At 46.9% G+C, this 144,179-nt stretch overlaps 1 long non-coding RNA gene across 1 annotated transcript; it reads right to left on the bottom strand.

Annotated features, from left to right (window-relative positions):
- Positions 1-8,026: 8,026 nt before the first annotated feature.
- LOC146783859 (uncharacterized) lies at positions 8,027-63,240 on the bottom strand. Its single transcript, XR_014970390.1, has 3 exons — positions 63,103-63,240; positions 57,329-57,419; positions 8,027-8,171 (listed from the first exon to the last, which is right to left on the bottom strand). It is a non-coding gene; the product is annotated as an uncharacterized LOC146783859 (long non-coding RNA).
- Positions 63,241-144,179: the final 80,939 nt, after the last annotated feature.

A 144,179-nucleotide genomic window follows, 5' to 3' on the forward strand; every position in this document is an offset into this window, starting at 1 on the left:
GAGTTGTGTCCTCAGGATTTTCGGCATGTCTGATCTTCAGACCTGCTACCTTTTTCTTAGTGAATTGAGGTTTTGGTTTGTTTTTCTGAACGTGTTGATCGTCTCTGGACTTCACGCGTTCTTCTTTATGATCTGACCGTCCTCTTCTTTCGGATGTCTGTGAAGATGTCTGAAAGGTACGAGAGGAACGTGTATCAGTATCTTGATCACTAATGTAAAGCAGCTTGTTTTACCAGCCTATAATCTCTTGAATGATCAAATGAAAGGACAACCACACCAGGTATATATTTAAAATATATGTATTTAAGATAGATAAAACACACCCCTCTAGTCTCTTTATGAGGCTGGAGTTCGAAGTACTGAAGTTACAAGTGAGTATTCAACAGTAAAAGCACAAATACACCCCTAGGGGCGAACCAAACCATATACCAATAAAGTGGTATAAGAACCAGGACTGAACTAGGCACAAGGCCTAGAGCCTGTAGAAGTGCTTGGACCACAAGGAACCACCCAAAGTAGTGACACAGGGGACCCACGGGGGACACTTGCAGTGTGGGAACACAGCCACGAATCGCCGTTAACTTCCATGGGGAAAGTCGCGGTTGGAAATTTAGAGTTTAAGGACACTTAGAGGATGTCTATGAGCGAACCCTTTTGGACTTAGAGTTGTCTAGGGCCAACACCCACGGGAGTACCAGAGTCCTCGAGTTACCGCACCCAGGGAAGCCGGGTGCCTAGGTGTCAAATGGTGTCGGGTCGCGTCACTGTTTTCAATGGAAGCTGCTCGGGAAGTGCTGCTGCCGTGAAGAGGAGAAGTGTCCGGAGAGATCCAAGCCTGGATCTAGGATGGAAGGAACCTGAAAGCAGAGGGGACAGAGTCTGGGTCACTTACTAGTGACCAAGGGCACGATAGTCCAATGCCCACAAATGTTAGGTGCTTCAGGTGAGTTGACGGATGTCTTGATTCTTCATCCACGAGGTCCAGGAGGCGTTGACGATGACCAGGAGCTGGATTCGAGCTGTCCCACGAAGTTGGTCGAGTGCTGCAGTGTCGGCCACCAGATTGGACCCAACAAGCCTTGGCAACGGCAAGTAACTTGGAAATAGAAAAAGGACGTCGGTGCAGACCAGCAAGGTCTGGGGGATGCACCCAGTGAGGGTAACTTGGGACACGTCTGGAGCAACCAGGAAAGCTCAATCAGAAGAGGAGTTGCCTTCGTGGGGACCCACTAGCCAACGGGCTAGCGATCGCAAAGGAGCCTCGAGCGGTTGCACTGGAAACTGGCCCACGGGTCACTCGTGGAGTGGAGGCCAGCAATCTTCGGTGCAGGAGGTGCTCAAGGCTGGGGCTACTTGGAGCCCAAAGCACAACTTCGAGGAAGACCAGGAAGATGATGGATCAGCAAAAGATCACAGTGTCCAGGGGTCCCGGTTCCACGTTACCCACCATAGCCATGGGCCTCAGCTTTGCTGTGGACTCAGGGTAGCCTCAGGGGAAGTCTGGAAATCTACCTCTGGGGATGCAGAGACTTCAGTGTCTGGCAGGAGCTTCAGAATTGCAGACCGGACAGTTGCTTCTTTGGTGCCTGCCAAGCAGGGGAGTCACTCCTTGACCCCAAGGGAGATTTCTTCAGTCTTCTAGTTGAAATAGAACGTCAAAGGTCCAGGATATCTGTTGCAGAGTTTCGTCCAGGGTAATCCAAAGTCGCAAGGACTGGGTTCCCCGTACTTATACTAAGTTTGGGGGTTGGACATACTCTAGGGACCCACCTATGGGAGGGTTTGGAAAGAGGGGTGGTTACACCTATCTCCTTTGTCCAGTTTTGCACCAGAGCAGGGGCAGGTAGCCCCTGCAACCGGTTTGAACTGGACTATGCACAGGGACACCAAGTGTGCCCCTAGTGCAGGACTTCAAAGCACCAGAGAGTGCTCCCACCCAGCCCCAATACACATCTGCCTGTCTGGGGAGGTGGTTACACCTCCCTGGGACAGGAAACCTATTGTCCAGGCCTCCCCTGCCGGAGTTTCAGTCAGCAGCAGGAGGCCAGACCCGTGTCTGTGGCAGTGGCATCCATTTTGTGATGCCAGAGCTGTAGAAAGTCTTTACCGGGTTAGACCAGTGTGAACATGTCTCTCCCTCTAGAAGGGTGGAATGCTACCCCCGCCGCCAGAACTGGCAGGGGGGTAGTATTCCAGCGTGTTTGACACCAAACACGATATGTTTCCGTGCAGCCAGCCCAAAGTTAGCATTTACCGCAAGGTTATAATGCACTTAAGAGCATATGGTCAGGCTGCACCACAAACAGCATCAGAGGAGGTACTCTGAACGCTGCAGAGGGGCTCTGCACATGCAGGGGCACCCTCTTACATAAAAACCAAGCACTCCGCCTTCAGGATTGTTAAGGCCTGCCATAGGAGTGACTTATAGGTTTTATATGTGTGTGCAATGGTAGTGATATAGGTAGCCTATACCACAGTAAGGGGTGCAAGCACCACCCTACCCAGGCTGCCGTAGCAGACCTGTGGTGCTATTTTGGAGTGCTTCCCAGGGGTGGCATAATACATGCTTTAGCCCCTGGTAGGCCTCTGAGGTACCTATGCCCTTGGTACATAGTATACCATATACTAGGGGCTTAAAAGGCACTCCAGAATCCAATTAGAAATGTACCTAATGTACATGGAAACCATTTTAGAGAGGAAGCAGCTAGGCTGGTGTCCTGATTAGCAGGGCCACAGCCAGACTAAGGTCGAAAAACAGTGAAACACCAACAAAAAGTGGGGTTTCCCATGTGAAGCAGATCCTACTCTCCTCCACGTGACTTTCCATAGGATTGTACGGAGCTCGCGCCGGTGTTCTCACACTGCACACATCCCCCGTGGTTCCCCTGTGTCACTACCTGGGGTGGTTCCTTGGGGTTCCAGCGATTCTACGTGCTTTAGGAACTGTGTCTAGTCAAATCGTGGTTGTTATACCACTTTCTTAGTATATGGTTTGGTCTCCCCCTGGAGCCCACTGTTTATTATGCTATTTACGGTCGTTCTAGTATATTAATATTGTGTATCTCGAGCTCTAATCTTATAAAAAGGTTAGTAGAGAGTGTTTAGTAATAAATACAAATATTTTATATATACCATTGTGTTGTTCTCCTTTCATTTGGTCATTCAGGAGGTTATAATCTGGTAAATCAAGCTGCTTTACATTCCTTTGAGACTTAGCCTGAAGGCTGCTCTCCATAGCTACCACTAGGATAGCTTTCAATAAAGGTTGTCTTTAACCTAATCATCAATAAGGGTCGTTTGGACTGGTGCAAGGTGCCCACTATAACTAGCGGACAGCACATACCAGGCCAACTTCTCACAGTCTATATGCCAGAACTAAAAAGATTAAAGTTACCTCCAGGTTTAGAGACTTGGGACTGATAGTGGCGAAATGCCTAATCACAAAGAGATGGAAAATCAATGTCCCCCCAGTAATAGTAAGCTGGGAAAAATCACTCACGGTATGGGTTCAAGCAGAAAGTACAACTCTACACAGGGAGGAAACTGCGGACTACGCAAGTACCCAATAGCGCAATACTGGGACACAATCTTTAAAGCATTTACGCACGGATGCAGCAGCGATGGCAGCGCCCCCCCACAGGAAGCTAACACAAATAACGTAGCCCCAAGCAAGCAGACACACGTCACCTACTACCTCAGCTGTGACCTATAATGAAACACACTTATGGCCTGAACCCACCGCCTTAAACACACCCAGGATATCAACTGCTCACCCAGCTAACCCGGCTCTCAACTGTGTGCATGAGACAGCGTGCCACCCTGGCGAGCTACTAGACTACGCATGTACAAGGTGCACATACCCAGGCCCAGCTGCGACACGTTCTTGATTGCAGCTATAGAAAGTTATTAGTTTAGTGAATTAAAATATATATATCTTATTAGCATATCTCACAGACTTCCTAGTTGTATACAGAGGTGACCATATATGTATAGCCCCCATGAGATATACCACTGTGCATTATACGTGACAATTGAACGCAGCCGTGCTTGATGCGATTGTGTGCCTCACAGGCGCTATTATCTGTAAACAAAGGAAACAAGTGACATAGAATAAGAAAGACGCGTTGTACAATTGTTTAATTTAATACCACAAATGCAGAAGCATATATGTACATATCCTGTAGATGTAATTATACTATGAACCTCTGCTGCGTATACTTTTTCATGATATATGTCCGCATATGTATGAATACGACCTCTGAATGTTAAAATGTTTTGAAAATGCAATAAAGAAATTTAAAAAAAAAAATGATGCAAAGGATAGTAACAACAGAACTACTAACCATCACACTCCTACAAGTGTGACAATTCGAACTATGACAGGCCCCCAAAGCTATAAGAATGGCCTGGGCGGCAGGTACTTGTCATCTAATGTATATTGAATTAATAATCAACTGTTGTTGTGGTCATCTCTAAATTAGGCAGACAGTGTCACCTTGTGGCAGACTGTCACAAGTGCTGGCTGTGCATAGGTATAGGTGGGATTCACCCAACTTAGAGACTGATTCACATTCATCTGTTCCTTTCGTTTCCAATGAAGGTGACTGAGCTTGAGTCAATGAATAAAAACTGAAATTTAAATGTGCACATTTACATTTGTCATAGATTTATGTGTGCTGGTAATTCAGGAGGCATAACAATTACATATTGAAATCTACCGGCCTAGTTCACAAAGACAGTCATAAAATTGCACCTGTAAGTTCACTGTCTAATATTGGTGCAATGACCTGTGAACACCCGCTTTAACAGCTACAGCTGGGGCTTTCCCTTGGGCTGTTTTGTCGCAAACAATTATTTAATTGTTCTTTATGGAACTCTTTGACTTTCATCAAAGACTCAAAAGCAAAGAAGCTCATGAATAACTAAAAAGAGAATAGCAGTACATAGCTGAGGGGAAGGAGCCAATTGTTTCCAAAGAAGGCAAACACAGTGAACAAGATAAAGAGTGTAGAAATAATGAAAAATGGAAGGAAAACAAGAAGTTGGAGGGGAAAATGAAGAGAAAGTGTGATAGAAAGACGAAGGAGGAAGAGAATGAAAGACACAGCAGAGAACAGATGGAAGGAAGTAAACAGAGAAAGAATGTAAGAAATATGGAACGAAGGAGAAAAAAAGGAAAGAAGGAAAAAAAGGGAAGAACATAAAAAAAGGATAGAACGATGAAAAAATAGACTTGTGCGGGTGGTTTCATATTAGGGGGAAGATTCAATACAGTCCTGAGCTCCATCGCTAACTGATCTTTAGCTCGATAGCACACTTACCCTGTCCCTCCAGCACTAACACAAGGCCTCACAGACGTGCACTAATGGACATATGGAGGGAAACTCATGGCGAAGATCGGGACTACACCTTTTATTGAAATGACATAAGACTCACACAAGAATAGATTTCTTCTTTCATTCCGCTCTCTAGCCGGGTCGGGCTCCATTGCCCCTCCACGTCTAACCCCCCACGGTTAGGATACTGTAGAAAGTGGGGGCTGCCCCCCACAGCATACCCGTGGGTCTTCATTTATACTTTCCACATTACCTATGCTGGGTACTCATATAGAAACGTCATTATCCATTCTCACATGGAATGTAAACGGGCTGGGGAACAAAATAAAACGTGGAGTTGTGATGCAGTACCTTAAAAGACAGGTCCCTGATCTAGTCTTGCTGCAAGAAACACACTTAGTGGGGAACAAGTGCAAGGCCCTCAAGCGAATGGGGTACAGGTTGTAGATCCATGCGAGGTTCACCTCGGGCTCGAGGGGGACTGGTATTTTAGTTCGAAAGAGTCTGGCACTCAGTCCCACCCGTACCTGGGCAGATCCTCAGGGGAGGTCTGCAGTTCTGGAGGCCAGCTGGGAGGGCAAACCATTAAATGTGGTCTTGGCATATCTTCCCCCTGCCCTGGATAAGGAGGCGCTCACTGACTTAGGGAAAATCCTTGTAGCTCTCCCAATACGTACACAGAAGATAGTTGGCTGCTCGAGCAAATAGCACTCAAGTACAAGCTTCAAAATAAAGTCCAAGTTTCAGACCTGAGTATATTCTTCTTGTTTTTATTCCAGGTGTACAAAATAGCGTTCCATGATATCCACTCTTCTTAACAGAATAAGTTCAAGCCATAGATCATGCCAACACATGTTTCGTCTATCCAGCTGTAAGCCATGGACTTCATCAGGACTAGAACAAAGAAATTAACCTGATTACATTACTGCATTGTGTTGTATACATGTAGGGTAAGTTACATCCTTAACCCATGTAAGGTATACCTCTAATGCAGCAGAAAATGGAACAAGTGATACAAGTAAGAATATTAAAAGAGGGCTAGAAGCGGGGCAACTCGCTCCTACCCTAAATGTCCCAATAAGTAACAAAATATCAGTAGAAATGGAAGCCATAAAGAGGCTCACCTAAAAGAAAAAGTGTACTCTCAAGATTGAAAAGAGCAAAGGTGGACTAAGAGTGCTATTCCACATTACACCCCAGAGAAGAAAGTGTGGAGTCCCGTTTACCTGTAAAGCGTGCTAAATAAGTGCCAAACACACTTACCAAGGAGACAAAAGTTCAAGTGCATCTCCTATTACAAAGTTACGTCAAAGTGCTTCCTTAGATTACCTAAGAGATCAAAAGCACAACAGCCGAACATTATAATTTTGCATCTCAATCCCATAAAAACCAATTTGTAACAAAACATGTGCCAGGGACCTCACCAGTAGGCCACTCCAACTTTAACCACCCACCCATTGCCTTGCTAGTGCGGCCAATGACAATACCTATGCAACTACCAATCATAACACTTGTACAAGTGTGACTATTTCAAGCCCCCAAGGCTATAAAAATGGCACGGATGTCAGGAGTTTATCATTTTTAATGTATATTGAATTAATAAACAGCTGTTCTGCTCATCTCTAAATTACACAGACAGAGCCACCATGTGGCAGGCGGTCATAGTGCCAGTGTGCACAATTAGGTGCCAGTGTGGAGCACCGGAAACCACCTGCTCAAATTAAGCACTGGTGCTGAGGTAACAGGGGAGAGGGACATTGGTTAAAGGAGAGATGTGAAAGATGAATAGGGGTACTGGAGAGGTGTAAGATACAAATAGACAAAAATTTGAATGGAGAGATTTGAGGTGAATGAGAAGTGCAGGTGGGCACGGGAGGTGACAGGGCCAGAGAGGCCATGAGATAAATGCGAGAGACTGTTAGAGATGAGGGCAGTGAAAAGACAGAATGGCAAGAGGTAATTAAGGGTGAAGTGAGAAGTTGAATGGGGAGAGTTCAGAAGTTGTAAAAAGGGGTGAAAGAAAATGGTCTGCAAAGTGAGAGAGGGATCCGGGATTGGGAGAGGAGAGGGGAGAGGGATAGAAAGGAGAGGTGAGAGGAAAGCAGCATTGATACATTTCTTAACTCTGCACAAGACCGCCAGGGTTTTAAGGGACCCCTGTTGCTCCCGGCCAGGGCCAGTTGAGCTTCTAATGTGGCAGCGCGTATTCCTGTGGAGTGGAAGGCCCATCACAAAGGTTGACTACACATCTTTCTGATGTTAATTGCTGTATTTTGGTTATAAACTGGTACTGATGGGGTGAAATCTTTCCTCAGTGTTACTGTGTACAAACAATGTCAAAATAATGAAGCAATTCTATCCCAAAATAATGCGGCATCACATAAAATTATTTACATTTTCTTCCCACACAATTTAGTCAAGCCTGTCATGTAATGTGGTCCTCACCTGCCTCATAATTCCAGTAGCCCTGCCTACAGGTTTAGAAATGTTTGTCAGGAGGGGGTCCTTACGACTGAAAATGTTGACAGGGGGGTCTCGGCCCCCAAAAGTTTGAAGGCCTCTGCCATACAACGACCACCCCGCATTGTAAGCTATAGGCAAGAAGCCCACATAAATACACAGAAGATAGTTGGCTGCCCAAGCAAATAGCACTCAAGTACAAGCTTCAAAATAAAGTCCAAGTTTCAGACCTGAGTATATTCTTCTTGTTTTTATTCCAGGTGTACAAAATAGCGTTCCATGATATCCACTCTTCTTAACAGAATAAGTTCAAGCCATAGATCATGCCAACACATGTTTCGTCCATCCAGTTGTAAGCCATGGACTTCATCAGGACTAGAACAAAGAAATTAACCTGATTACATTACTGCATTGGGTTGTATACATGCAGGGTAAGTTACATCCTTAACCCATGTAAGGTATACCTCTAGTGCAGCAGAAAATGGAACAAGTGATACAAGTAAGAATATTAAAAGAGGGCTAGAAGCGGGGCAACTCGCTCCTACCCTAAATGTCCCAAGAAGTAACAAAATATCAGTAGAAATAGAAGCCATAAAGAGGCTCACCTAAAAGAAAAAGTGTACTCTCAAGAGTGAAAGAGCAAAGGTGGACTAAGAGTGCTGTTCCACATTACACCCCAGAGAAGAAAGTGTAGAGTCTCGTTTACCTATAAAGCGTGCTAAGTAAGTGCCAAATACACTTACCAAGGAGACAAAAGTTCAAGTGCATCTCCTATTACAAAGTTACGTCAAAGAGCTTCCTTAGATTACCAAAGAGATCAAAACCACAACAGCCGAACGTTCTAATTTTGCATCTCAATCCCATAAAAACTGACATTAATTGTAGAACAAAGTTATTTAGCACTCGTGAAGACATGTTGGCCTAAATAGAGCCATCCTACTAGTATATATCAAAGTAGTTAGAGCGAGACAGAAGAAAAAAGGAAGATATACATAATGCATTCCTAAAATCTTAAAACGTGTCAACTCATCTGTTAGGAACACGTAAGTCCAAGATCAATATTGCAAGTTAAAAGTGGTCACAATCAGCGATGAGTAGTGTGAATGCAGAGTGATCGCTGTGAGTGCAGGGTGAGCGGGTGAATGATGTGAGTGCATGGTGATCAGTGTGAGTGCATTGTGATCGTTGTGAGTGCAGGGTGAGCGTGAAAGTGAAGTGTGAGAATGAGAAGTGAGTTCTCTGAATGCAGGGTGCATTCCCAGACACTTGAAGTAACTCAGCATATTATTGACGGCGGCGTAGGGTTTCAGATATAAGTTAAACTATTGCTATTATGGCATTAATCAGGGATCGAGGGTCTAGGAAATAAATAATATGCTGATCCGGCAACACACTTCCAGTCCTATGGTTAGGGTTGCCTGCTCATTATTTTGATGTCTCAGACGGTACAAAAATAAGCAGTCACCTAAAGCTGTATTTTTCAGCACTCATCTGTGCATACTTCGAACAGCAAATATAAATAGAAAGCCCTTTTAATTGTGTTCTAGGCCTGCCTCAATGATCCATGACTGATAATTAAAGGGAACAAAGACAGAAAAGTGACATTAGGAATGAATGCATATGGTTTTATTTACAATCCTATTTAGTGTCAAGAGGAGGCCTTTGCAGGCTCTTTAAACATCAAATGGCTGGTATTTTTCTTTTGGCAACCCTACTTTATATTTCTTTTCATGAAATGCATTCTCACACTACTGCAGTAAATGTAAAATGCCTATTCCTTACATTTGTAGAGTGGGGGCCCAGGGGGTACTGGAACCACAGGGACAGATATCCCTGACGTCCTCTAGCGCGTCCCGACACTCAGATGGCGGATTTCGCGAGCGCTATGGGCCTGGCGGTCGTGTGGCGCGCCCTGCAACCAGACTCGACTTATTATACCTATTACTCCAATGCCCACAGGAATATGTCCCGCATAGATTACTTTCTCACACACCTAGCAGATATCGGACTTTTTAGGCATCCGCATGGTCTACCGAGAGGTATTTTGGATCATTTACCCGTGTGGATGGAGCTTACCTATAGCAATACACGGCATCGTAGTAATATTGTCATTAGTCCCTGGTTGCTCAAAATTCCACACATAAAAGAGGAGCTACTCACGCAGACAGACCACTATTTTAATGAAAACGTCAGGTCCGTAGACTCTGCCCAGATACTATGGGAAGCCTATAAGGCGGTCCTGAAAGGGGGGGCCGTGGCGCTAAAAGTGGGATATATCAAGAAACAAACTCAACAGCTTTCACAATTGGAAAGTGAACTCCTGAGGCTGGAGGAATTAAATGCCTCCTTGCCCACCGAGGACACCATGCATTAACTAACTGTTAACTAGAATACAAAACCCTGGCGGGGGAGAAGACTCGGGCAAGAATGCTACAAACGCAACATAGGATTTATGAGATGGGAGACAGGGCCGGGAAATTGTTAGCCTGGCTGAAAAGAAGGGAGCTAGGATACCGTTGGGTCCCCACTCTGACCACTGATGGGGAGGTACAGATTTCGGATCCGCAGGATATTGCGGAGACATTTGCTAATCACCTAGAAAAAGTTTATGCCTCCTCAACTAAATATACGGCTGAGGACTCCCGTCAACTGTTCGTAGACATGCGTCTACCTACCATTTCAGAGCCAGATAGGACCATCAGGGAAGGAGACATAACTGATGAAGAAATATGCAAAGCCATTTATAGTATTCAGTCTGGGAAGGTGATGGGCCCAATGGGGTCCCTATTGAGTTTCTTAAGTCCATGGCCCAAAAAGTTGCGCCTCACCTTAATAATATGTACACTGAAAGCCTGGAGAGGGGAGTTCTGCCGGAGGATCAGCGCCTGGCTTCTATTGTTGTCATCCGGAAGCCGGGTAAACCCGCTAACAGTTGCTGTTCTCATTGATTAATGTCGAGGCTAAGGTATTGGCGAAACTCCTGGCTTCCCGACTGGTGTCAGTGATTCCCTCGTTGGTCCATGCTGACCAGTCTGGTTTTTTGCCAGGGAGGAATACGGCTCTAAACATCCGCCGTATTCATAATGTCCTGGAGCACCAATCCTCCATAGCGGAGGATGCGGTGGTGCTCTCTTTAGATGCCTCCATGGCATTCGACTCAATAGAATGGCCATATCTCTTTGAAGTGCTGAGCCGTCTAGGGTTTGGCCTGAGGTTCCTGGGGTGGATCAGGATCCTTAATACGGATTTGCAGACCCAGGTCAAGGTTAACAATCGCACTTCCCGAATGTTCCCATTGGGAATAGGCACCAGACAGGGTTGCCATTTGTCCCCCTTGCTTTTCTCTTTAATCCTTGAGCCACTGGCGTCCTGGGTGAGAGGGGACATCTCCATTAGGTGGTCTCAGTGGTTTTCGATACTGAGGGGTCTATGTTACATCGGATCCCCAACTCTTCTGTGATAGGAGCCTAGCCGCCCCCCTGGACAGGCTGCGTAGGGATGTTAAATACTGGAGATCCCTCCCGCTTTCTCTGCTGGGTAGAGCCGCCCTGTTTAAAATGTTGGCTCTTCCGAGATTTCTGTATATCCTCCAAAACTGCCCGTATAGGGTCCCTGACTCCTATTTTAAAAGTATTGAAAGTGAGGTCCGTGTGTTGTTATGGAAATAGGGGAGCACCCCGCATAGCGTTGCAAAAACTTACTAAAGGGTGGTATGATGGTGGGATAGCGCTTCCGGACATACGACTTTACTACTGGGCCTCCCAGCTAGTGGCTGTAAACCACTGGCTGTACCGTTCTCCGATGGGCCCAGTGTATATGCTGGATAGATATCAGATGGGAGAGAGGGGTGTCTAGGAGCTTTATACACGAAGGTCCGAAAGAGAAGGTACTTGGGCCCTACCGCACAGACGGTCGGAACTTGGCATCAGGTAACTAAACGCCTGGGCTGGTCCGGGGTGCTGACTCAGGCCACACTCCTATGGTCTACTCAAAAACTCGGGCTCCTGAGTCATCAACCGTGCTTTGACAAGTGGGACACAATCGGAGTTTCCACCATAGTTCATTTAATCAAGAAGGGTAAAATCCTTTGTTTAGGGAACTACAACAGAAATACGAATTGTACCCGAAGGAGGTTTTTCGATACCTGCAAATTCATCATGCACTTATGACAGCACTCCCAGACCTCAGTAACATACCGGAATCGTCCCACCTCGAGGATCGGCTGCTTTCAGATTCTATTCCAGACAAAGCTTTATCACTAACGGATCGAAAACTCTGTAACAATTTATCGGACTCCATCCAGGCCCTACAAGATAGGTGGCAGGCTGACATTGGGCAAAATGAGGACGGGGACTGGCAGACAGCACTGATGTCTACGAGGGAGGCTGCCATTACTCTTCACTTTCAATTAATTCAACTAAACATTCTTCACAGAACGTACCTCACGGGGTAACCTTAGCGAAAATAGGAATGAGACAAAATGCTTTATGTCTACGTGGCTGTCAGTTAGAGGCAACTTTCTATCATACTATATGGGAGTGTCCGATCCTCCGCCATATATGGGATGGGGCTACGACACATATGCAGGATGCAACAGGGAAACAGAAAACACTGACACCCCCGCTGGGGTTTCTGAACATTTGGGAAGCAACCGATCTCACGGAAGTAGAACAGCAATTTGCCACACTAGGGTACACATTAGTTAAAAGGGCGATAGCAATGCAATGGGGGGCAGCGGAAAGGCCATCAACTGGGAGCTGGGCGGCTGAAATGGATAAATAGATGATTGCAGAAAAAGAGGTATTTAAATCCAGAGGCTTCCCTAAAAAATGGGTTAAAAAATGGGCGGGGTGGAATGCACATAAAGGTGACCTATGTACATCTCCCACAGTTGAAATGGAAATGTTAAGACACAATGGACATCTCTCCGAATCGCTAGATTGAGTGTTGGTAAACTGTTGTGTCATGGCCACAAGATACTGTTCCCCGCAATTTACTTTGGGCGAAATTATCTGCATCGGGCATTCCAAACCACCTCTGAGATATGATTATATTGTTATATTCTAATACGTGGGTCCAGGTTAAGGTGGGGGATGGCAGCTGTAAAACTAGCCGATTCAAAACGTATAGTGGTCTCAAACAAGGTTGTGTCTTAGCCCCTTGACTTTTTAATCTTTCTATGACTGATTTACAGTCACATTTCAAAAATGTTAATGCTCATTTGCCTAACAGTGCAGGACAAAATATAAAATATCTACAGTACGCAGATGACACCATACTGTTAAGTCATACTCCCATAGGTTTACGAAGATTAATAGATTCTTTCAACAACTATATATTAGCCAATGGTTTATTGATGTACACCAAAAAAACTGAAATTATGACGATTGGTTCAACTAAATCCGACATGAAAGTTTGGAATATTAATGGTTTAAAGACTGAAACTGTAAAGTTTTATAAATATTTAGGAATTACATTTGACAACAGATTGTCTTTTAAACAGCACTTTCTTAACCTAAAAGCGAAAGCTACGGCACTGTCTTTTGCTTTTAGAAAGCTGAGAGACACACTGGTATGTCCGAACCATGAACACTTACTTAAGGTAATGAATGTGAAGCTTTTCAATCCCAGGCCTATGAGTCAGTTATTTTTCAATGAAAAGACTCAAAAATTCTTGACAATCTATAGGTAAAAAATTTCAAATCGGTTTTCAGGTTCCCAAAGAACATCGGGCATGCCAACGTCAGATTGGAATTTGGTCTGAAAAAACAATCTTTTATAAGACAATCTGAATTTTTTAAATCTTTATATTCCTTCTTTTGTTCAGACCCCGGCACACTTGCAAATTTTTGTTGGCAGGAAATTATTGAATATGAGCACACTGAGGGTTGGAGATCGTATTTAATGGAGAGCCTAAATAACTTTAAGTCTCAGCCTTTTGAAGATGTAGCTAGAAATAAAGCCGTGTTCAGACAGACACTTAACTAATCAGCTAATTTCCTGATGGTTCTATTGAATAAGGATGAGCTTGCCAAAAAAAGCCAAATTGGAGCCACAATTTTATCTTATTTCCCCATCTAAAATTACTTATAAGAGACAAATTTTTGTTGCTACGATTTGGGAGATATCCCACAAAGGAGGGAAGCCCCCCCCCCCATGGGTACAAACTTGGCACTCAAACAATTGTAGGTTATGCGGCTCTCCTAATGAATTACTGCTGCATATTTTATCCATTGATCCTCAACTGCTAGAAGAGAGGAAAGCCCTATTAAAAACTTTCTTTAAAGAAAACGGTGTGAGGACATGTCGTCAAGCAATTACTACTTGCCTCTCTGGGAAATCGGCTCAGTTGACCACACAGTGTGTAAAGTTTATTCTTATTGCAGAATTTTTTTTTACCTTAGAGAATGCCACCTGAAGTTAGGGACTTGTGATAACCAATAATCGGTCTGTTCAACGATGTTGTCCCAAAGATGTCATTATACCTTCATAAGCTTCTCTGAAAAGGTTTGCACAGTGGCACTTTAAGCAATTCTTGGGAAACTTGGAGAAAGGCTCCATTTAAAAAGGAACCGCACAGTGGCACTTTACCTATGGTTTTTTTTCTATAATGACTTTTTTAATTTCTAATTTTAAAATACGGGGCAGTGTAGGCAATTCTTATAAAATTTCTTAGATATGTTAACTATTAGTTTTAAAAATTAATTTAGCGTCATCTTTTGCGAATTGTGTGAAATTTCTGATTTATAATATTAGAAATGAAATGTCAACCGAGAAGGTTGGCATCCTTGTAACGTTTATATATAAAGGCACTTTGCAATGGCACTTTAAATTACGATCTGGAGAAAAACTCCTCAAAATGCTGCTTAAGTATGGTGTGTTTACCGAATTGAAATATAACGTATCCTCAATATTATTTTACATTTTACAGAGTCTTGTTGTGTCTATGTACAATTTATTTGTTTTTTTATAAATATTTCCTGTTTGTAATGATTTTTATTAATCAGCAATAAAGTATTTTGCTCTTTCTTACTCCTCCTTATACCAGGGACAACTCTCAACTAGAGAACACCAAGAGCGATATTTACAAGGGTTCTCCTTTCCAAACCTGGACCCCATACACAAGAATTAGAAGATCCCATGACACCTAAAGAGGCACGCGTAGGTTCTCAGTGTCATTTTCAAAGCATATTGCGAGTTGTTGTTGGAACCCCTGGCCAGGGCCTTCATCTCATTTCTGTTTACCTAGTCAGTTACCCCAACCATGATGGAGTCGGTGGTCGTGCTCCTTTTGAAGACTGGCATGGATCCCATGACCTGTTCCTCATTCAGACCTATTGCGATGCTAAACTTCGATGTGAAAAACTCCACCTCTATTTTAGTCTCTCATCTGCATACAATATGGCTGCACTTTTGTCGAGTTGTCAGTCTGGATTTGTCAAGAATAGACAGGCCCAGAATAATGAGGGACTGGTAGTCAATGTTAACATAGCAGAGCGGGCCATGACCATCCTTCTCTCACTCGATGCGGATAAGGCCTTTGATAGAGTGGACTGGCAAAACCTTCAAACTGTACTTATGGGAACTAGATTTGGCCCCCATATGATAACATACTTGTTGCCAACTATGCTGTCTCAGTGGCACACATCAAAGTCAATGGTGCCTGCTCCTCCCCAGTCCCTCTCAGCAAGAGAGCTAGACAGGGGTGCTTCCATTCTCTTTGATATTCACATTAACTGTGGAACCTCTGGCTCACTGCCTTGAAACTAACCCTAATATTCAGGGGATTGAGGAGGATGTGGCGCAGTAAAAAATGGCCCTGTTTGCTGACGATGTGTTGTGCTTCCTGATGTGTCCCAACACATCCCTCCCATAACTCCTAGATGAACTAAAGCAATTTGAAGAACCCTAAGGGTTTCGTATCAATTGTGTGAAATCTAAAGGCATGGGAGTGGCTGACCCAACAAACAGTTTGCATTGCTTGCTTTCCACGTCGGACCTTGCATGGACGATTACTTCGATATAGTGCCTGGGTATATTCCTTACCAGTTTGATTAGCAGCCTTTACAACTGCAATGTCCCTCCTGTGGTCGAGGCTCTGTTTAAGGATATCTATTGCAGATTGGAAATTTCTTGGCTAGTCCGAATAAAAAGCATCAAAATTAACTTTCTTGCCAGATTGCTATATGTGGCAGACACCCTCCCATTGTGGTTTTCCAATGAAACCTAAATCATATACAAAAACAGTTACTTCAATTCATGTGGAAGAATGGTACTCCAAGGGTGTCCAGAATTTCGTTATGTAAAAGAACATTAGAGGGAGGATTGGGACTTCTCAACATCGCCCAGTACATCCACGCCTCACAACTGCAATCTGCTCTGAACTGGCACCATCTCCCTTATGCCAAACCTTGGGTGATGTTTGAGCAGAGTTGTTCTCCCATCCCCCTCCACTATGTCTTGTTGATAAGACTCAGAGACTGCTTCCCTCATCTAGTGATGCCCCTCTATGCCATGTCCATGCTATTGAGATATTGGGATAAGATTAATAAAATTCATATAACAACTACATACTACTCTCCACTATCACCCATTGTAAAACCCCAGGGAGTCAACCAGGCATATCAGATAAACACATTGACAATTGGAGAGGGGGTGTCCCCACTTCTGGGTGACCTCTACCACAAATGAGGACATAATCGGTAGGCCAACCTGCAACCAGCTCTTTCAGTTGCCTAGATCCAATGAGGTTAGACTTAATCAATTACTCCAATTGGCGAACATTGAGTCCGCCAACACCAAAGGTAGTAGAGCTAAAACACTTTTAGAATAGCTCTTTACCCAAGGCTCCATGAGGAAAGGTATCACTCAGCACTATGCTACTAGGCATGCTCACACAAACACAGCAACACAACTATAAATTAAAATGGGAACAGGATCTTGGCAAACCAATTGCAGAAGACTTGCAACATAAAGCTAACATATATAAAATCCTCACCAGTTGTACTTTATACCGGTAAGACTACACGCTATGTTTAGAACGCCTAACATCTGTTGGACAGGCTGTGGAGTCCAAGGCTCATATTTATATATGTGGTGGCAATGTACACACGAGCAGGGATTCTGGGAAGAGGTCCTTCGGCAGACCCGCTCAGTTTGCGCAATGAACCTGCAATTAGATCCACTAGTCTTGCTGCCGGGGAGTCCAGAGAAGATCAGGTGTACCCATATACTACCCATGGAGGTAAAGTACTAACTACTGTAATTCTACCGCCTCAACTTACGATTGCCCGCACTTGGAGGAACCCACGTCCTCCGTGTCTTACCATGTGGTGGTCCAAGGCCTGGCACATCCAGGCCATGGACCGGCTGACCACTATAATAACTGATAGAATATATAACTTTGACAGAATCTGGGTTCCCTTTAAAACTTAAACTAAGAGGAAGAGGGAACGGATTAACTGGCCAATGTTATGTCAGATACCTTACCTGGGGGGCCTCTGGGCACCTGAAAGTAACACTGATGAAAAAAGCCCATTGTAAGTCCAACTTTATCCCACGTTTATAATTTGTTGTTAACTGACTGTCCTTTTGCAATAATGTTTTTAGTACAGAACTATGTATTATGCCCTGTATCGTCTGTAGGGCAATGATGCTATGCTTTTGTTATCTAATTACCATAGGTTGCAACACTTTAAGGGCTTTTAAGACGTGTGCGGGTAAATCAAATGCCTGCCTGTGTTGTTAGTTATTAGAAAATTGGTGTTCCAGGTACTTGCTTTTGTGGTGGTTTTGACATCAAATACTAGGCACTCCTGACTTTTCTTTAATACAGGTTCCATTTTCGGAATGCTACCAATGTTTGGTTACACATATGTGGGTCATTCCTGTAGCAACTTGCATATTACATTTGACCGAAATTGTGATTTGTTAAGGTTTCCTATTTCTACTGGTACATTGTACAGTGAGGAGTTTGTGATGCTTACAGAATATATTCTCTGAGGTGTATTGGCAATAAAGGTACCAGCTCAATGGATGTTAATTCTTCTCATGTATATTCTGATTCCCTGAGTGAGGGATGTCAGCATGGTGGCTGGTGGAATCAACAATAAACTCTCTGAGTTAGCTAACATCACCAAGGTAGGGTAGTTCAGGGTTCAACTTGGCAGGCTCATTTTCTAGACTCTGGGGGAGGTGTGGTGTTCAAATGCGTAGCTCAGGGTTTTGGAACTGTGAGGCACACAAATTTGGAGATACGGAATTTTCCCTGTGATCCAGTGCACTTTACTGTACCTTAATTGTCTAGTGGAGTCATCCATCGGGTTGTGCCACTGGTCATATGGACCTTTGATTATCAACTAAAAGTGTATAAAAGAAGCTACCATTAACATAAAATTTCAATTACATTGAAACCAATTTGGGTCCATAAAACAACATAGTGGATGGTGTCCAAACCATGAAAGGTTTATTAATAAAATTTAGCCGAGTAACAACTCAATCAATCAGTAAGTCAATTTATCATAAAAGCATATATCATTGTAATTATGCAATCTGAATTTGTATATTATGAAGAAAAAGATTAAAAATATAACAAGATTCAAAGCACAGAACAGGAAATAGATTGATCCCATAAATGAACTTCTGTGATCTAAAAAAGGCATTGAAAGTGGCAAGGAAAGTCAAGAGAAATGTGTAAGCATCAGATTAATCAAGTTAAGGTTCAGGGACATAGGCACAGATGTTCAAGCACAAAGCTCCACACCACAGGTAGGAGAAATCAGCAGAGTTCGGAAAAGGTCTTCCCTCAGCAAAGTCAGAACAGGATCTATTAAACTATTTTGAAAGAAACACAATTAAATCATAAAATAGAAGTCTCTGGAAGCTTTGGCCCAAAAACTACCTCTGGTTGGACCAATCGGAGTACAACGTCTCCTGGGAGTAGGACAACTCCCCACGTTCTCACTGGACAAAGAAGCACACAGCTTCATTGCCTTCAGAGTACCAAATGTCTGGTCTACTTTGTACAGGAGGCTCTATCCCATCCCTAGGTACAACAAGTCCATGATCAAGTTTCAATTAAGTCTTCCTAATCTAACAGTTTCTCAGCATACACAAAAGACTATTCTATCTAACGAGCAGTGATAAGACAGCTGCAGAGAATAGAAAACATGAAACTTATAGTGCATTTTATAAACAGACAATTTGAGTGTCTTGGGCCTAGGCACAGTCAGGCTAACGCTAATAAAATGGCAGTCAAATGAGTACAGTTAACGTAAGCAATACCTTGATTATAGTTCGATTATATAAAAGTGACTTCTGCTACACTTAAGTATAGCCATTTGCTAGCACTCTGATTAATATGTTGCACACTGATTAACATTTTTATTACAATAATAAATATTTTGATGAACAAATGTATGGAGCACTAAATTAAGTTGCCCCACCTGTTTTTTTGTTTGTGTTGTGCGACCGTGCCTGCCTCGGCCTGGCCGGGTGCCGCGCCTGCAGCACGGCAATAATTCAGGTGAAATGGGTAGTGGGTTGGGCCATGGCAGGGTTGGCTCCGTAGCAGAAGAAGAAAGGGCTCACTTACCAGGAGAACGTTAGCTTGCTTGGGTGGGCTACCCTCTAGACACTCTTCTCTCTGTAGGCGATACAGTTCTGCAGGACGACCGCATCACATGTCACCAAGGAACAGGGCTGTTCCTCCCAAAAGGCATTGGGAGTAGGGAACGAGAGTTCTCAATCTAAGATGGCAAATAGGGATCAATGATCTGCTATTTTTCCTCCAAACCATAATGGAGAATCTAAGTTTGCGGGATAGCTTCTTGCCTACCCACTATATAAGGCAGATTTTCTCACTTTTGGAAAGTGTTTCTCCATCGTATTCATTAACCTTGGTTATTCTTTCCAGGTATTTTCAGGAATTGTGTTCTTCTCAGCAAGCAAGTCCTTCACTGTCTCTCAATCAACTTCATCCACCTCTGCACCTTAAAGCTTTGAGTCCTAGCCATTCTATCTGAGGTGTTATGCTAGCTGGCTTTTTCCTCACTGTGGCTCATTTTTGGAGGCACTTGCTGCTAGGCGCTTCCTAGTAGTTTGTTAAGGTTGCTGTTATACTTGTACCTTGTACAGTGAGGAGCTTGTAATACTTACAAAATATATTCTCTGTGGTGTATTGGAAATAATGGTACTAGTTCAATGAATATTGGCTACTGGAAGTGATTGCCCTTACCTCTGGTACTCAAAAACTAAGAAGACCTGACCAGAAAGGTTTCACCGGCTCAACAGACTTAGCAGACTTCAGCGCACGCAAACCCTTACCTCTGAAGAAGAGATGGATCCGATGCAAGGAGTGCGACTGGACCCCAATCAATTGGTAACTCGGACCATCCAGCAATAAAAACAGGAGATACAACAATTGCAAGATGAAAACTTGACTTTAAGACATGCCCTAATGGCTAGAGTGTCAGATCTTCCAACCGTCTATTCAACTGCTCTGTGCCTTTCCTGTGATCCGGTTGACCTAAAGGAGTTTTTGCAGTACATAGCAGTCTGCTTCACCTTTCAGTCTCCTCAGTTTACACAAGACCGCTCCAAGGTGGGGTATTTCATCAGCACCTTGCCTAGGACAGCCTTAGCTTGGGCTGCACCTTTTGTCATGTCTAATGACCCCATTGTTACTAATTACTCGAACTTTTGGGTGATATTCAAGAAGATGTTTGAATGACCTGACTTAGAATTCTTTGCCAAGTAACCCCTTTGCGACATACACCATGGACACTGTGATGTTCTAACCTACATTATGAGGTTCAGCCGACTCGACTCGCTGCTGAAACCACTTAGGTAAAGAGATAACTCTGTTTCACAGGGGTTTTAATGAGAAAATTAAGGGGGAGCTTGCCCATTCTGTTCACCGCTCAACCTTTCCTGATCTAGTGGACTTAGTGCTGCTTATAGAACACCACCTGCCTGAATGAGTATCTAAATAAATGGAGATCTCAAAGTACTCCTGTAGGGAGAATTTCGCAGATTTCCTTCAAGAGGTTGGAAGGTTATCCAGAAGTATCTCTGGCAAGTACCAGGAAGGAACCAATGCAAATTGGAAAAGACAAAAGGGCCTTATGTGGGCGGAAAAGGCACACTGTCAAAAGAATAGGCTCTGGATGCACTGTGATTCTCCTGAGCACTGGGTCTGTTCTTGTCCAATCTACCCCTAGAGGCCTTTGAGAAATGTTAAGGTCCCCCCTTTGCAAAAGGAGAAAAGACGTTGATACATCAAATTCCCTTTACAGGAGTTTCCAGAGATTCACAATCAGCACTGTTTTTCTTACAGACTTGATAAGATTATCTGATATAACAAAGTTTGAAGCTTTGGTGCTCTTGGGTTGTGGTGCCAGTGGACTTTACATGGATGATAAATGAACCACACAGAGAAAGATTCCCCAAACTGGCAAAGAGTCTTCCGAACAGGGGCAGATGGTGGATGGAATGCCATTGGTTTCTGGCCTAGTCGAAGAAATGATTGCCCCATCCATATCTAATATGACAAGGACCACACAACCTGTATGTGAGTTGGATAACCAAGACAATGTTTGTCTCCTACCAACTCTACAATGAGAACCACTATTCTTTTGAGGATTATTCTAAAATGTCCTAAAAATGTCCTAAAATCGGGTCTTAGGTAAGCCTAAGGGTGTGAGTCCTTTCCGGCCCACTACTGGCAATACTCTGACATTTTCGAGAAACCTAATGAGCTGTCCCTACCTCACAGGGATAATAATTGTGCCATACCTTTGGAACCAGGTGCTACAGTACATTTTGGTAGGACCTATTACTTATCGTAAGCCAAAAAGGAGGTCCATGAGAACCTATAGTATGATTTATTAACAAGATCTTCCTTGCCTGCTGGGCAATCTATGATTTTGTTCCCAAAATGTCTAACAAACTAAGGACATGTATAGACTTTAGGGGATTAAATAGGAAAAGCATCAAGGACTGCTACTCGCGTCACCTCAATAAGGACATTTTGAAATATTTCAAGGGAACCAAGGTGTTCACTAAACTGTCTCTTTAGGTGCTCAGCTGCTCCTTCAGATCTAGGCCGGAGATGAATAGAGGACAGCCCTGGTCACTTCAAGTCCAAAGGTCATGCCCTTTGGATTATGTAATGGGCAGCAATGTTTTACTTAACCAATGCTTAACCAACTTGTGGTTGTGTACTTAGACAACATTTTGATCTATTCCCAGGTTATCGTAACTTATTATCAGCAGGTTAAGCAAGTTCTAGCTTGATTACGACAAAAAAACGTCAAGACAGGTATAAACTCTTCTGATTCCTCCTGAACTCTGGTATATGAGTTCCCCTGACTTTATTGCATCCTTGCCTCCTCCCTAAGGGTTATAAGTAATCATGGTCACTGTGGACACCTTTTAGAAAATTGCCCGTTTTATTGCCTTAAGAAACATACCATACCCCAAGACAAAGGCGCAGGCCTTTTGGTAAGACATATTTTGGTTACAGGGCCTCCCTCAAGTTATAGTTTCCATTCAAAGATCACATAATATATCACACTTCTTGAAGGCTTTTGGCAAGATTCTCCAAAATCCATTAACAGTGCTTTGCCTTCTGGCTATCATCCGCAAGCAAACGGTCTGACAGAGCAAGTTAACCAGAGTTTGGAACAGAATTTATGTTGTTTCTGTAACTCCACTCAGAATAACCAGTCCTTATACCTGGCTTTAGCTCAATTCTCTCATAAGAATACGATCCACTGTGTGAATTTCTGACTGGCATAAATAAGGGTGTTTTTGCAGTGAATATACATTGGTGGGTAAAAATACCTTTTTGAATAGGCCCCAATATCTTTCAGCCTGTCACACAACAGTGGCCAGGTCATCTCATCCATATCATTGTCATTTTTACTCACCGTTTGGTCATAATTAGCAATAAAGTAAACATTCTGAGAGGATCATATAGAGACATCTATGACCTAGTCAGTCAATATTGCTACTGTTGGCAGGCCTCATTACGACTGCCGGATCATGACCTGAGTGATGTAGAGATCTAACCTCTTTCACTTTATTGCTATGAGTTGTGATGCATTTGACAGCCTCCACAGGAGTTGCACATAGATTCCACTTTTCATTACACACAATGTTGAGTCGTACAGAACAGGGGAGACATGAACCCCCACTTTAGCAGCTGCATCAGGGTTGGGGTTCTTTATGTGTCTTTACTCTCAGCAAATCAGCAAACAGATGCTCATAATTAATGCTAAAGAAAGGTGGATTAATAGAAAAGGGAAAGAGGGATAGAAGGTTGAAATTAAGAATGGGTGAAAAAAGGTAGGAAGAGTGACAGGACGCGTGAGTGAGGGATGGATAGGTAGATGGATGGGTGAAAGGATGGCACAGTAAATGGAAATCTGGGTGGATGGATGGCAAAAAGGATCAATAGAAGGATAAAAGGCTTTATTGATGGATGTGTAGGTCAAATGATGAATGAATGGATGGATAGTTGTATGCATGGATGCAAACATACATGGTGGACATTGAAAAGGATGGATGGAATGGAGAAAGATTGAATGATGGATTAAAGAATGAATAGATGACAGAATGTAAAGATAAAATGGTGGATATCAGTGGGTTGATGGAAAGGTGGAAGGATGGAAGGATAGAGGCTTGGATGGGAAAAACAAAGGAGCTCTTCTAGGGCGAAGTGGGGTTGCTTCCTTTGCTTTCTTGATGACATCAGGGTTTTGGTTGAAAGTGGAGGTATTTTAATTTTCTGGCTACTCCATTAGAGCTAAGTGCAGCATGGCATATTGAACATCCAATGCATGCAATTGTTTCTTGACCTCTACAAAGACTCGTCTGGTTTCTGGTTTCCTGTTACTTGACAGGGTGGCACCTTGGCATTTCATTCCACTATTTTTCTTGGCCAACCTGAGGGCCACATCACAATCCCTATAATTTAAAAACCTTGCAATGATAGGTCTGGGTGGGGCACCTGAAGGTGGCCTCAGGACCAGAGTGAGCTGCGCTCTTTCTACGGCATACGCTTTGGAGAAATGTGAGCACCCTGAAGATCCTCAAGCAAAGGGATGCTGAGATAGCTAAAACATTTGCTTCATATTATGGTTCCTTACAAAGGTCTAGCTTGCAAACAGAAATAGCTGAACTCATAGAGTTCCTAGATGACTTAGTGATGTCAACACTGACACAGAAGGACGCTGTCACCTTGATGTGGAACTATTGCGACCAGAGATGGGATAGGTGATATCACAACTACAATATGGGAAGGCAACCTATCCTAACAGTCTACCTGCAGAATTGTTCAAGAATCTCACCTCTAAAATAACAGGATACTTTCTGAAGTTGTGTCTGGTTGCAGGGATGGCAGGCACAGGTCTTGCCTCCCATGTTTCAGAATAACAATAATCTTAGTTATAACTAAAGCAGATGGGCCTGGAGACCAATGTGCTTCACACAAGCCAATATCTCTATTCAATATTGAATCTAAAATACTGGGAAATGTGCCGCTCAGAACTTTCTGTAGAGTGACCAATGAATTAACTCATTCCAATCATCAGGCCTACGCCATCGATGGTGATTCTTAACGTGAGAAGATTACATAAGTGCATGAGCTACTCATATAAAGTATAAGAACTGATAGTAGCCCTGTCAATCAAAAAGAAAAAGCATTTCCATTCCTTCGAATGACTGCTTATGATGGCGGTGTTGACAAAAATTAAAAGTGTCCAGGAGGTGCAGATCATGTGTGTCATTACTATATTGTGTCCTGTTGGCCACTCTTAGAGTAAATGGGGTATTGTCAAGTGCCTATCTGTTGCAAAGAGGGATGGGTCAGGGATGCTGCCTGTTGGTGTTGCTTTCACGATGGAGTCGATGGCCTTTTGGATTCAGCGGGCCGACGGAGGGTCTTTGATGGTCCACATCTTGGGATAACCATATCTATCTGGTCATAGATTAAATATTGTCGTATCCCACCATCAGTTGAATGCTTGTAATAGTTCGGATTTTTGACAAATAGGAATATTTGTTACCAAGACAAAACAAACGTCCTAGCATGAAACTTGTTAAGGGTCCTCAACTCATTGGGGCGTGGCCGAGCCGAGCTGCAAGATGGCCGCCGTGTAACGGGGCTCTGCCGGCCGAACGCCTAAATCCGTCAGTTCATCCGTTTTACGCCGACATCCTGTCCCGACAAAGCTGAGGCGGAGGGTGCCCGGACGTAGAGGCATCGATCCCTGCAATCCGGACCGAAATCGGTGGCGGCGATCCGGAGCGGCTCTCCCTTGAAGCCCAGGCGGTGGCTCTCCTGACTCCCGGCCGGGGATCCCAGCTACGCAAGTCCCGTGTCGCGGGCCAGAACACGACGTGCAAAGGCCGCGGCTGCCGGGGGGGGGACGAATCCTGCTGTCCCTGGCGCCCCGGACGGCCCGGGGGGCCCTAATCTGCGGCGATCTCCCCGCCTCCTGACAATCTGCGCGAGCACTGACGGGACGGCCCTGGGGCTGCGAGAGCGACGCCAATCCTGCTACCCTCGACGGTGACCCGGGTGGTGGAGTGCGCCTTCCTTCAGCCTCCGCCCGGTGCATAACTATCGAACTACGGAGTATCCAGGGACTGCGGAGTGTGTGCCCGCTGTACGGCCGCCCCAACTGCTGGTCACTAGTTGTGTGCCCATTTGGAGGGCCTGTCCCGGCCTCGGACCCGCACTTGGTGAGAGCTGCAGGCCTGCTGGGCCCGACTGTGCGTTGTAGATTCCCGCTGGCGACGCAGACGGCCGGGCGGCCTTGGGAGGGAGCAGATTGGGCATGGTGGGCCCGTGACTTTGTCCGGACTCGAAGGCCTGTGCATACTCTGATGGGCCCATTTTTCCTACCCACCCTCCCGCTGAGACTCTGATGGTGTGACCCCTTTGCTGCGCCATGGGGAAGACGGATGCTAAGCAGAGGAAGCTCCAGTTTGGGAAGCACATGGCTCAGGACACTGAAACTGTCCCAGCGTCCCAGACGGTGGTCCCTGAAACGCAGTTGGAGCCGACGCAGGACGCCGAAGATGTCAAGAGCATGTTTCGGGAGTTGAAGGGCTGCCTAAAGGAGATAGACGGCAAGTTGGACTCCATGGCCAGGCGACTGGACGGAATATCGCACAAGGTGGATCAACACGAAGAACGGCTGGCGGCGGTAGAGGCGCGGGTTGCCGACTGTGAAGAGAGTAGCGGTGATACCCGGGAGCAGCTGCTGCGCATGGACAATGTCCTGGAGGTGATAAAGAGTCGCAACGAAGATTTGGAAGCCCGCTCTCGCAGAAATAACGTGAGAATTATTGGTATTGCGGAATCCACGAACATTGGCACTATGGAGCACTTCGTTGAAGGGATGTTCCGCGACCTGTTTGGTGAGGCCCTGTCGGCCATGTTCCTGGTTGAGAGGGCACATCGCACTCTGGGGCCGCGGCCGGTGCCGGGGGCGCAGCCGCACCCGATCCTTGCCAGGATCCTCAACTATCGAGACAGAGACACGATCCTACGGCTGGCACGTGAAAGAGGTGAGCTAACATTCCAAAACATGCCAATATCACTGTTTCCCGACTTCACCCAGGCTGTGCAGGCCGCCAGGCGTGAATTCCTCCCGGCGAAGCGGATCTTCCAGAAAGTGGGGACAAAATATGCGATGTTATATCCTGCTAAGTTAAGGGTCCACCACGGGGGGAAACCGATGGTCTTCACGGCTGCGACGGAAGCACTCAAATTTGCGAGGCAGGCGGAGCGGACGCTGAGAGACAAACGCCGCATGACCAGCTTAGTGACGTTGAGTAACTAGGCCTACATTCTATGTACTCGTTGAACTGGAACGTATAGAGACGCCGGACAGCTTGGTTGTACCGTATCACTTGTTGCTCTATTACGGAGACTCTGAACTTATAGAGTGTCGTGGCTGTCGTGGGGAACGGAGAGGTCAAGGGATACGAGGTTCGGGGACTACTCTTGAACATTGACAGAGAACTTGTGAGGGGATCGGTGTTGGGCTTACCCCGCCGCAGGCAGATAGTGTATATGTTAATGGGCGGTAATGTTCGGCCACCCTGTCGCCTTTTGGACAGGGGAGTATGCCGGTGACCCACGCCCTCACAGGGATGATTCCCGTAATTTCACTGATGCAATATAGTAGTTGGGTGGGGTGGGGGGGGGGGGGCGAGTGTCTCAACCTGATTGGGGGGTTGGAGTGGGTGGTGAGGGGATTTGGTTAATGTTGTTTGGTTTTCTTACACTGCACTATTTGAATGTAATACTACAGGATGATGTGGCCCTGCCGCTGACCGCTGCCATGTTCTTCTTGCTGTTACGAAATTCAGAGCGAGAGCTCTTCCTGCGGACCACATGCGCGCTGCCGCTACTGAACCCATTGCTGCGTAGGAAACACCACCGCACACATACCTGACCGCGCTGCGTTGTTTTACTTGGAATATTCGTGGTCTGAATGACCATCGCAAGATCAGATTGACCCATGCATATCTGACACGACACCAAGTTGACATCTGTTTCCTTCAGGAAACACATTTGCCCCAAGTAGCCGGGGTGAGGCTTCGACATGCTAGATGGGGCGAAATACACACGTCCGGCTACTCCAGCTACTCCCGGGGAGTGGCCATTTTAATACGGCGAGGCCTACCCTGGCAAACATATCGGGTGCATGCCGACACTGAGGGACGCTACATAATACTGCGGGGGAAGCTTTTTCACATGCCAATGACACTAGTCAACATATATGGCCCAAACTCGGACGACCCTGATTTCTTCCGACACGTCTGGCACAAGACACAGTCGCTGGGAGAGGGCGCATGCATGTGGGGCGGCGACTTCAATGCGGTAATCTCGCAGGAACTAGACAGGGAGGGAGCGGCCCGCGTGCATCACCCGCATGTGGCTGACCTCCTCCGTGGCCTAATGACGGACTATCAGCTATTAGATTCGTGGCGCGTTCTGCACCCCGAGCTGCGGGAGGGCACCTGCTTCACCCCACACAGGGGAGCTTGGTCCAGGTTGGATTTTTGGCTTTTAACCCCACAGGTACATGCATGGGTGTCGGACGTCGCGCACAGGGCGCGCACCCTTTCTGACCACTCGCCAGTGAAACTGATGCTACGCGTGCCACAGCCATATGTGGCGCCCTTCGCGTGGCGCTTACCAGCACAGGCCCTGACCGATCCGGTGTTTCGGGAAGATATATACCAACGCGTTACGGAATATTTTGAACAGAACACTGGCTCTGTTACGTCGGAAGGCACCCTGTGGGACGCTTTCAAGGTGGTAATACGAGGTCACTGCATCGCGGGGCAGGCCGCGGTGCTGAAGACCATCAGGGGAACGCTGAAGCGGCTGGAAGACAGCCTGCATGCTCTGGAGGTGCAGTACTGTTCGGACCTATCGGCGTCAACTCTGGCGGAAACACGCACCAAGCTCACGGAATACCAGGCTGAAGCCGATAGGGAGCTTAAGTTTCTGACTAAACAGGCGGTGGCCCGCAGATATGGCGAGGGGGACCGACCGGGCAAGACGCTCGCTCTGCTGCTGCGTTCGCAGCGGCCATCCCCCTTCATCTCCTCAGTGGCGACACCTGGGGGCGGGCATGCGTATACTCCTCCAACTATTCTAGATACGTTTCGGACTTTTTATAAAGAATTGTACCGCACCCGGGGTGCGCCGCCGCTGTCGGAGCTGTCGGGATACTTCGATACGATCCAGCTCATTTGGTTCAATGCACACCAAAAGGGGTACTTTGATCGCCCCTTTGAGATAGACGACGTTAAAGAGGCGATAGGCGCATTGGCGGCCGGGAAAGCGCCGGGACCGGACGGGTTACCGGCACAATTCTATAAGGAATATGCGGATCTGCTGGCCCCCAAACTACTAGCAGTATTTACTGAGGCCGTTGAAGCGGGTGTGCTCCCGGAATCGATGAGAGAGGCGGTCATTATCGCCCTCTTAAAACCGGATAAAGACGCGCAACACTGCGATTCCTATAGGCCGCTGTCCTTAATTAATACGGATGCAAAGATTTTCGCGAAAATGCTAGCATTGCAGTTGCAACCGGTACTGCCACTCATGATACGGCCTGACCAATCGGGCTTTGTGCCGGGCCGCTCTACGTCTCACAATCTTCGAACTTTATTTGGGGTGCTACACTACTTAGCCCCGCATGTACAAGCCGTAGCGGTGCTGTTGGATGCAACAAAAGCGTTCGACTCCCTGGAGTGGGGATTCCTGTTTCCCTTGCTGCAGCGAATGGGTATGAGTGAGGCATTCATTGGCTATATTCGCTTGTTGTATACCAACATCACTGCCCGGGTACGGGTTAACGGGCTAGTCTCTGCGCCCTTTGCCATCGGGAGGGGTACGAGACAGGGCTGCCCCTTATCGCCCCTGCTATTTGCCATCGCCACAGAGCCCTTGGCGGCTCGCATCCGACAGCACCACGCAAACCGCGGCATAGGCTTTTCGTCGAGGGCACTGACCGTGTCTCTGTACGCGGATGATATTACCTTGTATGTAACCGACCCGCGGGAAAACCTTTCGCCCATGACAGGAGAATTGATAGAGTATGGCTTACTATCAGGTGTAACCATAAATTGGGAGAAGTCGGTTATTCTACCTTTGACGGCCGGGACGACTCGCTTTTCCCCGAATTGCCCGCTGAAATGGGCGGACGGACCGGTGCGATACTTGGGGGTCTGGATCAGCACTGATATGCAGCAAATATGGTCGGAGAATTATGGGCGTACACTGAGCTGGGTCGAGGAGCGGGTCGGCCGCTGGAAGCATTTGCCCCTTTCGCTGGCGGGCAGGATTGCGGTGGCCAAGATGGTCATCCTGCCGAAGTTCTTATATCTCTTCGGGAACATTCCGCTGCCCCTGACTGCTAGTTTTTTGCGCCAATTGCGCTCGCAGATGGTGGAGCTGGCGTGGGGCGGTAGGCAGCCGAGGGTGGCGTGGGAGACCCTCACTCTCCCGCAGCGACAGGGGGGCCTGGCGGCGCCGGATTTCCCGCTCTACGCCTACTGCGCGCAGGCACAGTTTTTACACCACTGGGTCCACCCAACGCCGTTCCAGCCACATGTGGCGATAGAAACGGATAGAGCGGCACCGTTGCCACTCGCCGTGGCCCTATATGCGCTGACATAGACCCGGTGCACGCACTTAGATGGGCCTGGGATGGGCTGCGACGCAGGGCTGGACTGGACCTCTTGTATGCCGGATCGATGCCGCTGCGACATAACCCGATGTGGTCCCCGCTGTAGAATATGCGCACTGGCGAGCGGGCTGCGGCGCACGGCCTTCGCACAGTGGGTGACTTGTTCCCGGGGGGTTCCTTCATCACGCTGGAGCAGATGTGTGGCGAGGAGGCTCCGACGCTGTTAGACACGCTGCTTTACTGCCAGTTACGCCACACAGGTCAAAAACTGTTTCCCACGTTTCCGGCTCCTCCGCCAGATTTACCAGCCCTGGAGAACGTGCTGGCGGTGGAATCAGGACGCAAGCTTATATCCAGATTGTACCAACGTATGCAAGCTAGCCATCCTGTAGTGATCCCGGCGGCCCGTGAGCTGTGGTCTGCGGAATTGGGTTCCGACATTTCTGATGAACACTGGGATTTATGCTGCAGGCTCCTGGGGGTCCTATCCCCTAATTACCAACTTCGCCTGATACACTTTAAATATATTCATATGATATATCGTACCCCTCACCGGCTCCACCGCATGGGACTGAGAGATTCCGATGCTTGCTGGCGGTGTCGCGCGGGCGGGGCGACCTTCATACATATGGCGTGGGACTGTCCCCCGCTGGCGGCTTTCTGGGTCAAAGTGTTAAACATAGTGGGAACGATCACTGGTCTGCAGATCCCATGCACCCCGCAGGCTACACTGCTAGGTATATTGCCTATGGTCAAGCCCAAACACCGGAAGTTGCCAGCGATGCTTCTCCTACTAGCCAAACGCCAAGTTGCGATGCACTGGGGGGTGGCTACAGCGCCTAATATCAGGGACTGGGTGCGAAGCGTAGTATATTGCCAGTCGCAGCTAGCGCTATATTGGGAGATGATGCCGATGCGTTCCAGGCCAAAGGATATCTGGGAACCCTTTACTCACTGGTTGGCGCAGACAACGCTTCAAGAACTGTAATTTTCATGTTCATTCCCTGCTATTGCTGGGGGACGGATGCGGGTCGGATGGCATGTAGGGCACGCTGGACTACATAGATGGGTCGGGAGACAGTACGGCGGGAGGGGGTGGGCGTATGGTTGGGTCAAGCGCATGGGGTTCGAACACTTTGTGAGGGAGCATATCTATAGTATTACTAGCGGTGAAGTGGTGGGCGGCAGTCTCGTCCATAACATGTTATATGTACACAGCAGTGGATTGTATTGTTTTCTGTTGTTTAAAAATGCAAATAAAAAGAATTTAAAAAAAAAAAAAAAAAAAGGGTCCTCAACTCATTTATATTGGATGTAGAGCATTAGCAGAATATTCCCCTCTCCATGTTGGGCAGGGCCTCCCAGTGCAAGAGGATCACCTTGCTATTGGTGGAGCAGTTAAAGCAAAAAAATGTATATACCTTCTCTATTTGCATGACAAAATACTAATTACGTAACTATTCTAAATATTACCCTGTATTAACTGTTTTGAGTGTTACCACTAACCAACCTTTACACCTTAATAAACACAAATTACACGTGGGACTAAATTGCTAATTGCATGGCTAATAATTCTAATGATTAACGTGTTTTGATAGAAATTGCATGATTTATGTTGCTTTGGTAATGGTTTGCGTTCCTGGTATTGCAGAATGGTGAGTATTATTGCTTTAAATGTTGCTATAAGTTAGGAAACTACTGATACATATTGGGATTAGTGTGGGTTTAAACATTAGAATCTTCATTTCCGTATATTAATGACTTTTTATGTTTGTTTTGCTTAAGTTGGCATTGGGGCCTACTATGCCGCGATATTTAAAATGGAGTTCGGATGTGGCCACCGTCGTGTGAGCGCGATGTCTACTGCGCAGACTCGGATGGCTCTGAAGATCTCCAGGCGACCTCCAATTTGGGCACCGATTTCCTCGTCAAGGATAGGAACGTGGAGGATTGCCAGAACTCAGCTAGTGTGAATGACAGAAAAGACAATAAGTGACCTGTGCTCAGAGGTTTACATGTTGTTACTTCAGGACTTTTCGCATGAGAACTTTACAAACTAAAGGATGACATAATCGATTCCCTGGGAACCAAGAGAACCTGGGAACTGCGTTCCATATTTCAAATTTTAGGAGTTTAGCCAATCAGGACGTTTCGATTCTTAGAGAATGTTGCCGATTATCTTAGAGTTTACTATAAAAGGGGAACTTAGAAGAGGGTATAGACTAGTGTGTTCCAGAAGTGCGTTCCAAACTTTCCGTTGGTGACTGCTGATCGATTTGCTTGCACAATTGCTTGGTCCTTTGGATACCTTTTGGACTGTGTCATGCCGAGCAAAAGAACTTTCCCGGACTTACTTGGGTTTTAGCCTGCATTTTGAGGAAATATGAATTTTGTGATCAGTTATGTCCCCTATCGTAGACCCCAACGGCTCCATGTGCATGCTATAAGTACATGTATGTTCCCTCCAGTTCCAGTTTTGAAGACGCAAATACATGTGCGTCCACCGTCAACATGTCCTCTTTCAGATCCGCCATGAATGGGTTAGATAGTCCATTCCTAAGTATGAAAGGCCACCGACTTTATGTGGTTCACTTTCCACATTTTACAGATTCAGGCGAGTAGGCCCTGAATTCTGCCATCAAGCTTTTCCTGCTTTCTGTCTCTGGAAGCTCCAGCCCGAGCCTGCATCTGTATCCATGAACTTTGTCCTACTCCCTGCGCAGCTAACGGTGCCTGATCCAGCCTGTTGCCTGCCAAAAACTGTATTTCACCTTCAAGATTATCTGCTTCGCTCCTCATCCGATGCATTCCTGTCTAGTAGTTTAGGTAAACATTCCTTCAGCTACCGTGCAAGGGGCCAGGCCTCACTGTCCTCGTGCAAGTAATTCATAGCCCTGTTACCATGGAAGATTCCTGCCCCCTCGCATCTCATGTAGACACTTAGACGCTTGTACACGCACTAACAGTCAGTATAGAATAGATTCCGTCCGAGAGACCTTTCCTTTTGGATAATACAGTTCTTTAAACATAAGATATTAGATATGATTTGGGATTAGGTTGACATGACCCCTCAGACTTCTGTCTCCACATGTAGAGCTAAATGTCAAGTCCCCTTCACCCTCTAGTTGCACGTCAATGACACGTCATGCAGCTGCGCACGCATCCCTGCCGAATATTTCTGCTAATATTGCAGGATTCTCTTATGGATCCACCCACTTGTGACATCATGTATAAATGACGTTTTCTAAGTTACGCCTATATGTCCGCCTTTTTGGTTACGTATGCATATTTTATCTCTCTCATCAACTGTTACGCCTCCTGCATCTGTTTCACTATAATGCATTTTCTTATAAAAGTGATTACCTGTCAATAATGTATCGCCTTCCTTCCTGAACCCTCATGGTGATGGAGTGTGAAGCCTGCAATTCGAATTGTATTTCCTTTGTAGAGGAATAAAGCCTTTTAGAACCTCTAATACCACGGATTCTGCCTCTTATATTTACTGAGTTATTCTTACTAGACTTTACCGCATAAAAAATAGTACCGGTAATGAAATATTTACCACAGAAATTGGCGCCCGAACAGGGACACTTTCTCATCTCACGCGCCGGAGGTGCGTTGCAGGCCCGGTCTCCTGCCACAGCTGAACGGACAAAAACGCGTACCCGCAGGATTTCCTGTATCTCCCTCCGGCCAAGCGGGGGTGACTGAGGCTGCGATCAACACCCAGACGAGGCGGTGAGAAGTGCGAAGTATCCCGACCAGAGCCTAGCTGAGAGAGCAAGATCCGAGGTATACAGAGGCCCACCAGGTTCCGAAGTTCCGAGTCCAGTCGAGTCGAGTCCAGTCCGGTCCAGTTTCAGTTCAGTTCCGAGGCCTTCCGTTCCGAGCTACCCGGTGAGTACCATTGCCGGGGAGGCATTTAAACGTGCACATAATCTGTGCCGGTCAAGACGGGTTTGGGTACACAAATCCGGTCTGCACTGTTTCAGCAGTGTATCTGTACTGTTTAGCAGTATATCTAGTATGTCTTGCAAATAATTAAGTATTATTTAGTGTTAGTATCATGTCAGTAACTAGTTTCTTATTAGTCATCATTATTCGTTAAATGTTAAATATTAAATGTTTTAATACGTCCTATACATTGTGGTATGAATGACTGTTCATTATTATGTTTATTGTATTAAGTGTGTTTAAAATTAAGTAACCAGATCAAAAATGCCGTTCTTTTCAAAACTAAGACAGATCAAAACTAGAAAAGGGGTACTCGAAGAAGCTGTTCCCATTCCACCTAGGGATACTCCAGGATACCTTATGTATCATAAACATGGCTTAGATGCCGTGTTATTTCTTGATTTATGGGTGGACTACACCAAAGATTTACCAGAGAGTCAAAGATGGCCCGCAGCGGGGACCTGGGATGCAGATTGCATCATGAGAGTAGAAGAAGAATTATGGAAAAAGAAAGCCAGACAGTCACAGAAAGATGCCATTGAATTATGGCGTAAAGAATCATATAGACGTACAGAAAAAGCGCTCAGACAGGAAGAGAAAGGTAGGGAGAATTCAAATAAAACACGAGAAAATTTATTAATAGAGGAAGGTACCCGAGTAAAAACAGAACAAGTAGACAGACAAAGAAATACTCTTATGAATGGTATGTATCCTCTTCTGGCCGAAGGATTACCTAAGGCTACCCCGGAGATACCAAAAGACTTGACTCCTCCATTGCTCCCGATAAAAGCACATCCTAAAACAGCAAAAGACGTTTTCCTTTCCTCCTATTTAGACGACGTGGCTCCCGAGTATGCTAATACCATACCACACACACTGCTTGCCGATGGTGTTCAACACCAAGAGCATCCGTCTGTATCTCCGCAGCAACAAACTCCGGCACTAGTTCCAACAGGTCCGTCCGTTTCTACTGTTTTTCCCGCATCTACAATTTCTATCTTACGCCCAACGAATCCTTTCGTGCCCAGCACCTCAGACGGTGCTACAGGGGGTACGACAGACATGTTTGCCACACCGCCACGAAATAAACAGACCCTTAGAGATTTAGCACTCCAACGTACACCCCAACTAGTGACATCCGACATGTTTAAAGAACATCTTGTGGATTGTAGATACGATCCAGTGCCAGGTAAACAGGACAGATTGCTAATATCATCACTACGTATACGACGAGCTACATTATATTTAATGACGATACCAGGAATGGTTGAACATCTAGACAATATATATCACTTTGTCCAAACAGGGCGAGGTCCAGAAAGTATTAACGAAGCTATGGAATACCAGAAAGTGGATGTACAAAGACAACTACTACGTTTTTTCATAAACTGCGTGATCAGGAACCAAGACAGGCCTGGGGCAGATCATGATACCATGCAAAAACTTGCCAAATGGGGTCAGAACATATCAGAAGAGAAACATGATAAACAGGCGTGTATAATCGCCATGTATCGAAAAATCCGCAAGGAAGTAGAACGAATACATAAAGAAAGACGAGAAGCAGACAGAATTGAATCAGAGGGAGAGGAGGAGCAAGAATCAGAACAAATAGAAACGATAGCTTACGTAGGTAGAGGAAGACCCCATAATAATACTAGAGGCTTCAATGATCCGATATGTCCGATACGTCCAGAATGTAATAGACATTTTCAAACCCCTATGTTAAATACAAGGTCCCCTGAACACCTATTCCAAGCCGCTGATAAATTACTCCGAGATCGAAGGGGGTACCATATGCTCGATTCCATGGATGAACAAGAATTAGCCAGGTCAGCAGTACAATGGGCCGACTGTCCCGACAAATACAGTGATGATGCACTAGCACACACGTTTCTGAATCTTACCCCATACGAACAGCGTTTAGCTAGTATATACATGATTCAACACCTCCTTATATTATATAAAAGCCAACACTCCGATCCAGGACCCTTACCTGACATATTGATAGAACTACTCACGAATAAATGGAGAGGGTCAGGTACTGATTTGATTAAAGAAATTCTAGAATTTCGAAACCAGTATATAACTTTCGTGTGCCCAGAACACGTTCCAGTTCCCATTATGGGAAGAAAAATTTATCACATAGATAGACTGAATCCGTTACGCGAAGTACACCCAATCAGAGGTGAAGGTAATAACTTTACACGCGTGTTTGTGTACACGCCTATAACTAAAATCGAATTATTAGAAATGAAGAAAGTAGTACCCAGCCATGACAAGGATCCAGCAGGTTTCCACCGTGAGATAAAAGACATGCTACTCATGGGAGAGTATACCTACCCCGACATTATGAAAATATTAAAAGTATTAATGCCTGCCGGTGTTTACGAGAAACTCAAAGAAAAGGAATGGGAGGTGGGAGACCAAAAGATAGATTGGACAGCATTAGAAAACGAAGAAAAGGCCCGAGCTGCAGGAGCAGGGCTTGGGGAAAAGACTACAGCACTACCAGGATTACTAGTGCAGGTACTGCCACGTTTATTAACTACGAAAAAGGAGGACTGGGGTGCAATCTCAGCCTGTAAACAAAAGCAAGATGAAGACACTAGTGATTTCTATTCCCGATTTGAAAAATGTTTTGGTATAAATAGTGGCATAAAAGCAAGTAGCGAGTCATATCCACATCTGTTTGTGACAAAATTAGTTGAAAATTCCCTACCGCAAGTTAAGAATAGAGTATTGAAATTTGAGAGTACCTGGCAGGGTAACACCCCGTCACAGATGTTACAGATGTTACAATATCACCACAATAGAATTAGAGAAGAACAAGAACATGAACAAAGACGTATGAAAGATACAAAAATGAAAATGCTTGTTGCTCAGTCAGTTCCAGCTGATGGTCATCAAAAGGGTGATTCCGCAGGTCCAACGAAAGGGACATGCAACTATTGTAAACAACAAGGTCATTATATACACGATTGTCCAGTCCTGAAACATAATATTGCCACAGGTAGAACCCAAGAAAGACCACGTCCACCTAGACAGGATCAGAATCAACAACAAATTCCTCAGCATGCACAACATAGGTCAGCTCCGCAACAATTAGCTCCGCAACAGGCAGCTCCACAACAGAACGTAGCACCACCACCAGCGCAGCCTATTGCTGCCACACAAGCAACAACGCAACAGATGTACCAGTATGCACAAGCAGATTATCCCGATTATCAGCGATACACATGAAATAGCCTAGAGAGGGAAGTTGGCTTACCCCTTATTGAGGTTCCTGTAGATCAAGAGGGACCTTATGTACATAGTGAACTATTAGGGGAAGACAGAAAGTTTTTACTTGATACAGGGGCAAGCAGAACAACTATACGACGCAGTGAAGTTCCAGGGGCACCCCTCTCAGGCTCACAGAATATTTCCCTTGGATTCTCAGGAAAGCCTATCATTAATGAAGTAACACAGCCTCTTCCACTCACGGTTGGTCCATTGACACGTACTACAGATTTATTGCTTACTAAATCATGTCCGGAAAACTTGTTAGGTATAAAAACATTGAAAGCTCTAGGAGCTATAATATGTTGTTCTCCGGAAGGAGTACGATTATTTTTACGTGATTTTAAAGGTCACTACGTGTCCAGAGACATGGATCACCGGCTGCAGAGTTTACCTACGCATTTATGGGCACAAGGCCCCACTGATGTTGGTTGCATGAACATTACACCATATCGAGTCACACTAAAAACAGGAGTAGTACTACCACGAATGCGACAATATAGGTTACCACCAGATGCTGTTGCGGCTTTGCTGCAAATCATTGACGAACTCATTGCACAAGGAGTGGTTGTAGAAACCGACTCCAATATATGCAATTCCCCGATAATTCCGATTCTTAAAAGAACGGATCCAAAAGCACCACCAGTATATCGATTAGTTATTGACCTGCGTGAATTAAATAAATGTATTGTACCACAATACCCTGTGGTCCCAGATATCTCTTCACTACTAACTGCTATTGATTCAGAAGCAACGTTCTTCACTGTAATTGATCTCAAGAATGCTTTCTTTAGCGTCCCAATAGATCCGGAAAGTCAATATCTGTTCGGATTCAGTTTAAATGGACGAAGTTTTAAATTCACACGCGCACCTCAAGGATTTACAGAAAGCCCCAGCATCTATAGCCAAGCACTAAAACGAGAACTTGACAGTATCCACATGCCAGTCAACACGGCCTTGCTTCAATATGTCGATGATCTGTTGATCACCGCCCGAAGCGAACCTGAATGTGAAACAGCGTCACTGACGGTTTTAAAATTTCTGGCCGACAAGGGGCACAAGGTGTCCCCTTCTAAGCTGCAATTCTGTGTCCCGCGAGTTGTCTACCTTGGGCACTCGCTGTCCAAGGAGGGAAGACAGCTTACACCCGACCGCATCCAGTTAATTGCTAACATGCCACCACCCAAGACACAAAAGGGGGTGCGGGCTTTTATAGGCCTCACTTCATACTGTAGGCAGTGGATCCCTCAATATGCATTTCTAGCAAAACCACTCATCCAGTTGACAACACAGGAGGCCGCCACATCGACTGTCCTCCCTTGGACTCAAGAACATACATATGCTTTTGAAAGCTTAAAGAAAGTTTTATGCCAAGCACCTGTTTTAGCAACACCATGTTACAATAAACTGTTTACACTATTTGTTACAGAACGCGAAGGTACTGCCTTGTCAGTACTCACTCAGGAACAAGCAGGATCACACAAACCATGTGCTTATTTCTCTAGTACATTAGATCCAGTAGCTCAGGCTCTTCCTGCGTGCCTGAAATCAGTGGCAGCAACAGCTTTAGCAATCAGACAAAGCGATGCCATAGTGTTAGGACATCAATTGACAGTACAAGTACCACACGCAGTAGAGGTTCTCTTGAACCGCACACAAACGCAACACTTGACTATAGCGAGACTCACCGGTTACGAATTGACATTGTTTCAACCACACATAGAAATCAGACGTTGTAATACGTTAAATCCTGCCACACTTTTGCCAGTAAATGGAACAGATCCATTAGCACATGATTGTATTGAAGTCATTACTATCACGACAAAACCCAGACAAGACTTGACAGATATCCCTTTATCAGATCCAGACTTGACATTGTATGTAGATGGTTCATGTATGAGAACAAGTACAGGAGAGTTAGTGGCCGCTTACGCAGTCACAACAAACACTGAAGTCATTGAAACAAATTGTATTAACATTTTGTCAGCTCAAGCAGCAGAGCTCATCGCTCTGACACAAGCCTGTACTCAAGCAAAAGATAAGAAAGTCAACATATACACAGATTCACGTTATGCATTCGGAGTCGTCCATGACTTCGGCGTGCTGTGGCGAGAGAGAGGTTATCTAACTTCTCATGGTGCCCACATCCAACACGGACCCCTCATTCAAGCCCTATTAGATGCGATTCATTTACCTACTGCAATATCAATTATGAAATGCAAAGCCCATACAAAAGTTACCGATATCATTTCTCAGGGTAATGACCTAGCTGACAGAACAGCTAAACAGACTGCTCAGAACCAGACTCATACAACTGACGTGACAAAGACAATAGTTCCGACACCAACACACTGCATGACAGTTAAGGATCCCGCCCTTGATATAATTGACATACAGACACATGCTACACCAGAAGAAATAAAGAAATGGACTGAATTAGGAGGGATCCAAACGGATCAAGGATGGATGACGAAGGAAAAATCTATATGGTTTCTTCCCGATTCCATGGTTCAAGTCATCATTAACACAATACATAGTCCAGCGCACCTAGGAGAAAAAGCTATGCTAGACAGTATTCAACACATTTGGTTCAACAAACACTTGCGAGCAGCAGCCAAACAGAAAGTACGTACCTGTATGATATGTTGTCAGTTTAATCCAGGTAAAAGCATCCCCGTAGAGCAGGGTGGATTTCAACCTCCCGATCATGCTTTTGAAGTCCTCCAGATGGATTATATCCAGATGGAACGATGTCGAGGATTCAAATATGTTCTCGTAGTTGTCTGTGCTCTTTCCCGTTGGACAGAAGCCTACCCGGTTTCAGATTACACTGCCCCGACTACTGCCAAACAGTTAGTTCGAGAATTCTTCCCACGGTATGGTTTGCCACGTGTTGTCTACTCAGATAACGGCCAGCCATTCTCATCGGAACTAATGAAACACGTTTCACTCTTATTAGGCTACCAATGGAAATTCCACTGTGTCCGACATCCTGAGGCAGCAGGTCTCGTGGAACGTCATAATCAAACTCTGAAAATTAGATTGTCCAAAATATGTAGAGAAAAAGGTGTCGATTGGATAGTAGCCTTACCAGTTGCACTCTTTTACATGAGAATGGTAGCACATTCTCGAACAGGGCTATCCCCGTACGAGGTGATCTTCGGTAGACCACCAAATATGTGGGGGACGCCTATACCTCGCAAAATCACTGATGTTGACTGTAATATGCTGACAGATTACCTGGCTTCCTTGATGTCTGCACTACAATCTTGTCGTTCACAGGTAGCTGCAGCTTTTCCCGATAATACTGAGGTGAAACCCCATGACGTGGTTCCAGGTGATCTGGTTCTGGTACGGAATTTCGACCGGAAGACCCAACTGGAGCCTAGGTGGAAATCGCCAAAACTTGTTCTACTAGCAACAAGGACAGCCGTGAAGATCGAGGGACGTAAAGGGTGGTTGCACTCGAGTCATATCAAGAAATTTTATGGACTACCGTCCAGTGTGGACACTGAGCCCTGCATTTCCTCACAGACAGACTCAAAGCTCCCCTTGGTTGAACCCATGAAAACGGAACTTTATAAACTGAAATTAAGATCTAGCAAGTCAGACAATTTGATTGTTTAAGTCCTCTCCAAGGTGAATCGGTTGAATTTGTCTCTGACATGTATCCTCTAGACCGGAATAGAGAAAGAAATCAACAGATGCAGTTTAAAAAGCATGCATATTGTAAATCACTTCGTAGTCACTGCACAGTAACATTATTAATTTTGTTTTTTCTAAGTCTTCTGATCATCATTTTTAGTATATTGCTGCATATGTATTACCCTATTTCTAAACGTGCTTACAATGTTACTGTTGAACATTCTTTTAGCGAATTACCTCCGCATGAGTTGTCCTATAGATTTGCGCTGCGCAACAACACATTCATTAGTATGTTACATCATTCCCATCAGACCAGCAACGCTACAAATTGTTGGATATGTGGCCGACTCCCTCCCTATCAGAACTATAAGGGAGTTTTGCCCCTCTTTCCGTATCCGTTCACACACAATGGTTCCTGTGGAGCATGGTTTAGTTTGATTAATTCCCTAGATTCAAATTCCGCAGTTTATCAAGACAACTGGGTATGGGGAAACCTGAACCTGGTTTTGCTTAAAGTCTGCTACCCTAACAAGGAGGGTCTTCCCAAAAGAACAGGAACTGATCTAGAAAATGAAGTATATGGATTAGGTAATTTTACACTTAACCTCATGATCCTGAATGTTGAATCCGAAGCCACACCAATCTTGCCCGCTATGTCAGTATTCCCAGTAAAAGGGGAATTATGTGTAAGAAAGAATGGTTCCATACACATGGGCCATAGTAAATGCACCACTGTAATAAAATTCAGTGATCAAGGCAAATCTACATTTAGAGCTTCCCGTCATTCCTACTTCATATGTGGCCAAACCGCATATATACGTCTACCTCTAGACTGGGATGGTACCTGTTACATAGCATTCCTTCTGCCACCTGTTTTCCTAGCTCCTCCTGATTATCACAGAAATACCCATTTAGTACACAATAGACAGCAGAGAGATCTCCCGATTGTCGATTACACTGAAACAGCATGGGAGCAATACACAGATTTCAATAAAGGTTTCTTTCCTTATATAGGAACAGTCACTAATAGTAAACTGATACGTAGATTAACTAGAACTCTTGAAGCAGTAGTAAACGAGACTACTTCCGCCTTAGGCAATTTAACAGAAGAGCAGTCTGCTATGCGGATTGTTGTGCTTCAAAATCGTCTTGTCCTTGACGTCATCCTGGCCGATAGGGGCGGAGCTTGTAGGGTCATCGGATCCAGTTGCTGCATTTTCATACCAGAAAATTCGCCGTCAGTATATAAAGCCATAACCCGCCTTCATAAGATTATAAGCCAGATACACCAGAGTCCAGGCACCTGGACTTGGTCCGGTTGGTTCTGGAGCATGTTGTCAACCTGGGGATGGAGGATACTATCCTTCCTAGGTATTGGCTTTCTCATACTATTCAGTTGCTGCTTATGTCTACAATGTGGGCCAGCGATTTGTGGCCTGTGTGCCACATCGTGTATCCCACCCCCGAGTTTTCGTTCAAAATCTCGGGAGAAGAAAGAAGAACAAATGATGCTATATGAACAGATCGATGGATTGATGAAGATCGATATCTCCTGAGGGTCCGTAGGGGACAAGGAGGGAATGAGGAAATATGAATTTTGTGATCAGTTATGTCCCCTATCGTAGACCCCAACGGCTCCATGTGCATGCTATAAGTACATGTATGTTCCCTCCAGTTCCAGTTTTGAAGACGCAAATACATGTGCGTCCACCGTCAACATGTCCTCTTTCAGATCCGCCATGAATGGGTTAGATAGTCCATTCCTAAGTATGAAAGGCCACCGACTTTATGTGGTTCACTTTCCACATTTTACAGATTCAGGCGAGTAGGCCCTGAATTCTGCCATCAAGCTTTTCCTGCTTTCTGTCTCTGGAAGCTCCAGCCCGAGCCTGCATCTGTATCCATGAACTTTGTCCTACTCCCTGCGCAGCTAACGGTGCCTGATCCAGCCTGTTGCCTGCCAAAAACTGTATTTCACCTTCAAGATTATCTGCTTCGCTCCTCATCCGATGCATTCCTGTCTAGTAGTTTAGGTAAACATTCCTCCAGCTACCGTGCAAGGGGCCAGGCCTCACTGTCCTCGTGCAAGTAATTCATAGCCCTGTTACCATGGAAGATTCCTGCCCCCTCGCATCTCATGTAGACACTTAGACGCTTGTACACGCACTAACAGTCAGTATAGAATAGATTCCGTCCGAGAGACCTTTCCTTTTGGATAATACAGTTCTTTAAACATAAGATATTAGATATGATTTGGGATTAGGTTGACATGACCCCTCAGACTTCTGTCTCCACATGTAGAGCTAAATGTCAAGTCCCCTTCACCCTCTAGTTGCACGTCAATGACACGTCATGCAGCTGCGCACGCATCCCTGCCGAATATTTCTGCTAATATTGCAGGATTCTCTTATGGATCCACCCACTTGTGACATCATGTATAAATGACGTTTTCTAAGTTACGCCTATATGTCCGCCTTTTTGGTTACGTATGCATATTTTATCTCTCTCATCAACTGTTACGCCTCCTGCATCTGTTTCACTATAATGCATTTTCTTATAAAAGTGATTACCTGTCAATAATGTATCGCCTTCCTTCCTGAACCCTCATGGTGATGGAGTGTGAAGCCTGCAATTCGAATTGTATTTCCTTTGTAGAGGAATAAAGCCTTTTAGAACCTCTAATACCACGGATTCTGCCTCTTATATTTACTGAGTTATTCTTACTAGACTTTACCGCATAAAAAATAGTACCGGTAATGAAATATTTACCACAATTTGATTGGAGGATTTCACCAGAGAGAATTGATTTATGCAGGGCTGACAGGTTTCGGGGAAATGGTCACCGATATCAAAAATTAGGTAAATATATGGAGCCTAGCGCGCAACCAAGATGGCCGCGTAGGTGCGAGGCTCCCGAGGACCTCCGCGACCTCCTGAATTAATCCTGGCGATATCCTGTCCTTGTTGAGGGGACTGTGTTGGGGAACCGGAGCTGAGGCGCCACCCGTTTTTTGGGCTCGAATCGGACCCCGGACGCCGGTGGGAGCATCGATCGAAGGTTGTGGCCTTCTCCTCGCCGGCCCCCCGGATTGGAGTAGTGGGGCGATCCGGGGACAAAGTGAATAACAGCGGCGAACGGGGCTGGGCGACTGGCGTACCCCGCACTTTCACTTTCGCTTTTGCGCCCTCCTAGCTCTCAAGCGGGGTCGGACTGCGGAGCGGGGTGTGGTGGTGTGGCTTTGTCCAGGAGCCCGGCTGACCCGCCGGCGGTGGGTTGACCCGCGGTTCGGTGGTCGCCCCTGCCCCCCCCTGGCACCCGTGACTGGGTATATCGGCCCGTTTGGGGTGCTTGGTACGACGGTGGAAGAGCCAGCATGTCCACCAAACAAGATGGCGACCGGGCGAAGGTGAAGACGACCCGCCGTGGCGCGGCGCACCAGGCCAACAGTATGGACCGCTACACGCTCCAGAAGAGTTCTCCGGAGACATCGCGTGCATCCCCGGTGGGCCCGACGGAGGCATCCGCTCATCCGGTGGATCTGACCCTCCGGGACGTCATGGGCGCCATCGCAGAGATGAAGGCCTCGGTGGACCAGCGTTTCGACACCTTAGCGCAAAAAATAGACTCGGTCCTGGTGGATGTGAGCCTTGTGAGGGCAGACTTGTCCAAAACAAACGACCGAGTCGACTCCCTGGCCCACACCACGACGAGCCTCACGACAGACGTGGTGGCCTCCAGAAGGAGGTGCGCCGGCTTGGCCAGGCGAGCGCCCTGATGGACCGGCGACTGGAGGACTCCGAGGGTCGGGCCCGGAGGAATAATGTCCGTATTGTGGGGGTGCCGGAGGGACGTGAGGCGGAGGCGGCGGATCTTTTCGTGGAAGAGTTGATCCTGACCCATCTCCAGCCCCGGGGGCTGAGTAAGCTTTTTGCGGTGGAGCGTGCTCACCGGGTCCCCGGGGGCAGACCTAAGACTGGTGCCCCGCCGCGGCCTCTCATTGCTCGGATTTTTAATTTCCGGGACAGAGATGCTATCCTCCAGACCTCCAGACAACAGGGACCGGTCAAGCTTGACAACATGGAGGTACATTTCTACCCAGACTTTACCCCGGCGGTCCAGAAGCAGCGGCAGAGCTTTCTCGGTGTTAAACGTCGCCTGAGGGACCTGAACCTCAAGTACTCAATGCTCTTTCCAGCTAAGCTGAGGGTAGAGGTGGATGGTCGCACGCACTTCTTCGACCGGCCCGAGGCGGCTGGGGACTGGCTGGACACTCTGCCTGGAGATCGGGGCCGGGGGGGCGGGGGGGGCGCGGCTGGCGAGGAGGGCCCGCCGGAGCAGAATTGAGGGGTGACTGCATAGGCCTTGCTCTGGACGTTGTTCCTTCACCATTTATTGATTGCGTATTTTTTCCCTCCTATGGAGGTCGTGCGGGGTCTGTTGGGGGCTTCCCTCCTCCTCTGGGGGTCTAGTTAGTATTTTAGCTATGGGGCGACAGGCACACTGCACTTTGGGGGGGCTGTCTGGGCTCATGCAGGGGTGCAGGGAGGGGGGAGTTTTGTTGGGACCGGGGGGTGGGGGGGGTGTGTTGTTTGTTAGCACCGCAGGGCAAACCCGCTACTATGTTGTTGTTTTTAGGATGCTCGATGGGGGACGACCGATTGTTTCGACGTATGATGGGGGGTAGGGACTCGGCTGTGTTGTCATGGAATGTTAACGGCCTGGGGGATAGGATTAAGCGTGGTGTGGTCCTGCAGTACTTAAAACGTATTTCACCAGATGTTGTCTTCCTGCAGGAGACGCACCTTATAGGTAACTCCTTTCATGCAATGAACCGGCGGGGATATCGTTTGGCGGCCCATTCTGGCTTCACCTCGGGCTCGCGGGGGGTGGGTATTATGATCAAGAACTCGCTCCCGTTGGAGATTGATGAGGTGCGCCATGATGAGAGGGGACGCTACACGGTTCTGGTGGGAAGAATGGAGGGTAGAGTGTTTATCTTTATATCAGTGTACGTCCCGCCTGGGTTACAAGCCACCACATTTGCGGACCTGGGGCGCCTCCTTCTGGACCTTCCGAGTGGCCTGCTGGTGGTTGGAGGGGATTTTAATGCGGTAGCCTCTGGGTCTATGGATCGCCATCCCCCTAGGGACCTCCCCCGGGCACAGGCGTGGCTGCCCGGCCTTCTGGACACGCTTGGCCTGGTGGATTGCTGGCGATTAAAGCATCCTGCACTGCGACAGTACACTTTCCACTCGGGTGCCCATGGTAGCCTCTCGCGGCTTGATTACATCCTTGTCCCGGCGGCCCACGCAGGGAGGGTGGGGGAGGTGCGCCATCTGGCGCGGGGTATCTCAGACCACTCCCCATTGTTGTTGCACCTCGATGTCTTCCCGAGGGGGGATGGCAGGGTGGCCCCAATCAATGCATGGTATTTGCGCGACCCCACCATTCGTGCCGATTTGATTAAATCCCTACAGCGATATTTCGATGAGAATGTGGGGTCGGTCTCTTCGGCCATCTCCCTGTGGGAGGCTTTCAAGGTAGTCCTTAGAGGGGAGGCCCTCTCCTTTATCTCCCATGCCCGGCGGCGCGAGCGGGAGGAGGTGACCCGGGTAGAGGCCGAGATTGCAGAACTGGAGGGTGCCCTGGGAAGCGGGGTAACAGACGACAAGTTGCATGTTCTACACCTAAAGCAGGCGGCCTATCGGGCCCTCGTCACGGAGGCGGCCAGGGGCCTCAGTAGAGAGCAGCAGGGGCGATTGTATGATGTGGGTGATAAGGCTGGCAAATTGATTGCGTGGTTGGATAGGAGGGAGAGAGCGAGCCGTGTGGTGCCTTTGATTGAGAGTGTTGATGGTGCGTGTGTCACTGAGCCGGAAGCCATTGTCTCCTGCTTCGCGGATTATTTCCGCGAACTCTACTCCCCGGTTTCCCCCTGCTCGGAGGCAGACTCCCATGCCCTGCTTCGGGACATCGCACTGCCCTCCCTAACGGTGGAGGACAGGGATTCGCTGGACGCCCCTCCCACCTCGGACGAAATTGCCTTGGCTATTCGCTCGGTTGCATCCGGCAAGGCCATGGGCCCCAATGGTATTCCTATCGAGCTCTACAAGCTACGCCCGGATGTGTTGGCGCCCCACCTGCGCGCGATGTTCCTGGCGGCCCACTCGCGGGGTTCCCTCCCGCCGGACCAGCGTCTAGCCACAATTGTGGTGATCCACAAGGAGGGGAGGCCCCGTGAACGGGTCACATCCTATAGGCCGATTTCGCTTTTGAACGCGGAGCCCAAAATCCTCGCCAAGGTGTTGGCCAACAGGTTGGTTGGCGTGGTAGGCGATTTGGTCCACCAAGACCAATCTGGCTTTATACCGCACCGCAACACGGCGCTCAATCTGCGGCGCTTGCACGGGGTGCTCGCGCGTGTCCCATTTGTGCGGGAGCCGGCCATCTTGGCGTCCTTGGACGCCACCATGGTGTTCGATACGCTTGAATGGCCATACATCTGGGCGATGCTGGCAAAATTCGGGTTTGGCCCGGGTTTCATTAGCTGGGTCAAATTGCTATATTCGGGCCCATTGGCGCAGGTGGTAGTGAATGGGCGAGTCTCGGCCCCATTCGCGCTGGGGAGGGGTACGCGACAGGGCTGCCCCCTGTCGCCTCTCCTGTTTGCTCTGGCCCTGGAGCCCCTGGCGGAGTGGCTGCGGTGGCACCCTTCTATTCGTGGTCTCCGCTGGACCCCCGAGCATGAGGACCGTGTGTCCCTCTATGCTGACGATATCCTTCTGTATCTCGCCTCCCCGCGTAAATCACTGATCGTCCTGGTTGATGTTTTGCGTTCATTCGGTCGCAACTCAGGCCTGGTCATCAACTGGGCGAAATCCTGTGTATATGTGCTTTCCGGGGAGGCTCCGGCCTTACCACGGGACTGTCCGATCCAGATTGCCTCCCAAGGTTTTCGGTACCTGGGTATCTATATCACTCTTGACCCGGAGGCCCGCTATGAGCGGAATTTGTTACCCCCCCTCCGGCGTCTGAGGGAGGACGTGGTGCGCTGGCGGCATCTGCCGCTCTCGCCGCTCGGCCGAGCGGCCTTGTTTAAAATGATGTCCCTGCCACGCTTCCTCTACGCCCTCCAGAATACTATGGACTTGGTCCCGGCACGCTATTTCCGTGAGGTGGAGGGCCTCCAGCGGCGCCTGTTCTGGGACGGGAGGCCGCGCATTGCTCTGGCTAAATTGACGCTCCCGTGGTACGATGGGGGGGTCGCCCTCCCTGACATTAAACGGTATTACTGGGCCTCCCAACTAGCTGCAATTAATCATGGCCTTTACGGGCCCGCCTTGAACCCGGCATTTGAGATGGATAAGATGCTCCTGCCCGGTGGCGATTACAATCGAGCGCTCTACGCGGGCGCGCCCGACTCCCGTTTGACGGGACCGACGCGTGTCATGGTGCGTGTCTGGCACGCGGCTAATGCAGCTATGGGGTGGAAGGACCGTTTGACCCGGGCGTCACCGCTGTATGCGTCTGAGAGGTTGGGCTCCCTGTGGACGTCGAAGGGCTTCGAGAAGTGGGACACGATCGGAATCAGCACGGTGGGAGATCTCTGGACGAGGGGGGGATTCAAAACTTTTGAGACGCTGCAGGCGGAGTTCCAGCTGCAGGGCAGTGAGTACTTTCGGTACCTACAGGTCCGGCATGCGCTGGGCTCCGTCTTCCCGGATGTCGCATCCATTCCGGAGTCTTCCCCCCTCGAGGACAGAGTCCTAGATGGCCATGTCCCGGACAGCACGATCTCCCTCATATACAAAAAACTGATCAACGATAGATCGTGCCTGCTGACCAATCTCCGCGAGGCTTGGGTTGCCGACGGGCTGGAGCTGGACGATGAGGATTGGATTTCCGCGGTGGCCTCTCCGAAAGAGGTGGCCATCCCGGCTCGCCTTCGTTTCGTCCAGCTCAAGATCCTTCACCGGGTTTACGTGACGGGGCCAAGGCTTCTGCGTATGGGTTTTGCTGGTGACGGAATGTGTAAGCGTGGCTGTGGTGCGTTGGCGACTTTCATGCATATACTGTGGGAGTGCCCGAAGGTGGAGCGATTCTGGCGTGGTGTGCATGAGGTCCTGCGTGTGGTGACGCGTGTTGCGCTGCTGCCTGAAGCGAGGAGATGCTTGCTGAATGTATGGGAACCGAATGACTATTCGGTCCCGCAGACGCGGTGGGTGACTCTGGGATACATGATAGCCAAGCGCGACATTGCTCAATTGTGGGGATCCCAGAGGCCCCCTGCGGTGTCGGCCTGGAAAGAGCATATGGATTGGTGTATGTTTCGTGAAAAGGTGGTGTATGTGGCGAGAGGTAAGCCTGGGGCGTGGGTGAAACTCTGGGGCCCCTGGAACGCCTACCGCGGGGGTATTTGTGAGCCACCACTGCTACCGGCTGCCTCGCCTGCTCCATCTCCCTAGACGGCCCCCCTCCCTCAGCCGCGGGCGCGCGGTCCCCCAGTCCCTGATCTATTCCCATTCCCCCCTCCAGAGTTCTGCTACTGGTTTGGATCCCCCACTTATGGAGCACGTGCTGTTATTTTGGATCGCGGGTTGCCTTGCGGGTGTGGTTTTTTGGTGTTGTTTTGTTTCAAGAAAAGGGAACCGTACTGTGGGCTTGGAGCTGTGTGGCCTGCACCATTGATTACTCCTGTTTCACTGCTCTGCACTGCCCAGAGACTTTTACTGTATGTGTGCAATATGTTTTTGTCATTCTAGCGGCCGGCCGGATGGTTGTAGGCCCATACCTGTAACTTTTACGAACTGCAATAAACGGTTTCAAAAAAAAAAAAAAAAAAAAAAAAAAATTAGGTAAATATAATTGTATGTCAATTTGTGCCAAATATTCATGGAAAATATGCAGATTTGATTAAATGCTGACTATGCCAAAGAAAGTGAATTAATTAGATAAACTAAACATTGATTAACAGAAAATCAGTTTTTGATTCTTTTAATAAGGTATTGATTAAAGGTTCTGAAGCTTTAAAATGTGTTTTAGCTGGTTCTAAATCACCATCAACCAGTCCAACTAATTGGTCCGTCGACCAAGTGGTGGAGTGCCTTCATGTTAAAGTTAGGATTCTATAGGTACTGATGTTTATAATATATATAATGTAAAGATTTTCTCCTATAGGTAATAAGGTACCCCCACATGTCCAGCGCTTCTTTCCTCCTGTGTGCAGATTCGGAGTGAGACGTATGAGTGTTGGTGTTATGGGCCCCACCAATGAATGTGTGTATGAATGAGTTAGTGTGGTGACGGGTCTGTGACGCAGCGAGGATATGTAAATTTGCCCTTTCTGCTGGAACACTATGACTGCATTGTATACTGCAGAATACTCCATGTGACTAGCCTAGAAGTGTACAGGACGTCCTGCAGACACTCTTGTGGATGGCGTAATTGCACTGACTACTGTGCAAAGAGGGATATTTGATGGGTAGATTTGGCTCTGCTGGATATTAGGGGGTGTTATTGTGTCTCTCATTTAGAGATCCTTAATGAATGGGCACTTGCCCCAATTAGGGGCCTTTCTGAACATTACAGGGTTGTCAAGGGTGACAGAGAGCATCTGGGTACTATATATTGGGAAGAGGAGAGGTTTTTGCGGCTTCTAAATGTGACATTGAGAGTGATGCACACACGGAGGCTGACCAGAAGGTACTTGAGATGGGAGAGGTTACTGACCAAGAAGGGACCTCTGTGGGGTAGGCATCAGCTGACAGAACCTGGGAAGCTGTTGGGCTTTAATCCATGCGCTAGTATAGGGGAATCGACACTGGGTGATGCATTGGTCGAGGGTCTGATATATTTTGAGTGATTGCAGACTGTGCTGTTAACTACTGAGGGACACCTTCCTGCACATAAACAATCATTCCCCTCAATGCAGACACACATGCACTATCGTGCAAGGGTGCCTGCGTTGGCACTAGGCAGCTAGATTTAGCACAAGCGCTAGGGGAAATGCAGGGCTGTGAATACGGCACATCCCTGCATTTTCAGAATGGCATACCGTGGCATTAGTAATGTTTGCTTAACGCCATGCTCCGCCATTCCCTTGTGAATATGCCCCTTAGTTTCTGCCAATCATTTTGTTTCTCAGTGCTGGTGACATTTGCAGGTTGGGACTTACTAGTTACGTGGTCAAAGTAAGCATCCACCTTTGCAATATAGAGCTATAGTGGAGGAAGAGGGTGAGAGCCAGTAAGGTGAAGAGTCAGGATTACCAGTGACCCATGCCATACCAGGGACCCCTTGGATGCCATTATACTGTTCATTTCAGTCAACAAGCAGTCACAATGGCCCTTGTTAGGTCTTGTAGGAACCTCCTGCCTCTACTACCAACTCCTATTCTGAATTTCGACCCTTTAAGAAGACACCGGAGAGTCATTGATGACAGAGGTGCTCCAATGAGGGTGAAAAACATCTGGCGTTGCCTGTGTTCATGCGCAGCGCATATATGCAGCAGCCCAGGCTGGACCGCTGTATGTGGGGTGGTGCTAAGACTGGTTCGCTCAAGGTGTGTGCCCTTCCGTAATGACTTAGGGCCCGATTCACAAGAGTAATCTGAGACAGAATCCTAACTTTTCGACTTTCAGTATTCACAAAGGGCGACTTGCTGAAAAAGGTGGAATGGAATGCTGGCTAGAGGAATCCTCCACTCATTAAGATTGATGCAAGCATTTCCATCCATCACTTTTTTCATGTGCATGTTTCCTTCAGACAGATGCGTAATGTCTGGCGCAGAAAACGCTGGTGCAACATGTACCGCCTGGACTTCAGGCTTCAGAAGATGTACTGTGGGCAGCCCGGGTTGGTCCATCAGCAACGGGGACAGCAAAACGTCATCCTTATCAGAATGATGTATTCACTCCTCCCATAGAGAAAGTGACACTGGGGGAGCTGTGTCCAAAAAATGTCATTTACTATTTGATTTACATTTTATGTGACATTAAAACATACTTGTGCATTGACAGGCAGACAGCGCGCGCCCTCCCAGGGGTTTCCTCAGCTCATCTGCATAAAACTCCCATTGAAACACTCAGCATTTGACTGTGGTGAAATAAATTGAATTCTAATGTATGGACTACGGCTGGCCGAGTCACCTTTCATGCGAGGCGGTGTAATACCCTTTCTAATGAAAAGAAATATTGGAGTTTAATGTTTTGAAATGGTTGGAATAAATCCATGTCTACTTGGCACGGATCAGCTGCTTTATAGATGCCACTGAGCGCTGTGGCACACAGGTGGGACAGATTTAGGCTGTCAGGGCACCCTATGGAAGAGTGAGGCTGTCTCCTCTAGACATACAAATATACACCAATTAGTTCCCTTTCCAAGAACTCATCTAGAAACATTCAAATGAGTATTTTTCTGAATTCTTTCATGCCAGGCATACATTCATGTGAGAGAAAATTGACACAATATTGCTGAATACACAGAGATGACACTGGCCATCCTCAGAAATTCAAAACTCGCTAAAACTGTATGTAGCAAGTGATACTTTTAGAGTTGACACATTCTTGATAAACTGCTGGGCGAGGGGAAGGTCTGCAGAATTCTGAAACACAGACCTGAAAAGATGTATAAACTGTGATGGCGCTAGAAGCACCCGCCTTGGGTAACACATCAACATGAAAGAAATAAAACGTGTAAAAGTAGGTATTCACGACAAAGGGTGCTCAGTTTCCCCCTCCAGTTGTGGTTTCGGTTCTCATCTCCCAGGCTCTGCTCCAGAGTGCTCTCCAGGGGCTGGCGGCAAGCTCTGAAAGTGGAGGGGTGAAATACCTGCCACTGGTTCACCTAAGTGTTTTCAAAAGTTTCTTTGTGTGGCCTCTGTATGTTAGGAATAACCTCCGGTGTGCCAACCCCGTTTATGGCAAGAATTACTTACAAAATGTCACTATCAGTATTTAGTCACCGATATAGCCATATACTATAGGTGACCTATATATTTAAAATGACTTCCAGTAAGTCAGAGCCAGCATTTTCTCATAGTTTGCTTCACCCAACCAGACCTCCCATCTCAATAGTCCATGGTTGCCAAGTATTACTTGCAGTATGCCAGCACCAGCATTTTGCCATAGTTGTCACCTGTATGCCAAGAATTACTTTCAGTATATCAGGGCCTGCATTCTTCAACAGGTGTCCTCCCTTATGCTAAGAATTACCTCCAATATGCCAGTAACAGCAAGTTTCCTTGGGTTCCCCCATAGGCCAAGCATGTGCTTGAGTATGCCATGGCCAGCAGCAGACTCACAAGCATAAAACGTGCTAACAAACACGCTCTCACTCACTTACACTCACTCACTTTCACTCATACTCACTGCTGTCTCATTCATTCACTCTCACTCTCGCACTCACTCCAACTCACTCTCTCCCTTACTCATTCTGATTCATACTCACTCCCACTCACTGTCACTCACATAGAAATGCACCCAAACACTCATACTCACTGATTCTCACTCACAAACACCCTTACACTCATTCTTTGACAGTCACTGACCCCTTACTCACAACTACTGGTGTACAAGGGTTTGTGTTTTATTAAAAAAGGTTTTAGTAGGCTCCTCAGGTGTCTAGATCCTTCTGCACCATCGATAGCTGAGCCCCTGGCTCATTTCCACTCCCTGTCACAATCTCCTCATTTACTCTTTCTAACTCACCCATACTCATTGGTCCAATCCCTCACCCTCATTTTTACCTACTCACTCACTCTCATTAATTCTCACTCAGTTTTAGTCTAATTTATACTTTCAAACACACTGAACTAACATACGCACTCTCACTCAATCGCATTGTCTCTCAAACACTCACAAACACATGCGGCTCCTCCCCCTGCCGTTCCCACTCCCACCTCCCTGCACCGCTTCCCTCCCCCTTCCCTATTTAATGGTGGCCGCACAGCGGCTGCGTGCAGAGTGCGTGCCTCTGGCGCACTGAAGGTGCGCTAAAGGCAAGCTCGTCTGCGACCGTCCGCAACCTGACTGCGACCAGCGTCAGAGACCCTGGATCCCCGACCACCCAACGCTATGACTCAGATGAGCCCTCCTCGCACTCAACCCCTGAAGAAACAACAACTTCCAACTGTCCACGCCAAGCACCACCCACGGCCAGTTCTCCTGTCGCCAATGTCGTCAAACCTTCAACACCATGGCCGCCGCCCCCACGACAGACGCCAACACTACCGAAGCCCTGAAGTGCATCCTCCTCAATGTATGATCCCTGCACAGACACACTGTAGAGATCTGGGACCTCCTCGACACCCTCTTGCCAGACATCACCGAAATTTGGACCAACCCCGCCTCCGCCCCTGACATCACCACTGCCATCCCTAAGTGATCCAAGATCCAGAGGAAGGACTGTCCCAACCGCCCAGGAGCCAGGAGAAGGACTTGCCATCACACACAAGAGTTCCCTCCGACTCACCACCTCCAGCTCGAACATCAGCCAGCCCACCACCGAACACCTCCATTTCCAGATCCAGATCAGCCCCAGAACAACCCTACGAGGTACCCACGCATACAGACCCCCTGGACCCTGAACCGTTTTCACCACTACCATCACCGACCTCATTGCACCCACGCCATCACCTCCATGAACTACATACTCATCGGAGACCTCAACTTCCACCTCGACAACCTCAGTGACCCCAACTCCGCCACCCTCCTGGACAACCTTGCCATCCTCGGAATGAAACAACTTGTCACCACCCCAACCCACAAGGCAGGACACACCCATGACCCCATCTTCACAGGACGTAATAACATCCACTTCAGCCACACCATGCAAACCCCCTGGACGGACCACCATTGTGTACACTTCCACGTCGACAAACCCCCTGCCCCCGAACCTGCACCCTGCCCTCCACGAAGGAACTGGAGCAAGGTCACCGAGGAGCAGCTCAACTCCACCCTCAACCGCAATGCACCCCCACCTCGACCAACGCCAACCTCGCAGCCAAAGAATTTCAAAGATGGATCACCGACTGCGCAGACGAGCTTGCACCCTGACATAATCCTGACAGACAGCGCCCTAGAAAGGCCACCTGGTTCACCTCCAACGTCCAAGAATCCAGACGCACCTGCAGACGTCTCAAGAAGAACTGGAGAAACAGCAAATCCTCCGAAGACCGCACCACATACAAGAACGCCATGACAGAATACCACCAACACATCCGATCCACCGAAAGGACCTTCATCCAAAACAATATCTGCGCCAACTCCAGCAACTCAAAGGAACCCGTCAGCATCATCCAGGAATTCACCAAACCCCCCCAGAGAATCCACTGACATCACCCCCTCCCAGGACCTCTGCAACAAGCTTAGCTTCTACTTTCATCTGAAAATCAAGGGCCTCTACGACAACTTCAATGACCAGACACCTAACACCGAAACCACTCCCTCATCCACCAACGCCAGCCAGCCCACCATCTCCTCCTGGACCCCTGTCATCACCGAAGACACCGCATCGACCATGAAAGGCATCCACTCAGGAGCCCCCATGGACCCATGCCCCCCGCACATCTTCCACAGAGCCGCTGCCGCCATTGCACCGGAACTACAACGTACCATCAACACCACCTTCGAAACCGGCACTTTCTCTGATGACTGGAAATGCGCAGAAGTCAGGCCCCTACTCAAGAAGCCCTCAGCAGATCCTACAGACCTCAAAAACTACTGACTCATCTCCCCTCTCCCCTTCGCGGCCAGAATCACTGAGAAGACCGTTAAAGCCCAACTAACGAAATTCATTGAAGAGAACTCCGTCCTCGACCCCTCCCAATCCGGAACCACAGCACGGAGACCACTCTACTCGCCGCTACAGATGACATCCACATCCACCTCGACCAAGGACACACCACGGCCCTGATCCTACTTGACCTCTCTGCAGCCTTCGACACCGTCCCCCACTGTACACTCACCACCAGACTCCATGACACCGGCATACAGGGAACTGCCCTCGACTGGCTCTGCTCCTTACTCACTGGCAGAACCCAAAGAATCAGACTTCCACCCTTCCTCTCCAAACCCTTAGAGATCAACTGAAGAGTGCCCCAAGGATCATCGCTCAGTCCCACACTCTTCAAGATCTACATGGCCCCCCTCGCCGCCATCGCCAGACATCATGGACTCAGCATAGTATCCTATGCCAATGGCACCCAGCTCATCCTCTCCCTCACCAAGGACCCCATCACCACCAGGTTTGTCTTCCAGGAAGGAATGACGGACGTTGCATTCTGGATGAGCAGCAGCTGCTTGAAGCTCAACTCGGAGAAGACGGAGTTCCTCATCCACGGACCCTCCCCCTCCGCATGGGACAACACCTGGTGGCTCACTGCCCTCGGCAACCCCCGACTCCAACGGACCACGCCCGAAACCTCAGCATCATGCTCCACTCCTCCCTCTCCATGACTAGGCCTGGGCGCTGAACGTGCAGAGTGCAGAAAACACTGCTTCGCGTACTGCAGTGGAGTTTTTTGCCCAGTTGCACTCGCGAACGGTAAGTTCACAAGCGCGAGCTGCCGCTCGGGTAGAATTTCTCCCCAAGCGACAGGAAGACCAGTGCGAACAGCAGTTCACACTACACTCCGCCACTTGCGGGACTTCACAGAGTTTTTTTGTAAATTTGCGGAGTTTCACATAGCAAAACTCCACGAACTACGCCCAGGCTTATCCATGACCCAACAGGTCAACGCCATCGCCTACACCTGCTTCAACACCCTCCGCATCCTCCGGAAGACCTTTAAATGGTTCCCCCCTCCGAATCAAGGAAGAATGTCACCCACGCACTCATAACCAGCAGACTAGACTACGGAAACGTCCTCTACTCCGTGATCAACAAGTCTCTGCTCTGCAAACTCCAGCCCATACAGAACACCGCAGGCAGACTCGTCCTCGGCATCCCTCGACACGAACACATCACCCAACACCTGCGAAACCTCCACTAGTTCCCTGTCTAGAAGAGAGTAACCTACACAATACCCTCCCACACCTACAAATGCCTCCACAACACAGGACCCCAATATCTCAACAATAGAATCTCCTTCCACGTACCCAAGAGAAACCTCCGATCCGCCAATCTCGCCCTCGCCGAACCCCCGCACATCTGTAGAGCAAGAGCGGGTGGAAGAACCTCCTCCTACATCGCAGCCAAGACGTGGAACGAGCTTCCGATTGACATCACAAGTGCCCCCACCCTGTACATCTTCAGGAAGAACCTCAAGACCCAGCTCTTCAACTGACCGGAGCTGCCCCCCCCCCCCTTTTGCAGCGCCTTGAGGCCCTCACGGTTGAGTAGCGCACTCAAAACCCCCTGAGTGATTGATTGATTGATTGCATTCATTCACAAATACATAAAGAAACAATATAAGGTTATTTTTTACTTACATTTTTTCTTTTGCAGGCAACTCCAAGGCTTAATGGCAGCAGCAACGTAGGAATCCTTCACTAGATACTGGAACCATCAAAGCATGATTCACTGAGAAGAAGCAGACGGAGCAGCAAGGCCATGATTAGAAAGGAGAAGACCCATCTCAGGTGGCAATACCTATGGTGACACCCTCGTAGTAGTTCATACCCCTAGAGTGCCCTGAACCCTAAAACCACAGTACACTCCACATATACGGGGCACAATATAAGGGGTTTAGGTATGAAAGGGAGCTGAAATATGCCACAAGAACCCAATGGAACACTAATAAAATTACTAAAGATGGCCCCATCGTACAGCAACCTATGGTTCTCTGTTAACTTGTCATTAGCAATAAAACACTTCCATGACCTTCATTAATACATATAACAGTGCACTGTTATCTTTGTCATTGTCAATCAAGCATTGCTATTTCTATCAACTGTGTGTATGCGTCTTTCAGCTACTTTTACCTTGATGCAAGTCCAGTGGACCGAATGACTGACCGATCAACCCCTATGGTATTTTTAGAAACTAGATGCTTGAACAAACTCCGTCCCCCCAGGAGACCACACTTCTAACTGCTTCCCTCTCCCCTGTTGGGCCAATTTTATATGAGATTCATGTTGTTTTATTTAGTTCCTGGTGGTCAGCTCTAGCCACCAGAAGGTGTTTCTTTAGGCCTTCTGGCATCTAAATGTTTGCTTTCTTCCAGGAGCCTGATTTTCAGTATTACACACGACCGTTTCTCCTGTTTGTGCACCTTGCACGTCTCATGGGAATGGGGTCTTCCTCAGCAGCACCCCCAAGGTCCCAAAGCAGAGTACTCTTCTCCCTGTACCCTCCAGCTCCCTAGGCCTCCTGGTTGCCATTTGGAGAGTACCAAGGTAAGCGGAAGTCAAGGTTTCTTCTGGAGGTCACACACCTACAGGACTAGTCCACAGAAGATCCACAAAAGACCTCCAGGGTCCCTTCGAAAGGTCCATCCCTTTGCTGTCTCCAGCAGAGGGGAGGACAAGGCCAGCGCCACAGGCCTGTGAGAAACAAATGCTAGACCTTGGATGCCAACTGAAATCATAAGTGCTTGAGTTCATCCTTATTGCAGGGGTAAGGTACTGTTGCAACGGAAAAATCCTCTGCATGGTAATGGATGTGTAGCCTTGCCCTGAGTGCCCACCTGTACTGTTGTCTGGATCCTTAACCCCTTCAGTGCCACGCCCTTTCCCCCTCCTGTGCCGGGCGTTGCACTAGTGGGTGGGGTTCATGACGAGATAGTCTCGTCATGGGCACAGCGCAACCGTGCTCCATGACGAGACTATCTCGTCAAGGGCACTGAAGAGGTTAATGTTGATTTTTGTTGTCATAGGCAAACATAGGTAATGTGTGCGAGCCATGACATAGGCCTTTCTCATGGCTTGTGGTCTTGTTGGTTCCGGAGGGGAGCCCAAAGTGCGACCCTCATAGTGGTGGAAGGTCACTGCCTACACCAGGAGTTAAGCAGCACAATTGCAGGCATGGCAGCCTACCGTGCAGTGATCAGTAGTAGTGAACAGGTCCTTTAGAACCTGTGTCACTGGAGTGAGGCCTACAGGCTCACTCACTTTTTACAGTTCCACTGCTGTGTGTTTAACTCATCCTTGGTCTACATCAATTCGATGTAAAGTGCTGTGCAGTGCAGGAGTGGTGACTCTGAACTGGGTGTTTGTATGTCTGGGAAGGATACAATACAGTGCTGTGCACTGCATGCATGGTGAGTGTATGCACTGGGTGTATGTGTAAGTGCAAGGATTGCATTATATGAAAGATGTAGTGCTATGCAGTGCATGCATGGTGAATGCATGTACTGGAAGTATGTGTACCTGCAAGTAGTGCAATACATGATGGGTATAGTGTTGTGCAGCATGTGCATGGTCAATGTGTGTGCAGGGTGTATGTGTGCTTCCAAGTGGCACAATAAAGAAATGCTACAGTACTGAGTAATGCATGCAGAGTGAATGTGTGTGCTGAGTGCATGTGTGCTTGTGGTGGCACAACACATGGAAGTAACAGTGCCGGACAGTGTGTGTGCTAGGTACATACCAGTCTGCCTATACGTTCCATTTTGTGAGGCCCAGGCCTGCCTGGTGAAGACTTGAATAGGTAAAGGAATCCCTCCAGAAAGATTTGTGTATTGCTGCATTCTTGTGAGTTGGGTGTGACACACTGGAGAAAGGAGAGTGAGGCTCCTCTTGTACACTTCAATGGGTACTCCTTGATTTAGTGAGAGATCACAAAGATGGGACCTGGACGCAACTCAGGAAGGAGATAGGGCTAATAAGGGAATCATAAAGAGTGGGGCTAGGAACCCAAGATTAACCTTTTGATGCATGTATCACTGTGGCTGACATCCGGGTGTGGACTCTAGTCACTCCCATTGCCTGTGGTCTGAATCTATCAGCTTTGGAGTCACTCCTGCTGTAACAGACAGCCTTTCTAGAGAAAGAAGTAGAAGAGAAGTATGTGCTTCAAAAGAAGCAGAACCCCAACATAAAACTTCAAAGACCCAGACTCGAAATCACATTTGGTGTCTGGAAATGGACTATAAGAAGGAGAGGCTGAGACCCCGAAAAATGGTCATCAGTAAAGCAGCCAGATTGGCTGTGTGAGGAGGGAAATCTCTCAAGCCTTCTGCCTGTGACCAGCACTTGGGGCCAAGGACTGCAAATCTCCCTGCTTGGTGAGGGGACAGCACAGAGGGAAACCAAGACAAGCTGCTCTAGGGCCTGGGGCCCAGTGCCCGCCTGCTTGCCAACACCAGTGTGCCCTGTAAGGAAGAGGAGAGCGTTGGAGGGAGCGAGGTCGAGTGGGGAGCCCTGTCGAGCGGACTTCTGGCGCGAGGTATGAGGAGACGGCTGCTGCATCAATCTTGGAATCAGGGCTCTGAAGCCTGCACAACACCATTGCAGTGACCGTGCAGTAAGGGCTGACGCCTTGCACGGCAGTAATGCAGAAACCCCGTATGCCAGGAGGGGCTGCTAGGATATGTGTGCAATGTGGATTGGGCAGGAGTCCACAAACTGTGAGCGGTGGTGACATGTAGGTCACTAGGAGCAACAAGAACTGTAACTAACCTAACTGTGTGGACCGAGTGAGGACATTGTGGGAGCATCGCCACCTCAGCAGGATCGACATCAGGAGCAATAGAATCACCTACTTTGGGAGCATGAACATGCACCCCACTGGAGGAGTGCAGAAACACCGCTGTCAGAGCACGACCGCTAGGCTAAAGAGAAAGTCTGAGCTTGCTGAGTGCTACCACTAAGTTCATGTACAGCCAACTAACCTGTGCCGGACCGAAGCTGTTGTGTGTGCCCGTGGACGGGGTACCCTCCAAAATGCTGCACATTTCCTCACTGCTGGAGCAGGCAAGACTTGTTACTGGCCAACCGGGCCCTGAGGGAACTGGCTGCTGAAAGCGCTGAGGCACTAAGACACTTTCGACTGTAATTAAAGAGTCACCGTGTATTCTTGCGATAAGGCCTTCTAGTGAGCATTACCTAGATGTGTCCACCAGTGAATGGGGAATACCCTCAATCACATTGCGAGGAACAGGTAGAACAGGGACTTCCCAAAGAAACACTGGAGCCTCGACTTCAAGGGGGAAATGTGTTGTGGTCTGTAAATGCTATAACCTTCCTTTGAATGAGTAGAGTTAGAAACGAAATACTTCTTTTGGTTATAAAAGTATTTGGTTGGACATTGATTTATTGCTACTGCTGCACACTCTTTGATTTATGAGACATGTTCACTAATCTGTATTCACATCTCCCTCTCGAGAGACTGCTCATTCATATCTACCTCTGAGAGTCAAGTGTAGGGGTACTTGGCCCAGTTGCTCAGGATTCATAGTAGGTTGGGCCGTGGGACATTGGGAATAAAAGGCCTCAACTCCCACAGCTGGGCCCAGTAAGCCATGTGTGCTGTGGCCGTCTGAAAGTGGTTCTGACAGGTACCTTCTGTCTTCCAGCTGGGCATTCCTCAGGCGTCACTTCCCCCAGGTCCACACTTTTCTCAAACTTTTCTCCCTTATGCAGGGGTTTTTAAGTGGAGGTGTGAAGGCCATCTGCCTAATTCTAGGGTGGCACATCGTCACTCCACCCCTGCCCCCACCCTCCTGCTCAGAATTTTGGGATATTCTAACATGGTGACTTGAAGTGCTCTGCTGAAAGACCTATCTGAGTGCCTGAACCACACCCCTATCTACCACAGCTCCCAAAAATTAAAGGGAAATCCGTTCTGAGTTTGGCTCCAGAGACCTGGCTCTCCTTCTTTGTTTCTGTGGAATAAGCCTTCCCAGACCAATTGCTGTATAAAAGGCAATTAGCACATGCAGAGTCCATCCTCAACATCTCCTCTCCTAGGAGCAGGCCGAATTACTGGCTCATGGCCATAAAGTGTGGGGAGGCCTTTGATCTTCTAATTGGCCAGCAGATTAATTATCGTGCCCAGCAGGGGCATCAGAAGTTGAGCCAGAGGTATGTGGCAAATCCTCAAGCTCCATAAGGAGCGCAGATATGCCAAAAGTGAACTTGGTTCTGCACTCAGGGTTTCTTTTCACTATATGATCAGTGCGTCAGACTAGTCTCAAGGCCTCATGATGGTGAAACTGCGGTATGGTGCAGATTTCGCCTCCAGTGTGTAATACAGTGAAGTACACACAGGCTTTCAGTAATCACTACAGACGTACCTACTCACACTGTTAATATCCTTATATTGTAAGGTCGACACCAGGTCAGAATCAATCCATGAAGGGTCCCTTCTGCAACAAGCTCCCTGTGCGCAGATACTGAGCTGAGCTAGACGGTAGTCTCACATGCTCAGACCGCACATGTGCACACATGTGTGCATATGTCTTCATTTGCAACCACCCCTGAACTGTGCTTAACTGGAGCCATTGAACCACACCAGCACTCATTTTTTGTTGACCGACACTTATTTTTTCTCATCTGACATTTCCTGGGAGAAAGAGAGGGAGAAACAAACAAAGGCAAAGGAGAAAGAGAAAGATGGAAAACCATCACAAAGGGAAAAGCAGAAAACTGCAAGAATGAGATAAAGGGGCAGGAAGAGTCTGGTATGGGTTTAAAGAGGAATGAGATGTATTTTCAGACTACGCAGTATTGGTATTCGGCACGCTGACATGTAATACCGCTGGCTGTGGACTTCTGAGCAGAGATTCAGGCAGAGATACTCATTATTTCACAAATCACGCACTGCCCCAGAGCCTCTTACCCTAGATGGGCAGCAGCAAACCTTTATTATAAGAGACAGAGACTGGTGTTTAGCACTCCCAATTCATTATACGGTGAGTGAGCCTGGGGTAGTGAGATGCATTCACTGCAGAAGTCCATCAACCATGTAGTCTAAAAATACTACATGAGGATTAAATGGGCAGAACCCATTTCTTACTAATTTAGTTTAATACTGGTTAGAAAGATCAAAGCTAACTCATGCATGTCATGTTATGTGTCACTCATAATTGTAGAGAGCCATCCGACCTCTCACAAACAAAGTATCTATAGCAGACATTCCCCAGGCCCGGCGCAGCCCGAGGATATAACTAAATGGGCAGAATGTCATTCGTGGCCTTCGCCGACACTATGTGCCTGGTGTACGTACAGATATTATTTGGCGCTGTGCCCTTACTTGTAAGCAGCCCCATCCATGACAACCAGCCCGCTACACTCGCGACGAGGCCGGTTCTGACCCACGCTACCTGCTAGGTGGGGCATTCTGGCCAGATCTGGCCCCCGACAAACAGAAGATCTGCAGCCAGCGGCACCGCAATGAGACCAGTGGAGCTGATGTCGACGCTCCCGGCCATCGGGGCTCAGCTCCTGTTCCACCTCCTGGCCCCAGCTGCCGGTCAGTGAACGGAGGTCTCAGCTGACACCCGGCTGGAGAGCTCATTGGCTCAACGCGCAGAGGAAGGATGAGTCAGCCCATTGGCCTCACAGGGCAGCGCAAGCTGATACATGGCCTGGTCACCTGGGCTTTCACTCTGCGGGTCACTGCCCTCAGGCACATTAACGCTCGGCACCTGCCGAGGCCAGCAGCTCCTCTACTGTGGCCCCCGCTGCAAAGCATGCAGCGGTTTTCAATTGGCTGGGGTCACGGGGGAATAAATGACTCACCGATGGCATTTTAAGAGGACTGGGTGGACACAAAAGGAAGATAAAAAAAGAAGGTAAGAGAGAAAGACATAACAGAAGGGCATTTCCAAGGAGAGTGTGAAGACAAAAAAGGGGGGGACATACACATAAAGACAAGATAGGTATCTAAAGCAAGGGGCTGGAGAGACACCCTTTTGGGAGGCACGTCAAGGGCATACTTCTTCAAGCAAAAGGGGCATAATAATTCCAGCACTCCAGCAGAATGAGCAGCAGCACAGGGTGGACAGCAAGAAGGACCAACCACGGCTAGCTGCCCACAAGTTCTATCCATGAGCTGCCATTCAGTGAACTGGCCTATCGGGCAACAGCAGCGCCATGATGGCGCTCATGGATAGGACGTTGAAACTACTATTTCCACAGTACAAGAGAAGTGGATGGTTTGGTCAAGTGGTCCCTCCTGATGCACTACGTTGGGACGCAGCGATATATAAACTTTTTGAAACATGGCCAGATACCGGCGGAGACGATCATTTCGGCATGGCGGGCACTGAACAAGCACTTCGACCCACAGATAAACCAGACTTTGAGCGTTTCAAACTGAGGCAAGACAGACAAACAGAAACAGAGTCCGTGGACATGTTCTACGCAAGATTACAGAGGCTGGTGAGCACAAGCACGTTCCATGACCCGTGTGAAGAGATCAGAGCACAACTCATACAAGGGTGCCGGTTGGCAGTACTCTGTCAACTCATTTTACGACAGCCTAGAATCTCACTCGATGACATCCTCATACTAGCACAATCCCATGAACTGCCTAATTCAAGAGCGGAGTAAATGGAAGCTGCAATCACCAGGGCACTCACAGCACCAAAACCACTAAGAGCTGCTACCATCAAGACTGAAAGAGTTGATGCCATCCAGCAGTGACCAGGGCCCACACACCAGGCTATCTCTCCGAAGACGAATGGGACATGTAGCAACTGCGGCCTAGAACATTCCACGCCTGGCATCTGTTATGCGAAAGGCCAGCAATGTTCCAGGTGTGGCAAGCTCAAGCACTTTGCGAAAGTATGCCGCAGAGGTAGATCAAGATTCCCAGCCGACTGGCCTAGAAGAGCAGCAGGAGCACTCAGACAGCTGTCCCTGGACGACGTGCCGTACAAGGATGCAGCCACTAGATGCGAAGATATTGCAGATGCTGATGAAGATGATGAAGAGGTCTTTTTTTATCATTCGCAGGACATCAAGATCGCAAGAAGCGACCAACTCCAATGTCCGCGGTAAGAATCAAAGATATGACAGTCAGGGAGCCCATTGACACCCAAGTATCAGTCAATGTCATGGATTCTGTGGAATATGAGCAGATAGCACCACAACCGCCTCTCGTTGACACCAAAGCTAGAATATACACGTATGGGAGCATAAAGCCGCTACCTCTGCAAGGGGTCATTAAAGTGCAGCTATAAAGTGACAAGCAGGCTACCCAAGCCAAATTCCACATCACCAAAGGAAGGAAGGCACCCTACTGAGCTGTCACACAACAGAAGACCTTGAGCTAGTGTTCCTTGCAAATCAGGTACATGATTTGCTTGCTAATACCATTCTCACTGACTTTCCTCAACTTTTCTTGGACTTGGGAAAGCTAAAAGTCAAACAGGTCCAGCTACATATTGACAAGGCTATGAAACCCACAGTGCTAAGTCACCGGCGAGTACCATTCCACCTCAGACCACAGGTCAAAAGGGAACTAAAATCACTTTAGGACCTCAGAGTGATTGAGAAGGTAACTGTCTCACCCCCTGGTTTTCCTCACTTGTCATCGCACCAAAGCCGAACCAGCCAGGCTCCATTTGGTTAAGCGTGGATATGCGCCTCTTGGACCATGCCATTAAGAGGGAGCGCCACATTATGGCTACCATGGATGACATAATCGCCGACCTTAACGGGGCTAAGTGATTCTCTAAACTTGACCTCAACTTGGGGTATCATCAGCTGGAACTGGCCCTAGAGAGCAGATATATAACGACATTTTCCACACACATTGGGCTAAGGAAGTTCAAAAGACTAAGCTTGGAGGTATCCTCAGCAGCAGAGGTCTTCCAGAACTCTATTAGGGAGACATTGTTGGGGATGCTCGGAGTCATCAATCTGAGTGACAATATATCAATTATTCTTCTCAAACAGCCTCGAGGAGCACCACACCCGACTGAGGGACACTTTACAATGCCTGGTGGGATGACGGCATAGTCCTTCACAAGAACAAATGTTCATTCTACCAGAAATCCATTGACTTCTTCGGATACATCTTCTCCCAGGATGGACTGCCAGTGGATCCAAAGAAATCCACAGCAATCCAAAATGCACCCACTCCCAGGAACCAGACAGAAGTACGATGCTTCTTGGGTATGACCACCTACACTTAGGGAAGAGGTGTGGCGCCACGGCCAGGGCGACTGACTCCGGAATCTGGGTATCACGGTTCAATCCCCGGCAGCAGCTTAGCCCAGCACCATGTGATTCTGGGCAAAAGCTTGCCTAATCTTCCCGACGGCCCCCAGCACCTAGAGACCCTTACGGGTGATTGTTCGCGCTTTACAAATGTGGATTATTATTATTACTTTATTGACCACTTTATCGGAACCACTACGGGCTCTCACCGAAACCGGGGCATCCTGGGAATGGACTCATACTGTCAACAAGGCTTTCAAGGATGTTAAAGATGCTCTCATGGATAAAGTCACCATGGCTTACTTCCACCCAGGGAGCAAAACTGAGCTAATTGTGGATGCCAGCCCTGTCGGGCCTGGCAGTACTCCTGCAGAAGGACTCAGAGAGAGAATGGCTACCGGTAGTGTACGCCTGCCGAGCACTCTCAGAAACAGAGATAAGATATGCGCAAATAAAGTGTGCGCCCTTGGCAATAAAGTGGGCATGTCAACACTTTCATCTCTACATCTATGGCCAGGAATTCCAAATAGTTACGGATTACAAACCCCTGCTACCATTATTATGGGGCACTATCAGGCTAGCCCCTCCCCTGATTGAGCGATGGGCTGTTCAACTCTAGGCGCATGCTTTTGACATCTGCTACCGTTTGGGAGCGGACAATCCCGCTGAAGATCTATCGTTGCATCCAGTACCGGATAGAACCGAGAAGTCACTTCAAGATGAAGAAAAGACCAAACACTTCATGGACATGGTTGTTCAAAATGCCTGTCCCAACGCGTTGACTCTTGAGGAACTGTGGATAGCGACAATGCACGATGAAAGCCTGGTGAGTGCTAAAGAAGCGCTAGCACTAAGACAGTGGCAGCACTTCCTGGATGGAGCAAAAACGTTAAACCCCGACAAACAGTTGACGCACCAGAAACTAAGGAGAGTCTGACATGAACTCAGTGAGGGTCAGCATGGCCATCTCCTGCTGGGTCAGTCTATTGTGGTCCCCAAAAAACTATAAGGAGGGTGATAGACCCCGTTCATCAAGGGGACCAAGGGAGGGCCAAGATGAAGGCCCGTCTCCGCAGTAAAGTGTGGTTCCCCATCATGGAAGCCAATGTGGATGAAGCTGTACAAGGATGCTACTTGTGCGCAATAATAGGTGCAGATCAATCACCTGCACCGCTCCTGACTGAGGAACCAAGCCGCACTCCATGGGCTAAACTCAGTATTGACTTTGGAAGTTTCCCTGATTGGAGGATTACAGTAGTGATCATAGATTCGCATTCCGAGTTTCCAACAGTGGAAGTAGTGTCATCAACTGCTTTCTCTCATGTAAAGCCAATCCTGGACAAAACGTTTGCATTGTTAGGCCTGCCATAGGAATTACAATCTGATAACGACCACCCTTCCAAGGGCACGAGTTCCAAGAATACCTTGCATCTCTCACCATTATACAATGGAAAATCACTGCTCAATGGCCTCAGGTCAACGGAGAAGTAGAGAGGTTTATGAGGACCCTAAACCGCGCTCTACACATAGGGGTTGAGCAAGGGGAAGATGCGCAATGCTGTCTGCACAGATTTCTTGATGCCTACCGTCAGACCCCTCACAGTACAACTAACTGCGCCCCGCGCACCTCATGTTCCAGAAGTCCTCGAGAGACTGTATTCCATCCAGTTCGGAGTGACAAAAGGGATGACATCGATCATGAAGAGGCTCAAGAACAGCAAGAAGCCACCAATGAAAAGAAGTCCCACCCTGCAGGTGGGTGATGATACTGTGATCGTCAAAGATAGATATCCCGGCTGGAAGTTCCGGACTCCCTATGAGCCCAAGGTCTGGAAAGTAGTCAAGGTGAACGGCACCATGGTCCCAGCGCAGAGAGGTGGTTGAAGCGTAGCCTGGAATGTCTGGTTCACAGTGGTGAAGGCACGTCTGAGAACATTGAAGTTGATGAGGAAGAAGTCACAGAAGGATCAAGCAGAGTGGAGATGGAATCCTCTCCCGAAATGCTCAGGCGACAGTCGTCATCGCCCGAAAGTGAGAGACGTAGAACCAGTGTCTCTGAAGTCCGAGGTATTTTGCAGGAAGTCACCGTGAGCGATGGATCCTCAGGGCAGGGACCTGACAACAGCTCCCAGAGCCAGAAGTATGGTCTCCGGCTGAACCCAGCCCCAAGCCAGCGGCTTCAAAACTTTCTGTGCCAGGTCTGGTCAGAGTGGCTCAGTATCTCTGCTCGAACTTTTGTAAAGAGTGGGAGGGATGTAGAGAGCCATCTGGCCTCTCACAAGCAAAGTGTCTATTGCAGAACCTCCCGGGCTGGGCTGCCCGGTGTATGCACAGATATTATTGAGGCTGCGCGCAAACTTGTAAGCAGGCCCGTCCATGGCAACTGACCCGCTGCAATGATTGTCATCTATGCAAGAAGACACACTCGTTTCCTGTGGTCTGATACCATTCATATTGTTAGATTTACTGTGACGTCAGTGTCGAGCCAAAGGTCTTGAGTTGTCGATTCCGGTGATCGCATTACTGGGCTAAAAATAATACTTGTTTTGTTCACCAAATGTTCGAAAGCGTGCAATCAGTCCAATGGTGTAGACGCCATGTCAAACCCTGAAGCGGCCGTGCGCTTTAAAAATAACATACATACATGTGCCGCCTCTTCCGGTGGTGTTCGTGCACATATGAGCACACTCTTGAAATCTTAATCTTCCGTGTCTTGGTAACTCACCCACCTATAAATGGCAAGGACATGCATTCTTCTCCGCCATTTTATTCGATGGAATGTGAATTAGATGAAGACCTTATGAACAAATACGTTGTGTCCTGTTCAAACACTAAAGCAATGCCTTTGAGCAGAGGTCTCCGGATCCTCCTGATCCGTTGACGTTTTTAACGTTACGGCTCGTTCACTTCCGCTAGCTGTACTTTACATTTTAGCCGGCAGGTGACGCTCGAGTCAAACGCTGCATCATTCACAAGGCTTCTTCAAAGGCTCCCACTTTCATCAGATTTGACGTATTTGGGTTACGTTCTTCAAGTTGTCGTTTTTAAATGAAGCGTCAGTATATTTTTTATCTGGCCTTGGTTGATTAACGACTTCCCTAGTTACTAGTACTGTAATGAAGCTTCCAGGTCTTCATCATGCGTCCCCTCAATTATTAGAGTAGTTTCTCCAAACATCTCAAAACTATTTGGTTTTATTAGCCCTAACACTTTATAACTTTAAATACGATTATATTTGTGTTGTAAAGACCCTTTGGAAAATTTCCTCTTATAAATTGACCTGATCCTTGTAAAGTTTGCAAAACTTTGGACGAAGACATAGGAGAAGGGTGCAGACGAGAATATGGAGAGTTTCAGAGATGATGACGTCTAACATGAGCCCCTGGGCATCCTCGTCACACACACAACGCCCCCTAGCCCCGTAGGGAATGAGAGTACCTAGGGCGTGTGTGAGCTCTGGTTCATGACTGTCAACACAGTAAAGTGTGGCCTTTTGTGTATGTGGCACTAAACCACTTTTTTCACATAGCACAAATGCACACTCACAACCAGGAATGTTTGACTTGTACATGGTGACCAGCTACTAAGACGTACATCACATCAGTTCAGGGACAGCAACGGGAAAGAAGCGAGAGTATTGCCTACGTCATATGTCCACCATAATTCCAATCCTGAGAGACCCAAACCAAATGCAAAATTGAGATACAGGGTTGCCCTAATCGACAAGGGTGCCACGGCACCATAATGGACGCAAACCAACACATGCAACTGAAAACTCACCTGAAACAGACTTTAACCTACACCCTTCTACATGCATCTGGAGGACTGAAGTTGTGTTTGCTCACTGCTCAGTTCGAAGCTGACACAGATCATGGAGAACAGAAAGTGAGACACTTAGAGGTCCATTAGGATGGCGAGCGGAAAAACACCCCGACCACCATGGAAGTGGAAAACAACCGCCCGCCGGCTCCGTGGGAAGACCGGCGTCCAAATTAGGATTAACCGCCCAAAAAATCAGACCGCGGCGGTACGAGGCCAAGAATAACCGCCCGTAGCGGGCGGAGATGGCCAAAATCCGTCCGCGGCGGTACGTACCGCCATCTCCAACCGCCGCGGTCGGACAACGGGATGAATGGGAGAGCCAGTGGAAGAGCTGAAGCACAGCCACTGCGGCGGACGAACCGTCAAAAATATGTCGGCCGAAGCCAAAACCCCACAAGAAGGCCAAAAAGTGCACACAGAAAACTAGACATGCCTCCCAAATACACAAAACACACCCTAATGACACAACCACATGGCAAAACGAAGAATACAAATCCCAGGACAACACACCTGTCAGCAACACCCCAATTGGACACACCCACATAGCTGAGTATAAAACCAGCCCCTTCCCTGACCACAATCCCTTGCAAAACTCCAGGCGAGAAGGGACACATACCCCAGCTGACAGGAGAGGCAAAGGACACAACATCACCAGCCACACCACACACAGCATCACCACCACCTCCACGCCAGCACAACTAACCCCCTGCACAACACACACCATACGCAGCACAACCACAACCACCCCTCACACTCCTGCACCCACAATCACTTTGCACACCACACACCATGGCCACACAGAAAATGCCCAAATTCACTGAGAGTGAGTTGAAGGTCATGGTAGATGAGATAGTCAGAGTGGAACCACAGCTTTTTGGTAGCCTGGTCCAACAGACACCATTAGCCACAAGGACACAAATGTGGGCTAGGATAGTCCAAAGGGTCAATGCAGTAGGGACCACCCCAAGATCAAAAAAGGAGATCATGAAGCGTTGGCATGATCTGAAGAGGGTGGTCAAGGAGAGGAGGAGCAAGAACCGTCAGCTGGCTCAGAGGACTGGCGGTGGCCCTCCCATTCCACACCATGGGAGGAGAAGGTGCTTGCCATACTGCATCCAGAGAGTCTCACAGGAGTAGCTGGGAGAGTGGAGGCTGGTAAGTACAAACAAATGACTACCACCACACTGCAATGTACTGCCTTGCACAACTACAAAGCTACACCACCTAGGACACATACCATCCATCTACACCACACACTCACAAAAACATGGCTCACAGATCCAACATTCACCCACTCCCATTCACCCCAAACATAGCTAACAACATAGCCATGGGGGCATGTGTACAGGCAGACAGCACTACAACAACCACCAGGCCCCCTGGCCCACACCTGAGCAGGATGGATCCCTTCCCCAGCCCACCCAGGAGCATGTGTCAGCCATTACACAACCCTCATCAAACTTACAGGTAGGTAGCCATCTTCCCTGGGAGGGTGTTTGTGTCTGGGAGAGCTGCACCACTACTCCCACCATGCCCCCTGTCCCACAGCCTAGCAAGATGGAGCCCTCCCACCACCCCACCCAGAAGCATGTGTCAGCCATTACACAACCCTCATCAAACTTACAGGTAGGTAGCCATCTTCCCTGGGAGGGTGTTTCTGTCTGGGAGAGCTGCATAACTACTCCCACCATGCCCCCTGTCCCACAGCCTAGCAAGATGGAGCCCTCCCACCACCCCACCCAGAAGCATGTGTCAGCCATTACACAACCCTCATCAAACTTACAGGTAGGTAGCCATCTTCACAATGAGGGTGTCTGGGGGTAGGGGGCCTGCACCACTACTCCCACCATGCCCCCTGTCCCTCAGCCTAGCAAGATGGAGCCCTCCCACCACCCCACCCAGAAGCATGTGTCAGCCATTACACAACCCTCATCAAACGTACAGGTAGGTAGCCATCTTCCCTGGGAGGGTGTTTGTGTCTGGGAGGGCTGCACTACTACTCCCACCATGCCCCCTGTCCCACAGCCTAGCAAGATGGAGCCCTCCCACCACCCCACCCAGAAGCATGTGTCAGCCATTACACAACCCTCATCAAACGTACAGGTAGGTAGCCATCTTCCCTGGGAGGGTGTTTGTGTCTGGGAGGGCTGCACTACTACTCCCAACATTCTCTCTGTCCCACACCTCAGCAGGATGGAGCCCTCCCCCACCCCACCCAGGAGCAGTTGGAAGCCATTGCAGTACACCAAACAAACTTACAGGTAGGTAGCCATCTTCACAATGAGGGTGTCTGGGGTGGTGGGCCTGCACCACTACTCCCACCATGCCCCCTGTCCCACAGCCTAGCAAGATGGAGCCCTCCCATCACCCCACCCAGAAGCATGTGTCAGCCATTACACAAGCCCCATCAAACTTACAGGTAGGTAGCCATCTTCACAATGAGGGTGTCTGGGGTGGGGGGCCTGCACCACTACTCCCACCATGCCCCCTGTCCCACAGCCTAGCAAGATGGAGCCCTCCCACCACCCCACCCAGAAGCATGTGTCAGCCATTACACAACCCTCATCAAACTTACAGGTAGGTAGCCATCTTCCCTGGGAGGGTGTTTGTGTCTGGGAGGGCTGCACTACTACTACCAACATTCCCTCTGTCCCACACCTCAGCAGGATGTATCCCTCCCCCACCCCACCCAGGAACAGCTGGAAGCCATTGCAGCACACCAAACAAACTCACAGGTAGGTAGCCAGTACGTGCACCCACCCATTTTTCACAAATTAAATGGTGCCATATGACAACACCAGCCCTCTAATTGTACAAAGAGGCATACCTACCCCATTGCCAAGCACAGTGTGCACACAGGTGAGCTAAGGAAACTGTCACAACCACCAAAGTGTGACACAACAATACACAAGTAGAAGAAAGCCAGGGCAAAATCATGCACAGCAACTAGTTACATGTGCATCACCATGGGGCAAGTGCAACAAGGACCATTCTAAAAATATAAAGGCATGAGTGGTGGCACAAATCAAGATATGCACATGACAGGACAAATGGATGCAGGAGATGACAATTGCCAGTCCATGGCCAGATGTGACGTCTGCTAGGTCAGACAAATAAACTATGAATCCTCAATTAAACACATGTTGTGCCAGGCCCTAGATGAAAACAAGTCCCTGTAAACCTCAATTGTGCACGGTTCGCTTGGTATGCCTTGACACCTCGCACCATGTACAAGTAATGCTTGTACCACTGCATCATGTCAGGAAGCACAGTACTGCACATAGTCAACAATGTGATGATATGTCAATTGTGCAGTGTACAAAAAGTGAATGACACACATCTAACACAAAGCTTGCCGGGTGCACTGCAATGACCATTTCACATCTGACCCACAGGTGACCAAGAACTCACTGCCGAGGACAACACCAGCAAGGACTCTCGGATGTTGACTCCCAGGATTCCATGGACCATGAGCTCGAGGCCGGCCCATCTGGTGTGCCAGGTAGCAACATGTCACAGGACCCCATCATACCCCCACCACATCTGCGGCAACAACAACTCCACAGCAGACCACTGCTGTCATGGCCTGTGCGGCCACCGCCACCACCACCACCACCAGCGCTGCCTTCAACACCCTCACTGTCCCAGAGGATGGCCAGCACACACCACCCATGGAGGAGGACAGGGAGAGGATGCGGGTGCCCACAGTGGTGAGGCAACAGGTCCGTGGCAGCAGGGCAGGTGAGAGGGGCAGGGTCACCCAGGGACACCAGGAGGCTGGGACCCACTCCCTGGAACACATCACCAGAGTCCTGGGTGCATACGAACAGGCCCAGGGACGAACGGGCCAGTCGGACGATCTGTTGCACAAGCTCATCCTGCTGATGAGGTCCATCGACACCCGCATGGGACAAATCGTGGACCTCTTGGGCCAGCAAGTGGCAGTACTGAGGGACAGGCATGCGCCACAGACAACACCTCCACCTCCCTCTGGTGGGCTGCACAATGACAGTTTACCATCCTCCCCAGAGCCCACAGAGAGGGGTGAGTCCTCAGACCCCACTGGCCCTGCAGCAGGGCCCCCCCTGCAAAACGACGAAGGGGCTGTCCCAAGAAGAACCTGGGAGTATCTGGAGGCCAAGCACCAGCCAGAAGCCAGTCACGGAACCAGCCATGATGGCAACCCTATCCACCACTGCATTGACTCTTTGGACTGTCCTTCCCCACACTGCCTTGTGAATGGTATCTGTCTGTTGGACTGGGTCACCACAGCACTGTGGTGACTACTTGACTATCATCTACCACAACTGTCAACTCACTGCTCCCCCCCCATGGAAATGTACACCCCCCTCGCATTTCACCATAGTAAATAAAATATCCTCACACACATGTTGTTGTGTCTGCTCCGTCTTTATTGCAGGGTGTACAGTCTTCAACATGATCACAATGTACCAGGAGCATTGGCTGTATGTAGGCAAGGAGAAGTCGAAGGCACCTAGGGAAACACAACAGAACAGCTGTCACTGGTCTGGGTGTGGCATCACAGACATCACACAAGCCCTAACACCAGGATAACCCAACATGCACGTGTCACAATGGCCACCAAGTGTCAACATACACGTCCCGTTGATGATCCCAAATGACATGTCCTAGAAACATTTCCAACCACCACTGACTCTACAACTAGCTGATGCTACAATTCTCACAGCCCCTTCTCGACAACAGCAATATCTTCAGACAATGGGTATGTTGCACATTGACACCCACCGTCAAGTGAAGTAGCGGGTGATGAGCTGTTCACGCATGTCAACACCTTCCTCCTCTCCACTGTACTCATCACTGGACATGGCTTGGTTTGCAGGCTGGGGCCTTGGGTCCTCACCATCATCCAGGAGCAGGGGAATCTCCTTGCGAATGGCTAGGTTGTGGAGCATGCAGCATGCCACAACAATCTGACACACCTTCCTGGGCGAGTATGCCAGTGCACCTCCGGTCTTGTCCAGGCAGCGGAAACGTGACTTGAGCAGGCCAAAAGTACGCTCCACCACACGACGTGTCCTCCCATGGGCCTCATTGTAGCGGACTTCAGCCGGGGACCTGGGATTCCGCAGTGGGCTCAGCAAACAGGGACGGTTGGGATATGCAGAGTCACCTAGGTATGACAAACACAAATAGACATTGTAACGTCGCAGAGTCTCAGGGCAGCAGGTCACACACACAGCACGCCACACGACTAGACATACTCACCCACAATCCATGCACGCTCTGGAAGAAGATTAGCCATCAGCTGGGGCACTATGCTGTTCTGCAGGATGTAGGAGTCGTGGGCCGAGCCTGGGAATTTGGCACATACCTGCAAGATGGTCATATCTGCCAGGCACACCACCTGCACATTGATGGAGTGGTAATGCTTGCGATTCACACACGAAGCCAGGAACAGTCTCCCCGACGCCCTCGCTACTCCAAGGATTTAGTCCTTCATTGCTACCAAGGATTTACTACCGATACCTACTCTCGATACCTCGAAGGATTCCCTAGCTTTCAGTCCCACCGATGTTTCGCCTGTGACACGGCTGGTATACTGTACTGCGTTACTACGACGAGGTTCCGCCATCCCTGCTTTTGGATCCACCGATGCTCCTTCAGTGACACGGCCATCCTACTCCCCTTCCAGGATTCGCTTCCATGAGCCCGATCCGCTTAGCCTTGTCTCCCGTCATCACGCCCCTCACGGATCTCGATCCGTGCCTTCCTCAGCACCGCTTTTAATTCAACAATCCGGTCCTGAAGATGATCCTGAATCGAAGGATCAAAACGCCGTCGACCTTTCAGCGCAAATAATAGCGCATCGTTCTCTGTGGTTCCTCCTAATAATTGTCTTCATTGAAAAATTTGCTTATTCATTCCTAGAACTACCAACACTCACTGTATATATCTTTTCACCAGTCTTATGTTGCGCCGTCTTCCGCTGATTACACATTGTCACTTGCGTCGCCACTTTGTGTGTCACCTACACATTTAAGCACCAAGTCCAATTCGGGTTGTTTTTCTTGCATTTCTTACCTACAGTGCTGTTACAACTGTACTTTGTTTTAATTTATTTTCATGTTATAAACATATGATGCACTATTCAAAAAATTCTTGCCTGAGTCTCCCTTTCTCCTTCCTGCAAATGTCGTGTACATGCATCTATAATTGTCCAGTATAATTATACCAGTTGAGATTTGTTGTCCTGGATGAAGATTAGCCATCAGCTGGGGCACTATGCTGTTCCGCAGGATGTAGGAGTCGTGGGCTGAGCCTGGGAATTTGGCACACATCTGCGGGATGGTCATATCTGCCAGGCACACCACCTGCACATTGATGGAGTGGTAATGCTTGCAATTGCGGTATATGTGCTCACTTGCCTGTGGTGGCACAAGAGCGACATGGGTGCAATCAATGGCCCCAACAACATTGGGGATGTGTCCAAGGGGATAGAAGTCTCCCTTCACAGCTGGCAATTCAGCACCCCTGGGGAAATGGATGTATCTGTCCTTGTATAGCATCATGGCGGACAGTACATCACGCAGCACCATGCTGAACATCGGTTGTGACATCCCACCAGCGCTGGCCACAGTCTCCTGGAATGATTCAGTGGCAAAAGAATGCAGGGCTGCCATCACCTTATAAGTAGGGGTGAACGCCGTTGGATATGTACTGCGTGGCTGCAGGTGGGGCTGCAACAGATCACAAAGGGTTTTCAGGGTGGCTCTGTCCAGGCGGCATTTCCGTATGATCGCAACATCCTCCATGTCCTCCAGCACCGTCAAGTGACGAGTCAAATTTGGCCTCCTCCTATTGGAGATGATAGTGGACACATGTCAATGCAATACATCATGATATGTGCACAGCATATCACGTTCTGGATGACACAACAACAACAATGACTGACATCTATGGTGATTAACTGACCAGCTTACATGGAGGGACACCTTCAGCAACACAAAGGGCACACGTATCAACTTACACAAGACAAGTACCTCAAACACCACCTTTGGCAATGTGAATGCACATCGGGATATGGCCACAGTGCACATGTGCACGCCTGGGAGTCTGGCATCCAGCATATGTGTAACTAATCAAAACCACTGTCTCATACCTAGCTGCTGTACCGGTCACACCTTAATGCGTCATTACAACCTGGCACACATCCACCACACAATGACCACAGTCGGCGCTGGAATGACGAATGTGTTCATGAGCAGACATGAGAGGCAATGCTAAATAGATCAACATTCATCGAGACGAGCATTGCTGTGATTGTCACTGGACCTCAACACATTGACATGTGTACACATCGTACAGTCTAGGACTACACTGTCCTGCCCACACCAACATCATGTGTAGCCATCAGTGGAGTAAATTGAACATTGGCATTGTGTGCACAATGATGTGCCATTGAACATGTTGGCACTGTGCACTGTTGATGTTTGACATATGGCCATCGCCATTGTATGGCACCCATATCGCGGTAGCTACCGCCTGGCACTGGCGGTGTGTCACCAGCACCCCCATTCACACAAGTGCAGTAGTCATAGGCATGGAGACATGTGGAAATGGCGATTGGCATGCTCCGCCGCCAGAATGGCAGTGCCTCATGTCAATGCATGGCACCCATATCGCGGTAGCTAGCGCCTGGCACCGGCGGTGTGTTACCAGCACCCCCATTCACACAAGTGCTGTAGTCATAGGCATGGAGACATGTGGAAATGACGGTTGGCATGCTCCACCACCAGAATGGCGGTGCCTCGTGTCAATGCATGGCACCCATATCGAGGTAGCTACCGCCTGGCACCGGCGGTGTGTCACCAGCACCCCCATTCACACAAGTGCAGTAGTCATAGGCATGGAGACATGTGGAAATGGCGGCTGGCATGCTCCGCCACTAAAATCGCGGTAGCACACACCGGGCCCCTGCGGTGTTTCACCGCCATGGAGCTCGCCCTAGAGCCAATGCAAAGCTCGATAGCGGTGGCATGATGCAATTTTGGAGATCGCTGTAGGCGTGCTACGCCACCGCAGAGACGGACATTGGCTGGATTTGAAAGATGCACCATCTTGGTAGCGCACCCCGGGCCCCAGCGTTGTATCACCGCCATGAAGCATGCCCTTACAGCCAATGGGAGCCATGATTGCGGTGACATAATGCAATTTTGAAGATCGCGTTAGGCGTGCTCTGCCACCGCGGAGGCGGTCATTGGATGCATTTGAAAGAGGCAGACCTGGACCACCAATTGCTGCAGCTTGGCACCTTTGAAACAACCCCAGGGGGCTATATATGTGGGAGTGAGCCTCACAATGCCACTGCACCCAGAGCCTGCTGCCTGAGACCCCTCACCTGCTTCTGCCTCCAGGGACTGCTGCCTGAGACCCCTCACCTGCTGCTGCTTCCAGGGACTGCTGCCTGAGACCCCTCACCTGCTGCTGCCTCCAGGGACTGCTGCCTGGGAACCCTCACCAACAAAATCCCCTGCTGTTGTCTCACGCCCACAGTGATGGCAAGGACAGAGAAGATCCGTGCCAGTCCCTTCACGAGCGAGGAGCTGGAGGTCCTGGTGGACGAGGTGCTCACACAGTACCCAAGGCTATATGGTGCCCCAAATGTTGTGATAAGTCTTCAACACAGTGGTGTGGTAGGGCAGGGGGGCCACACATGCAGTATGTGCCTGGGAGTGTGGGGTAGTGTCATGCACTGCTTGATATGCTGTCTCCAGTGGGGGGGTGTGTGTACCCAATGACACAGTTTTCCCTCCCTGCACATGTATGTATGAGTGACCTGTGTTGTGTTGTCAGCCATACAGTGACACAGAAGGCTATTCATGCTGTAGTCAGGAAAGTGATTGCTTGGCTGGATGGCTGTGTGTGCCCCTGTAGTCCATCTCAGTGTGAGCTCAGCTGGCCTGCCCAGTCCCCGCCTACAAAGATAAGTACAACTCACTCAACTTACAGAGTATGACATCAGTCTTGTCACATAGCACTCCAGCTATGGTCCATCTCAGCACTGTGGTTTGCACACAACTGCCCTTGTGATTGACATATTGGATTTGTGATATCATGTCCATCCATGTGACCACCATGACACATTCAAATATTCACAAGACAAGGACATTGATGGCTGCGCAGTCTTGGACACAGTGAGTCCACCCCAAACAGGTTGACATGTGATGTATGTGTTGCTCAAGCAAACAATGGACTGGAGATGTGGGCAGGCTATATGGGTGTTTCAGTGCTGGCATCCTGCATGTGTGTGAGATGTGCAGGGACTGTGTTCCCCCTCACACCTGCATGCTTTAACATCAGCTTTTCCCATGCAGGGGTCCCATGTGGGCTGTACTATAGTCTCTGATTGACCTATCGTTGGATATGTGATGATGTTGTATCTTGTTGCCATATAGATAGATGTCGGTACATGGCACTGTGTCCCTGATCATTTCTCCCTCTTGTCTCCCATGCCTGCAGCTCAAGGTACACCAGCGTAAGGCCGTGTGGAGGGCCATTGCAGCGAAGGTGCGAGCCCTGGGGGTCTCAAACCGACGGTGCACCCACTGCCACAAGAGATGGGACGACATCAGCCGGCTGGCAAAGATTGTGGCGGAGATGACCCTGTGGCTGCTTCCTCGCACTGGGCATCTGGTACGGCGCAGCATGACACCACTAATGGGGTGCATCTTGGTGGTGACACAGCCTGAGCTGGATGCACGTTTGAAGAGCATCAGCAGAAAGCCAGGGGTGAGCATTTGGGGAGTCTGACTTTGGCTGGGAGTGGCTGCATGTGTACAGAGCCTGTGCCAGCGCTGGCCTCTGTGATGTTGGTAGTGTGATGCTGTGGCATGTAAGTGGCTGCTGGCCTGGGTGCCTGTGGCATGCATTTGCCCTACCTGTACTTGCAAAGTTGATTTGGATGCTGTGCCTTCACATTACATTCTGAGTTGTGCTCTTCAGGTTTCTTCTACATTGGTGTAGTCTTGGGAATGGGAACGGCAGTGTGCCCAATCTGACTGTGCGTACATCAATGCGTCCATTGCATGCACCTATATTGGGGATGGCTAGACATCTTACAGCAATGTGCACCATTCTATTGTCCCCAAGGTACGACATGGTGGGTGGCATGGGCTAATGTCCATTGTGGACTGTCATGTTGTAGTCTGGGTCTGTGTTGTCCCCTCCTGTTCCATTCAGTTCTGTTATTGGCAACAAGTACTGTGCCCCCATCATGTCCCTAGGTGTGCTCAGAACTAGTTGTGTGTCTGTTTGAACAGAGCCACAAGCAGGATGTTGTGCTGTGCGGTCATCACATGGCTCACTCATGCCTGAGTTTCCAGTTTTCATGCACTGCTTGAGTCTATGTAGTGAGTTGGCACGATGTGATTGCACAGGGTGGTGTGCAACATGTAGATTTGCTCTACTTTTGTCATGCATTGCTTGCATATGTTTGTTTTGTTTTTACGACTGACCTGACCCTACATCTCTCTCTCCCATGCAGCATCACCTGTGATTACGGAGGGACAGGAGACAGACACCAGTGGGGGTGAAACTAGCACCATAGCTGCCCAGGAGCCCAGTGACACAGATGTCACCAGCGCATCAGAGGGGGACAGGAATCTGCTGGAGGAGTCCCAGCCTGAGACACAAAGCACCACATCATCCGATGCCAACGGGGATGCATCCATATTGGAGGGCACAGCGAACGGGGACTCTGCATCGACTTCCACCACACAACGGCCATTGCCCACCCTCCCAGCCACTTCCTCTGCTGCTGCCCGTGTCCGCCTCAGTAAGAGGGGAAGAGTGTCCTTCACCCTTGGCACCGCTACCCCTGCACCTGTCCCCCCTGCTGCCATCAGTGCTGAGTCTGTGAACCTTTTGCACCAGCTGTGTGTAGGCCAGACAGCTCTCCTCAATGCCTTTATTGACCACGACAAGAAATTGGCCCAGGTGGTTGGTTTCATGGAGGGCATACATTCCGACGTGGGTGGCCTGCACCGGACAGTCCAGCAACAGTGACGTCTGCCCAGCAACAGGCACATTCTCATAGTCCAGCTCCAGTTCCTTTGTCCACCCCCCGGGCAGTGGCCACGTCTGACGATAGTGACCACGGTCCACATACATCACAGTCACGATACAGCACACGGAGCAGACAGCAGCAGCAACCCAAGCGGTCCCGTGCGCAGACACCATCCCCACAGAAGACCAAAGGCACCCCAGAGCGCAGGGAGAAAAGCCCGTCAGGCGACACCAGTGGACAGTTAGCAAAGCAGCAGACCTCAAACACACATGCCTCAGTGGCATCCCCATCCAAGGACTCTCCTGCCCCTAAAGCATTGCGCAAAGATCATCGTACAGTGTTTGTGCCCACCAAGGAGGTGGTGCATGCCAAGGGTACACCTAGGAAGGGCTCAAAGGCAGTATCACCAACCACCTCGACTCCTATTCCAAGCCCAGTGAAGCAGGGGCCGGAGGGCACTGTAGGGGTAACACCTAGTAAACAGGGGAAGGGGGGGCAGAGGCGAAGCAAGGCAAAGCGTTCCGCTGGGTCCAGCACATCATCAGAGGGTCTGCCAGTGCCTGCACCTGCTGCAGCAGTGGTGGTGTGTGTGCCTGTTGTGCCCATACCACTTCCCATTGATCCCAAGTCAGGCAAGCCATTTAGGATCCCCAAGAAGTGGAAGGGCACCCCTCCACCTCCCAGCCACACCGTGACTCCCGTCTGCATGACTCCGCCTCCACGTGCCACTACACCACCTGGTCCAAACAGCCCTCTAGCTTGCCAAGCCACTGATAGCTCTACCTCAGCTGTTCTGCTCTCTCCCCCTTTAAGTGCCCCGACAGTCCCCAAGACACAGCCAGCTCCCAGTCCGCCTGACAGCCAAGTCTGAGTGGTAGTCACTCTCACACACCTGTGTCTAACACAGGTGGGCCCGTACTGCACATTGCTGCCCACTGACTGTGTTGCTGACCATGGAAAGGTACAGTCGCACACATTCCCTGTGCAGCTTCTCATGGACTCAGTCTGCAGTTTGTCATGCCCACTGACCTTGCCGTTCACTGCTGTGTTGGACCCTTCCCTGTGCAGCTTCTCATGGACTCAGTCTGCAGTTTGTCATGCCCACTGGCCTTGTTGTTCACTGCTGTTTTGCCCTTGCCTGTGCAGCTTCTCATGGGCATGCTCTGCACTTTGCCCTGGCCACTGGCCTTGCTGTTTTGCCCTTGCCTGTGCAGCTTCTCATGGACATGCTCTGCACTCTGCCCTGGCCACTGGCCTTGCTGTTTTGCCCTTGCCTGTGCAGCTTCTCATGGACATGCTCTGCTCTCTGCCCTGGCCACTGGCCTTGTTGTTCACTGCTGTGTTGCCCTTGCCTGTGCAGCTTTTCATGGATATGCTCTGCACTCTGCCCTGGCCACTGGCCTTGTTGTTCACTGCTGTCTTGCCCTTGCCTGTGTAGCTTCTCATGGACATGCTCTGCACTCTGTCCTGGTCACTGGCCTTGCTGTTTTGCCCTTGCCTGTGCAGCTTCTCATGGACATGCTCTGCTCTCTGCCCTGGCCACTTGCCTTGTTGTTCACTGCTGTGTTGCCCTTGCCTGTGCAGCTTCTCATGGACATGCTCTGCACACTGCCCTGGCCACTCTCCTTGTTGTTCACTGCTGTTTTGCCCTTGCCTGTGCAGCTTCTCATGGACATGCTCTGCACTCTGCCCTGGCCACTGGCCTTGCTGTTTTGCCCTTGCCTGTGCAGCTTCTCATGGACATGCTCTGCACTCTGCCCTGGCCACTGGCCTTGCTGTTTTGCCCTTACCTGTGCAGCTTCTCATGGACATGCTCTGCACTCTGCCCTGGCCACTGGCCTTGCTGTTTTGCCCTTGCCTGTGCAGCTTCTCATGGACATGCTCTGCACCCTGCCCTGGCCACTGGCCTTGTTGTTCACTGCTGTGTTGCCCTTGCCTGTGTAGCTTCTCATGGACATGCTCTGCACTCTGCCCTGGTCACTGGCCTTGTTGTTCACTGCTGTTTTGCCCTTGCCTGTGCAGCTTCTTATGGACATGCTCTGCCCTCTGCCCTGGCCACTGGCCTTGTTCACTGCTGTTTTGCCCTTGCCTGTGCAGCTTCTCATGGACATGCTCTGCATTTTGTGCCTTACCCTTCTCTTCTCACGGTGCCTATCTGTGCAATTTGTGAATAAAGACAGTTGCTCCAGTTGTCTATTTTGTCAGTGTCCTTACTGAATAAAGTTCTTTTGTGGTGTGTAAATGGTTTACTGTGCCACATGGTCTGTGTGGCACTTCAACATGGTCAATGTTTGGGCTCACTTGCTCTCTTTTTTTCAGGGGTGACAGGGTCTTCAGTTCTTCTTGGCCCAGATACTTGTGGTGGCAATGGTGTCCATTTCGAATGGTTAGCAGTAGTCATTTACTTGATTAGTTCATGTTGGCTCTATTGTACACGTCAGGGGGGGTCACCTCCAGCACAGGGTGGGTTTCTGCACACAGTATTGCAGGCAGGCTGTCCAGGATCATCATGTGGGTGTTCTTCCTATATGTGTGCTCAGTGGTGTGTGTGGTCATCTTGTGTTGGCCAGTCACCCTAGTTCCATGGCTTACTTTCCATGTGTTCTCTTGGATGGCCAGGTAGTGTGTAGTGTGAAGGGGGTGAGTTTGTGGGGAGTGTTGATGTGTGCATGCCTATGCAATGTCAACTACACACGTGTCACCCAGGAGTTGTGTGCCTGTTGTTGTGATTGTTCATCCCTGTGGATGTGGTTGTATGCCCATGTGTGAGTTGTATGTTGTGCACTGTGCAGTGTGTTGGTGTGTCCTTGCAGTTCTGTCTGACTCCTACTTGTTGTTTTTGTCACTTGTGAGTATGCAGAGGGTGTTACTGGCAATTCAGTGTTGTGTTTTGTTGCACATCCATGTGTCTGGTGGCTGTTTGTGGGGTCTGTGCAGACCTGCTGCTCCACACTGCCATTGTGGTGGTTTTTTCTCATGCCTTGCTGTCCCATGGTGCCTTCTTGCCTCCAGTGTGGCATGTTGTGTGTGTTGTCATGCCATCCCCTATCTGTGCTTCAGCTGCCTACCCATTGTGGGTCTGCACTCCCTCTCTTTGTATATGGTACACTCCTGCCATGTCCCCTACTGACATGCAGTACACTTCACTTTGGTGTGAGCTGTCCCCTTGGTTTGTATGTGTGTGCGCCTCCCCATGAATTCCTTTGTGCCACTGTGCTTTGTGGTGCAGTTCTTTGTCCAAGGTCAATGTGTCACTCCCCAATGGGTCATGTGTGATGTTCTGGTGCTGTTTGTCTGTCATGGTTCCTGCTATGCAGTTCAACTGTGTGTGCTGCCCAGTCCTGTGGTCAAGTTGTTTCCACCTTTGTGTCCCAGACTTGTGCATCTATTGGGTGTTTTGTTGGATGTATGTGTGTTGTTTGTGTTATCACTTCACTTCCTGGGTGTTCTGTTGTCTTTGTGCTGTGCTGTATGGTGTTGTGTGGGTTGCTGTTCTGTCACTGATATCTGTGTGTGTCTGGTATGCTTGGTGTGCATACACAGCTTGTTGTGCATGCAGTGCTGTGTGTGTATGTTGCCTTGTGATTGACTGGTGTGCATCCCCTGATGTCGTGCTATGTTTGCTATGTGATTCTTCTGCCTGTGCAGCTGTTGTTTGTGTTGTTCTGTGATGGTGCACTTCTTGTGTGTGTTGTGGTATGTTGTCTGTGCATTGTTCCTGAGTGATGAAGTTGTGCACTCCTGTTGTGTCTGTGCTCCCATTGCCTTTCCCCAGTTTAGCTGCACAGGGCATGTCTGTTGTTGTTGTGGCTCTGGGTGTGTTTCAGTTGGGTTATGTGTGTGTCTGTTGTATTTGTTTCCACATTTGTGGTGGCATCCCTGTGTGTGTGTGTGTGTGTGTGTGTGTGTGTGTGGTGTTTGTGGCTGAGCCCAGGCTGTGTGGTTGTTTGTGTGTGTATTGCCTGTCAAGTATTGCCAGCCTTCAGTGTGTTTGGCACTGGTGTTGTGTGCTGCTGGTGTGCGGGGGGTATGTGTGTAAATTCTTACTGGTGTTTGTCAGTCCTGAGGTGTGTAGATGGTCCCTGTGTGTAGTGCTTCTGGTGTACTCCTGTGAAATAGTTGTATGGATGTGTGGCTGTTCCCAGTTTGGCTTCAGGGCCTTCCTTTCATCCTTGTGCCTATACATGGTTTGCCTTGCTGTCTCCCTGTGTTGTTGCACTGAGCTGTCTGTGGTTTGATTTCACTGACTGTGCCAGCCATGTGTGCTTTGATGGTGTGAGGGTGTTGTGCTCTGTTCCTTGTATTGATGTGATGTACACATGTTTGTTGTGTGTCTCCATGGCCTTCCATTTGTGTGCAGCCCACTTTGGTTTCCCTATTTGTTGTGCTTCATTGCTGTTGGCATGTGGGGTGTGTGTGTGTGTGTGTCAGTCTGTGATATGTATGTGTGACTGTGCAGGCTGTGTGTCAATTTGGATGTTGTTTCCTTGTTTGTGTTCATTTGTTGCTTGTCCTCATCGCTTTATCCCTGAGTGTGGTGTCGTGTGTGTTTCCCTGGCCCTGTGCTACTGTGCTGTGTGTTGTGTGTTCCTGTGCAGCCACTCCTGCATTGTGTGTCTCCATGATTGTTTGTTGTGTGGTGCAGGGTATGTATTGCCCGGGCTTGTTGTTGTGCATGGGGTGCACAGGGGGGGCACATGGCATGTGCCTTCATGGGGAGTGCTAGTGTGTGGTGGGAGTGGGTGTGGCCCTGTGGTCTTTGAGCCCTGCCCATGCCTGGCACTGGCCCTGCCTTCTGCATTGTGTGCATGTATTTGCTTGTGTTCGCCGCAGTGGTGACGTGACCGGGACATTGCTGCATGGTGGCGGTAGCTGTGTGTCCAGGATGCAGCGGGGTGACTTTGTGGCAGGTGGATGATGTGTGGGTGCTCTTGTGGATGTGTCCCTGTCCACCCTAGGGTGTCTGATGTGGATTTGGACCATGTGTCAGGCCGTGTGTTGTGTGTTGTGTTATTGCGTACCTGCGGCGGCGTCCGTGGCGGTCCATGAGTTCCTGGTGATGTAGCAGGTACAGCACGGAAAGACGTGTAGAGTCGTGTCTGGGTGGTGTGGACCGGGACTCTGGTTTTGCGCTCCGCTGTTGAGTTTCCGCCGTCTCTGATTGGACGGTGTCTCCGCTGCGGTGCATCTGCTTGCTTGAGTCATCCTAATTTGTGGAGCGGGGCAGACGTCATTCCGCACGGCGGAGGGTCTCCATTGGCTCCCACCGCCGCGGTGGCGGGCGCACTTTGATGGCGGTGCGCGTCGCACCGCGGCGGTCGGAAATTGGCCTATGTTTGACCTTACTAATATGGCGGGCGTGATGTCCGCTGCTAGCGGGCGGAAAAAGGCATTTTTCTGCACCGCCAGCGCAGCGGTGGTCCCACCGCCTGACATCCTAATGGACCCCTAAGTGGCATATTTACCAATGTGTTGTGTCGCGTAAGGGAGGGTGCAAGGGCGACTCAACACTAAAGTAAGAATTATCGAGCCAAGCAGGGCCACCTTGCATGGCCCTTCGTGGCTTGATAAATATGGTGTAGTGCAACGCAGCACAAATCACTGTGTTGCGTTACTCTGCCCCAGGGAGGCATTCCATTGGTGGAACATGGGTGTTCCCTCGCATCCAACCATGGATTTTGGCGCATTCCCAGATTTACCATTACTGGTAGACCTGGGAATGCGTTAAAATGTGACGCGTTCCCAGGTGGAGAGTAACAAGGAGAAATCTCCCAGTTGTTTCCTCTTTCTCAGCACACATAGAAAGAGGAAAATGCCTCAGAGGCGCAAGAGTGCCTGCATTGGCACGAGGCAGTCAAAAGGGCACCAGTACAAAAAAAGGCCAAGAATGCGCCGTATCATGTTAAATACAGTGTATTCCTGGCCTTTCATGCAACACAGCAAGGTGGCACAATCATCCGATGTCATACAAGGGAGGAGATATGCCTGGTGAACTTTTGCACTCAATGTGCACACTTGTAAAAATGTACAATTATCTCCACAAATATGACCATTTTGTTTTTGGCCCGGATGCCTCAGAACAAGGGTGATCTGTCTACACATAACCAAACTGAAATCTTAAACTCGGAAGCACCTGAAAGTTCTAGATGGAAGCCAAACTCAAGAAATGGATGAAGGGCTAATTGAAAAGATGACCAACCTCAACTCACGACTAACCCCAGGGGAGTGACCACCTAACCAAAGTACTCAGGAGCAGCCAGGATTTGCATTGATATTGATATGAACAAAGATGAAGAGATTTCCTGTGATTGATGGTAGATCTGGCTGCTGCTCAGTGGTTTTGTTATCATCAGCTGCACTTAGAAGACAACTGCTATATAACAATATTTTCCATTGACATTACTTTGAAATACTACATAAGAGTACATTTCAGAACATTCTCGCCACAGATGCATTCCAAAAATGCAATCTGTGAGTCTCTAAGAGCACCCCAGGAAGTGATGAACCAAGGGCCTCATTTAAATCTTGGCAAGTGGCCCGTCCTCTGCCAGGGTGACAGAGTAAATTACTCCATCTCCTAGACGGAGGTGCCGCTCGCCAGATTTAGAAATGTCCACTGGCTCAGCGGAGATTTCTAGCATGGACCGGGACCATTGTCATGGCGGTGCCTGTCAATGCATTGTAAGTTTGACAGGCGGCTCCATTAACACGATGAAGCCATACGTCAAAATGAAAACTTTATTTTTATTTCCCCCCCAAAAATCCCAAAGCAGGATTTTCTTTTTGAAAAAAAACGTGCCCCCCTCACCTTGGCAGTTTCTGCCCGTGGCGAGGAGTGCATTGTGCACTTTTTAATGCCCCTTACTGGCAGGTTTTTCCTCGCAGTGACAGGCATTGAAAAATAGCTTTATTTCCGCCCATCTAAGTTAGGCGGGCGAACATATAGCCAAGATTTAAATTATACCCTAAGTGATGTTAATCTGGTCTACACCACAACTGTTTCTGAACACCACTGCTAATCACGCACAATGTTGTAACAGATCACAGCATATGGGACGACCTTGCACGAGAACAGTGTAAATTTGTCCTATGTCCCAGTTCTTTGGGTATGTGTTCTTTCTCCAGGAAGTCAGTCCTGACCCAAAGAAGATGAGAGTGAAATCAAGTCAGCAACGCAAAACCACAGGCACAAGAGCGGTCTGTAGATTTCTGCGCATGGTAACACTTTGCCTAATTTGGCCCCAATCGTAGAACCAGTCAGAAAACGGACATAGAATAAAGTGATCAGCTGAGTGGGCATGATATGAAAAGCATAAGAAAGCTTTTCAAGCAACAAAAATGTGCTGTTGTAACATGTGGCAGTGAAATATTTAGCCCTACCAATTCCCACCAAATTAGTGGTAGACACCAGGCCGCATAGCCCTGGGGCCTCTCTCTGGCAGGAAAAGGCAAAGTATATGTGGCCCTCAACACATTTTCTAGCCAAGATCTTATGGTCACAGAATCCAAGCATTTGCAATATCAAAGAAGTCATCGCTGTCAACAGCAGTGCCAGCACTACCATCTTTACCACTGTAGCCTAAAATTCAGCATCACAATGCAGTTCAGGGCCCAAACACCTTTGTTCCAAGACATCTCGGGAATATTTACAAGGGCCATATCTCCGCTTTTTTGGCTTTTGCAGTCAAAAAAGCAGAGATAAAAGTATCGCCCTATTTACAAGAGGGTGATAACATGCATTAGCGCATGTTAGCACCCTTTTACCCGACGCCTCCCTTTGCATCTCTATTGAGATGCAAAGTGGGCGTCACTGGGCAGTACAACCTTGTAAATATCGCTGATGTACACATCGCGATATTTACAAGGCTGCCCACGCATTTTAGCAGACGTTAGTTTTTGGAGAAAACAGCTAAAATGCAGACTTAGCTATACTTACCATTGGGGGTGGATTATGCTGATACGACCACAGAGTCGTATCAGCAAGGTTATCGCCGTTTTCCATGGAACATCGCTGGAAAACTAGCGATGTTCCATGGAAAACATCGCTATCACTGGGAAATAATCGCCATTGCGCTATGCGTTGTTAATACAACGCTAGCATGGCGATAATTTCCTGCGATAGCCAGCGATAACATTTTTCTCGCTAAGGGCGGCCAGCGATAATTATCGCTGCCGCTTGTTAATATGCCCCCTCATCAGTCCACCATGACTGAGAAGTGGGCACGGCAGCTCCAAGTTTACTGCATCAATCTCCAGCACCACAGAGTAAATAACCCTGCTGATAACTTACACCGACATCCATAACCAGCAATAGCATCAGAGAACAAAATAGCTAACTTGGTAGGGCATCCTGTACCCATGGAAGTGCCTGGTGTCCCTGTATAGGGAAGTGGAAGGATTACTAGAGGTAAGAGATGCTGCAGCCCTGATCCAAGATATTGCTGACCTCCCACACAGTGAACCAATATAGTGCTCGAAAAGACAGGCTTCTCCCAGAGAAAGTCTGGGGTATATACATGTCAACATACACAGTATTAAAGTTAAGAAGACAAAACATTGAAATGTACCTAGCAATTCAGGGGTAGATTTATGTTGGACTTGCGCCACTTTTACGCCACAGTTGCGTCACTTTTGTGACGCAACGGCGGCGTAAACCCTGCGCCACGTTGCGCCCTATGTACATCGTGACGCATCTATGGAGATGCGTCTCGGTGTAAAGCCCTGTGCCACATGAAACCTGCGTCAGGTTTAATGTGGGCGTTTCTACGCGGGGGGGGCGTTCCGTCGCAGGAACGCCCCTGAAAAGTGACTCAGTGAAATCTACAAGATTTCACTGAGTCACTTTTCCAACGCTGATGCGTCAAAACCCTGCGCCTGCTTGAAGCAGGCGTAAGGCTTGACGCAGCACGTTACAGATAGGGCAAGTTGGAAGAGTGCTGGAGTTGCGTGCCGCACGCAACACTACTTCAGCACTAGGCCAACTTTACGCCCCAGATGCGACACGCATCTGTTTATTCCTGCGCCATGATGCGCCGCATTGTAAATGCGGCGCATCATGGGTGGCGCAAGGGTAAACTTGCGTGCCGCATCTTTCCTGGTGCATCCCTGCTGATTTGCAGAGATGCACCAGGAAACATAAATCTGCCCCTCAGTTATTAAGAAAACACGTTAACAATCAAAATGACACAAAAATGAAGCAAATCTGAGGTAGAATCCGAAGGGGTGAACAAATTCGAAGACTTCTTTTCAGTTGAAGCACTATTTTTTATTTTTTTTATTTTATATTGTTATGTGGCACGCTCAACACTGGGGTATTACCACGCTGTACATGAAGAAAGAGAACACATGCATCAATTTACATTGAACTGATGGAAACAATTGAATTCAACATGCACAAGCACAGCAGATTCAGTTTGATTGGTTCTCGGAAGTGCTCATGATGGGGCAAGAAGCTGAGAAAGGGGAAGGTTGGTGAATGAACGTGGGGAGGAGAAGAAGTGAGAGCAAATCAGGTTGAAGTGAGCTCCAAGAATGGGGAGGATGGTTTGGGAGGTCAAGATAAAAGTAAAGGTATGGGTAAGGATGGAGGCAGATTGATATTATTGGAGGTAAAAGGAAAAGAAAAGATTGAACAAAAAATTCAAATCGCAGGCAGCTTAGAAGAAAGAAATTCCATGGCGATTCAGTCATGTTTTAGTGATAGAGGATTATTGGTTTAGGTGTCCTTCAAATACAAACTTTTTTTAGTCTTTTGTGAAATATGAGTACAGATTCAGACTGTCGGACGTTTCACCAGGGGCGAGTTCCAAATTGAGGTGGCAGTGCTGTAGGAAGCTGCCTCTGTATATACTATACCAAAGTGAGGTATAGTGTGCACAGAGTCCAGGAGATCCCCAGAGGTATAGCAGAGGCTAAACTAGACAAGTACTAACAGCTCTCTTTGTGGTAGTGTGGTCGAGCAGATAGGCTTATCAGAAGGGTGCATTACGCATTTATTGTATTCACTCACTCAAGGCTGATGGCTCAAACTCAGAGACAGAATCCAGACCAATTGGGTAAGTATAAAAAAGGTATGCTTATATTTTGTTTTGTAGAACCAAGCAGGACTTGGCGCAGGCAAGAAAGAAATCTTTCAAATGCAAGGGTGTACACAGAAATGGAATTGGGTATGTATTGGAATCGCTTTCAGGTTTGTATCACTTTTAAAACAGTTCAAAATACAGTAAGATTACTTTTGATTACAGTTGGATTACTTTTCAGTTACTTTGAGTATTCAAGGTGATATGCCGAGATATCATACACTGGAGTTTGTCACTTACAGGTAGGTATGACAATTCTTAAGTTAAACCACGGTTACTTTCCCTTCATAAAAAACAACACAACATTTTTAGGAAAAAAAATTGTAACATTGGTTCATATGGGAAAAAGAAGGTTATCGATTAGCAGGTAAGTAGACAACTAGCAAGAATGGGTTTTGGGAGTTAGAACCAAGGTTCCCCAAGGTCCAGGTTGGCACTCAAATTGCACCACCAGCGGCACTAAGGCGGCCGTGTGCAGAGTGCAGGTGCCCTATGTTAGCCAATGGGGCTCAGGGGCACCTCAGTTGGGGGCTGCACACGGACAGGCCACTCGGTCTCTCGAGCCAAGCTCCTAGGGTTAAGGTCAGGGCAAAGGGGATCCCAGGTCAGCACCAAGTCCACACCACCAGCGGCACAGGGGCGGCTGGGTGCAGGGTGCTTAAGAGGGGTCGGAAGCCCAGGATGTTGCTGGTTTTGGATTTTGGCTATAGGCTTGGTCCGGGAAGTCTTCGGGGAGGAACCAGTAGCTGGGCAGGTAAATTGAAGGGCTTGGGAACGTAACTGCACCTCAAGTCCCCTTCTCTAGGGTGCAGGGCGCCCAGATGTAGGGGTGCCTTTTGAGGATGGATTTCACCTGGCAGGCCACTCGCGGTTGGGGGGTTGTCTCCGTGCAGAGTCTTCAGGCGACATCAGGGAGTCCTGGAAGGGTCAACCCACGGTGGACTTGGACATTGGCGCACTGGGGACCTCGCTGGCACTGGTGGGCCACTTGGACTTAGACCATAGGTGACGGGTGCAGTGGTGGTTCCAGGCGTCGGGTTTCTTCGTCCTCAGCAGGCTCAGAGTCTTTCTTTGGAGTTTCTTTTGAACAGAGCTGCTGTTTGCAGGAGATCCACTCTTTTTTGAAGGCAGTCAGTCCTCCCAGTGGTTCTGGAAGTCGCTGAGAGCAGGAAAAGTCAACTTTTGGCGCAGGATCTCCGGAAGCTGCAGACGGGCCGGTAGGGCTGGGGCCATATCAGTTCTTCTCTTCATTCTCCTCTGCTGTGCGACTTCTTCCATCCTTCATCTTCGTAGGTTGTAGGAAACTGAGGAGGCAAGGTTCAGGGTCACCCATAAGTACTAAATTTAGGGGATTTACAGGGGTGTGCTGGTTGGGACCAATGGGTCCCTTTCTTGGGGTGAGTACACCGCCATTATGCCAACCTCCAGTGGGAGGGGGGCATGAGCCTCTCTCTAATTGGCTGGGTCCCCTTATCTTCAAGATGGAGGGTACCGAGATGTGTGCTTCACCTTGCCTCCCCCAGGGGTGGGATGGGATAAGGTGGACACACCTTTCTTCCTAACTTGGTTTTCCCGCCAATTCTCCCACCCAAAGTGGGGTCAGAACCGGTGGGAGCAAGTTGCTGAGGTCAGCAAAAGGCAGAGTCAGCTAAGAAAGGCGGCAGGCCTTTGAAGCTTTCCCTTCATGGACCCAGCCCATCCTGGGGGAGGATGCATGACACCTCTGTCCAGGATGGGCTTTGTTTCTGGACCCAGAGGACAGAGGCCCTCAACCCAGGGGTCCAAGAACCTGTCTGGTGGTAGCTAATGGTCGAGGGGTAGCTTACCTAGGCCCCAGGCAGTGGACTACAAGCATGTCATACAGGGATGTGTGTCATGTCGAATCTTCACTTTTCTCTGCATCAAAACACACAGCCTGCAATGGCAGTGTGTGGATGTTATGGTGCAGGACCACTAATGGTGTCACAATAAGAGCTGCAGCCCTTAGAGGCCTTTCCTGGTCACAGTGCCCTTGCTACCCATGGTACCTTTTACAAGGGTCTCACCTGTGGCTAGAGATGTGCCAATTGTGTGTCCAAAGGTACAGTTTTGGGAAAGAACACAGGCCCTGGGAACCTGATTGCCAGGGACCCAGGGCACATCAAGTCAAAGTGCATCAGAAACGTGGCAAAAAGTATGGGGGGGATTACAGCAACAGAAACCCACTTTCCTACAAGCCCCTAAAAAGCATTGTGCGGCGGTGCTTCAACTGTTGAGTTTCCAGATTTCAAGTGTAAGATTCTGTAGACTTCTTAAATTGATTTTGGTGCCAGATCGTTTGACTGTGGATCTCAGATAATCTGGTTTGTTGAGATGTAGTATTCTGTATGTCATTGCTGGTTTCTGTTGACTGGGGTTACATGCTCATACCTTTCAACCTGATAAGAATCTTGCAGCCGAGAGTATGACAACTTTGACTTGGGCCAAGAGGTGGGCAGGTAGACCTGCTAGTACTGAGTTGCCGTAGACTCTTTTTGATAAGACCTGAGTTTGCACCATCCGTTAAAAGTCACTAGGGTAGGGAAATGGTTTAGCTTTCTGAAGGAAAACTGAGTGGCTTATGCTTTGCAAGCCACATGATTAAGATGGAGGCCACGGTGAGATGTGAATGAATCCATATGCTCAATGATTTAATATCTTCAGTTAGTAGAAAATATATTTTGTTGTTGCTAATTGCAGAATGCCATTCTTGTTGTTCAATTAAGAGGTATTCAGTTTTCTCAGCTTTTAGTTTAAGTAGGTTTTCTTCTTTCCAGTCCTAAATTTTCAGCAGGCATGACTTTACTGTGACAATGTCTTGCTGTGATGATATCTTCAGGTAAATCTGGGCGTCATCTTCATTTTTATGAATGTCCACACCTGATCTCTCCATCAGGATTCTCAAGGGAAACATGTGAAGTTTAATCAGCACTAGCACATTAATGGAATATTGGAGGACTCCGCATGTCACAGGTGTGATACTGGATAATCAGCTACCAATCCTTACCATTTGTTTTCGGTTGATTAAGAAAGAGCCGACCCATATGTGGCCCTGACCTCCAATACTCATTTGGATTTCTACTGGGTTTTTCCCATAACAGGACAAGAGAGGACAGGAGAATGATCCCTTTAAGCTCTGGGAGAAAGAAAGATTTTACAGAGAAAGAGTTTAAAAAAAATCAGTTTTAGCAAAGTGTTGTTAGCTCAAAACACAGTTTTCGTCACTTTCATCAGATATTCAGATTTCTAAAAGATGCTACTGAAAGTGAAGGTGACTCCTGTGCTGGTAACCCAGGTATTAACTTAGATTGTCAGTGAGAAGCAGGCTTCTCAAAAGTTCTCTTCAGGACACCAGCCAAAGTCCAGGCTTGCAGGTTTTTTCCAAAGCATCAGAGCACACTCTGCCTTGGGTCCTTCCGCCTCCTCCTGAAAGCCTTGCAGAGAGTTAGTCGACAGCAGGGGTATTTCCTTCAGATGTCCTTTTGCAAGGATGAAGCAGAGGTTTCAACCCAAAAACAGCCCCGACTGGCCTGCTGGTTCTTATTCCAAGATGCTTTGAATCAGTTATCTGCAAAACCTGGGTTCAAGAGAAAGCAGGAATCATGTCCTCAGTCCTTATTCCATCAGCATTTGTTCTTCTTGTCCAGTAGTTTTCTTATTTCCAGTAGGTGTAGAGTCTGCTTCTTAGTAATAACCCAGAAGTGGGTGATGATGACTTTAGAGCCTATCCTATTGACTCTCGCATGCTGCCCACAACCTAGTTCTCAACACTTCCCCTACTTTATGGTCACAACTGTCCCAGAAAGCACTATTTAAAAATGGTGGTGTATAGACTCCATTGGCTTAGCTCCCTAAGCTCTCTAAGCCCAACTATGGGCAGGTGCATGTCAATAAGTAGCAGTCCCTTTTAATCCCCCCTCAAGAGAAATTCCCTCCAGATAATCACGAATCATTGTACCTATCCGAGTGGAAGGAGCCAGGAGCTGGGGTGCCTGCCGAAAGACCCACATCAAAAGGCCTGTTTCCAATAGGCCTGGTGTACACAGTATGAGGGTTGATGAGAGACCATGCATAAATCTGTAACAGCTCCTCTTACAGAAGGGCTTTTACATTCCAGTTACTGATACAAACAGGCAGTAAGCATAATAGAGATATTTAAAATCTGCACTTTATTCAACGTGGTCTTACACCTGCAAGACAGATTTTGCCATCAAATGCCGAAATTGGTTTTACTGTGACATTTTAATTTTGAGGCATAAGCCCCATGTTACATGGCTGCATAATCATCCAATGTCCTGTATTCTTAAAATCCCACATTTTGTATTTTTACTATGGGCTTTTTTAAGACTCACAAATATTAAATGTTGTTTTGCAATTTTCATGCTTTAATAGCAGGGCACATACAGTTAAGAAGTTTTCGGCTAACCGGAGTCAAAATAAACCAGCTATTCAGTCAAATATAATGGGTAACCCACCAAATACTATGCACTTTCCTACACCCCATGAATAAGTGAGAACCAGGACGCCACCAGAGATGATAAACATATGAAAGCAGTTGTTGTAAATATAACCCAAACCGAAGGGTAGAAACATTTTCTGGAAGGGCACTACCATCATGATGTGCAAGCTGTAGCCCCCCTAATGGCCATGTGAAACATCAGTCAGAAACAGAGCTGTAGAACAGAGGGCTTGTCTTGAAAGGTGAACTCACTGGTCACACCAACAGGCCACTAGTGCATAGTCAAGACCAAGGCGAGACTCTGAGAGAAAGTGTGGTTCCCAAGGATAGACACGCAAGGTGAAGGTACTATCAGCCAGTATACCCCATGCCAGATGTCAGGACTGGCAGAATCCCAATCTTCCGTCATCAAGGAGGAAGCAAAACATAAATAAATAAATAAATATATATATTTATACATGGTTCTTTTTCAAAAACTGAACATTGTTTTAGTTTCTTTATTAGTAAGATAATTGAAGTTTACTTACAATATTGCTTTCTTTGCACATCAAAAAAACTAGTTTCCAAACATGTTATTCATTATGATTATACAATAATGATGTGACGCTCTATGCTTTCCTGACATTATGTCAATACCCTGAGACCTGTGAATGATCGGTGAAAACTGTTTCTATATCTATGGTGACCTATTTAGTATATACCACGTGATTAGGCACTAGCACTTTAAATATGTGAATGTTTTCCTCACATGTCATGTGATCAAGGCCTCTTTGCAGGCCGAAACGCGTAATGGCGGCAGTGCTGGGTGATAAATAAACAGAAATAATTGCACTGACATCTGGGTCTGCGCTCGTCTTTTCCGAAGCGACGTGGAAGCTGGTGACGAATCTTGCAACATATATATATATATACACACACACACATCCATTGCCACTGGGTATAGTTAGGATCGGGTTTTCATAGGGAAACCATTTTTTTGTTTGCTTATAACTTTGGCGTTGATTGAAGAATCTTCATGAAATGTTCCAAAAAAGTCTCCTCCACCTCAGCTCCTTCACGGACAGTTTCGAGGTGATCTGTCATGTAGGGACTGAGAAAAAGGGGGGTCCCAAAACACGTCTACCCTATTCATTTTGCCATAGGAAAATTGACAAGAAATACCACAAAAATAGCTGAACGGAATTACACCAAATTTGGCAGAAATCCAGATTTTGGCACGTAATTTGGTGTAAATCTGTTGGTACTTTTTGAGAAATGAAGCCTAAAAAAGTGTATATTTCACACTGCTGAGATCAGCAGACAAATCTCAAGATGAGATCTGATTGGCTGCCACCACATCAACAACAATGTGGCGGCAGCCATCTTAGGACTCTTCCAAGTCCTAGAGAAAAACAAAAAAAAGATATAAGCCATCAGGGTAGGGATACTCTGCCCCATTAAACCTAGTAGGAGCTCTGAGATGCACCCCCCACCCCCGGGGTCTCAACATTCTTTTTTCAAATTTGCCATGAATTTGTGGTGGATCCCCCCAAGGTGAGCCAGGGCCTAGGGTCAGTGCATTAATATATTTTGGCAAAGGGGGGCACACGCCTCACCTCCCTGATCCTCTACGAGTGTCCAAGAACCCCACCCCCGAGCTGTTGTAATGATAAGGGAAGGCCATGCAGCCCCCTTCCCGGTGCCTCAATGAGGCCACAAGGACCCCATCCACTGAGGCTGAATATGAAAAAAAGGGGAGGGAAGCATGCAACCCAGCCCCTCCCTGAGCCACTCTAGGGCCCCAGAAACCATATCCACCATGGCAATTTTTTAAAAAGCGGAGGGGTGCTCTGCCACCCACCCCCTTCCAGGCCTGAGAAACCCACCCCAGGCTAAATTTATTTGAAAAGAGAAGGGAGCTGCTTGCCTCCTCATTAAGATAATATCAGCCTGGAGACCCCACCCCCAGTGCCCAATACTTAATAGTGTCCTGGGGAGCCCATCCCTGGGACACTGTGGCTCCCTGCCTGGGAGAGGTCAGGCATACCTTGCCCACACTCTTCCAGGCAGGGAAAAGATGTTTGCTCGCACCTGGCGAGAGGAGTTAAAAAATGCTGATCCCACCCAGGTGGGAACAAAGAAAAGGTGCTGGCTCCTGTCAGAACGTAGTATGGTGCTGGCTGGGGAGCCGGCTCAGGCTGCAGGAGCCCCTGCAGCCTCCAACATACCCTAAATTGTAGGCGTATGGAGAGGGCACTGGGGCACCCACCTGCAATAAAAAAAATGTCCGGTTCCCTCCATAAGAGCCAGCTGCAGCCACGGGGGTCCTGTTTTTTCTCTCGTGGCAACCAACATAAGATGAAGATATGTGTGTACTGATTGAGCACCAGGACACCGACAAAAATGAATAATAAATGAGCAGCCACAGCTGCCAATTTATTTTTCACTGCTCTGGCCTGTAACACTCTATAATACCCTAGGCTTTTTTAAATAAATATTCTCTTGCTGATCGAACCCATAAAAGAGGCAGGGGCACCATATAACTTTTGGGGGGGAGGGGACTGCAGGAAATGCAGCAGCTTCCAGCAACATTAAAAAAATAAAGTTTCCTGGTTCATTAAATCCATGACACTAGCAGAACTTACCATATTTTTCAACAGCATTCTTAACTGGAGCTCTATGATCTTCAGCTGGAGTGCAAGGTCCTCTTGTGATTGTTTTTATAATTGCATTTTGTGAGCTGAAAATGTTAAAAGAAAGTCTCAGAGACATGTTCATTTTCTTTCTTCTCATTTCAACTCCACGCCACTCACAGCCGAAGGTCCTGTGCAGTGTACGGTTGGCGTTATGTAAGGTAATAAACTATTACTTTATGTAATAAAAAAAAATAAAGGTTAAAGTGACGTTATAGTGGGGAATAGTAATAATATCTTACTTTGCATTAAAAAAAAAATTGAAAGCCACTGAAAAAAGAAAGGATTAGGGGACATTATAGTTAGGTAAAAATGTCAGTTAAAACATGTTTTACATTAACAAAACCACTGAAATTCACCATATATAGTTATCTCAAGTAAGTGTAACTTGTGTCCTAAAGTAGCGATAACTCGCGCCCTCACTATACACTGCTAATTACCTCCCATATTACATCATTCATGGCATGTTCTATGACATCATTGATAACATCACTGCAACATCTGAAACGAAATCATTTATGACAACACTGTGCATGGAGGAGCACAACTTTCTATACGCAAACAGTATAAAGAGCAGTATTATGGTCTATGATGCAATCCTTGAGATCAGGGCATTACAGTATTCATATTCTGACAGGGCAGCAATGCGATATGAGGCTATATAAATCTATATAACATAAAACAGCATTTCAAAGACAATTTAAGAACTACAACTTTATCAATATTAGCCACTTTGTATTTGCATTCCTAGAATGGGAAATATGCGAGAAATGCATTGCTTTAAAGCAGGTCTCATTTCTCACTGCTGCCAGTAACAGAATAATGTAGGTTTCTATGGTATTGCGTCCTAAGACACTATGTAAAATATAATCTGTTGATTCAATGTCCTATGCAATGGAATAAGAGTAGGCAATTAGCTACATGTCAGAATATTGAAAGAAATCTCGTCTAACATAAATACCATGACGTAATTATTGTACTGGGTGTAGATTTCTTTTTATTATTAACGTGAATAGGCAATATTTTTGTAAATGATATTTAGGACAAGATTTTTAGGGGCCGATGATATTTCGGCTATTGTATTTTGGTTCCATACCCGAAAATCACATCAAAAATCAATGCACAGGCATGTCAGTTCAGATTCAGGCTCCTCCATACAGTGTGGATGGGGGCATGTCAGCTGGTGGATCTTCAGAGAATTACAGCATGCACTGCCAGATCCAGCTACATTATTGGTGCAACTTAAAGATCGTTGATATCTTCACCGATTATTTAGGAAAACAAAACTCTAACAATGTACCCCTGATCCAGTAAGCCTATAAGGCCTAAAAAAGATCAACAATGGTGTCATCCTGAATTGTTTCCAGCTCACCATACTTTGAAAGTCACAGATGATGATGCCAGGAAAAGTGTGACTTTTGGATTCCCAAGGGACCGAAGCATTGTGATCAGTGGCCCAGAAGAGGACTCTTTGAGACACCGCATCCGATCGACCACATGACATCTACTGAACATAACAAGAACCCCACGAAGTGGACGCATTACCACATGAACTTGATCAGCACATTGACCCACTGGTAAGTGATATTGAGCTTTTAGATTATTTAAAATATATATATATATATTTTAACATGCCTTTTTTAAATAACACAGCTTTAAAACTATAATATTCAATCCATTCCTTTGGCAATAGTTTCCCAAAATTAACATGGCCCCTGAATTTGGGACTATCCCATCCCGGAAGCTGGTGTAGGTTTTATTTGCCGGCTTGTTCAAGGACTTGTTTGATCCTTAATTTTCGGCGTTATTTCTGTTTTTGTTACTTTTGCGGAACTGTTTCTTGAGGGATGTTTCCTGGATCTATAGGAATTTAAAGATAATGTGATTTTACAATGATACAACAGCTTGTCACAATGGTCAGGTTATAATTACTAATTAACGTAGGAAGATCAACTTCCAATATGTTGCAAGGTGCAACTATTAAAATTTAGAAAAATATGTGTCTGTAGCTAATATTGCCATTGCTGAAAAATATGGCATTCAAATTCTTATATCAAATTCTTATATCTGCCGCTCATTTAACAAGTAAAATAATTGAATTAGGTCATTAAGCTAATATTACAAAGTAAATAATAATTTTAAAGAAATATGGAAATATTTATACTGAAATCTATGACTGTATATACTGTTCATCCTGCCCTTGTCCTCCGGGATGGAGACACTCCTTTTGGATACACAAAAAGTCATATAAGGAAAATAAAAGGGAACAGATGGGACCTAATAGAGGAGTCTGCTTGAAGTACTCTGGCAATTTACAAGCTGGTGATACAATTCTGCTACCAGTGCAAATCACTGCTTGCACAGGTGTTGGAATTCTGAGTATGTCAGATTTATCCTATAGTCGGATTTTCAAAGTGTGGCTTTTCGCCAGGTCAAACCTGAAGAAATTTACCAGGTGAAAAATGGCTGGTAAATAACAGGAAATTTAGAGTTAGGTGCAGTAAGCAGCAAAATCTGCAAGTTATGCTGAATTTTTAAAGCAAAGATCGTAATTGTGTTATTTATTGCATCTGATGAGAAAGATTCCAAGGGTATTGTTATTTATCAGATAAAATTAATAAAATAATGCAATTGAGATGAACTTGTAATTGAAGTTGATTAACTCCTGCCCAGAACAACAGAAGATGAAAAGTAAGAAGAAAGGGGAGGCCCTACTCTGGCTCTGACAGATCAACCTCTTACACAAAGGCCCTCATTATTAAACTGCGGCCCTGGCGCAAACACCTGTTTGTGCAGAGGTCGTATTTACTGTTTTATCGCAGTCTACCATACCCAGTAAATACCAGGTGCAATAAATCCCAACCCTAGGAGTTAAATGTAAGCAGGTGAAACCTCTCAAAAATTAACAGCCAAAAAAACTTTCGGGACATGCGGATTTTTGGTATAAAAAGTAACCCTGGGCGTAGTTCGCGTAGTAGCGCTACACATAGCTACGCGAAGTACACTTCGCACTACGCGAGCTACGCGTAGCTACGCGAACTGCGTAGTGCACTGTGCAAAATGCTGTTCGCACTGATTGCACAGTGCCGGATGCTTGTCTGCACTGTGCAATCAGTGCAAACTGCATCTTGCACAGTGCAAGCGGTCTTTTTCTGCCACTCGAGCGGCAGCTTTCTTAACGCGAACTGGTAGTTTCTCATCGCGAGCAGTCGCGAGCATACGCGACCACTCGCAATGAGAAACCTGACCTCCCCGCGTTGAGAATCTCGCCGGGAGGTTTATTTTCCACGCTCGCGATCGGCAACTTGATGTTGCTGATTGCGAATGAGGAAAAAGTCTCGCCGGGATGTCATTTTGCTCACTCACGGTCGCCAACTTGACATTGAGGACCGCGAGCAACAAAAAATTACTACTACGCTACGCGTGTTTGCACTGAGCTACGTGCAATTCGCGTAGTGCGAAGTAGCGCAAACTTCGCCAACTACGCGAGCGTAGCCTAGTACTTCGCCCAGGGTTAATAAAAAGCATTGAACTCCGCATGTTATTACTCATTTTGGGGGGAAACTAGTGTAAGGAGTTATTTATCAGCTCCAATAAATACTGATCCTTTTGTCATCGGTATTTACTACGGTCGATAAATAATGCATTGCCCACTGGGCTATGAGTGGAATCAGGAAATCTCTCAACAGGTCAGTGCCTCTCTAAAGCCGGTATGTCTAAGAGAGTGAAATAAAGTCTGCCATTCCTTGGCACAAGATTGAAACACACACACACAGTTTAGTTTATTCAGGTGTTCAGTCCTTTAAAACCGATACACCAAGACAACATACATACATTCATAAAATATAATCGTAGAATCCATGTATAAACCTATTATAAAAATATAAAACAATGGATCACTATTGGACATTTGACAGAAACTAATTTGATTCTAATTTCCATGAAGTGCTTTGACCTTAAAATAAGACATCAAAATAAAATCCCTTGGTGAACCTAATATCAAAAATCTACAATGGTGAATCATTTTTGATCATTAATAAACAGATTTAATTCTATTGTCCATAAAGTGCTTTGTCCTTCAAAAAAGTGCTTCTGCTTTTTACGGACTGTTACAATTTTCCAACGTATTGTACTATTCTGATGTGCTAAAAATCTATTTAGGGTTCCAGAGAGATTTGTCCAGTTTCCTTTAAGTTCAAGTTTAAAATGTTTACCCCCCTGCATACTAGGGGGATTGAAGAACCGCCTAACCAAGTGGTTACTGCTTCTCTGCAGGTTCGAATGTTCATTTTTATAAATATTTCTTTCAGTAATTTTTTCCTTTCTGCCATGAACTTTGGACATACGCAGAGAATACGTGTTAAAGATTCTTCTTTATATTTACACAATCGACAATCTTGGTTTCGAAACTGGTCTTTCCAGGAAGGGATTAAATCCTTTGTTTCCCACAAGCCGAAGCAAAATTGCATGAACTGATGTTTTAAGGCCAGATAAAGCTAGATAGTGGTATTTGATTTAGGTATAGGCGCCGCAGAGACTATTCGCACATATCACTATGAAGAAACCCAATATCTGATGGGGCTATAAGGTGAGGAGAACCACCCTACTCCTCAGGATAGGCCTCAGCCTTCTGTAACCAATGACACTCCTTAGCACACGTATCATTTGTGAAATAACGTAAGTATGCCACGTGTTTCCACCGAATAATAGACAAATTACTATACAGGAAAATACATATAGAGTCTTCTTTCTACTTTCTTGTTTTCTTTATTTTGTGCAAATCTTCCAATAGTTCATTACAGCCAACACGTGTTTTTGTCGCAAAGTGGGGAAGTTGTCCCACGACTTTCTCAAGGGTATTTTCCGTGTATCGGTTGATTTTATTAAGCGGTGATAATTCCAAACCGCAAAGGTTTCTGGTGTGGCAGCGTCTATATTTCGGAAAATGATTCTCTGGTTCCTATTAGTCCAGTTCAAAGAATTCTTCGTGCTCATGTGTATCGTAGATATCCTCCGTGACGCCACCGTGTATCTCGTAGCTGATTAGGCTCGAACCTAATCAGCTACGAGATAGGCTGCTAAGAGGAACACAAAAGCAAGGTTGGGGGAAGACCTAAGAGAACTATAGGAAAGTGTCTGTAGATGGGTGGTGGGTGCCAAAGGATACTTCCCAACAGAAGGACTAGAGGCTGAGACAGAAAAAGACTGTAAGACAGGATGAGATGGGCCCCAAGTTTTTCTACTCATTAGCCTTTCGGTGGAACGGTCAGGGACTATAATGGACTACAACAGAGCAACAGGTGGAAAACACAGGCTTTACAAGTCAATAATACCTGTTAATAAAATAATTTCCTGATAGACAGAAGATGGGATCCATATATAGAAGCTTCTTAGGTCATGCACCCAGGTGGAGCTCATGTTGATACTAGCCGCACGCCATATACTGAAAATTGGGAAGAGATCCTTCATACGCCTAGGCAGTAGTGATTGATGTGGACACCTAGAGAGTGTAATGGGGACAAACCTCTTTGCAGACAAAATCAAGGATTCACCTCAGGGCAGTTCCACCAACTCCCACACTCTACGCCACAATCCACATAGTAACAGCTGAGCTAAAGATGCTAAATTTTGCTCCACTAGTCGTGCGGTGACTAGCAAAGATAGCAATAGCATGAACGCTATGAGTTCACAGCACCACGGTACTCTAAAATCTGATTGTGGTGCTTTGGTTGTTGTTGCACTGAGCACTAAGCAATAACAGGGGGGGCATCTCACTGCCCCTATGTGAGACCACAGTGCACATCAGTGTATATGCTGATATCTACACTTAGTCAAATGCTCATAATTTTTCTGCAGAACCTGGTTACTATAGATGCCAAATTTGGTTGCTAAGCCAAGTTGTGGTGCTGCTGTGAAGCTCTGCCAATCCCCCGTTCTAGTGTAAATATATCAATAATACCGCTTGAAGGATTTATTAAAATAATGTCCCAAGCATTACCATGCTACAATTGATATCTTCAGAGCGCATCGCACCATTACACTTCTTCTAAATCCTGCCTATATCCTAACGGGATTTTAAATTACATATTTATTGCCAATGAGCTTCAGTGTCTTACTTTCCACTTGAACATTTAAAAAGTAAACACGATGCAAATAAAAACTCGTTTTTCCAAGGGCTGTATAATTAGACAGGTCTCTTGCTGGACTGCATTCGCCCCCGGAAGCCCTGGCAGGGTCCTGTTCCAAGCCTGCCAGGGAGAGGAGCCCTGTGCCAAGGTATGCAGATGAGTCCACTCTGAGACTTAGCAGTGCTTCCGTAACCCCGCGAGAGGTTTCATCGAGGCGCAGGGCTTTAACCTGGAAGTACTTGACAAGATGGCGCTCCTCCAGGGCTCTCTTGATTCGCGCCGGCAGTGCCAGTCCAGATCGGTCCCTGTGGTGCTGCAATTAGAGACCTGGCATCTGCAGATGGAGATGTGCTTTTGGGCTGCCTGACTGACGCGGTGCATGTCTCTTCCAGTCCAGGAGTGACAGCTCTCAGAAAAATATTAAAGGCCTGAATGACACCAAGTCTGACAGTCATTCTTAGCCATGCATGCATGAGTTAACTAAGGTGCAGTCCAGTTGTTTAGCGATATTTGCAAGAGGACATTGGCAGTGTATATATTTATTTCATTTTTTGGGGAAGAATTCGAGAGTGTATTAAATCATAAACTTAACTGAACAGGGATAAACAATACGGCGCTGGTGCAAGACATCGAGAAACAACCCAGCAAAGAGGCGACACTGCAGGAGCGAGACGTGGTTGGAGGGAATCTGGTGTGCATGCATACAATGCAGGCATGTTTGTCTCTGTATGTCTGTGTGTATGCGCCAGTATGTGTATGTATGTGTGTTCATGGCTGAGTACATGTCTAGGTGCATGCGTGTGACAGTGAGAGAGCGTGGCTGGTGTCTTTGGCATCCCTTTGCCCGGTAGTGTCCCTTCGTAACAGTCACTTGATCGGGTCTTGGATCACCACATGATGCCAGGCACACAGAGCTATCACGGCAGGATGAGTCCCCTAATGGATGCCATGTTTGCCACTCGTGTAAAAGACGGGACGCTGTCTATCGTGTTTCCCTCTTGACTGCCTGAGGACTGGGTGACTGCCCCTAGTATCCATAGTGCCACTCTGCTCTTCATATACTAGTCACAGGGGTCGCGTGTCTCCTCAAGAGGGCGTCAGATAGTAGGAAAATCAACAACGTTTTTTTTTCAGCCCTGAAGAAGGTCAAGGTGGATGGGCCTTTAGAAACGTGTTCGCTATTGATGGTTCTGATTTCGAGTTAATAAACAAATGATTTGTAAATGTTCTCAAGACTCAGCGAGTATTCCCCTTTGTTGCCCACATTGATTCCAGAATCAGCTTAGGATTTCGTTTCCGGTATCCAGAGGGGTCAAAGGTGGCCCCCTCCTCACAAGATGGAGCACATCGAGTACTTTTGTGACTGTTTACACGTGAGGGGCCCTTTTGCACCAACAATGTTTGCTCTGGCTAACTTTTTTCTGAAGGCACCAAAACTGCACTGAACCGGGGTTCAGAGAGAGCCCAGCGTAGGTCTTCGAGACCAGGAAATCCAGATAGGAATCCAGCTAGAAATACCGCAAATAATCAGGGGCAAAAATAGCAGCAGATGGGCAACAAACGTGCTAAAACATAAAGAAGCAAGTGGGTTGCGATGTATCCATTTCTTATCTGTTCTTCCGTATTCATGGTCTAAAAATGTATTCGCTTCATCTTAGATTGGGAACTTCACCCAACAATCATTGAAAAAAGCCTCCACCTTGGCAATGGTGATATCTTAGATTAGCCGCGCTTATATCTTCAGATATATGGGATCTTGCAGGTATGAGAAGAGAACCCTACATTTGACATCCGTCTTCCCCAGCAAGCTTCCAGTTCGGCAATGCCCGCAAGATGGGGAACACCTCTATGGGCAACCACAGCAACGGAGACTCTGGCATGACCTGAGACACAAAGGTACAGAACACCTTCCGGTGGACTAAGCATGGGAGCCAAAGACACGCCGCCTCACCATATGCTGAGTGCCGATACTAGGAATGGGCCGCCATCTCATAACTGCACGCCGTTGCTTTTGGTAAGTTCCTAATACAGATGACCGCATATGACATCATCTTTGGCATGGTAGTAGAGTACCTGGCATGATAATGCTGGTGTGAGAAGTTGGCCTGGCATATGCTGTCCACTATTTATAGTGGGCACCTTCCACCAGTCCAAACAATCCTTATTGATGATAGGTTTAAAGACAACCTTTATTGAAAGCGATCCTAGCGGTAGCTATGGAGAGCGGCCTTCAGGCTAAGTCTTGAAGGAGTGTAAAGCAGCTTGGTTTACCAGATCATAACCTATTGAATTACTAAATGAAAGGAGAACCACACAAGGTATATATAAAAAATATATATTTATTTCTAAACACTCACTACTAATCTCTTTATGAGATTAGAGTCCAAGATACACAATAATACAGTTCTAAAGCGACAGTAAATAGCTCAATATACAATGGGCCCTAGGGGCGGACCAAACCATATAATAAGAAAGTGGTATAAGAACCACGACTTGACTAGACACAGTGCCTAGAGCACGTAGAATGGCTGGGACACCAAGGAACCACCCAAGGTGGTGACACAGGAGACCCACGGGGGACATGTGCAGTGTGAGAACACAAGTGCGAGCCCCGTACTATTCTATGGGAAAGTCGCGGTTGGAATTTTAGAAGTGTAGGGCACTTAGGAGAGGACTTTGAGCAAACCCCTTTAGACTTAGGGGGTTCTAGGGCCAACACCCACGGGAGCACCATAGTACTCGAGTTACCTCACCCAGGGAAGCAGGGTGCATAGGGGTAAAATGGTGTCTGGAATCGTGATTGATTTCAAAGGTGATCTGCTGCAAAGTGTGGCTGCCGGGAAGGAGGAGAGTGTCCAGTGTGATCCAAGCCTGGATCGAAGATCTGAAGAACCGGAAAGCAGAGGGGACAGAGTCTGGGTCACTTGCCAGTGACCAGGGGCACGATAGACGAATGCCCACCGATGTCCGGTGTTTCAGGTGCGAAGAGGTGAAACTTGACTCTGTAGCCACAAGGACCAGGAGGCATCGACAACAACCAGGAGCTGAATTCGAGTTGCCCTACAAAGGATGTCAAGTGCTGCGGTGTCGGTGTCCGGATTGGACCCAACAAGCCTTGGCAACAGCAACCCATGCTTGAAGAGAAAAGATGCTGAGGTGTAGACCAGCAAGGTCCTGGGGACTCCCCATGCAATGGAGAGTCAGGGCACGTCTGGAGCAACCAGGTAAGCCCAATTAGAAGTAAAGTTGACTTCACCGAGACCCACCAGTCGACGGACTATGGATCGTGAATGGACCTTGAGAGAAAACACAAAGGGCCAGCTCACGGAACACTCGTGGAGTGTAAGCGGGCAATCTTTGGAGCAAATGCTGCTTGGAGTCACGGCTAGAAGTAACCCAAAGCTCAGCTGCAGGAGTCACTGGAAAGATGATGCTTCTCCAAATGGCTGCGGTGTCCTGGGGTTCGGATTGCACAGTCTTCCACAAGGGATACAGGCCTCAGAATTGCTGAGTACATAGATCAACCTCTGAGACCATGGAAACCCACCTCCTGTGTTGCAACATTCTTCAGAGTCCGGCGGTAGCTTCGGAGATGCAAACCGGACAGATGCATCTTTGGTGCCCGCCTTGCAGGGGAGTAACTCCTTTACTCCAAGGGAGATTCTTCAGTCATCTAGTTCAATGTGGATTGTCGAAGTTCCAGGATTCAGTATCAGAGTTTCGTCCAGGTGTAATCTAAAGTCCTGTAGCCAGCGGTTCCTTTCTTATACCCAAGGAAGGGGGTGGACAAACTCTTGGGAGCCACCTACGGGAGGGTCAGGAAAGAGGGGTGGCTACACCCATTCCCTTTGTCCAGTTTTGTGCCAGAGCAGGGGCTAGTAGCCCCTGCAACTGGTTAGAACTGGACTATGCACAGGGACACCAAATGTGCCCTCAGTGCTGAACTTCAAAGCACTCTTGGAGTGCACCCACCCTGCCCCAATACACTAAAGCCTGTCTGGGAGGTGGTGACACCTCCCTGTGACAGGAAACCTATTGCCCAGGCCTCCCCTGCCGGAGTTTTGGGCAGCAGCAGGAGGGCAGACTCGTGCCTGTGGCTAGCAGCATCCATTTTGTGATGCCAGGGCTCTGTTAGCTGGTACCGGGTATACCGGTGCTGTCATGTCTCTCCCTCTAGAAGGGTGGGATCATACTCCCACACCAGTTACTGGTGTGGGGGTATGATTCCAAGGTGTTTGACACCAAACACGACATGTTTCCGTGCATCCATCCCAAAGTTAGCATTTACCGTTTGGTTATAATGCACTTAAGAATATATGGTTTGGCTGCATCACTAACAACCCCGGAATAAAGGTTCCGAAGGCTGCAGAGGGGCTCTGCTCATGCATGGGCACCCTCTCACATAAAACCCAGGACCCTGCCTTCAGGATTAGTAAGGCCTGCCATAGGGGTGACTGATAGATTTATATGTGCAGTGATATGGAGAGATATAGTGAACCTATATCTCAGTAAGGGGTGCATGAACCACCTTACCCAGGCTGCAGTAGCAGTCCTGTGGTGTCATTTTGGAAGGCTCCCAGGGGTGGTATAATACATGCTCCAGCCCCTGGTAAGCTTCTGGGGGACATATGCCCTGGGTACATAGTATACCATATAGTAGGGACTTATAAGGGTACCTCAGAATCCAATCTGGAGTGTACCTAAAGTACTTGTAATCAAGTTAGGGGAGAAAGCAGATAGGCTGGGGCCCTGAATAGCAGGATCCCAGCCAGACTAAGTCGAAAACCAGCAAAACACCAGGAAAAAAGTGGGGGCAACCATGCAGTCAGATTCCACCTTCCTGCAGCTGGCCTTCATAATGGTGGAAATTCTTGAGATATATGGGCATTCTTGCCATATGGTGCGCAACACTGGAATAATTCTGAATATTCTTGAAGTAGTGAAGACACATTGGGTGCAACCTAAGCTTATGCTGTCCATCCTTGGCATATTGTGAGAATCCTCAGCATTTTGGAGCCAATCCCTGGCATGATGTTGATGATGGCGTCCACCTCTGGGACTGGCATAATGCCAGTCATTAGTGATGTATTGGGATATGATGGCACTCACCCTTGGAATAATTCTGGCTATCCTTGGTTTTTAGTGGGCATCCTTGTTATTATGGCACTGGCATAATGACCATCATCAGAGGCATATTATGGACCTAGGTGACATAAATGTGGATATCTCTGGCGAAAGTCCAGTCCTGGTTTCGAATCTTACACAGTGAAATACTATAACCAATACATAAACTACTAAAGGATCACTGTGAGTTTAGCAGCGCCTTTATTGGTGGACCAGGGCATAAAAAGTAGCATTGGGAAGCTTTCCACATATAGAATGGGATTCTGATACATAGATGTCAGCAACCCTGTGATGGACAGAGCGCCAACTACGGGACTATGACAACCAAGTCAGCGGAGGCTTCCACTTCAGACACCAGGTAGTTCCTCTAACATCTAAATGAGGCAGGGGAACCAAAGGTTTGTGAAGCAGAACATTCGCCAGTCTACAGTAGATGTTGCACTCATCGCCGCAACCGATGACATCAGGACAACGGAGAAACTGCAGCCCTCAAGGGAGCAACCCTTGACCCTGTTCCAGGCAGGTCGCTCCCCACGCTGCAACAGCACCACCTGTTTTATTCCCTGTATTTCCTTGCATTGTTGTGCCCTTGATTTCTCCACGCGTTCTGCTCTCTCGTTTCCCGCTGCTGCGTCCCCTGCAGCCCTGCCCCCCGCTCGCCCATTCGTCCCGCTCCCGCCTCCCAGCTTCTCCTCCCTCCCACCTCCCCTTCTTATGGGGGCCGCTGCGCGGTGAGGAGAGCGACCCTTGACCCTTTTCCAGGCAGGTTGCTCCCCACGCCGCAACAGCACCACCTGTTTGCCCGTGTCTCCCAGCTCGCTGCTGCGGCCATTGCCGCAAGTTCAAGGTCCTCCTTCTCCCGCAGGCTACCACCTGCGCCTCATCCCTGGTGGCCAGTGGTAGGCCGTAGGTATTTGTGCGCTCGATCTGCCCCTTTTCCTGTCTGCCCTCCGTTTGACTCTGCGCTCTGTATTTTGATTGTACTCTGTAATTTTGTGCATGTATTCTGTTTGTTTTATTCCCTGTATTTCCTTGCATTGTTGTGCCCTTGATTTCTCCGCCTGTTCTGCTCTCTTGTTTCCTGCCACTGCGTCCCCTGCGGCCCTGCCCCCCGCTCGCCCATTCATCCCGCTCCCGCCTCCCGCCTCCCAGCTGCTCCTCCCTCCCACATTCCCTTCTTATGGTGGCTGCGGTGCGGCCGCGCCGCTGGCGCTCCTAAGGCAAGCCCATCTGCGCCCAGTGCCAGAACCCCTGACCCCCACGAACGCCACGACACCCGACACTGCTACGACGCCAGCACCCTCCATGCTCTCAACGCTGGCTGATCACACACCTGCTTCCAGGCCACCCGAAAGCGAACCCCTGGACCCTTCTCCTGCCGGAACTGCCGCTACATCAGCATCCAAACCACCACCACGCCCACCGGGGTAGGACGCAACAGCCTCCGATGCCTTCTACTCAACACCCACTCCGCCCGCAAACACGCCATTGAACTCTGGGACCTAGTCGACTCCACCTCCCCAGACGTCACCTTCCTGCCGTAGACCCGGATAAACCCCTCCTCGGCACCCGACATCGAAATAGCCATCCCTGACGGCTACAAGATCACCCGCAGGGACCGCACCAACGGAACAGGAGGAGAAATTGCCATCGTACACAGAAACACCCTCAGAATCTCGACCAGCACCAACGACACGCTTATCTCTGCCGAATACCTGCACACCGACCCCAATAACACCCTCAGAGGAACCCTCATCTACAGACCACCAGGCCCCCGGCCGCAAATCAGCAACACCATCGCCGACTTCGTCAGCACACACACCCTCGCGTCCACGGACTACATCCTCCTCAGAGACCTGAACTACCACCTTGAGAACACCTACGACAGCAACTCCACCACCCTGCTCGACAACCTTGCCAACCTCGGACTCAAACAGCTCGTCATGACTCCCACCCACTCCGCCGTACACACGCTCGACCCCATCTTCTCAGCCAGCAAACACGTCACCTTCAGCCACACCACCGAACTCCACTGGACCGACCACCGCTGCATCCACTTCACCTTCGAGAAGCCCATCACGCACCACTGCACACAACGACCCCCCACCACAGCTGGAGCAAAGTTACCAAAGACCAGCTAGTCACCACCCTCGCCCGAAACCCACCAACGGACACTACCGACACCGACTCCGCCGCCTGCAACCTCAGACAATGGATCGACAACTGGGCCAACACCCTTGCCCCAATCAAGAAACCCTCGAACAGACACACCGACAGAAAAGCCATCTGGTTCACTGCCGACCTCCAGGCATCCAAGCAGGCCTGCCGTAGGCTTGAGAAGAAGTGGCACCACGAACAGACACCAGACAGCAACACAGCCTACAAGAGCGCCATCCGCAGACACCACCAACTCATCTGTACCGCCAAAAGGACCTCCTTCAAAGAGCATATTGACAACAACGCACACAACAGCAAAGAGCTCTTCATCATGAAGGAACTCTCCAACCCCAGCTCCAACTCCAACGACATCCCGCCATCCCAAGACCTCTGCGGCTCCCTGGCCAGCTTCTTCCACCGCAAGATCGCAGACATCCATGACAGCTGCAGCAACCAGGCCCCCCCGACAGACACAGACACCTCAGACACACCGCCCCCCGGCCACATCAACATTGCTCCCCTGCTCTCCTGGACCCACGTCAACGACAAAGACACCATCAAAATCATGAACACCATCCACTCCGGCTCACCATCCGATCCCTGCCCGCACCACATCTTCAACAAAGCAAGCTCCACCATCGCACCCCATTTCCGCAAGATCATTAACAGCTCCTTCGAGACCGCCACCTTCCCGGAGAGCTGGAAGCACGCCGAGATCAAAGCTCTACTGAAGAAACCCAAAGCTGAACCCAAGGACCTGAAGAACTTCCGGCCCATCTCCCTCCTCCCGTTCCCGGCGAAAGTCATCGAGAAGATCTTCAACAGGCAACTGACCTCCTTCCTCGAAAAGAACAACATCCTGGACCCGTCCCAATCCGGATTTTGAACCAACCACAGCAGAACCCAGAGTGTCCGCCTCCCCCCATTCCGCTCCAAAGACACCAAGTTAATCTGCGGCGTACCACAAGGATCGTCCCTCAGCCCAACACTATTCAACATCTACATGGCACCGCTCGCAAACATCGCCAGATCACAGGACCTCAACATCGTCTCGTACACCGACGACAACCAGCTGATCCTCTCTCTCACCAAGGCCCCCACCACTGCCAAATCCAACCTACACGAAGGAATGAAATCCATCGCCGAATGGATGATGATCAGCCGCCTGAAACTGAACTCGGACAAGACGGAGGTTCTCATCATCGGATCCACCCCCTCCGCCTGTGATGACTCATGCTGGCCGGCCGCACTGGGGGCTGCACCGACTCCACTAGCCAGACGTGGGACCCGTGCTCACTACGCCACTGGAGTCGAGCTATCCTGGCTGATGACGGCTGATAGCCAGAAACCGGTCCTAGGATGCTTGATTCCGGTCCAGGGAAGACAAGGCTTGGCAGTTCGGGCTGGACTGTTCCCATGAGGCACAGGGTCAAGACTGATTTGCATATGGCCATGTCTAAACTGGGGTGGTGTAGTGGGCAAAAGAACGATGGATTTAACCCAGATCTCTTGACTGGGGGAGAATGTATGCATTGTCAGCATTCCGTCCATCATTTGTTTGTTGTAACGCTTTTCGCCCTAAGTGGGATGGGTATTCCCAGACGTGGGACCCGTGCTCACTACGCCACTGGAGTCGAGCTATCCTGGCTGTTGACGGCTGATAGCCAGAAACCGGTCCTAGGATGCTTGATTCCGGTCCAGGGAAGACAAGGCTTGGCAGTTCGGGCTGGACTGTTCCCATGAGGCACAGGGTCAAGACTGATTTGCATATGGCCATGTCTAAACTGGGGTGGTGTAGTGGGCAAAAGAACGATGGATTTAACCCAGATCTCTTGACTGGGGGAGAATGTATGCATTGTCAGCATTCCGTCCATCATTTGTTTGTTGTACCGACTCCACTAGCCACGCATGCAACCTGGAAGTCATCCTGGACACTGCACTGTCAATGACCGAGCAAGTGAACGCCGTCTCCTCCTCCTGCTTCAACACCCTCCACATGCTCTGCAAGATCCACAGATGGATCCCCACCGGTACCAGAAGGACAGTCACCCAGGCCCTCGTCAGCAGCAGACTGGACTACGGCAACGCTGTCTACGCAAGAACATCATCCAAACTCCAGAAATGACTACAACGCATACAGAACGCCTCTGCAAGCCTCATCCTCAACATCCCCCGCCACAGCCACATCTCAGCCCACCTGAAAGACCTTCACTGGCTCCCTGTCAACAAGAGGATCACCTTCAAGCTCCTCAGTCATGCTCAGAAGCTCTCCACAACACCGGACCAGCGTACCTCAACGAACGACTCACCTTCTACACCCTGAACCGCCCACTTTGCTCCACTGACCTCGCCCTCGAGCGACCGTCGGCGGCAGATCGTTCTCCCACCTCGCCGCTAAAACCTGGAACACCCTCCCCATCCACCTACAACAGACCCAGGACCTACTGGCCTTCAGGAGACTCCTCAAGACCTGGCTGTTCGGGCAGTAGCCCCCCCCCCCCCGCCCACCCCCCCCCCCCAGCACCTTGAGACCCTCACGGGTGAGTTGTGCACTCTCCAAATGTACTGATTGATTGATTGATTGATTGCACTTCTGCCAAATTGTGCAGGAGACCCTAAGTCCTCTAAAATTGAAATAATCCATAAATTAGTACGTTAGAAGTTACCTGTCCCTTGTAGTATTAAGTCAACATATTCCAGTATATGAACAACATAGGCACGCTCTTATATTTTAAAATCTTTACTTCTAACTTACAATAAATTTTACAATAATCATCACAGTAACAATGTTAAATGATGAAGGCAGATTTACTAAGCCTCTGAACACCAGTGTTTAATTTGAGCCGGTGGTTTCCTGTGCTCTGCACCATTGCTTTTTATGAGCACCAGTTAAGGACACATTAATTTACCAGGAGATTAAGTGATTTGCCCAGAATCACAGGATGATGAGCTGACGCTGAGACTTGAACCTGATTCCCCAGCTCCAAAGTCGGCAGCTCCGGCCATTACGCCACATTCTCTCCCCACATTCATGGTCAGTAGTTGGTTCTGTTTTAGGCGGCGCTAACTGGAGAAATGGGCTGGTGCAAGCTTCCCCTATGATGAGATTCGCGGCACATCTTTTTTTTTTACAAATTAACCACTGCCATTCACTGAATACATCCTTATTACAAAAGATGTACATTAGCTTATTGATTATTGATTATTGATTGATGTTGGTATATGTACTAATACTATATGTTGGAGTCGTCATGTTGAGTTATATGTAGTGCTTCTGGAACTTGGGAGCTAGTAGCAGTTCCGTAGTAGGGCAGAGGGAAGTATATGCTGCTCTCGGGAAAGACGGGATTGTTGGTCCTGTACGTATGCAGGAAAGTCACATTGTCTGGATTCGGAATCAGTGACATTGTTATGTTACTATTAGAGATATTTCTGGTATATAAGGAGTGCGTATGGTAGTGAAGGTTATCTGTGAAACTCTGGTTTTAAGTCCCAGGGATCCGTAAGGTTCGCCGTTAAAGCTTATCGCGGGAGAAGTAATAGGTATTCTCTGAGCTTGTTTGAGAAACTGGGTAGAAGTAAGCTGCTTGGTTGATGTGTGTTATAATTCTGTAGTGGAGCAGATTGTTCGCTGTTCTCGGGAAAAGCAGGATTCTGTGTGTATGTACTATATTTTCTTGTATGAATGTGCGTGAATGTTCGTATATTTAGTTGATTGTAAGACTCTTTGGACAAGTCCTAGAGGAAACAATTAAGGAATGTATGAAAGAATTCCGTTGATTCTTGTGAAATAGATTTTCTTTACTATTCTGTGGTTAGCGAAGCAGACAATGGAGATGTTTATATGTTGTAACTAATAGATTTTGTAGAAATTTGACACGGAGTCTACTGAGAAATTTTGTAAAGGAGGGGTAGACGAGTGACAAGAGACAGGAGACGGAAGCGACTGCAGCGACTGCTGACGTCAAACAGACCGCGCTCTGATTGGATATTAGATCAGGATAGTGTTCGCGCTGAGATTGGTGCGTTGGTGTGAGCCGCGCAAGGATTGGTGGAGCTATTCTAGTGACGTAACGTTCCAGGATTGGTGCGTTAGTGTGAGTCGCGCTGTTATTGGTTGAAAAATCATATTGAGCAGTTGTATTACGGAAGGGAATAGAAAGTTTTGGTAAGCGTTAAAATGTATTACCAAGAGGAGAAAAAGAAAAAATCTTTGTTCAGAAAGATTAAAAATTGGTTCGACAAGGATAAAGATGTTAAAACGAGAGAGGGTGAATTGTTACCTCCATCGAAAACGCCTGCATCCTTCATGGCTGTGAGATATGGGTATCATACCTGTATATGGTTGGAAAATTGGGTTAGGTATACCAAAGAAGATGGAGTTTTAGCATTTACAGAACATGGTTCATTTAATCTGGCCGTGTTGAAAAATTTACGGGAAAAGATGTTATGTCTTGACCCAAGACCAAGGCCGACACAGTTCGAGGCTTTAGTGGAATGGGAAGAGGAAGTGCATGAGCGAGAGAAACAGAGGTCTGGAGGCAACTATAGGTATATGTTCGGGAGGGGACATGGTCGTGAAACTCATCATGATCGAATGACGAGATGGCGAGATGCTAGTATGTTAGAGGGATTATATCCTGTGAGGACAGTTGAAGAGGGAGCAGAAAGGGTTCCTGAGGCAGAAGTGAGAAGATATGGAGTTAATGAATATGAGGATGAGGTTTTAAATGACATGATTTACAAAAGACCACCTCCATATAGACCGGAACCAGAAGAGAGTACACCAGTTGTTTCTCCGATAAGAGATACAGTGCGTATCATTGAGACAGAAAATGTGACACCTGAGTTAAGAAGTGGTAATCCTTTCAGGGAAAGAGAGAATAGAAGCAGTGGCGAAAATACGAGAGAACTAGCCAGAACTACATCGGAGTTGACTGAAAAGATCAAAGAGCTGACAAAGAATCTAGACGCTGTTACGGTACCCGTAACCATAGGTCCGGTTATGCCTGTTTTTGATAAGCAGAGGACGGGTGAGAATGGTTTGGTTATTCCATATGTTGGGAATAGATTGACAAGTTTGGCTGGTCCTTCAGGAGATTCAGGAAAAAGGGCAGGAAAATTTAGACATGACACATGTAGTGAAGGATTAGAGGTACAGTCTAATTCAGGACTGGATGCTGGTGAAGCTAGTTGTTCAGGGATGCCAATTTTAGAACCGCAGAAGAAAGTGGTTCCAGTGAGAAAATCTACTGAAATAACAGCTGAAGATTTGAATGAATGGATGAAAGTTCTTCAAAAGAGGGATAAAGATTCACAAGCAATTGATGTTGCTAGGTTACGTGTAGAATTAGAAGAGCTTGTTGCAGGGACAGTTCCAACAGAAATTCTAAAAAATCATCATGATGGTGAATTATTGTTTATGTGCAAGAATATCACCTGGAGAGCAAGAAATACACATGACAGATTAAGAGCAATAGCAAATGACTATGGAGTTGACATTGATAAAGTGAAAGTTTTGCAGAAGTCTTACAGGATGGATTTCACAGATAAAGATATTGAAAATTTGAACGGTACTGGTAGAACAGGACAGATTAAAGAGATGATCGCTTTATTGCGAAAATGGGGTGATGTTGAGAAGTGGAAGGATAGATGGTACAAAAAGAGAGAAGAATCAGGGGATAGGACTTATTCAGCATTTCCTGTGAGAGAAAAGGAAAAACCAGTGGATACTTATCCTATGAGAGAAATACCTGGAGGAGGATATGTACATGTTCCATGGACCAGACAGGATATTTTATCATTTACGAATGATTTTCCTCGATTGAGAGAAAAGCCCGTCGAGTGGTATAGGCAGGTAGACAGGTTTGTGAAATTGTCAAAAGTGCTGTGGATTGACCTGAATAGTCTGTTTGATATAATTGTTCCAGCAGACTTGTGGGCTGAGTGTAAAATAGTTGTGAGTTGGCCTACTGAGGAATATCCAAGAGATCAGAGAACAGGAGCACCAGATCCAGAAGTAATGAGAAAATATGAGCAGGTGATTGTATACCTGAAAAATAAAGTACCTCCAAAAGAAACAGACTGGGTTAAAATAGATCGAACACATCAGGAAGCAAAAGAATCAGTTCATGTTTTTACGAGAGGCTGATACTGGCATTTAAGCAATTCAGTGGAGATGAACACCTGGGTGACAAGGATTTGAGTCATTTTGTATACAGATTTGTATATGGCCTGAGACCTGAGATTAGTGAAAGAATTCGTGAGCATACTGTGGATTGGCAGAGTAAGAAAATAGATGAGATTCTGAGACATGCAAAATACTTCAGTGATGAGATTGAAGCAAAACAGAGAAAGCTGAAAGAGAAAGCAATGTGGGCACAAGTGAAAGTTGCGGAAAGACAGGAAGCACAGTTGGTGGAACAGGCGAATAATGCAGGAAGTAATGCAGGGAATAGACCTAGGTATGCAGGGAAAGGAAAGGGGAATCTTGAGGAAGCTAAAAAAAAGTTCCCATGTCACAACTGTGGCCAACTGGGACATTGGAGATCTGAGTGTACCAATCCACCATTAGTGAATAATGAGGGAAAATACTTAAATCAACAGGTGCAGAACGAGGGGAATAATCAACAGCAGCAACAGCAGAAAGTTGTGAGACAGCAGAGTCAAGAGCCAAAACCGCCCTTGCCGCAGAATAGAGGAGCACAAAAGTATAATCCGGATTCAGGATTCTACAATGATGAGCAGGTAAACAAACCAAGGCGTTCTAACCAGGTACAACAGTACTTGTTAAAGAATGAAGGGAGTGAGTCTGAGGGGGATTATTGACAGTGCCGAAGAGAGGAGGAAGAGTGCATACTTGGTGCAACTCTAGAAATAGACCAGACAGGACCATTTGTGGATGGAAAAATAAATGAAGAAGGTGTTACTTTTTTAGTAGACACAGGTGCGACAAGATCAACTGTCAGGTCAACAGATATTAGAAATCTTCCTCTCTCGGATGAAGCAATCCAAGTAGTTGGTGTAGACAATACACAAATCAGAACACGTCTTACTGAACCAGTAAGAGTACAAATAGGGAAATTTTCAGACATGCACAGATTTATCGTCTGTGACACAAGTCCAGTGAACCTGTTGGTAGGGATTTGTTATGTAAAATGAACTGTACAATTTTTTGTACACCAGATGGAATAGCTTTTGAAACACCAGATGAGGATGTTTTGTACCGAATGACTCTAGAAAATAGAGAGAGTGAGTTAATTGGTGCATATGCTGTGTTTGATCCAGAGGATTTGCCTCAAGAGTTGAGAGACACAGTGAAAAGGACAGTTTGGGATTTTACTGGAGAGGATGTGGGATTGATGAATAATGTAGATCCTGTGAAAATTTCAGTGAAAGAGGGAATTACTTATCCTAACATTCCTCAGTACAAAATGACACCAGAAATAATTGAGGGAATAACTCCTATAATTGAGAAAATGATTCAGCAGGGAGTTCTGAGAGAACTACTGAGTAGTCCGTGTAATTCACCGATAATGGGGCTAAAGAAGCCTAATGGGAAGTTCAGGATTGTACAGGATTTGAGAAAAGTTAATCAAATTGTGGTGGCATGTTGTCCTATTGTGCCAAATCCATCAGTGATTTTGTATCAGATTCCACATGATGCTGAGTGGTATACAGTGATTGATTTGTGTCATGCTTTCTTTTCAATTCCATTGCATCATGACAGCCAGCCGATTTTTGCATTTAGATTTGGCCAGCGTATTTTAGCATGGTGTCGTATCCCACAGGGGTATACAGAGAGTCCTTCAATATTCAATCAGTTATTGAAAAAGTCATTGGAGAGTTTGATCATGCCTGAAAACTCAGTATTAGTGCAGTATATTGATGACCTACTTGTGGCATCAAAGACACGTGAAGCTTGTGAAGTAGATACTATAGCTTTACTGAATCATCTGGCAGATGGAGGGTTAAAAGTATCTCCAGCTAAATTGCAATTCTGCAAGAAAGAGGTGCATTATCTTGGACACAATATTGAGAAAGGTCTGAGAAAAGTGACTGATGACAGGATCAAAATTATCAGGGAAATGAAAGCCCTAAAGACCCAGAGGGAAGTGAGAATGTTCCTGGGAATGGTGGGTTATTGTCGTCAGTGGATAATTAATTTTTCGCTGATAGCAAAGCCACTGATTAAGCTGACTAAAAGTGAGATGACAGATCCATTGGAACTAGATGGAGAACAAATGGCAGCATTTGAGGAGCTGAAGAGTAGAATGTGTGAAGCCCCTGCTTTGGGTATGCCAGATTATGAAAAAGAATTTGAATTGTACTGCAGTGAGAGAAATGGATGTGCACTTTCAGTGTTAATTCAGAAGCATGGATTACTGAGAAGGCCTATTGCGTACTTCTCATCAACACTTGACCCTGTAGCTGTGGGTTTACCAGGTTGTCTGAAATCTGTGGCTGCAACATGCAGAAGCTTAGAACAGAGTGAGGGAATAATAATGGGATATCCTGTAAGGGTATTCGTACCTCATAATGTGGCAATTCTTTTGACGAGAAGCAGAACTCAGTACATGTCACATAGTCGGTTGACTAAATATGAGAAAGTCATTCTGGGAGCATCAAATGTGACTCTTGAGAGATGTGTGAATGTGAATCTAGCGACATTGTTGCCAGATATTGAAAATGTGGGTGTGAAAACAGAAGATGATCACAATTGTTTGGATGTGCTTGATTACTGTACAAAACCGAGACCAGACATAAGGGATCTTCCCTTGCATGAGAGTGATCATGTGTTGTTTGTAGATGGATCATGCCTGAGGAATGATGAGGGTGTGCTATGTGCAGCATATGCAGTGTGTAAGGTTTCAGAAGTGATGGAAGCATCATCATTGAAAGGAGTGAAATCTGCGCAAGTTGCTGAATTAGTGGCATTGACAAAAGCTTGTGAAATTGGGAAAGATTTGAGAACGACTGTGATGACTGATAGTCAGTATGGATTTGGAGTTGTGCATGACTTTGGCCAACTTTGGCTACAAAGAGGTTTCTTGACGTCGAGTGGGACTCCAATAAAGAATGCTGAAGTGATTGGGAAATTACTTGAGGCGATACAGCTGCCTAAAGAATTAGCAGTTATAAAATGTGCTGCTCATGGACAAGGAGATGATTTTGTGATAGTGGGCAACCGTTACGCAAATGACATTGCTCAATATTGTGCCAAAAATAACCAGTCCATTAATCAGGAACGAGAGAGTGAAATGTCTTTTTGTTCTATGATGTTTACTAATGTTTTAGAGACATGGGATGAAGTGAAACAGTTGCAGGATGAGGCAGAGGATGAAGAAAAGAAAGATTGGATTAAGGCAGGTTGTGCCCCAAGAGAGACAGACCATGTTTGGGTCTATAGAGATGGCAGACCAGTAATGCCGAACTCCATGCTGTCAGCAATGGCAAGGATGTATCATGGCCAGGGACATTTGGGAAGGGATTCGATGATTAGGTCTTTTAAGCAAACCTGGTACAATGCAAAGTTCAGGACAATTGCAGAAAGTATCTGTCAAAGATGTTTGATTTGCCAGCAATTTAACACTGGGAAGAAGACAGTGGTGAGTCTGGGAACAATAGGCAGAGAAGGAGGTCCTTTTACAAGAATGCAGATTGATTTCATTGAAATGCCCCAAGTGAACAGACTGAGATATGTACTAGTGGTAGTCTGTTTGTTTTCAAGATGGGTTGAGGCCTATCCGACTAGGAGAAATGATGGAGTAACAGTGGCAAAGTTACTGTTAAGAGAGTTGATTCCTAGGTACGGATTTCCGGTAACGATTGAGTCTGATAGAGGTGGACACTTCTATAATGAACTCATGAGTTTGATTTGTGAAGCATTAAGCATTAAGCATACAGCAGAAGCTACATTGTGCATACAGACCAGAGGCTTCTGGTGTTGTTGAGCAGATAAATGGCACAATCAAGAATAGGATTGGTAAGATGTGTTTAGCCACTGGTATGAAATGGCCGGATGTCTTGCCTCTAGTGCTAATGACTATTAGATCTACTCCAGATAGAACTACTGGTTTAAGTCCGCATGAAATAATAATGGGACGTGCAATGCAACATGCATATGTACCTGTTAATAAGTTGATGACAATAACTGATGACATGATTTTGGATTACTGTAAAGGCCTGGCTGACGCAGTTCATTCTGTGTTTCACCAGATTGGAGAAGAAGCTACTACACTTGAGAAGAAGCAAGCTCATGATCTGAGTCCAGGAGACTGGGTGAGGATTAAAGTTCACAGAAGAAGAAATTGCTTGGTTCCAAGGTGGGGAAGACCAAGACAAGTCATTCTAACTACGACGACTGCAGTGAAGTGTGCTGGTGTGAAAAACTGGGTGCATGCGAGTCATACTCTGAGAGTTCCAAACCCAAAGGATGGGACTGGTAGAGAGTATTTTGAAGAGTCAGATTCCAGTGATGATGAAGACCCAGAACCAGTGAGAAAAAATCAAAGTTCAGGAAAAGAAGCAGAAAAGGCTTCAAGTTCAAGAGAACCATTGAGAATCTCAGAAAGGAGATCTGATTCTGGAAGAGAGCCTGAAGTTCCAAAAAGCAGTGGAGGGAAAAGAAAAGAAAAGAGCAGTTCTACAGAAATTACTCCTGAATCAGAAGAGGAGGAGATTGAAGAACCACTTGAGATTATATCTGAAGAAGTAGGGTCAGAAGAAGATAGAGAGGGACAGATTGCGGAAGACCCCCGAGGAGGTGTAGGGAACACTTCTAATAAGCTAGGTGAAGGGACAAGTAGACAGCAGGAAGATTGCGTGTTGGAGACCCGAGGAGGGAAAGAAGTAGGGAAGTCTCAAATAGTGGTGAAAAAGACTGTGGAGCGAAAGAAAACTGCTGAAGAACAAGAGGCATTTGAAACAGAATCGGATGAAAGTGAGAATGGAAAATCAGAGGGTCGAGTTCTGAGAAAGAGAACTTGGATTGGAGAAAGAAATAATACAGAAACAAGACCGAAAAAGGTCGTAAGAGGAGATTTTTGGCCTAACAACAGAGTAAAGAGGCTGAGATACAGACTGATAAGAGGGAATACATCGAAAGCTGAACAAGTGAATGAAGTGTCGAGTCAAAACGAAGTAAAAAGAAAGGAACAAAAGGAGTCAAGAGAACCTGAGGAAATAAAAAGAATTAGAAGACCCAACCAAAAGTACAGATCACCGGAATGGTCTTATGTGGCACTGTCTGAAGAAGGAGAAGAAGAAACAGTGACTCGAGATAATCCGGAGGGGATCTTGAGAAAAGTGGTTGAGGAAAAGGAAGAATCTGTTGGAATCTTAAAAGTTATCCTGACTGACATTGGAGAAGAGTCAGATGCACAGGATGTTGTTGACGATCTGATACAATTTGATGTTGCTGAAGAAGGAGGAGTGAAAAGTGATGAATATCCAAATTGAATGAACTGAAGAAATCACTTGGAGAAAGTGAAAAGGAGAAAGTCTGAAATTCAGCTGTCTGAAATAATCCAAAGTTTGAGAAATTACAGTAGTGGAGTAGTAGAGGCTAAGTCAAAAGACAAGGTCAAAGTAGTAAAATGGCTAACATAGAGAATAATCAAAGTAGATGTGCCTTCTTAAGAAGATGGTGTAGAATGTGCTGCTGCTGTACTGGATTATTAATGCTACTATGGGGTATTTTAGCTTTATTAGTTACATTTAGAGTTTCAATAGGTACATTTGAAATAGAGTTCGCAAAAAGTAGTTCCAACTAGAATTAGTAATACTTACATGCATAAAGAGAGGTCAATTAATGATTTTTCTAGTAATGTTTTTTCAAAGTTGTTATACGAATATGTGAAAACAATGGAAGTAAGGGATTGCTACGTTTGTATGCAATTACCTGCATCCGTTTCAGAGGGTGTTACTTATCACCATTTACCAGCTACGTATGGAATTTCTTGTAGTGTATTAAGTAGTGTTTTTTATCTGTTAGGGAAAATAGATTATAAGATGTCTAACAAAGATAGTATTTTTGGGCACTTGCCAATGAACAAAGAGCTGAATCCAGCTAAAGAAGCTAACATTTTTGGTGAGATTTTTATTGAGAAAGAAGAGTTAACATTAGATTACATTTTTAAGAATAATTTAACTTGTAGTTTGGAAGAAGAGGAGAAAACTTTCTTGAACATGGTGGAGGAAAGGAGATTGAGTATGCATGAAAAGGCAGGGAAATATAAAGTGAGTGAGACAATTTGGGACATTGAGATGGGAAAAGAATTGAGAAATGGAGCTAGTCCAACTTTAGCTTTAGATGCACCACAGAAGGGTAAGCTGTGCATTACAAGAGGGAAATCCCAATATGATACATATTTTGTTGGGTCTAGTGAATGTCATGATACATACTTCATTGCAACAGGATGGGGTTTCAGAGGTGGAGAAGATACAATTTTTCCAGGAGTGTATTATGTTTGTGGGAACAAGGCTTATTACAAGTTGCCTGACCATTGGTATGGCACGTGTTATGTGGGCCTGGTTTTTCCAAAGATTTTTCATATAGATAGAATAGAAGATGTAGAACATATTAATTTACTAATGCGCTTCAAGAGGGAAACTTGGTCTGAAATTGTGGGTGACATTTTTGGAGCTTTAACTCCAGCAGTGGGAATTTCTTTAAATGCTAATGGGATTCGGAAACTGTCAACAGTGGTGGATCGCTTATCGACAAATACCGCTGGAGGGTTTCTTTTGGTGAATACGGAACTAATTGCCGTGCGTGCTATGTCTATGCAAAATAGACTTGCTCTTGATATTCTATTGGCTAAGGAGGGTGGAGTTTGTGGAATGCTGAAAGTTCAACATTGTTGCACTTACATTCCAGACGAAAGCAAAGACCTGAAGGTCTATATCAAAAATATTACTGATTTGCATGAGGAATTAGTACCACTTGAAGCTGAAAGTATCTGGACTAAATTAGCTAATAAAGTGATAGCTGTTAAGAGTTTTATTGCAAAAATAGGTAGTACTATTATAGGTAAGATATTGTTTCCTTTAACTTGTATAATTGTTGCTTTATTGATATTGAGATTGGTGTGTTTGTGTTGTAAAAACAGGGGAGGGAAAAAGAAATTAATTAAAAGAAATAATGAAAAGAGAAATAAAAGGTTGAAAAGAGAACCACAAGAAATTGAATTAGAAGAATTAAGGGAGAGTGTCTACTTAGAAACAAAGAGGGATGATGAAAGAGTGTCTGGTGTGTAGTGTTGTGTAAGGAGGAAAAAGACATTTCCAATTTCTCCTAAAATGGGACTAAATTTTCACAAAATTTTTTTTTTGGGTTATTTGTTGATAAAATCACCAAAGGGGGGATTGCTGGAGCAGGATTTTCTAATGAAAATCTATAGGGTTTTGAAGCTCTGGTTTGTCTATTTGTCATAAGTTAACATTATTAATTATTAATTACTAATTATTTGTTTTGTGTAAGTGTTTTTACTTATCAACATGTATGTTTTAACAAGAGAGAACTACACGTGGGAACGCGTATGTGTTCCATATTAACAATGTGCATGTTTTATTAAATAAACGTTGCTGAGTGCTGTTTATTTTAAAGCACGAAACGCTTTTGAATTAATGCTTTTCTGTGTTGCTAAAGCTAGATAATTACATACACATAAGGGTATTAGTGGGGTTAACACTGATTAATCACTATGCTGTGGTAACGTTGTTTTGTCTCTTTTAATTAAGATGGTCCATTTTGGCCTAACCAAACATGTCCGCCGTTTGCAGCCTGGCCTCGAGTGAGAATTTGTGATGAGAAGGCCTTGCTGAACACATTTGATCACAGTCCTTGCCTGGTTAAAACTTTCCGTGAGGACAGCAGCAGTTCTGGGCAGGTTTCCAGATGTATTGGACAGCCTTGGAGGACAAAGGAACTGTTAAGAAAGAACTCTGAGCATTGTGTCATCGCTGAGGAAATGTGGACTGTAAAGAGATACTTTTTTATTTTTGGTTCCTGTTCTGTCTTTTTATTTTTGTGATTTCCTGAGCGGAGATTTTCCAAATGTAGCGATGCTACATCCTTTCCTGCTCGCTCTGCTCAGCGGTTCGGCGGATGTGTAAACATTTAATGTTTCTTTAATATTGCAAGTTTCATTATAAATATACTAGACTAGAGAGGGTCTGCGTTCATTGCATTCGGGATTTTGATGCCCAAACCTGCGTTGGTGAGAATCGATGCTGAGAGGACGGTGACTTGGGAGATTTCTACTGAGAGACTTGTCCTGATGACCCATTCTGACATTTAGCTAGAATAGGTAATTATGAGAAAATGATTTATTCTGATTAATTTCTTTTGACTAATTATAGATAAAGAATCATAATTTTAAATACGGTGTTGGTGATTATTTCTTGTCAATTATTGAGTACTCTATTTGATTATTGATGTATAGATTGTTTAGATTATGACAATTGCAATAGCTAGGTCTTATCGACCTCGATGTAGTTGTGGGGTTTAGGAGTTTAGGAGTTTTCTTTCCACAGGTTCAATGCTGGTAGAGTATTTGAGTGTATGTTAGTGAAATGGGCCCTAGTGTATGGTGAGTGTATGTGCGTGTAACTGTGAAATTACTCTATCCGTGGAAGTAGGGAGATTTTATACACCCCAATCTGCATCACAACCACGTAAGCAGATGTCAAGAATCACTTTCAAGCCATCTATACTTCACATTCATTTCAAGGAAGCTTTCTCATGTCCTCTTAAAAACATATTCTCAACTTTTTACTCTACACAGGAATGTTTCCAAGGTGGCCAAATTGCTCATTTCATTGATCCAGCCTTTAAATTTGGTTGTTTTTCATAAACTTACAGTGTCTCAGGATTTACCTTTTTCATGTTCACTAGCTTTCTTGATCCAAAACGTATCTCCTAGGATGACTTGTTTTGCATCTTTAAACCAATTAAAAACAATAAGTAATTTCATTTTATTAATGTTTTTTTCTGTATCCGTTTGAATCCTTAACACATTCAATTCCACAACTGATGAACAAAAATGTCATAAACTGATGACTAAGCAAAGGTCTTACTGCTGCTCCTGCTGGTACCCCATCGTTTATGGTTCATTGCTCTGACACCCATCATGCGATGGCTTAGAATCTGGTCCAGCCCTGCCCTTAATTTAATTCAATTTGTTATTATGGATTGTAGATCACTTGCGGGTGCACCACATATTCAATGGCTTAGGTATGTCAAGGAGTTGTTGAAGAGTGTGGGTTGCATAGAAATGTTTACCAATCCTAGACAATTACGGTCAAGGTAGATGCAGGATATTAAAAAATATGGTTTTCTCTAGGAGGCAATGTGAAAGAGAGAAAAGGGAGCTTCTCAAACTTACTGTAATACAATATATTTAGTTAAAAACGTGTCCTCAGGGGGAACCCTATTTGTCGATTGTTATTAATGTCCACCATCGTTTTTTATTGACATGGTTCTGAATCAACATAATGCCTGTGTTTAGCTGTATCAAAGGATTTTACAAACCGGGAGATTTAAAACCGTATTCTTGTGACAATTTTTCTGAGCAAGACACTATACACTTTATGTCTTCATGAGATTTTTTATTGGGTACTAAGGTCTAGATACATTCTCCGCTGGTAAGAAATAATCAGTGTGCACAATTAAGACCCGTTTTGCTGTACCTACAAATGCTTTCTCCCCCTGGGTCTTTTTTGGGGTTGCAAGTTTCCTTGCCAGTGCAGTTAGACTCAGGAAAAAGTTATTTAATGACTAGAGTTTTTTTTCCTTTTTTTAACTAACCAAGTTGATAGTTTTTTTGTCTAACGTTCGTATTGTGTTATTTTTATATTCTTAAGGATAGAGCCATGAAAGGCCAGGGCATGGGTGACCCTGTGTTTGAACTTTATGGTCTCGGTACCGTAACGATGCACCTGTACTTTATACGAATATGTGTTGTAGCTTGTGTCCCAGTGCATTATTGCAATTTTTTTAGAGGTTTCATATTCGAGATTTTAAATTGATGCGACTAGCTTGATGGGTTTTAGGTGACCCTAAACATTTCCTTTTAACATAGCGAACCAAAAACAGAAGTTTTTGTTGGCAGGTTTTTACTAAGATGAGCCCCCTACATTGCTCACTGAAACCACCATTGTTTTTAAATGTGTTTTAACATGCGTTTTGCACATATTAACATAAAATGTTAGTATATATGCTAGTAACGAATATGAAAGAAATGTTTTTTTATTCTGTGCCATGTTCGAGTTTTACATTTTTGTCTAAATACCCATGTTAAGGAACATTTGTATGCACAGGTATGATATGTACCGATTTGTTACTTATGTTATGTTTGGGAGTTTACATGTGCTTTTATGGTCCATAGTACTGTTATTGCATTTCCAGAATGTATCATTATGTATCAGTTTTACCTTCCCTAAAGAAGTGTGGCACCAATGGGATCTGGAAAACATTTGTTGCTGCATGTCAGTGTTCACTCTATGTACGTCTCTTAGAATTTCAAACCACATATTTTCTGAAATATCTACTATGATATCATTTTTCCAATCTGCTCTACAGTTTTCAAATAAGTACAACTTATGTCTCTGAATCATTTTAGAAAGCAATAATGTTTCCATATCGTTTCTACTACCAGAAAGTATCTAAGAAACTATCCCTTTCATATTAAGCTCAAACAGTGACAGAAACGGTTCCAGTAACATTCCAAAAGTGAATTAATTTCATAACTCATTGGTATGTAAATCGTACCTGTACTTGAGACATCTGAAGACACATTCTCTCTTGATTTAATAACTTGATCTGACCTCTCTCAATCCAAGTCCTTCATCTTGCCATACTAGTCAAATTAGTTATTCCAAGTATTTGCCTAGCCTGAGTTGTCATCAAAATAATTTTCTCTGCTTCCCTCCCAGCACACACTGCATGCTACAAGCAAATCACACAAGCATTTGTCTTGTATAGGATATTTGTGTTAATGAACATCTCCACACTTTTGTGTACACTTACAACATCTTTTCTCAATCGTATGCATCCATTTTGACACTTCTTTTAAGCACAGTGCCAATTGGTAGCAAAATGTGGCTTCTCCAATAATTCTTCATATCCTGATGCCAAAACCTCCTTTTGTCGCTTGATCCAGCGATCTAGGACTAATAATTTCCTACAAACCAAGCCCAATTTAATTACCCAACAAGTCCCTTCACGCTGGGTTAGTGACATTATCAAATAAGTTACCTAACTTACCAATGACCAAATTGTAACCACATCTCTGATATACCAATTTTTGGCGACGTGATCTTTATATAGTTGATAGGGATTGGCAAACTAATACTTGGTTCAAAATACTCATGAACTAAATAAACACCTCTAATAAAGACGGACTCATTTGTAAATTTATAATGTTTATCTAAAAAATGTGAATAAATGCTCATTCAGTACCAAAATACAGAAGAAATCATATATCATCACAGAGAAACAATGTCAGCGAAATAATGACAAAGAATACATCTCAAACTGAAAATGCAATGAAGGAGTGGAAAGGCGAAGAGATATAAGGTTCAAAGATAAAATACATTTGCAATTAATTATGCAAATTCAATTTTCTGTCTATACTGACCCAATTGAAATAGAAAACTACTCTCTGGCAATGAGAGCAGTAAGGTCCCTCAAGAAGAATTGATGAGGGAAAGTCTAAGTCAGGAATCAGCAGACAGGAAACAGCCAGGTAAAAACAGCAAATCTACGACAGCGACGATCTCCCAGCAATCTGCAGGTCTGCCTACAACCCCTCCCACCAGGCACCTCAATTATACCCTAAAACCCAGATGTCCAACCTACATTTGTACCTAAACGAAGGTTTATTCTACATTTGATTGGTCAAGGAAGGGGGTGTACTGTCACACCACACTCAGTGTGCTCATCTCCATAATGTCCTTTTGTTCTGTTCGTTGATCACGTGAGCGGCTTCCACCCCAGGAAACACAATCTATGCCTCGACTATCCTTCCACTTCCTTCTCTCTGGTTATGTAGCAAAATTTGCATAATTTTTACTCAATCGCGCCTTTCGAAAGGAAGCATCCCTCCACTTTCCGACAAACTCTTGGCAGGCACTCAGGACTTTCTGAAGGACAAATACTGTGCATGTTCCTTTTAATTTTCCAATTTTCCTCTCGTATAATTTTAACCCTCAATTCATGCAGAATAGGAACCCATACTCTATATGGAAAACAAAACACAAGCATTATTAATCACTTGCAATGCTTTTCATTTACGCACCCTCCCAATGCTGCTCCTATCCATGCACAACCCACATTAGTCATTATTTCCTAGCAAACATTAATAATGTGCATGAAAGCAGCATTAGTCTTTTATTTTCGTTAGTCAAAAAACATTTGCGGCCTACTTCAGTACTTTACTACGCACTTGCGCAAAAGCCTTTTTCCCTCATGTTAAATATTTTTCCACATTAGTTTTTCACCACACACTGTTAATAAATGTTACTGAGGCTTCAATCCGAGCAGGTTTTATTTCGCGAAAACCCTGCTCGATCAATCCCCCCTTTGATGGTGTTTTTAAGCCATCACCAAAATACCCATCAATACAATTTGTCACTTATTAAAAAGCTGTTGTTGGGAGGAGCCTAGCGCGCATCCAAGATGGTCGCGTGAGCACAGGGCTCCCCGGACCCTCGCTGCTCCTCGGAATTTATCCTGACTCTATCCTGACTTGGTTGATGGAATCTGGGAGACGAATGCTGGCTGAACACTAAACTCCTTTCGGAAATCAAATCGGACCTGGCAATCCGGAGTTATGGCGGTTTGAACTTTTGAGGCCCACCCGACGGCTGTGCCCGATGCGAGGGTGATCTGTGGAGCCGGGGCGTAGTTGAACAACAACGGCAGCGGGGCTGTGCCAGTGGCCGTCACATCACTTTCGGTTTCACTTTTGGTCTTTGAGGGGCTGGACTGTGGACTTGCTTGGTGCGACTGGGCTTTCATTTTGCCTTCGCTTGATGCCGGCGGCTTCGTCTGCTGCCAGTGTGCTCATTGACGGTGGTCCCTTCGCTCCGCCATATTGCGGCCTGTGGTGCGACACGCGTCTGCCTGGCCTGTGCCACCTCGACGCTTCCTCGGTGGTCCCCTTCGGCGATCGAGGTTCTCATGGGAGGCAAGGGAGACCCCGAGAGGCGTAAGACCAAAACATCCCTACGTGGGGGACCGGTCCAGACGAACAACATGGACCGCTACACTCAGGGTAAAGGATCCCCCGGGACGGCCAATGTCCCCCCGGAGGACACCAGTGGTGGCCCGTCCGTTTCTCCGGATCTGTCCCTGCAGGACATCATGGGCGCCATTAAGGGCATCAGAGAGACCATCGCTACGCAGTACGAGGCCTTGGCCCGTAAAATCGACACGGTGGCCATTGACATTACGCTCATCCGGGCGGATCTCTCTAAGACCAACGAGAGGGTTCAATCGCTGGATGTGCGGACGTCCTCCCTTGGTACGGACGTGTCGGACCTGCAGGCCACTCTCGGCGATCTCAAGTCGGCCAATGATCTGATGGCCCGGCGGCTGGAAGACTTCGAGGGACGGGCCCGCCGCAATAACATCCGCGTCATAGGTGTTCCGGAGACCTCCGATAACCGCCCGGTTGATCTCCTGGTCGAGGAGCTCATCCTCGAACATCTTGCTCCCGCTGGCCTGAGTAAGTTTTTCGCTGTGGAGCGGGCCCATCGAGTCCCAGGTGGCCGGCCGCGACCGGGTGCCCCCCCCGAGGCCTATCGTTGCGAGACTTTTCCATTACAGAGACCGAGACGCGATTCTGCAGGCCTCACGGGTCCATGACCCGGTCCGACATGAGAACTCGTCCATTAACTTTTTCCCGGACTTCACCCAACTTGTCCAGAAACAGCGGATGGGCTTCCAGGGGGTGAAGCGGCGTCTCCGGGACCTCGGTCTCAAGTACTCTATGCTTTATCCTGCAAGGCTCCGAGTGGAACATGAAGATCGGACTACCTTTTTTGACTCTCCTGCGACTGTGAGTGACTGGCTGGATTCGCTGCCGGACCGGGGTGACCGGACTGGGCCCTCTGCCGGTACCGAGGGTGGCGGGTCTCCTTTGGAGTGACTTATGGTCCCGGACTCTGCCATGTTGTACTGTTCGGCTGGGTTCTACTTCTTTTGTGCATTTTGTTTCACTATGTTGTGTGTGGGGAGCGGGCGGGGACGGGTCCCTTCCCTCCTCCGGGGTCTTTTCGTAGAATGGGGTTTGTAGGGCGACAGGCACACTGCAAGTTGGGGTGGTGTTTTGGACCGCAGGGGTGCAGGGTGGGGGGTGTTGGAGTTGGGGGGGTTGGTGGGTGGGTGAGGTTGTTTGCATTTGTGTTTTTTGTTTTCAAGGTGAAGTATTGGCTATGGTTCATCCTTGGGTGTTGAGCTCTTTGCTAGGGGGCCCTTGATCTACTGGAGGGGATGGGGGGGGACGGGTTGAGATTGATGTCTTGGAACGTCAATGGATTGGGGGACCGTATCAAACGGGGTGTTGTGCTGCAATATCTGCGTCGTTTGACTCCTGATGTGGTGTTCTTAAAGGAGACGCATCTGGTTGGCAATGTTTGTCGGGCTATGAACAGGGGGGGATATCGACTTGTGGCCCACTCTGGTTTCACCACTGGTTCGAGAGGGGTGGGCATTCTCTTGCGAGCTTCACTTCCGTTGGAGATCACCAGGGTGGTCCCAGACGATAGAGGGCGCTATGTGGCTCTGACTGGGAGGCGGGAGGGGCAGTCCCTTTCCTTGATCTCGGTCTATGTTCCCCCGGGCCTCCAGAACTCCACCTTCTCAGACTTGGGTCGTATGTTGCTTGGGCTTCCTGACAGTCTTTTGCTTATGGGTGGGGACTTTAATTCGGTTGTCTCGGGTGACCTGGACCGTCATCCGCCCAGGGCCCTCCCTGCTGCCCAGGCGTGGCTGGGCGGGCTCCTGGAGACCTTCGGTCTGGTGGACTGTTGGAGGTTAATGCATCCGACACAGTGTCAGTACACCTTTCACTCTGGGGCCCATGGGAGTCTCTCCAGACTGGATTATTTCCTTATGCCCGCGGCCCAGGCTACTCGGATTCGAGAGGTCAAACACCTGGCCAGGGGTATTTCTGATCATTCCCCTCTGTGGTTGCTTTTTGACACCGGGTCGCGGTCCGCTGGGCGGATCGCTCCTATTAACCCTTGGTACCTGCGAGACCCCAAGATCCGTGATAGCCTGATTAAGTCGATTGATCAATATTTTTCTGAGAATGAGGGGTCGGTGTTGTCCTCGGTATCCCTGTGGGAAGCTTTCAAAGCAGTGCTCCGCGGGCATGCCCTGTCCCAGATAGTGGAGGCCAAGAGGGTTAAGAGAGAGGCGGTTGTGACGCTGGAGACTGAAATATCGGGGCTGGAGGCAGCCTTGGAGGCGGGTGTCACCCCGGATGGGCTGCATGCCCTCAGCCTGAAGCAGTTTGAATATAAGTCTCTCGTCACTGATGCTGCCAAGACTATGTATAGGGAGCAGCAGGGTAGGTTGTATGACGCCGGAGACAAGGCGGGTAAGCTGATTGCCTGGTTGGACAAGAAGGAGAGAGTGAATCGTGTGGTCCCGGAGCTTCGGGTGTCGGATGGAGTGTGTGTGACTGAGCCTGGTGAGATTGTTGAGTGTTTTGCTGACCACCTCCGTGCAGTGTACTCCCCGGTGTCTGATAGAGATGAGGACGACTCTCGTCTTCTGCTTCGGGATATTGCCCTGCCCGGCTTATCCGTCGAGGACCGAGAGCTGATGGATGCCCCTTTGTCTGTCGAAGAGATAGCTACTGCGATTCGCTCCCTCCGCTCGGGCAAGGCTATGGGCCCCAACGGTCTGCCGATTGAACTATATAAGTTGCGCCCGGATAAAATCGCGCCTTTCCTCCGTCATATGTTTCAGGAATCGCTCGAGAGGGGTTTCCTTCCTGACGACCAGCGTCTGGCTACTATAGGGGTGATTCCCAAGCAGGGTAAGCCACGTGACCGCTGTGCCTCCTATAGGCCTATTTCCCTGCTGAATGCCGAACCCAAAATCCTTGCTAAGGTCCTCGCCAATCGCTTGCTGAGCGTTATATGTGACTTGATACATCCGGATCAATGTGGCTTCATCCCACATCGTAATACCGCTCTCAACTTACGGCGTCTGCACGGCGTCCTCGCTAGGGCTGAGTACTTCGCTGAACCGGCCATATTGGTTTCCCTAGACGCCACGATGGCCTTTGATACCATTGAATGGCCATTTCTTTGGGCCGTCTTGGCGAAGTTTGGTTTTGGGGAGGGGTTCCTTAGCTGGGTGAAGCTCCTTTATGCTGGACCAATGGCTCAGGTGGTTGTCAATGGGCGGGTTTCTCGGCCTTTCGCTCTCGGGAGGGGAACTAGGCAGGGGTGCCCGTTGTCCCCGCTGCTCTTTGCTCTCGCCCTGGAACCGCTCGCTGCCTGGCTCCGTTGGGAGCCCTCGATTAGAGGGCTCCGGTGGGCCCCGGGCTTCGAGGATCGGGTTTCATTGTACGCGGATGATATTCTCTTGTATCTCACCTCACCGCGGAAGTCGCTCAATGTTCTCTTTGATGTCCTTACTTCCTTCGGGAAAAACTCAGGTCTGATAATCAACTGGTCCAAATCTTGTGTGTATCCTATCTCTGGTGGTCTTCCTCTCTTGCCGCCTCGGCTTCCGCTCCAAATATCTCAGTCCGGCTTTAAATACCTGGGGGTGTACGTGTCGTTGGATCCGGCGGTCCGCTATGAGCAGAATCTCCTGTCTCCACTCCGGCGTTTGAGGGCAGATACGGCTCGGTGGTGTAGGCTGCCCTTGTCTCCGCTTGGTCGCGCGGCGCTGTTTAAAATGATGTCCCTTCCCAGATTCCTTTATGCACTCCAGAACTCCTTCGATGTCATTCCTGCGGCCTACTTTAGGGAGGTGGAGAGTTTGCAGAGGAGGCTGGTTTGGGACGGGCGATCGCGTATCGCTTTGGCCAAGCTGACTCTTTCCTGGTATGACGGGGGCATCGCGCTTCCTGATATTAGACGGTACTATTGGGCCTCCCAGCTGTCTGCCATTAATCATGCTACGTACGCTCCTGGTTCGAACCCGGCATATGAGATGGATAAATTCCTGCTCCCCGGCGGTAACTATAACAGAGCGCTTTACTCGCGGTCTGCTGGTGGGGCCCTTACGGGCCCTACCAGGATTGCGGTCCGTATATGGAAGGTGGCTAACGTTGCGATGGGCTGGAGTGAGCGTTTAACGTGCGCCACTCCTCTATTCGACTCAGACCGCTTGGGAAGCCTCTGGACAACGAAAGGCTTCGAGCGCTGGGATACGATCGGCATCAGCAGAGTGGGGGACCTGTGGGTTAAAGGTGCGGTTAAATCCTTTGCGGCGCTTCAGCGCGAGTATGAGCTTAGTGACAGAGTTCTTCCGTTATGCACAGGTTCGGCACGCCCTGCTTTCGGTCTTTGGGGAGGGGACCACGGTCCCTTCCTCTTCGCCTCTCGAGGACCGCATACTCGATGGTCACGTCCCCGACAGTACTATCTCCCTGATTTACAAAAAACTGATAAACAATCGGGCTGACCTCTTGGTGCGTCTTCGGGAGGCATGGACGGGAGATGGGGTGGAGCTGGACGATGAGGACTGGCAGACTGCACTGTCATCCCCTAAGGAGGTGGCCATCCGGGCCCGTCTCCGCCTGGTCCAGCTTAAGATCCTCCATCGTGTATATGTGACGGGCCCCCGCCTGGTCTCGATGGGGTTTTCAGACGACGGACTCTGTAAGCGTGGCTGCGGGCTCAGTGCTACCTTTCTCCATATCCTATGGCAATGCCGCGAGGTGGCGGAATACTGGCGCCGGGTGCATGATATTATGAGACGAGTCACCGGGGTCGCTCTGCTGCCGGAGGTGCGTCGTTGTGTTCTGAATGTATGGGAGCCCAATGACTGCAATGCGGCTCAGGCTCGGTGGGCGGCCTTGGGGAACATGATTGCAAAGAGAGATATTGCACAGCTTTGGGGTTCCCAGCGGCCTCCCACCATGTCCGTCTGGAAGGAGAACATGGACTGGTGCATGTTCAGGGAGAAAACGGTGTATGTGGCTCGTGGTAAACCGGGGGCTTGGGGTAAAATTTGGGGGCAGTGGAACGCGTATCGTGGGTCTATCTGTGCTCCCCCTTTGGTGGATACGTCCGGGGTTGCCTCGTCCCCCTGATCCTTGAGGGTTCCTTGTGCATCTCGTACTTTGGAGTACAGATTTGGTTCTCTCGTGGCCCCCCCCTCCCTCTCAGGTCTTCTTTTATTGACCGCCCTCGGGTGGTTGGTGTGTTGACTCCCCCGGCTGGTGTTAGCCGCCCTTCATAAGTCGTTTCGCCTTGTTTGTTGTATTTTTGTATTTTTCTTTTTGTTGGTATTTATACTAAAAGTGTGTATTCTGATTCCCTTATGTGCAGTCGGATCTACTGTGATAGTGCGGAGCCCCTGTGGGCCAGTCATTGTTTTCTGATAAGCTGGAACACTTCGACTACTAGCGGCCGGCCCTGGTGGTTGTAGGCCCGTGTTTGTAACCCTTTTTATGCACAATAAAATCTTTTAAAAAAAAAGCTGTTGTTCTCTCTCTCTCATTATATCATTACTCCATCTAAATCTTTCATGATTTCATAGTAATTTCCTTTCCTGTCCTCTAATTCTATTTCTTCTCTCTTTCTCTTTCTTGGTTTCCGTCTCTCATCAGGTGTCTCTTTCCTGCATTTACACTTACAGCATTTATGGATCAGGAAAATCATTAGTATCACCGTAACTCCTGCAATAGTAGGTGTTAGTATTTTCTCTAATACACTATTCCCAAAAGTAGAAAAACAAATTCCCAGAAGAAAAACTTTTGCCAAGCTTCTCCCAAGCACTGTTATCTTTCAGTCCAACCAAATCTTCATGAATATTTGTAATATTTTTAATATACCCCTCAAGACTTTTACTCTTATCAAGGATATAAGTGCAACATTGTTGAATTTTCAACATACTACAGACTCCACCCTCTTTAGCCAATAAAACATCAAGGGCAAGATGATTTTGCAAAACCATAGACCTAATTGCAACCATTACAGCATCAATCATTAAAAACCCACCAGTGGTATCCATTGATAACCGATTAACCACTGTAGACAATTTTCAAATTTTATGTGAATTTGAAATAACGTCAACTGAAGGTATCAATGCTCCAAAAATATCACCTATTATTTCAGAGAAACTAGCTCCTCTCTTATTACCTGTTAGTCCATTCTTTATTTAATTGATTCTATTATTCTTATCCATATGGTACACTTTAGGAAACACTATACCCATATAACAACATCCATACAAATGTGCAGGCAACCTATAATAGGCATTTTTACCACACACATATTACATTCCTGGAAAAACAGGGCCAGTTCCTCCTCTTACTCCCCATAATCCCGTAATTTGGAAAGTATGATCACATTCACTAGAACCAATGAAATAACTGTCTTTTGTCTAAGCAAGCAAAGCTTTCCTTTATGATGCCAATCTAGGGTCATTGCAGCGTAAATCTCACCCTTCTTATAATCACCCTCTCTTAAAGCTCATGGAGGTACATGAGACTTTTGCTCAGCAGCCTTTCTCTGAAAATCTTGTCTTCTAACTTTACCATGTTAATAAATTATATTTCTTCATAATGCAAACTACATGTCAAGTTATGTCTATGTGCATATACTACATCCATTGTTTTTGTAATCTGGAACAAATCTCCCATATACTCGGCATTTCTAGCACCATATATTCTATTCATATTTCTTCTACTAGGAATTTCTGAAAACACTAAATCCATGTTAGAGTAATAATACTGAAAACTCTCTCTCTCGTAAAAGAGACTCATTAACACACTGCAAGACACACCATACGCTAGAGGTAAGTGATGGTAAGTCACTCCCTCAGACACAGACAATGGTAATTGCATGCACACAATCTCTGGCATCCATTGTGTCTACATACTCATACAACAATTTAGTAAAGACATTCAACGAAAAATTATTAAGTGATTTATCATGATGTTAAATGCTGTCATCTTCCATCTTTTCCATATTTGTATGTAAAAATCTTCTTTAGAACTTTTAGCAACTACTTTCTCACTTATCACACTAATAGTATTATTTTTATGATTAGTTACCATTAGGACAGGCACAATAACAGTTAGTGTTATCCACACCAACATTAGAGTGTTATCCACACCAACATTAGTAACAACATACTAAATAAGCAAGCATTAATACATCTACGTTTTAGATTCCGATTTTGATTTCCAGTCTCTACAATATTTGCTTCAGCCATTTTATAAAAATCTTACACTAATCTAAACTAAAAAAAACAAAAATAAAAATAAGTGTATCCCAGCACTTCTTTAAGCCTTCTTACTTCTCCCTCTATTTTTCTTGTTGTTTGTTTTTAATTCTTCACAGCCTTTATTTCTTTTTTGCACTCTCCTGAGTGATCTTCAATTTTTCCTTCACCCTTATTTACTCAGTTCTTTTAGGGTGGTTCATAACCATTTGTGTCATTCAATTCTTTACCAGTGTTTTCTCTGCACCCTTCTGTCTCTTCTTTTTCTTCAAACAGTATATAAGTCCATTCTGGTGCTAGATATTTCTTATTTGGAACCTTGATCTTTTTGTTTTTCAAACTTTGTCTTTTTCTGAGTCACCCTGCTCTGTCTGACTCAATACTTCTAATATTGTTTCTGGTGATCTTCTTTTCAGAGTGTATTTAAGTCTTTTCACTCCTCTCGGCCACACATCACCTTTTCTTGCTTTCTTAACTTTCTCAGTTTCTTCTGTTTCAGGTTCAGTTTCACAACTCCTTTTACTTGATTCTTTTCTCTGTTGTGTTTGATCTTGATTTTCACTCACAACTTTGTCATCATTGACTTCCACAGCAATCTCACAAGACCCAGTAGCTGGTGCCCACTCTATTCGACTTTGTTCTAGTTCAATTACAGGTTCAATAGCTTCAGAATCTGCAGTTTCAGACTCTGTGACTTCAGGCTCTGCTTGTCTCTCTGCCTGTTGCTGATCCTTCTCTTCTAGTCTTTCAAGTGGACTTGGGACTCTTCTTGTATGACTCGCGTGAATCCAATTTGGCAAGCCACCACACTTCACTGCTGTCGTTGTCACCAGAATTACCTGGTAAGGCCCATGCCATCTAGGTTCCAGACACGACTTTCTCACATGTTTCTTCACCAGTATCCACTCTCCTGGACTCAAATCATGCGCTTGTTCTTGCTGTGTTGTGGTTACAACTTCACCAACCTGATGAGACATAGAACGCACCACATCAGCCAATCCTTTGCAATAATCAAGTACTAGATCATCAATAATATTCATCAGTTGATTTGCTGGTACAATCGGCTGTCTCATTGCTCTTCCCATTATGATTTCATGAGGGGATAATCCAGCCTTTTTATGAGGAATGCTTCTCAGACTCATTAACACTAGAGCCAAAGCATCAGGCCATCTCAGTGCTGTGGATGCACATACTTTTGACAATCTCAATTTAATTGTGCCATTCATTGGCTCAACCACACCTGATGCTTCTGGTCGATAGGCACAATGCAGCTTTTGCTCAATTTGCAGTGCTGCACAAATCATCCAAATTATTTCAATGTTAAAATGAGTCCCTCTATCTGTTTCTAAAGAGACTGGAAATCCGAATCTAGGAATAATCTCTCTCAAAAGCAATTTAGCAACTGTTAGACTATCATTTCTTCTTGTTGGATAAGCTTCTACCCAACGAGAAAACAGATAAACCGCAACTAACACATATTTGAGTCCATTACAAGGAGGGAGTTCGATAAAATCTGCTAGCAACCTTGTAAAAGGTGCAGCTGCTTTTCCAATCCTTCCCCAACTAAAAACTGTCTTCCTTCCTGGATTTTGCTGCTGGCAGACTACACAACTCTGGCAAAGACTCTCTGCAAAAATCCTAAATTTAGGATTATACCACGATTGCTTCAAAAGCCTAATCATTGCATCTCTCCCTACATGTGTCAAACCATGATACGTCCTTGTCATCTGAGACAAAAGACTATCTGGCATTATTGGTCTCCCATCAGAACAAATCCACACTTCATCCTCTTCACTGTGTGTACAACCTGATTTTATCTAAATTTCTTTTTCTTCCTCACTGGCCTCTTCTTGCAACTGTCTAATCTCATCCCATGTTTCCACAGTAGAGAACATCAAGTGACAATTTGTATTCTTTTTCTCTGTTCCTTTGTTAATTCAAACTGAATTTTGTGCACAGAAACGAGCCACATGGTCTGTGTATCTGTTCCCACTAGTCACATAATAATTTCCTGATTTATTTGCTGGACATTTGACCATTGCAATCTCCTTGGGCAATTGTAGTGCTTTCAACAAATCTTTTACATCTTTGCTGTTTCTAATGGGTGATCCCGAAGAAGTCAGAAATCCCTGTTGCATCCACAATTGGCCAAAGTCATGCACCACCCCAAAACCAAATTGACTATCCATAAATATGGTCCTTCTCAAATTTTTGCCAATTATACATGCCCTGGTCAAAGCAACCAACTCAGAAATTTGGGCCTTTTAGACAAGATGCTTCAAGAACCATGGCCACTGTACATACTGCATATGAAGCACGCAATGCACCCTTTTCATCTCTCAGACAAGAACTATCCACGAACATCACACAATCTGATTCTGGCAATGGTGTCTCTTTTATGTCAGGGCTCGGTTGTGTACACAATTCTGTCACATCCAAGCAATCATGTTCTGCTTCATCTTTTATTTTCTCACAACTTGAACTCGGCAACAAAGTTGCTGGATTCAATGTTGTACATCTTGTGACTGTCACATTCTCAGCACCCAGAATCACTCTCTCATATTTAGTCAAACAACTATTAGTCATGTACTGCGTCCTCGTCCTTGTCAACAAAATCTCAACAGAATGTAACACATACAATTTCAATGGATGTCCCATTACAATTCCTTCACTTTGCTCCAGACTCACACAAGTGGCAGCCACTGCTTTCAAACAACCTGGCAATGCTGCAGCCACTGAATCCAAAGCAGCAGGAAAATATGCCACTGGACCACGCCCCATTCCATGCGTCTGAGTTAAAACTGAAAGTGCACACCCATCCTTCTCACAACAAAATAATTCAAAATCTTTTCAATAATCTGGCATTCCCAATGCAGGTGCTCGACAAAGACAATCTTGCAACTCAACAAAAGCCTTCATGCTTTCTTCATCCAATTCAATCGGATCGACTACATCATTGTGAGTCAATCTCTGTAATGGCTTGGCTATCAGTGAAAATCCACTGACCCATTGTCTGCAGTATTCAACCATGCCCAGAAACATTCAAACTTCTTTCTGTGTTCTGGGAGGTCCCATTTGCAAGATCACTGCAATTCGATCTTGAGATATTTCCTGACTCCTTTTTCAATTTTGTGTCCCAAATATTGAACTTCTTTTTGGCAGAACTGTAATTTTGCTGGTGACACTTTAGGCCCATCTACTTACAAATAGTTCAGTAAAGCAAATGTATCTGTCACACATGCTTTTCGTGTCTTTGATGCCACCAATAGGTCATCAATGTACTCCACTAATACCGAATTCTTTGGCATAACCAATGACTCCAGACACTTTTTCAAAATGTGATTAAAAATCGAAGGACTCTCTGTATACCCTTGAGGAACTGGCCCCATGCCAAAACACGGTCTCCGAACCAGAAAGCAAAAAGATACTGGCTATCTTGATGCAAGGGTATTGAGAAAAATGCTTGGCACTCTGCGTCACAGGGGATCTGGTAAAAAATCACTTCTGGGTTTGGCACTATTGGACAACAAGGCACTACAGTCTTATTAATCTTTCTCAAATCCTGCACAATCCTATATTTTCCACTTGATTTTTTAATTCCCATAATAGGTGAATTACAAGGACTTCCTAGTATTTCTCTCAAAATACCCTGTTCAATCATTTTCTCAATTACAGCAGTAACTCCTGCAATAGTCTCAGGACTCATTTTGTACTGCGGTGTTTTTGAAATCTCTGCACCTTGTTTGACCAAACTTTTAATAGGATCAACCCCTTTCATCAATCCAATGTAATTCCCTGAAAGATCCCACCCATAATTCATCACTGTTTCTCTCAAGTCAACAGGCAAATCCTTTGTTGTAAGCATAGGGTATAAGTCATTCACTTCTGTCCCTTGCTTTGCTAACATCAACTTGAAAGCAACATCTTCATCTGGTGTTTGAAAAGCAATACCGTCTGGTGTACAATAGATGGTGCAGTTCATATTACACAATAAGTCCCTACCTAAAAGGTTTCTTGGACTTGAATCACACACCACGAATCAATGCAAATCTCTGAATTCTCCAACGTGAACCGCCATTGGCTTGGTCACTGAAGTTTTGATAAGCTTATTGGAAACTCCCACAACTTGGATAGTTTCTCCCAATGGGGTAGGTTTGGAATTTCTGCTGTTCTCACAGTAGAACGGGTAGCACATGTGTCAAAAAGGAATGTAACATCATTACCTTCCACTTTCCCATCCACAAAAGGACCAGATTGATATACCACTAGAGATGCGTCAAGCACACATTCTTCCTCCCCCCTCAGGCACCGTCATTGAGATGTATCTGAATCACTCTCAGGACACTGCATCCAGTATTGTGAAACCATTTGTACATTTTGATTCTTACCACCTTGTTCACTCGTTTGAAATCCAGCATTCGCACTGTATCTCTGTACTTGAGCATTCACATTATTTGCCATAGGTGCTTGAGGCACTTGTACCTGTTGTACCTGCTGTTGTAACTGCTGTACCTGTGGTGAAACTACCTGTTCTTGTTGCAGCTGTTGATGCAGCTGTTGTTGATTCACAACCACCTCATTCAGCAACTGTGGATTAAAATTTTGAACCACTCCATTATTTCTAAAAAAGGAAACCTACTCTCGTTCTTCCAATGTCCTATCCTTCCGTACCCATGACAAGGATATTTCTTTTTCATTTCTTCTTTATTATATTTACCTCTTCCTTTTCCCGGTAATTGCACTTGAACACCACCATTCAGTACAACATTCATAGTAGGTACAGGTACCTGACTATTTTGAAAAACCTGATTCTGCCCTTTCATCTGATATCCTGTTTGAGAATAATCAACAAAATTCCCATTTTTCTGCTGTGCCACTTTCACTTGTGCCCACATATATTTCTCCTTCAATTTCTTATGCCTGGACTCAATATCATCACTGCAATACTTTGCATATCTCAGAATTTCATCCACTGTCTTGTTTTGCCAAATCAAATGCTGCTGAATCATATTACTAACTTCTGGTTTCAGTCCAAATACAAATTTGTACACAAAATGTCCCATATCTTTGTCAGTTATACTTTCAAAACCCCTACATTGTTTAAACACCTTTAAAAGTCTCTCGTAGTAAGCATGCACTGTTTCCTTTGATTCCTGTGTCGTCCTGTCAATTTTATCCCAATCTGTTTGTTTCAAGGAAATCTTTCCTTTAAAATAAGTAATCACTTGATTATATTTTTTCATCACTTCATCTGAAGGTGCTCCAGTCTTGACATCTCTAGGATATTCCTCTTTTGGCCAATCAACTGCAATCTTACACTCCGTTCATAAATCAGCTGGAACTACAATATCAAACAAACCATCCAGATCTTTTAACAAAACCTTTGAAACGTTTACAAACCTCTAGACTTGTTTGTACCATTCAACAGGCTTTTCCCTCAACCTTGGAAATTCATTCATAAGAAACAATATATCCTGTCTTGACCAAGGAATATGACCATATCCACCACCTGGAACTTCCCTCATTGGATATTTAATTTCCTCATATTCTGTCTCTCTTCACAGAAGCAATGGAGATGCAGTCACACCCTTGCTTGCAAGTGCTTCTTCTTTCTTTTTCGCCCATCTACCTTTCCATCGATCTAAATCACCCCATCTTTTCAAAGTATTAATTAGCTCTTTTATTTGCAATCGTTTTCCTGATGCATTCAAACTCTCCAAATCCCTGTCACTAAAATCCAACCTATATGTCTTCTCTAAAGCTTTTGATTTTTCAATATCCACTCTGTATTCTTGTGCTGCTTCTGCCAACTTCTCATGCAAATCTTTCACTTTCAAAGTAATATTCTTACACAAGAATAACTCTTCATCCTGATATTCACTCAATCTCTCCGGACTTCTTGTACCGATAATCATTTCTTCCAGATCTACTTTCAACCTACCTATATCTATACTCTGTTTAGACTTACTAGTTGCCATTCCTCTAATCCATTCATCTAGCTCCTCTGGCAAAGGTTCCACTGAACCCCCTGTTCCTGAAGTTGTTTCTCTCACATTTGTCATTAATTTTCTTGGATCAATCTGTACATTTCTTTTTGGCGTCTCAGTCACATTTCCATTTACTGGATTATCAATCAGTGACGTATTTATCTCATTTGATTCAGATCTACTAACATTCCTAGTACCATTCACTTGAACTGTCAATGCATGCACTCTTGAAATATTCTGACCCTCACTATACAATGGAACTATAGGACCAATCGTTACTGGTACTGACAACGCTTCTGCATTCAAACTCA

Source organism: Triturus cristatus, chromosome 11 (assembly GCF_964204655.1).
Source record: "Triturus cristatus chromosome 11, aTriCri1.1, whole genome shotgun sequence".
In the NCBI taxonomy this organism is placed as follows: domain Eukaryota; kingdom Metazoa; phylum Chordata; class Amphibia; order Caudata; family Salamandridae; genus Triturus; species Triturus cristatus.